Here is a 144179-nt window from a genome sequence, read left to right on the forward strand (position 1 = left end):
AAAGAAAGAAAAAAAGAGGCTTCTCCCATCCCTATCTCCAACCCCCCCCTCCCCCCGGCAGCCGCTCTCCCCTCAGCAGGGCTGTCCCAGTCTGCACTGGAGCATCATATCGGGGGTCTGCGCAAGGTTATTGTCTGCAGCCGGAAGATAAGCTATCTGTGATGCGCAGGGAGAGGTGGGGGGACGTGGGGGGGAGGCGAATCTCCTCAGCTGGCGCCCTGTCTGGTCTGGTCTGTTTCATTTACATACAGAAAGGGTGCGGCTTCAAGGATCATTCTGGAATGTGTGTCTGTGTTCCGCGCACGCGTGTGTGTGTGTGTGTGTGTGTGTGCTTTTTAAAAAAAATTTCGGTCGATGCGGCAAAATTAGTAGCCCTTCTGTTGAGCGGGGCTTTGCCATTACGGCTGTGCTGGAACTCCGTATGGCGTCCCGGCTCAGCATAATGCGCGTGTCAGCGCAAATTAAATAAATGATTTTTACTCGAACGGACCCAGAATTGTTTGCATGTGCATTTCAGTGTGTGAATACTGAATGCCCAATACAGGTGCTTTTTTTTTCTTCCTTGGCAAGGTCACACTCAGAGAACCTTTGTAGAAGTTTTGCAAGGCACACCCCCACTCCAAATCACGTGCAGGAAGAGGGGAAGTACAAGGTGACTTCAGTCGTGTTTAGGATTTGCATGCATTATGTAATACATGTTTTATTAAGAGGAGTTATTCTCAGTGCGTTCCACACATCTGCTTGTTTTCCATCCCGCAGCTAGTCTGCACAGCTATGAAAATCTCAGCAGCAAGAATGAGAATACATTTATTTGTTTATTTGGAATGTGGCACATTCAGCAGCTACTCTTGCTTGTGCCCAAAACATAAAAACATTACATAGTACAGAAAAATAATAGACTGGGATCAGCAGAACAGACAAATCTACATTGAATTAAAATGTACTGACAAGAGTACACGTGCTACATCTACTGTATAGCCAATCAATATCAATACATATCAGTACAATCCTTATGCATGCAAAACAGTCAAATAATTCTGTTTTTGGATTTTTGGACACAGATCTTGAGTGCCAAAGACCGAATCATGCCACGTGTGTTTTCAAGAGTATTTATTTGTCCAATGTGATGTTCACTGGCATCAAACAGAACATCAAACATAAAATCCAACAGTGGGAGAATGCACTACAGACATTCTTTGTTAACCTCTCCTCAGTGAAGTGAGTGTTAGAGTAATGAACTGTATTATAGAAATACCACAACAGCCTCGCACATAATTAAGGGCAAGACATGGCACCTGGGAGTATAAAAATGTGAAGTTCGTTATGAGCTTCGTACTAATTAAACGGAACAGAGCGCTCCTTTCCCCATGAATAAAGTCAGGGCAGTCCCTCTGAGTTTAGAAAAAAAATCCCTTCATTCCTGTTAATTAGACGAGAAATTCACACACTGCACAATAGAAATGGTCTGCAGATTTACCACGCCATTATACTTGCTGATGTGATTTACCATATTGTGTACACATTGACAGTGGAATATTGGACTGTGAAATTACTCCTGCAGTGAGCTACCATTGGTGTCAATTCAAGAGCTCTGGGTTTGTGGAATTTTGTTTATTTGGAAGAGAAGAAAGTTACACAGTTTCAAAATGAACTCAAAAATGATGGATGATTTCCAAAATAAAATAGCTGAAGTGTAGCTGGCATGTCACACCAGAGAGGATATTGCCAAGATGCACATTTCATAGGCTGTCCAAAATCCCCAGTAAATGTGGTTGGCTACACATACGAGGCACCCTGCAACTGGATCTCTTGCTTGCTTTTGGGTTTGGTGATTCAAAATCTCTGTGAGTATAAACACAATTGCCTGTATTGCTGTTACATATCCAGATCATATCCACACATCCATTACGCTGGACAATGGTGAACCTATGATGATGTATAATTAGGGTATTTTCCCAAGGACAGCGGTCTCGAACTCCAGTGCTGGAGGTCTGCAGTCTCTGCTGGTGTTTGTAGCTGCCCTCCAATCAGCAGCCAATGTAAGCCTTGGAAACAAGGTGTGCAAACTCTTTAGCCAATCAGTGACTTGCTTACGTACAGGAACACAACAAAAAACAGCAGACACAGCAGCCCTCCAGGATTTTGAGTGAGCCCGGGAGTATACCCAGCTAACACAAAATGTTCTCCCAATGTTACTGGAGTGTTTTGTCAGCGTTATAACATTGCCACTACAAGGCAGAAACACAGTGAGAACGTTTTTTTTGTTAACCAGGTATGTTGCAGCGCACTGTGTTTCCTCACACCGAATCTATGAATGAATTCCAGGTCGAGGCGAAATGACTGGTTAAAAAAACTGGCTAAATAAAACACATCGGCGATGCCTCATATGACTGCGCTCTATTAGTTAGCTGGAAAACAGCAATTATCCTCTATTATGTAACCGCTAGCAGCTGTTCTTGGACCCGAGAATGTTTGCCGAGAGCCCAGCATCTCCACAAGATGAGCGCCGTTTTAATCACGAGCAGAGAGGAGCTTGGCAGTCTGAAAGCCAGGCCTGTCAGTTACGCAACCTAATTCCAAGCGGAGCTGGCATGTTTCATTCACTTACAGGTTACATAACTCTCTGGGCCGAACTGGACTGCCTTGGACCAGAATGTGCGTATATTTTAATTTTTTAAAAATGACATGAGCTAGTCATAAACAAGAGCATGTATGTTGTGTGTGTTTAAATTTGAAAAAAATGACATGAAGTAGTCATAAACCGGAGCATGTATGTTTCATGGTTTTTGCTGGTTTACAGTAACATGGTTGGCACCTTGCTGTATTTTTAATTACAGCATGGGTAAGGCCCACGTGCAGAGCCTCATAAGAGTACTCGGAAGGAGATCTTTCTTACCGCAAAAAAAATGTTCCGTCTTTGATTTTCCATTCTTAAAATACCTGTGGAGCCCCGTGAAGCAGGTGTAGCTGTGGGTGGTTTGGCTGACTCCCTTACCCAGCAGCCCCTTTTGCAATAAACATACAGTATATTTTTACCGCTGTTAACTGCCCGTCTTTGTCACTGCGAAAGAACATGATATAACATACCAAACACAGTTGACAGTGAGTCATCCATCCATCTATATGGACTTTTTACTGGGGGGGGGGGGGGTGCTATAACATCAAAGTTTGTGCCTATTAAATATTTCACCTGGACATGGAGTTCCATTTAGGCTTCATTTATCTCTGTTTCGATTTACCTTTCAATTCTTATTTTTCTTTTTGCCTTAGGGGGCTAATGTATCTTTATTACCGATCTCTTTTGTTCGTACGTTCTGTCTCTGATTGATGTCTGCCCCCTTCCTCTCTGACTCCTTACACTGCAGTATTTTGTTCTTCTTTTCTAAATTTCCTTTTTTTCTTTCCATTTTTGCTCTTTCACGGTCCATTGCCTGCACACTGACAGTCAACTCCCTGCAGCAACTTGTATTTTTTTTTTATTCGATTTTTCTACCCCCCAAAAACTTCTAAGAAGGAAAGCGCAAGTAAAATAAATTGCTTCTGATGAAAGAGAATAACTGCCTTTCATTCCTTCCGAAAGCAAAAGAGTGCTGTCTCTCCCTTCAGTTATACTCTTGCCCCGAATCACACTAGTCCAACCCAATTATGCACTGAAAAAAAAATGAAACCACGTTCTCTACGATGTTATTGTGAAATCTTTCGAAGGTTTTACAGTAACAGATTTAATTTTTTAAAACCCACAGTACCAATTAATTTGTGGAGATGACCCCCAAAGGACTCCCCCGGGCCATCCCTACACAGAGGTCAGGGGCCCAGAGAAACGTGCTCGGATTTATCAAGAGAACATTAGTGTAGTTTCCTGGGTCAGTCAAAGGGTCGGTTTTTGTCACAGCTCCCAGTGGCTTCCTGTTCGCTCCGGCTGATCCCAGGTCAGCAGGCCTGCTGTACTGCAGGGCCGTATGTCTCTCAGTGGAACCGCGGCTCTCTATGCAGCGCTGCCCTTGGCAAAGAAAAAAACGCTTTGCACTTTTCTGTAGCTGCTGCTGCTTTCGGTTAAAGGTTCTCCCGTCCATGGGAAATATTAGCAATACCCCTTCAAAACAGAGAGGTGTGTACAAGGTGGGGGGGGTGGCTAAATGGAGAAGGTTCGACTCCTGACGCCTGAAACTTCTCTTTTATTGTTCACTCACTCATTTGCGCGCCGTTTGTTGACGCTACGCGCTGCCTCCTGCTCGAGCTCTGGTGTGGGCCTGGTCATCGCCTCTTTATCAGCGACCGCGTTGCCAAAAGCCCGCCGCTCGAAGCAGGACAAATCGCAGGGGGGGGGTCACCGCATTGTGGCAATGCGCCGGGGCGGCGTCGCCGCGGGAACCAGGCCTCGGTGCCAGGGTTTTGTACCGGCGCTGCGCAAAATCGGGAAGCCCCCTCCCCCAGAGTATGTCCCTGGCACTCGCCACCCCCCTCCAGCCCCCCCCCCACCCCCCCAGGCCCAAACGACGGTCCTGCCTGCGTCAGAAGACCATGTCGGTATCAGCGCGCAACTCGTGAGCACCGGCGCTGCTAGCAAAACAAACGCGACCCTGACACTCCCGGCCTCCGACTGCATCATCCCTCGCTATCGCGCTATCGCGCTAACCTCTTCACCACCGCCACCCTCCGCAGCCTTTACCGACTCCCAGAACTCTCTGCTGCTTGCTTTAATCTTTTACGCTTTCATCGTGCGTCACCGTTCCTGTTTTTGGATAAGCCGTCACTGCCCAGTAACGGACGGTGTCGGAAAGGAGCTTCGACTGTAAACACGTTTACAACACACCGGGTACTGCTTCTGCACTAATTATGCTTAACTTGTAATTAGCTTTTAAATAAATTAAATTATCTGTAGTTGTAAACCTGCAGCAACATTGTTCATGACTTAGAGATTGTAATTCAGCTGGTGTTTCTTTTTATGGTGGTCATCTTTTTATGTTGATAGACCAGCAGGACTGTTGGTTGGTTGTTTGACATTTGACACATCTCACATGAACAATTCATCTTAAATTTTTTGAAAAACATGTAAGTGCATTCAAACTTTTTGTCTGGAATTGTGTTATATGAAGGGATAGTTCACTTAGTGGACTTTAAAAAATATATAGTTTAATTTCAGAGTATGTTTTCAACTGGACAGTTCTTGTATGCAACAAAGGATCATTTTGCATACTAACAAAAGCTTCTCATGAACTGTTGCCTTCAAAATGGCCGCTACAGGAGCATCAGTGTATTTGTGGTTACAAGCTAGAAAATACACTTCAAGTGACTCCAGTGCAGCTTGTACAATGACGTTATGCCGTCCAGAGCTTATATTGTCTAAATATTAAAAAATAATAATTTTTTTAAAAGGGACATTTAATCTCATCTTCTGTTGCCACTAATTCCTATGACGCACGCAGTCTGAGACCACTGTCTCCAGAGAAGAAGTGGCACAGCTGTATTAACAGCACGACATGTAAGGAAAAGGCCTCAAAGCAACAACAACAAAGCAACATGACTCAAAATGGTTCCTGCTTTCGCAATTCAACCTTGTCACTTTCACCAACTACCCTATGGACAGCCCAGATCAGGAGTGTCCAGTCTGATCTGAAGAAGGGTCAGTGATCTGAAGAATTCAACTGATTAACTAATCGTGGTCTTCAATCGAGACATCGGTAAGTAGAATCGGGTGTCTTAGTGCTGGGCTAAAACAAAAACCTGCACCCACACCGTCCCTTTTCGGATAAGATTGGACACACCCCTGGCCCAGATCTGTTGAAAATGTGGATAGTTGTCCTTGAACATCACGTCAAGATGCCAGTTGACCTTCCCTCTTTGATCTCTCAGCCTATATCTGTTTCAAGTCCTCATCCATAAATTCATGCTTGCACAAAGTTGGACATAATCGTATGTTCAATTTCAATTTGTAAGTAGCGTGGCTATTTTTATCCAGTGTGGTAGCTACCCTTGGCGATGCCAGCAGCATTTAAACCGTACCTCTCCGGGACATAACCTTGGGAGTGAAGAGTGTGCTGCATATGAACTGAGAAGGAAAGTACTAGAATTACATTAAATTGATTTGTATTTATACGTACATAACAATAAGTATGTACTCGACATACCTAAATTTCATTGAAATGATTCTATCATTCATAATACATTCCACTTGATTGATTATGCAGGCTCGTTGGAGACACAGTTCTCATTGTCCTGTAGATTTTGTTCTTGAAAGCCCACATCTGCACAACTGCATGCTCTTTAAAGGAGCCATTTTTAATGTATACAGTTTGGTCCCAAGGCTTGTGCTGTTGTCATCTGTCAAAATGCGCTGCCTGTAATTCCACAGTGTGCTGCCGATCGATCGGTGCGCGCAGCAAGATTATGTTGCTATCAATATCCCCAGAATCCTCTTCAGCCCAAAGCCATTTGTGTGTATATATAATTTATTTCTTTTATCTTTCTCCCAGTGCGCGTTCATTTCTTTCCCTTTGTGAATCGTATTTCTTGCCTGTGGCGGGAAAGGGGCATATGAGGGAAAAGTTGCGATTGGCCTGTCGGGGAGTGCCGCAGTCGCCCTCACGTGCTGTGCAGGAATCTGCAGTGGCGCTGTAGGGACCGTGACAAAACTAATTATTATCAAATACGCATAAGGCGCTCGCGAGAGTTTTTGTCTACACTGCTGGCAGATATATTTTTAAAAAACTGACTGTCGGCTGTCTACTGAAGGCAGGGCTTTTGGGAAACTTCAGCTTTTAGAGGCCAAAACCAATCCGTTTAACGATGGTACAGTTTTCACATAGGCGGCTAACCACCCTGAGCAAAATTTGATGCCGAATAGGCTAAGGCTGTAGAGTTTTTCGTTTGAATTTTTCGTGTTATTTTTTTTATTTTTTTTTTATCTACTATTTATTTATAACAGAAGCTATGATATGGCGGAAATTGTAAATCCAGTTTATATCCGGGTTTGCTGGGCTTGCTTATCCATTTTTTTGTTTTTACGGATCCGGTCAGGTGAATTTCCGCCACGACCTACGCTCTGCACATTCGCCTCTGAGACGTTTGAGGTCCAATGGGGATACTTTCGGTTAGCCTGTTCCATTTTTCGGTCATTTCTCAAGGTGCCCTGAGATCAAGGCTGTTTGGTGAGAATTGTTTTGTGAGCTGTGTCCGCCTGTCCTCTGAATGGAGCAGGGGTCTGGTCCTCCGACTGTGCGCACAGCATTCCCTATCAATCACCGATTACTGATTTCCTATCTGTCGATTAAGTGTAAATCTGCATTTCCACATGGCCACCCTCAGCCATTAATTATGGTACACCTCAATATCAACAACGGGAGAAAATCCGATGGGGGTTTCGAAATGTCAGGGAATTGGTGCCTGATGGGGGGTGGGGGTGCTTTTGACCACTAATTCACCTCTATTAAAGTACTAAAATTGAGTATGGGATGTGTAATCTTCGTCATTAGGGATAAATGCTTATGTTTTACTTTGTTGATGATAGTCATAGTACATTTCCTGCAATCACAGGGGAAAGATTAAGGGGACTGCATATGAAAATATGAATCATAGCTAACTATGATGCAAACTGGGAAATATAGGCCTAGCCTATATGTACCCTAGGCTACACTTCAAAATAGATTAACACACAAAAACGTCATTTTTCCATTTTTTTCTTTCAAGCAGAAAATTTACATTTACTAGTAATTGTTAGCTTTTGCACATCTCTCTCTCTCTCTCTCTCTCTCTCTCTCTCTCTTTCTCTCTCTCTCTCATTTGTTCTGCGCTCATTCATAACATGACACCATCCATCTTGGTTACCTTGAACTACTGTACTGTAATGGTTGCCATGGAAACTAATAAGATACAGCGTTCTTATTCGGCTGGGAAGGCAGACGAGGCAGCAAAGAGATACAACAGCGGCGTTTCGGATTTTTTTTAAAAAACGCGCTTCGTCTGTCTGTTCAGATTACCTGGTTACTTTCTTTTTCCCCGAATCGGAGACGTGGTAGTCTATTGGTCAATCGTTTTGTTTTGGCTGGAAGTCCAGGAACTCACCAGAATGACTGGCCTGTAGCCCTTCACGGGCAGAAACATAGCCGCATGCTGCTGTACCAAACTGCAAGAGTTTATTTACTAGATGCACAAAATAGGCTACTCTTGCAGTTTGCCGGTCCCAAATTACAGATTTAAGAAAATGCTTATCCGGGCAAAGACCTGAAGCCCACCGGAATCTAGTTTTCATTCTGCAAACGAGCATCTTTAATAATACAGGCCTATATTTACCCAATGAGTACATCACAGTGCACACTGTTCATTTCATTACCTTTGAGTGCTTACTGTTCAAAGCGAAATAAATTAAATAAAATACCCTGCCTGGAGCATTTTACAGTAGGCTAAAATCAAGACCCAATTCTCTCTTTGGTCATTTGTCTTTATTGTGAATAAATTGTTGTCTATGATGATCTATGTAGTGGTTTTATCCAAAGTCCACCCTGAATATTGACTGGAATCCCCCAAGGTCTCTGTTTAGATAGTAAACACCAGATAACACACTCCTCTCGGCTCAAGCACGTGAGCTTTCTCGGTTCTTGCATTACCTCGGGACATGTTTTTAAACATTAACCGTTTAAATCCCGCGGTAAGGATGGAACTCACTTTGTGTGTACTGTAATTGCAAGACCCCTCTAACATTTTGAAGTGTGGCTGCCCTCTGCTGGACATCGTGAAAAAAGCAGTCACGAGTGTTTAATTTGTTCAAGTGAAAATGACGAACGCGGTCTAGTTCTGGTATTTTAAAATTGCATCGATGTGGTTGATAAACACAGTATGAGTTTTTTTTCAGCGAATGCACTACCTCCTCTTGGGGAAATTAGCTCTTAGATGCAATCATTTTAGTCACATTCTTTGATTTTATATTTCCTTGTCCTAATTTGCTTTTCTGCGTTTTCCTTCGGGACTCCTGTAAACTGTTGTTGTTGAATCAACACTGAGAGAGCTTCTGTGTGGGGCTGGCTGTGCGTGCGCATTAGGCCGACTCCTTTAACCTTCCGTCGTGCTGTCCTTCCTGTGAGGTCTTATACACCCACCTTCTGTACAGCGCATTGCCTTGCCACGAGGCTTAAAACGTGTAACCAGAGCTGAGCTAAACACACGGCAGGGACATCTGCGTCGCCCACGGGGCTCTTCCTGCAGGATCGGTAGATTGTCAAAAGACGGAAGGTCGTTACCCAGCGACTGCTCCGGAATGCAGTCCCGCGCCAGCCTCACGCAAAGCGAACGCATCTTGGCTGCGCCTATAGAGCGGGCCGCGTGGCCCTTTCCCGTAACTGTGGCGTGTTCTGAGCACGGAACGCCACGGGATGTAGCAGTTACAGCGATTTGTGTAACAGACGGCAGTGGACCGAGACTTTAGCCTGAAGCTAATGACATCTGAAGCAAGGACCACTTCGTCCTGTGGTGGTCAGCTGCTGCTGCAGTAGGCAGGGGTCTCTCTGGATTAATATCGCCCTCCATCACAGCTGTGTCTAGAAAGATGTGGCCCTCCCGTGCGGCTCAGACTAGTCGTGGTAGACATGATTTCAGGCTGGAACCTGTGGTCCTATTCGAGATTGCAGAATGTCGCTGGCTGCTTGCCTATCACTGGCCTTGTACTAGCAGGGTTTCCGTGAGGAAAAAGTCTTAATTGTGTATCTTAATTTCTTTAAGTGAACAGCGCTATACTGTTATTGCCCAATAAAATAGATTTAAGTAGTTTTTAGAATAAAACCTTCATTACCTTAATCTACCACAAGGTGGTACTGTTGCGAGTCGATAATTGTGGATGTGCACTCGGTATTTATGTGTAAATGACTGCAGTATATTTTTCACTTGTCTCCTCATATGCTTCACGCTATGAGACTTTCTTCATTGGGATTTATAGCTGCACTTAATTCAGAGGTTAAGCAGATAAGTGTTGGGGGGGGGCTTTTGCATGTGCATTTCTGTGTGGAATCTGTTTTGCTATTGTTCTGTATTAATTAAATTGTTTACCTGGATAATTCAAAGAAAATGTAATACTTGTACCTGAAGGTTATTCAGGGAACTGAAGTTTCTTCTGTCCTGCACCACTATGTGTGTGTGTGTGCTAATGTGTTAGGGCGGAGTGTTCAAGGGCTATATGTAATGGAATTTGTAACTACGATTCATATTTTTGTATCTTTATGAGTTCGCTTGTTGTTGACATTGTATATATTTTTATTTAATTGTGGATATCAGTGTAGCTTTGACTCCATTCAGTGCTTGTGTTGCTATGCTCAAGCACACATGAACCAGCGTGTCTTTGCAAAATTGGTTTGCAAATAGGCAAAGTACAAATTTACCTTAACAGAGGAGTCACACCTGCCCTGAATACACTACACATTATATCAGAGGCAGGCAGTCAGTGAAGCGGAGCGGGGAAAGGTTCTGGTCTGGTGACACCTGCCAGTCAGCAGCCGGTGGGGGCGGAGTCACGCCACACTGCCCCCGCTCTGGGGTCCGGAGGAGTTTCCTCCCTCGCTGCTGGGAGATGTCCGCTCCTCCGGCGTGGCGGCAGCGCTTCTGGATTTGCGATTTGCAGTCCTGCAGAGCGTGCCCCTCAAGCGCTTGTTCCTTACACCGTACAGCCGGCTCCCCCCCCCCCCACCCCCGAGATGACAGCTCAACATGGCCGCCTTTCCCTGCCCGAGCAAGGCAGCCCTCTGCAATGTTACACAGTACTCACAGTGAAATATCCAGTGTTAATTCAACTCCTGACAGAGCACATTGTATTCATTCTCTGATGTTCATTCATATCATCTGGACAAGTTTTCCCGAAGTTTTTTATCTGCTCCCCGGTTAAATGCTAGATACCGATTGGTCAAAAGGATGTCGATAATGTTCTGACAACCTGAATGTAGAAAGTGGGTATTACTCAGAAGTTAAGTAATTCCAACAAAGGGTGCCTTATCACAATTACGAATCAATACACATGCCTGTTCGGCTTTCAGTTTCACTTGACTTTTCCGTTTAGAACTGGAAATAACCAGAAAAAGAAAAAAAAACGAACAACTGTTGAAGTATATCAGTTGCAAGTAGCATGGCTACTGCTCTTGGCTATGCATTCGTATGAAAATGAATCACTTAAGGCTGACTAATCGCATCACGCCATCCTGTTGTGGTTTATTTTCATGCAGCAGTACAGCTCCTTGTGGTGTACTTCTCACATACTGTATTTTTCACATGTTCAGCCTCTGGGTCTCCAGCGCTTCGTAAAATGGCCGACTCTTGCTGTATGGCTGACGTTCCTCCTGTAGTCCTGCAACGATCATTCTCAAGGGCAATGGTTCTACTCAAGGCATTCCACAGCATACCCTGAGCATCTGAACATTTCTCATAGTGTTGTACAGTACCAGCAATATTTGCTCTATAAAAATGTGACTCTGTAACTCTTGCTGTTGTATGTTTTATGTTACTCTGCATTCCTTGTGGCACAGGCTTCATTTATGACCAAGGATAACTTATCGGAGTTACCAGGAACATTCTCAAGGCTGTGCTGCTTTATTGAGAGTGTGGTTGATAACCATTAAGCGAGCTCGAAATCCATGTAGGGCACTAGGAATAGTGAGCAGTGATGCCACTCCATCCCTCTTCATTAGTCAGGCATTCTCTGGTTGTTTCATTCAGAGTGGGGTTGCCAGATGTCCAGCTTTCGACTGGAATATCTGGTTTTGAATTTGTACAGGTTTAGTTTTGTGGTCCTGACCGGACAATGTAACCCCCCCCCCCCCCACCCTCCTGGGCCCGACAGCTGCCCACTATGCTTCCAGCTGGGCATGTTGTCCGGTTTTGACGAATTCTAAATCTGGCAACCCTAGTTTAGAGTCTTGCTACTTGCCAACCATGGGGTTGTGAGATACATGCCTTTCATGTGGCCTGGCTTCAGAGACAGCCTAAAGATGCTCACGGCTGGATACTATGCTATACTGTATAAACTTACAATTACAATGTCATATCAAACTGGCATAGCATAGGTTTCCTGATTTAAAAAAAAAAAACAGGATACTATTTATGGTTCTGTATATAGTCCCATTTAGTTATAATTATAAGTGTTCACATTTCAAATGCTTTTGTCTTTGGAAAAGAAAAACTATTACAGTTTTTTTCTGTCTCTCTCTCATTCTCTCTCTCTCTCTCTCTCTCTCTCTCTCTCTCTCTTTCTTGCACCTGATTGGACAGGACAGTATGCTGACCGCCTTCGGTCGGTCCACACTACATCAGTGCTTGCTGTGATTGGCTCAGCTGTCTGCGCTGGTGTTTTTGCACTGCGGTTTGAGTTGGTCTTTTTCAAATACAATCATGCTCCAGGGCTTTAAAACTTAAGGACTGACATTTTGTACAATTATTTATTTATTTATATTTATTTAGTTACTTTTTTTTGCAATGACAAAATGTGGCTGGAAGTTTGAATTTTGGAACCAGATCATGTGACTAATGGGAACTCATCAGACGCGAGCCATCGCCCTGCTGTCACGGTTTCATGTGTTCATAATAAAATGTCGGAATTTAAAAGGATAGTTGAATTTCTGGAGTTATTAAAATATTTTTTTTTGTGTGTGATGGAGGAGACTTTCCTTCATCAGGATATACTTTCCTTCAACTGGTCAGCACATTCAGGGGTTCTTCAAGAAGAGGAAAAAATGTACTTCAAGTAATTCCAAAACAGTGTGCAGTAGTTGGCCATCAGAGACTTAGGTTCGTAGTGTCATAATAAACTGTCCTTGAAAAACAAACTTTAAAACTGAAATAATATCAAAAAACTGGAGCAATTTCCTCTGCTCCTTCCATCCAGCTGTGAGAATGTGTCCCCTGGTGGAAATTCTAACTACCAGCTTAAGAGAGAATCTAGCTGGAGTCAGCTTCTGCTCCAGCTGGGTACCATCTGGAATTTGGTGATGGTCTGTTGGCTGTATGACCCACTACCTGGCCCGGGTCTTGCAGGCATGGTTGCTATCTCAACCGTCTTGCTGCCAGCTCGACCACCTCCAAACCTGCTGGACCAGCTTAAAACCAGGCTGGAACCAAGCTGACTGGACTTTCCACCAGGGTCTGTATGCAAACATACCGGTGATTGTGTTGTTTGTTTCATATACTTTAAGTTATGTTTACCGACAGCACCGATTCAAACGTGGTTGTTCCAAAACATTTTTTTAAGTTTAATAAAAAAGATGCTCTCACCATGTTTTGTGAAAATTAATATTTAGCGCTTTCTGACAATAAAATCTAAAGAGGGATAATGGCTGGCTGCTGTATACTCTAGTTTCGATGGCAACCATACCAATCCCCAGTTCTTAAACAGCTCTTTGCAAAGCCCTCTTTAAAGAAATTGTTAGTCTTGACAACGACATAATTTACAACGGTAGGAAAAACCTTGTGCGCACACCCAATAACTACGCACACATTTACTATTGGCCAGAAGAGACATTTGTTTCCCAGTATGATTGGTTCAAACGGAGTGATTGCTGCCCGTGTAAACCAATGATCTGGGCTTTTAGGCGGGGTCCAGAATCAGATTTTAGACTTTCTGTAGCGTGTGAAAGGGAGGGGTGCGGTGAAAGGATCTTGTGGTCGTACCGTTAAACTGGAGAAAGTGTGTAGCTAGCTTGCTAGCTACCCGTGAGATCTTTTCGACTACTTTGGGGAGTTGCTTCCAAAACATTTGCTGTAGCTTGAACCATCGAAGATATATTGGTAAGTTTATGTTCAGAGGTTGATTGGTTGCCATGATTGGTTAGGTAATGGTATATTGATAAGTTTGCTACCTCACATAAACAACAGTGCGTGTAAATTCGTGTGTGGTGGCGGTAGCTACAGTGTCAAGCGAGTTCACATAGAACCTGCAGGAAATGAGACTGCTATCTGGCTAGCCACTCTCATAAGTCAAAATAATAGTGAAATAATCACCTTTCTTTGACTGTCTCGAATTTGTTTCCTGGTCTTAAAATGTCGAATAAAAGTGTTTTTCACTATCTAAACTCTGCTAGCTAGCTAACTAAACTAAAGAAGATGGTTAGAGATTTCTTGAAAACTGGCGGTTTGCTTGCCACGGATTGACAGTGCTAACCAACGTTAGCTGAGCAAACCTTTGCTTGCCTCAAGCAGTGCATCCAAATTGTGTTTGTCTATACCCAATACTGAGTTCAAGCTTGTTGATACAGAAGGAAAGAAGATTCTGTTGGTTTGTTAGCTCACTTCCTAAACATCAAGATAACGGTAGCACACGAGACAACTTTGCAAGCTACATAATTAGACCGCTAGATAGCTGGCTTGCTAATATTGTATATTTCTTTATTAGATTGTTCGAGCTAGCTAACGATAGCTATTTTGAATTTTCATAACTCGTCTATTAGCTTGCCAATATTTAGAGATAACACAGGGAATGCGTAGCTAGCAATCTGTCCTGCGAACTGTCACAATATACAGTAACCATTGTTGGTATTCGTGACGACATTTCTAACCAACTGCCTCACTAAAAAAAAGTTGCTTCAGCATTTCAGCTAGCTTTAATAAAGCTAGTTTACATCGTTAGTTGCAACAAGCAGCTACTGTAGGTCGCTATCGTTATTTGTAACTAGTCCCATTACATAGTCCTAGCAAGACGCACAACTAACTACCTATAATAAAACAAGGATTTCTCTAATGTATGCCAATCAAGTTAGCAAGCGTTAGGTTGTTGGGGAATTAATCACTATTTATTATTCATAAGGTTGTTATTAGTGTTATCTTACTGCATTGCCTGAGGGTCTTGGCTACAAACCGTGCAGTGTATACATATGGTATATGTTTAAATAGCTGAAAATTAATGACACGTTCAAGAGTTCAACAGGAGCTGTCCACTTGGGATTCAGATTTTCCAACCTTCTGGTTACAATGCCAGTTTTTTCAACCAATAACATTATGCTTCTCTGAACTGTATTTCCATTCACATTTCTTCTGTTTGCTGTCTACATGCGTTTTTATCGTGTGGGGGTCAGTGTATTGATCACATTCCCTTGGGCAGTCCGTAAACTGGGCTTGCACCTGCGCAGTCAGCAGGTGGAGAATGTAAAAATGTCTTCATTTTTATTTTGCTCACGGTTTTGGTTTCCTCCAGCCAGTCCAGTGAGGAGATCTTTTCAGTGTTCTGTGGGGGCCCGCGTTGCCAGGAGTAGACCGGAGCAGCTGTTGAAACTTGCTGGCAGGCAAAGGCTCGCGCTGCTGCTGGGAAGTTGACGGGAACGTTTCCCGTGGGGGGCTGATTTTATTTTCTTTACTCTGATCGCATGCGGAGACCGCCGAAGGCGCGAGCCGTCACCTCTGGGCGAGAAAGCGACGTTTTCCGCCAGGGAATGGTGTCTGTCTTGAGCTTTCAGCGCTCACTGGCAGGTCACGCATGCTCCCCGTCTCCCCAGGGGCCCGATTTATTATTGTTATTCTTCATCCGTTCTGAAATACCTTCTTTCGCCAGATATGCGGCAACAGCTGCGCGGCTAGGCTCAGCGTTGTTAAGCTTGTGCCTTTTTTTTTATCTTCTTAGAAAACGAAGTGATCCCAGCGCGTTTCCCATCCAATTAAGCAGCAGTGTGTGGCATTTTTTGCAGGCAAAAAATTATTTTATTTAAAATTACAAGTTTGTTTGACTTAAGTACAGCATGGTCCCTTTGATGTTTCCTTTGGTTAATTTCTGTTGTAGATTAACAGGGAAATACTGGGCAGCGGGGATCTCCTGTCATCACAAAAGAGAGAAACAAGGCCGCTAAGCCGCCTGAATGACACTCTATGGGTGTGTAACCTGAATGCAGTTAGACCTTACCTACATAAATCCTCGTTGTTTGTGTAAACGGATTAAATGAGATACCTGCATATCGCACTGGTAAGGCCCCGTTATGAGTGTTAAGCTGATCAAATCAAACTCGGTCATGTCCAGATTTGGGGCAGAGATAAGTGAGATTTAGGTGCTTTGCTGTGGAGTGCGGGAGAGCCTGTTAGATATGCTCTCCTTTAGCTATGGGTTAGCCTGTGGGCTGTATCTGATTTCACAAACAATAATCCCCTAATCTTTTTTGCCCCCCCTCTCCTCTGTGATTTCACCTCTTGCTTTTGTCATCAGGCAAAAAGAATATCCCAGAGACGTTACTATTTTTTGCAAATAATGTGGTCCGTGGAACACGATTGATTACATCTTGTGCTGCATAGCCCATGTAATGCCATTGATTTAAGGAGTAACATCAGATGCATTTAAGGAGTAAGGAAGCTCCCACCTAAAATACTGAGACTTGTTGACTTGTTGTTTGCACAGCAAAGGATGGGGGGGGGGCAGAGATAAGGGGGCTGAGATTCGTGACTTTGACGAGACGCTCGTCCCACTCCCGCTTATTCCACCAGGTCAGAAACGCCAAGCCGCCGCTAATCTGTTATGTTAGCAATTTGCTGCTTTTGTCAGGCATTTTCCCCCCATTGGATATCATGCTGAGCGTCATGGCGATGCCGCGTGATGGGAGACAAAGTGCACAAAACGAGCGGTATTGAGCGTGTGGCCGTTGGCAGGCGGTAAATGCATCGTGTTTGGTCCAAGAGGCCGGAGCTCGGACGTCTGGCTGGCGTGGGGGGGAAAGGGGTCCGAGGTCCTTTTTGTTAATCCTCCGAGGTGCGTGGTTGACTCGCGTACGCGTTTCGTAGAGAAAACAGGAAGTAGGCTGCCCGCGCACTGATGGAGCTGTGATTGAGTGATGTGCGGTCAGGAACCGAAAATGGAAGCCTGATTCAAGACGTTTGTTCCGTTTTTTTACGCGCCGGCTCGCGCGTCCAAGAAAATTCTTCGTTTGTTGTCTTTCCTTGAGTTTGTCAGATTTCCTTTTAATTTATTTCATTTTTTTATTACTGTTTTGTTTTAAGAGAGTGGGCAGGTCTGTCCTCCTTTTGTTTTTTTGCTTTATTCAGATAGGGGGAGAGAGGGTACTAGACAGAGAAGGGGTGGTAGCTCAGAGGGTGCCAGAGTGGGTATGGAACCCCCACGTGTGTGTGTGTGTGGGTGGGGGGGGAGTTTTGCATATGGCTCACGATTTGCTGCCCTGTGACCTGCATCTCACGTCTCGCCTCAGAATCTCTTTTAACGGCTTCATCTTCATGAAAAACGAATCCGTAAAGTAGCTGTCGAACGACAACTTGTGCTGCAGGCCCGACGCTTTTTAAAATAGGCCTAACACTTTGCGTTGGCACTTATCTCTGAGACTTTAACCCTTTCTGCACAGAAAAGGTTGAACACAGAGGGTGGATCAGTGTGCATTAAAGAAGAGACAACGAACGCTGGTGCATTAACAGTACTCCTGAAAGCAGGTGTTCCTGCAGGGGAACAGCGAGACATGCTTTGTGCTTGCTCCTGTCGTTCCCTGCAAATGAAAGCTTTCAGGTTTTTCTGCATTTGAAACATGTTCTTCAGGATCTGGAAACCAATACGACCCCTTTTCTGTGTGGTGTAAATTTTCCTCTGGCAGTAAGTGTAGGTCTGTTAGCATAGTCCTCCCTGCTATCGGTGACATTGTACCTGTGCTGTTATACAGCAGAGCAAGTCCTGGAAGTGCAAAGATTGATAAAGAAATAGTGAGGAGTTTACAGTGACTCTGTCTGTAAAAGAGCTTACCTCAAAGTGCAGGCGGGACCCCGAGGTTGCAGGTTCAAGCCCTGGCTGTGTGATGGGAGCTGTGGGAGTTTGCTTTGTCCTGCCAGGCGTAGCCTGGGTTTAAGTCGGCTAGGGTTCCTATGGTTACCACTGCATTAGTTCATCCTGACCACACGACGGGCTCCAGCAGACTACCAGCTGACGTCTGTCAACCAAGGCTGCCCAACCCTGTTCCTGGAGATCCAGGCTCCTTGTTGGTTTTCACTCTCGCCCAAAACAAAGCACATCTCATTTAATGGCTGAAGATCTCATTGAGCTGCTAATCGGTAGGGTCAGGTGTGCCTAACCAGGGTTTGAGTGAAAACCTACAGGACAGTAGATCTGCAGGAACAGGGTTGGGCAGCCCTGCTGTAAACGGCCTGTATCTAATCTGGTTATCGCTGGCTGGCTGGCTCTGTTGTAGCTCCTACGTCCTATAGGGTGTAAAGTGGCCACTTAAGGCTGGTGAGTGTTTTTGTGGAGGGGGTGGGGTGTCGGGGGGGGTTAATATGAAGTCGCACGCTCGCGGTGTTAGATTGACACATTCACAGCTCAGATGGTCAGTGTTTGCCGGTTTCCATGGTGCCCGCGGGAGCGGCCAGAGCTGGCCATCTGGACCGCGCAACACTCCGGCGCGGGGCCGTTAGCTGAGGGGGGTCCAGTCATGTCCGAAAAAGGGCCGGTGTGGGTGCAGGTGTTGGTTTTAGCCCAGCACTGAGACACCTGACTCTACTTAAAGGTCCTGATGGATGACCACGATTAGTTAATTCGCTGAATCAGGTGTCTTGGTGTTGGGCGAAAACAAAAACACGCACCCGCACCGACCCTTTTTCGGATAAGATGAGGGACCCCTCCGGTAACTCAGTCTGCCCCCTCAGCTCTCAGGACAGGAGTGTGGGACCTCCAACCCTTTGTTCGTCACTGAACCTGTTGTTATTTTTTAAAAAATGTCTTTGAAGAAGTAACCAGCTGACCCTGCTTAATCACACACACACACACACAAATCACGCGTCCCCGCTTATCATCAGAGTCTGTGATTATTGGCTGTTGCTCCTGCGTAGGCAGTCCCGCCATCAAAATGTGTGTCGCTCGGACTGCGGATGCAAATTCCGCGCTGACATTAGGAAGTATTCTTTCCACACAGAGAGCGGTCGCTGTGTGGAGTAGCTAGCCATGTCATGTAGTAGGAGCAGAAACTCTGGAGGGTTTTCAAGACCAGGCTTGATACGGTGCTTGATATAATCTAGTTTATAGGTAAACGATATACGCTAGGTACCCTTTAGTGGTAGGATAATGGTGGGCATTGTTGGGCTGAATGATATGGTATGATATGGACGGTTCACGTGATTGGCCGATGACTTTGCAGCAGCATGCAGAGTGCAATTTGTGTTTCATGTGAACACGGCGTGCCCATTTCTGTGTTTTTTTTCTGGCTGTTGCCTAGTTACGAAAAGCAGAGTTTTTAAATGTTTATTTTTCTCAAGCGTTGGGCCACAATATTGAGAAACTGCCTGGCTAGAGTCTGCACATTACCAGCCGTACTCAGCAGATTTCACCTGTCTGCAGAAACGGTTTCTCAAGTGCAAGTTATTTTTCTGCAATTGTTTCAACTGGTTTCCTGTTAGTGTTTCACTTTTCTGATTCACATCCTGTCAATCTGAAGGCTTATCATGCTGAAAATCGTTCAGGGGTTTGGAGAGGGAACTAGTTTACCTGAAATGTGTGGGTCAAGTCTTACCGGGCCTCACTTAACTGGTGATTTTGTGTGTGTGTGTGTTTGTGTGTGAATGCGTGAATGCAGTGATTTTAAAATCCATTGTTGGATGGGATCACCAGCAGCAGTAGTGTTTGTAACTCATTGTTTTGGAAGGTTTGTATGTGAACGTGATGAGCCGACTTACTCTCTCTCACACACACGCACATGCACACAAAAGCACACACACTTTCAAACTGCGGTCGTCTAAAATTGAACAAGATGAAACCGCCGACATAAAGAGATGGAAGAAGCTGATTTATGATTAACGCTGTTGTTCATGTTTCATCATATAATCTGACATTTTGAGGGTCCCTTTGCCTGCCGGGGCCACAAGGTTCAAAGGCGCAAGCAGATGGGGCCACAAGTTCAAAGACACGAGCAGATGTTTTAAGCTTATTGGCCTGCAGCCAAAACACATCTGAAGGGCCTGTTTGTGTCATTGACGCTTTAGCCAGAGGGCTTTTCATTGTAGAAATTTAATGCTTAGTATGTGTAGATGGGTCAGTGTTGCGCCTCCTGCGTAGATGTTGGAGAACGGAGACGCAGCGTCTAATGCGATTTCTCTGGGCCCCAATCTGCACGGCTGCTCTCGAGCATGCGGTTGTTGCTGCTGCTGCTGCGGCCGCAGAAAAGCAGGCTTTTTAAAAAAATCTGCAGTAACGGCACGTTACAGGCTCTGAAGGCTGATAATCACCGCAACCAAAGACCGCGAGCTCAGACACGGTCGGGCTGAGGGACCGGACGGGGCGGTTCTGAAACCGGTGTCTCCCGTAGAAAGCCCCGGACTTCCTCTTTCCTTTCAAAGGGGCCGTTTATTTGACGCGCACCCCTCACTTCCCCATCGGTTGTGCGAGCGCGTGCGGACGCGCACACGCAGGGAATGCACACGCGCAGGGGGAAAACCCGCAGGAGATTCCTGCTTCCCGCTGCCCTCCGCACGGGCCCCCGGCCCGCCGGACCTAAGGCACCGTGGGGATTTTATCGGACGCGAGCGGGGAGGAAAAATAAACTGGAGTTGGAACGTGTGGTTTATGAGACGGGATTTCTGTGAAGGGGAGGCTGGGTGGGGTGGGGGGTGTGGGGGGGGGAGGAGTGAGTAAGCAAGCAGCCCTGCCCATCCCCCCCCGTTTGAGAGGGAGAAGGGGTTCTTTGCGAAACGCAGAAGCTCCAGGGGCGAGGGGTTATAGAACAGAAGTGCCATTCACACCGCCCTGGTATGTGGGAGGAATTCTCTGCCCCACATTGGGCATTAAGCGTAGAGTGTAACCCTACTGCATGCCAGCTCTGTGTGTGTGTGTGTGTGTGTCTGTGTGCATGTTTGTGTGTATCCGTGTATGTGCACGTGTGCGTGTGTGTATGTGTGTGTGTATCTGTGTGTTGGGTTCTGTGTGTGTCTTGTGGTGTATCCTATGCATGGTCTGTGTGTGGTGTCGTGTGCGTGTGTGTATGTGTGTGTGTATCCGTGTGTGTGTTTGTGTCTGTGTGTGTCTTTGTGTGTATTTGTGTGTGTGTGTGTCCGTGTGTGTATGCATGTGTGCGTGTGCGTGTGTGTGTGTGTGTGTGTGTGTGTGTGTGTATATCCGCATGTGTGTGTGTGTAATTGCTGTGTTCCCCAGAGCGTATTACTGGGTCTGCTTGGCCATGGGGATAAACACAAGCCCTGCAGAGAGCTGGGCTCTGGAAACAATGAGGCTGCCCCACCCCGTGCCACCCAGCCCCGCCCTGCCCTGAGTCGGTCTGGGTGGCACCTCTGCATTTTTGGGTCAGACGGAGGGCATCCTGCGGCACGTGTCAGGATGTCTTAGGCACTCAGACGTGCTGGGGGGGTCGAGTAAGGGGGGTGGGGGGTGGGGGGTGGGGGCAGCCGCTAATGCGCCGAGCTGGCGAATGCCCACTGAAGTGTGCGATAAGACAGAGGCAGCCAGGCAACCGTTGTCGTGGTGCGGAGAACCCCCTCCACCCCCCACCGCCGCCCATATAAGGGCAAAACTCGTCCAGCCTCCCCTCCCGGCGGAGATCCTCTCCCGAGTCGCCTCTGGGAGAGCCGGCGCTCTCCTAACCCAATTTTAGCCCCCCCCCCCACCGCCTGTAATAACAGCTCCTGGAGGCAGTGAGGTCTGCAGCGTTTTGGGCTTTTTGTGATTCTAACCTGCGACGGGCGACGGCTTGTCTCTCCCAGCTGTGTGTGGTAGCCCACCTGACCTTCCGTCACCTGTAGTTATGCGGGTGTGTGTGCGTTGAGGTGTGTGTGTGTGTGTGTGTGTGTGTGTGTGTGTGTGTGTGTGTGCGCGTGTTGGAAGTTTATCTGCCCCAGAGGCTATCACGCCAGAACTGCGTGAATAACTGGTTCGGTGCGCCGCAGACAAAATAATTGTTTATTTTTGCATCATTGATGCAGCCTTTCAATATGAAGTGAAATTTGTTTTGTTTGTTTTCGGTGTTAGCTTTATTCCATTGTTGGCAACCTGTCAGTTTGGCCTGAAGGGCCGTAAACACACTGTTCATTCCCTTCACGTCGGACACGGTTTGGGTTCCCGCCTGCGTTTGAACCCAAACGCAGGCCGATGCCACAGCTGTTCTGCTCCTGGCTGAAGTTGCCTTTAAAACGTAGTCTGGCCCGTTCCTTGCCCGTTTTATTCAGGAGGGCAACGTGCAGTCGCGGTGATCTGTTGTAACGATGCCGTCGATGGCACTCAGGGGAATACGTGGGAAGTGTTTAGCTCAGTCACTGGTGATTATCCAGCCCGGCTCGGCTCTGCCGCGTGAGACGCTTTCCTTCAGCTGCGATGACTCAGCGGCTTCGCTGCAGGCGACCGCTTGACCCGGGACGTCCGTCCGAGCGGTCCGTCGCTCCACTCCTCCGCAGGCGTCCCCAGCTCCTTTCGTTCGCCTGCCGGTTTGCGGTACAGTCGGAACACTTCCCCCACGGTAGGACGTGTTTTTCGTCTTTGCGGTAATCGCCGCGTCGGAGCGGCCCCGGATTTTTCTCGGACCGAAAAAAAAAAAAAAAAAAGAAGCCGTTGGATCGAAAGAGCCGCCTCTCGGAATCCTCCGGAAACGCGGTCATTCACGGGGAGCGGTTCTCCTCGCGGTCGAGCGGAGGCCGCGCAGAAGTCTTAATTAGCGGCCTGATTGGCGGGTCCGGCGCGGTGGCCTTCTGTGATTGGATGCTGCGGACCGGCGAAAGGAGGGCAGTTTGACTCGACGTGGAGATAACGCACACACCTGAGAGAGTCCCCCGTTAAAGGAGAAGCGCGTGGTTTTGAGTCCTCTGGCCCCCCCAGCGTGTCGGCCTGCGGTCAGACCCAGTTCCCTGACCGCTGCTTTACGCTCGCGCCCTGAGTTCCTGTGTTCAGTCACTGTATCAGGTGTGGGTTAGCGCAACGCGATGTATCAAATATAAACTATCTTTCATCTTTAAAAAAAAAAAATCATACCTCTTCTGTGCGATCACGTGATTCGTTTTTTGAGTCACATCGAAGGTGCGAGGTCTTGTTGCTGATTGGCTGTCTTCTCAGCTCCCAGTAGATATCAGCGATTATGTTTTTTCCTGGAAACTTTTCACTTGGCCTCTGACGCTTGATTGTTTGCTAACGCATCAGGTATAATTACAGAAAAAAAGGACGAAAGATCGCCTCTATGACCCGTGGCTGTGGCTATTCTTATTACGCTTTTTAAAAAACCTCGATTCAATGCATCGTGTAGGCCTAGTATGGCTGACTGCATGTGTCTGTACATGGCTACTGTGACATACGTGCCTTTGACCTTGCTGTCTTATGGCAGTTAATTATACAGTTGCCCTGAATACCATAACCAGCATAACCAACACAAGCGCTGTGCTCATTTGTGCATAAAAATCAATTAAGTGCAAAATGCTGAGGTCCTACATGTGAACATCATACATTAGTGAGTTATTAACACCCCTGGGTAGCTTTAAGTGTCTATGCAATAAGGGATGGATGCATACAGAGAGTAGATGGCTGTATTATCTCGAGCAGGGGTATTTGTGTGGCAGGATATAAAAAATAAATGGAAAAAAAAACCCTTAAGATTTGTTGGGTTTGACACAGTCTAGAGCAGAGGTGGGCCAAATGTGTTTCTGGTTTTCATGCAACTTCTGGCCTTAATACTGAGTACTTAATTAGCCCTAAAATTTGCACCATCTGACATTTTAGCTGTATTTTGTTGACAAACACATGAATGGCAGCCGAAGACTGTTCTTGTGTCCCTACATGAAACGTTTTACCACGAGGTAATGAACCAGTGTCTTGGTGTTCACAGCCAGTGAGCTCATTTAGCCAGGGTAATTTGTGGAAACAAAAACCCGGACACACACACCGGCCCTCCAGGACCGGATTCACCCACCCCTGCTGTAGAGCAGGTGATGGTGACTGAAACCACAGCTGGCTCACCTGGTTGCCCTTCTATTGTGTTACCGACTAGCCCGGGGCTGCCCAAGCGTGTTCCTGTAGGTCAGCCGTAACAAAGCACACCTGATTCTGCTGTTTATTAGCCCAGAGATCCCCACCCAGCTAATGTTCTCGCAATGTTAACTGGAACGTTTCTGTCACAGCATTTCAACCCCTAATTTGGCACACCTGATTCTACTGATTAGCAGCTCAATGCAGATCTCTAGCTGTTGATTGAGGTGTGGCTTTGTTAGGGTTGCAGTGAAAGCCTGCAGGACGGTAGACCTCCAGGAACAGGGTTGGGCAGCCCTGTGTTAACCTGAGCAGGAGCTCATGACCCTCGTGCTGAGCACTAGAGGACTGACTGCCAGCCCAAGTCAGAGGTTTTGTTTAAAAAAAAATGTAATTAAATAAAAAGGAACCGCCATAGACGCCGTAACGGTACTGGTCGAGGTGTCGGTGACCGCGTTTCCTCACCACGGTTACGCTCCTTCATTCTGAAGGAAAGCGGTGACCGTCACGCTGCCCGGTGGCCCCGCCCGAAAGCTCACGCGCAGCCCCGGGGCCGGCCGCGGCGGTGGCGGTAAGGCTAACACGCGCGAAAGGCCCGCGGGGCTCGCGTGACCAAACCGGCGCGCGGAATCCACCGGGAGGCGGAACCCGAGCCGGTCCACCCGCCCCCCCCGCCCGCCCGCTGCTCTCCACCGCGATAAAGCGCCGCGAGAGACTCCTCTTCTCGTAAACGCGTTCGATTCGCCGCGGGGAGAAGCGTTCGCCCTGCACACGGCATCTCGACAGGCTTTCTGTCACGACGGACCGGGTTTTATCTTTATCGGTAATCTCAGAACCTCCTGTAATAATTATCCCACCTGCCAGACTCTGCAATCCGAGCCGCTTGTGACATGCGTGCTGCGGCCCAAATCTGGGAACACATCGCCCATCATGTGTGCGGTATCGATCTCTGACTCACTGTGCTGAGTCACTGCTTATTTTTAGCACTGTATCTCTTTACAAGGTTATTTGAATGTTGATCGCGTTTGCATAACTCACAGTAATGGGTAATCATGTTTCTGTCTGTACCATGTATGTGTATTCTATTCTATTCTATTCTGTTCTGTGTGCACTGTGGGCTGCACCACTGCCTGGAAGGTGTTGCATAAATGTAGTTTATCTGCATCCATCATCATCCTCATCCTCGGGGGGATGAAGTGCACGGCAGCTCCCTGGCTGGTTTCTTTCTGACTGCAGTCGCGGCCCTTTGGTGCTGGAGCACTTTGCCGTTAGGATGGCCCAACAGTTTACAGGAATCATTTCAAACTGCGCGGTGTCTCAACACTGTGGGACGGAGGGAGCGGGCGCATTGAAAGAGGAAGTGTTCTGACAAGAGCTTTGTTGTGAATTGAGGGTTTTATGTGTGTGTCTGTGTACGTGTGTGTACGTGTGTGTGTGCGTCTGTGTACGTGTGTGTGTGTACGTATGGCAGAACTCACAAACTCCAGGTTTGCTTTCTTGTCCACTAAGCATTTCAGTGCTGTATCGGTTCATACAGGGTTTGAATGTGAATGTAGCATCTTTTGTTACGAGGGGGAAAAGTTCCATTCCAGGGGGAATAAGAGAGAGCACCCGGTTTAAGCATGGCTACATCTCCGTGTTTCTAAACGCTGCTGGGGAGATGGAGGGGATATTAGCCTGTTAGCCTGTTAGCCTGTTGAAGCTGTGCTGAGTTATTGTATTAATGCGGATGAGGGGGTTTTAGCTTGTTAGCCTGTTAGCCTGTTGAAGCTGTGCTGAGTTATTGTATTAATGCGGATGAGGGGGTTTTAGCTTGTTAGCTTGTTAGCACGTGCTTGAGCCTGTACCCTTTTGAATTGTGAGTTATTGTGTGAATGCAGATTTTGGGACTCCGGTTGCGGTGCATCTAAACGGTTTCAGAGCTCCGGATGTGTTCCATTTCATGGAGGATACCTTCCCCCCTGCCCCTCGCTGCTCGCTCCTCAGTGCCTGATATTCTCGGGGGGTCATCTGCGTTTTCCGGTCGACTGCACCCCCCGTTTCGCCTCGCCTCACCTCGGGGTGAACCCTGCGGAGCGCCGTCGCTTTAAGAGCTCCGGAATTTAAAATGAAGCGCAGGCAGGCTTTGTTTAACGCCAGGGTGCTCCCGCGAAGCCCCGCCCCCCAGCGATCCCTGCGGCTTTTATATGGGTTACATACCGCATTAGGGTCTTCCACAGCATCCGTTTATTCTATATATCTAATAAAATGTGACTAATAAGCATTTAACTTAGATCAGAGGTTTCAGACTCAGTCCTGGGGACTCACTGTACTTTTCCCATTCTGGTCTCTGCTCCTACCGTAACGGAAACCTCTGAATAGGAACAAGCTCTTAATTGTTCTCAATTAGACCCTTAATGTTTACCGAAGGGTGATTTACTCTCTTTAAGTTTACATCGTGGCATACATGACTGTTTCTGCCATAAAGAGTGAACACGTTTTCAGCACTCACACCGTAGGACTTTTAATCAGTCAGGTCAGCTTATGCTTTTATGTGCCGTGTAATACATAGGCATACTCCATAAGAAAAAGCTTTTTTTACATTTTTGAATTGATTCAATTGTCAACTGACAGGTGAAATCAGTTAGGCCCTAATTACTGAAAGTGTGGCCATCTGTTCACTGAAACTCTCCTGATTGTGAAAAATGAGGAGTTCAGTGACAGAGCCAATGGCGTTGAGCCACACCTGCATTTTATTGGAGTAAGCGAAAGCACAAATGTAGGCCCGTCATTGATCAAGATATTGTGTGTGACAAAAAGGCAGCGTACACGCTCGCGGATCTCCAGGATTTAGGCGGTATGAAACGTGCCGTTTGTGTTCGAGAAATGAAAGAAATGCGAGTGGAATTTGGACAAACCACAGCCCGAGTGAGGGCTTTGATGTCACACACTGGTCAGGGCCACGCCCCTGGGTCTGGTACCACCTACTACATCACAATGGCCCCAGTCACTGCAGCCGGCCGTTCTGATGAATATTGCGGTCAGAAGGACGGAAGCCTGCCAACCGATGGCCAGCCAGTGCAACTGCACCCCAGGCCTGTACTGAAAGTCAATGCACACATTTTGAAGGAAACCATTTTATGCTGCACCAGTTTGAAAATGAAAATATGGGTGTGTGGATCATTTTTACACATACAATGAAATATTCAGTGTATTATGTGCCCTTTTTTGTACAATAGGCAACTAAGCAAAGGAGTCAAAATGGTTATTTTCCCTGTTTAAATTGTCACAGGCAGATTTTTAGAGTACTACACATGAAGTTGTTGAAGGTGAGATTAGCCTTGTCCAACACAGGGAAGGTTATCTTCCATCAACATTTATAATAGTGTTCAGCCAGTCGGGCAGAATTCCAATATAAACATTGACTCATGATAACCCCCGACTAGTCATTACCAAAGGTAAAAACGGGTGAATTATTCTGGCTGAGTGGAGCTCGTTAGCTGTGAATAAAGATGGTGTTTCAGCAAGATTCTGAAATTATAGCCTTTTGCAATTATCAGCGAAGGGCACTTGGAAGTCGGTCTGAAATCCAGCTTTAAAAAGCAGCTTCAAGATGAAGCCATGCCACCGTGCCTCGTCAAAACCGATCGGCCATCGCGCTCCCTCTGGCCGTGAAGGATATTACCGCTAACTTTTTTGGTCCTGGTCCTGGTCCTGGTTCGCTACGCTAAGTGACCGGAGTAACCCGCGGTCTCTTGCAGCGGGAGCCTCACCCCCCCCCCCCCCCACCCCCCACCCCAGCGCAGAGCTGAACAATAACGGCACGGTCGAATGTAAATTCGGCCGCCGCGATAAATGGCGGTATTTAAAGGTTATGAAAGAGAAGTTAATGAGGCGGCCGCTCGCACGGGCTGAATGGGGGCCATTGTGAGCGCTGAAAGCACAGGTTTGTTATGCCCTCTGTGTGGCTGCGTGTTACTGTGGGGGGGGTGCGTGGGTTCCTCCGGTCTTACTTCTGCTTGGACAGATTTTTAAAAGGTTCCCCTTTTCAGAAGTGGTCTGGTGTGTTTTTTCGTTTGGTTCCCACTGCACTGTTGAGTAGCGAGAGACCACAGCCAGGTGCATTGGGTCATGACCCGGGCTGGCTCCGCCTCAGTCTCAGTCACATGTAACCCTTTATGGTGTGACATCACACATGCGATCAGAATGTTCTTAACTGAACATTCTAAAGCTGGTGCGGCAGTCACTGACTGGTAACTGAAAGTTCTAGAATGCCGAATAGAACTTTGAAAAGACATTCCAAAAAACCTACTCCTCAAAGGGTTAACAGCAGATTCATCTCTTTCTTCTCCCCCCAAACCACAATACACATATTTAAATTGGAAACTAAATGAATTGTAATACAATGTCAGGTGAATTTTTAAAAATACGTTTTACATTTTGACAGTTTTTCAAATTAGTTTTTATTACTCATTTGGATAGTGATTGTTGTTCTACTCATTTGTTTCCATTTTGCTTGTGTGTTTGTCTGATCTGAAAGCACATTGGCGTCGTTTTCTCATCACCTGTCGGAAGTGTCCCTGATGGGTTTGACATCATACTGCAGTGTCACGTCTGCCAGGTTATCAGACCCTGAACGCTTTCCCCTGTGCCAAGTCGGCAGCGTGCCGCGGTATTCCATTCATGATAATCACTCGGGTTATATGGGTGTTGGGCTGAAACGCTGTCTCGGGTTCCAACCGACGCGTTCGTTTTATGCGGTTGCCGTGGCGCTGTGTGTCTTCCGTGAGCTTCTCTGACAGCTCCGGGAACCTGCGCCGACTCCCAGCCCTTCCATCCCATAATTCTGCCAAGAGGAGTTTTTAAGGAGAGACTAAAATGAACGCTAGTAGTCTTTTTTTGTAGTGAACTGAAGTGAAGCTGGCGATTTGTTGTTCGTTGGTGGGGAGGGAGAGTTTTTTTTTCGGGAGTCGGCTGCCGCTGGCGGCGCTTTCGGTGGCTCCCCCGCGGCAGCGCCCCCTTGTGCGTGTCACTAACGGCGACATGGAGCGCTCGTCCTTTCGGCTCTCCCCTCTCCTCGTCTCCGCGCGCGCCCTCGGGACCCCGCCCCTCTTGTGGCTCCTCCTGACAGGGCGCCGGCTGATCGTGTCTCCCCTCGGGCGCCCTCCGGTTACCTGGTTACTTGGCAGCCGGCTGCGGGCGTGGCGGCGTGCCCTCCTGCAGGGGCACGCGTACGCCGTGTGGGCGCTGTCAGGTGCTGCTAGCGTAGCGCTCGACACGAGCGTACAGGTAGAGGACTCGCAGAATTCTGCAGAGAGTACAGGTGAAGTAGAAGGAGCTTCGCGGCACTGAGCAGAGCAGAATACAGCTGCTCATAAGGACAGGGGAACACTGGTTTTTTGGCAGATTTTTACGGCTCGTTGCGTGCTCCTGTTCCCGGGTCTTGGACTTGATCCTGAGTTTGGTTACACTGTTGTAAGTCGCTCTGGATAAGAGCGTCAGCTAAATGCCTATAATGTAAATGTAATGTAAAGGGCCGGTTTGATGCGATGTCAGATCCTGGCGGATCAGGTTCTGTGGAGCGCTGTCCTCCCAGGAGTCCTGTGTTTAAACGCAACAGAGCAGCCTCAGTTTGAAGGCCCCGTCAGACGCTCAGAGCAGACTCTCAGGCTCACCTTTTCAACTGGAGAATGAACACAGCCGCAGACCGCAGTGCTTCTGAATGCCACGGTCAACGTGACCGCGTTTAGACCGCCAGGCACAGTTTGTTCAGGGCCCCCCTGAAAGTTTTCATATGGCATCCTGAAAAAGGTGTTTGCTTTCTGCAAGGTGTTTTCCGGGAGTTCTCCGTGGCAGTGCAAGCTCAGGTTATCTGTGAGTTGTGTAGCTCGTTTGCACAGATGGTGCGGAGGTCTCTGAACAAGACCAGGTTAAAACCTACTATATGGCTGGACCTAACACGTGATCCGGCCGACCAATGATGTCGATCACTCACTCACTCACTCAGTCGCAGACATTCGGGTTTGTAGGGCTGGCCCCGCTGTTGCGGTCCGGCGGGAAACCGTGTCGTCGTGGCGACGGCGTGCGTGTCACACGGCAGCGTGCGGCGGTAGAGTCTGCGGGACCGGTAGAGCCGGGGGAAGACCGCGGCGATGTCCCGAGCGAGGCGTGCTGAAGGCTAGCTGTGCCCTTTCATCAGCAGTGACTCGGTGGCCTTTAGCCGCATTAGTCTGCCCCGCGCTGCCGCTAGCATGTAATGGCGGGACGGTGACTCGGCTTCTGAGAAACGCCACGGGAACGCCGGGCAGGCCAAACGGCCACGGTCGGGGGGGGGGGGGGGGTTTGATCCGTAGAGACGGTGGGGGGAGGGGGGTGGCGGGATCTCTGATGTGTGTGAGGCGAAGGGCCCATGCCCGTATAAGGGCAGAGGCTGTGTATGCTGGGGGGGTCCCTGGGGACCCCTGTCTCCAGACCGTTCCTCCTGCATTCGCCGCAGGTGGGGTGGGATGGGGTGGGATGGGGTGGGGTCGGGGGGGTTTGGGGCCAGGCTCTGCTGAGGTAGTGCAGTTCTGCTATGTTCACTGTGGGATGAAGTTGTTCAATTGCTCGTGGAAACAGTTTTTGTTTGGCTAATATATTTCTCATATATATTTTCAATTCCTGTATGTCCCTTATGCATAATATGATGGAAAATTGAACGGACTTGAGACATTTATTTTGAATGGGAATATTTTGTTCACCGTATGTGATCTGTACTGCAATTTATTGTGACCATAAATCATATGAATTTACCTTGAGTCTAATTGAACATTTGATACCGCAGCTGGCGTGAATCGGCTAAAAGATGCATTTGAATCATTTTTGTTAGTCTTTCCAATGAGCCCTATCGGTTACACGGCACTGAATAATTTATCCATACGTTTGATCCGTAGGGGGCAAGGAGCCGATTAGAAAATGAACACTACACGCCTGGTATTCTTGCACAATCTTTCGCAAGACGTTACCGGCGGAAAATTGCGAGCTTGGCGCGCGGATGTCGTCTCGTTCCGAACTCTCTGAATGAAACCTCTCTCTTTGTTCTCCTTTTTGTTTTTCACAGAAAGGAAGAAGAAGAAGCGAATGATCTAAACCGGAAGTGAGTTTCTTCTCCTGATAAGGTACGGCGAGCCGTCTTCACGTGCGCGTGTGCGGGGCCGCGGTTCCGCTCGCGGCGCTGGGTGGGGTGCGCGTTACTGGTTTCGCACCGCCGCCGCCCGTGGGAAGATAATGTCGAAATTTTTAAAAGGCGGGGCTATTCAAAACGAATTAAAAGCGCGATTAACTAAGGCGCCGCTCTGGATAAGAGCCGCTACGCTAACGTGCGATGTAGGCTAATGCGAGCTGCAGCGAGCAATCGCGAGAGTGAAACGAGAGTAAAATGACTTGGTTAAAATTTACAGAATGCAAACCGGGACATTTGTTTTTATCTTGACATTGAGTCTCTCCCCAGCAGAGGTTGTTTCAGTCCAGAGCGACGCGTCGCAGTGCAACGCGCGCTTGTTTTACGCAGAGCACGTGGTCTGAATGCAAAGCGCTTTCCAGTTCACTTCACTTGGCTTTCTCCAGAAATAGAGAGTAAACCAGCAGTGGCTTCGGGTCCCTGCTGTGAAGTCGTGCTTGTGGAAATCAGGGCAGCTGTACAGAGGCCAGTCTGCAGATTAGGCCTACTGGGGGAAAAAAAACACAAAAACAAAATTGAAACAATGACATTGTTAATATTAAGCTCATAAGCAGTGGTAAACGTGTGACTGGGAAATATTTTGCCTGTCTCTCTTTAGGCCCAGTTTTACTGTAGACACAAGCGCTCAACGCTTCTGTTTATGCTCCGAAATGAAGTGAGAAATATGAAACAGTACCACATGCCTCCGAGAAATATTCTGCTCGATTTCTGTAGCCTAATTTGCTTGTGGCTTGCTCTAAAAGTGGCCTTTGACGAAGAAAACGTCTGCGGCAGCTAACGGCTACGTCAGAATTGACTTGACGCAAAGCAGCAGAACAGGGCGGCCTTAACTAAACATCACCCCCTCTGCCGTTAGCCTGGCGCTGGGTGAGAAACCGAGAGCGCAGGCCTGCCGGTCGTTCGGCGGTGAGCTGTCTGGGTCTCGCACCACAGCACGCACGAGCACCTCTGAAAGACGGCCTGCGCGAATTCTCCACGCGGCGTTCGCGCTTCTCAGTAGCGAGGGCGAGAGCGGTACGCTGTGAAGTTCTTATCCCTCGCAGGGTAATCTGGTGAAGGTGTTGTTACCCACCACAAATAAAATGTCAAGGCCTTTTCTGTTTCTCGCGGGTCGGGGGGGAGGGGGGGGGGCGTTGTTGTGGGGGGGCCGCTCAGACCACTTCCTGTGCTTTCTGACGCGATAGCACATCAGGCGATCAGGCGAGGGGGGTGTAATCGCAATTCATTTCTGAAGTTTTCGTACTGCTCTCACTGCCAACCCAGCCAAACGTCTAGAGTGCCGTCCCGTACCGTTGAGACGGGACAAAGGTCTCATGCTGTGGTGTACTTTCGGTCACACAAATAAAAAGCCCCCCCCTGGGCTCTGGTACTTTTTAGGACTGGAGGTAGGCCCAGAGTTATCTAATCGGCTCACACCAAAAAAAAAAAAAACAGGAAGCGATTGTGAATGAGTGTCATCCTTCTAACCGCGGAAGAAACGCCGGTGTCTTCACATCCTCCTCCTCCTCCTCCTCCTCCTCTGCACGAGACTGCGAGCCGCAGCTCTGTCAGCAGCCGCGGCGTCCCTAACGCGCGCTGAAGATTGCGACAGCAGGGCTGCCTGTGTGTGACGCAGTCCCTCCTACCCCCACACCCCCCCGGGCTGCCTGTGTGTGATGCAGTCCCTCCTACCCCCCCCTCCCACCCCCCCCGGGTGCCTGTGTGTGATGCTGTCCTCACCCCCCCCCCCAGCTGCTTGTGCATGCTCCCCTACCCCCCTCCCACCCCCCCACCCCCGGGCTGCCCGTGTGTGATGCAGCCCTCCTACCCCCCTACCCCCCACCCCCCCGGGCTCCTGTGTGATGCACCATCGACCCATCATACAGGACCCACCGCACGCGACCTGCTTCCAGCATATGGGACGGAGTGCGCGTTGGAGGGGGGGGGGGGGGGGATGCTTTGTACCCGCACGCAGCTTGTGCGTGTGGTGTTACGCTGTGTGGCTGCTTGTCATTCTGCACAGCAGCCACGCCCACATTTGTAGAAGAGATTAAAAGGGCGTGGCCTGGGGACGTGGAGGAGCTCCTCCCTTTCTGGGCGTCGCCGTGACGCTGTCCAATCGTGACGCCCTCCAGGCTGCGCTTGCTCAAAGCACGAGGAGCTGGAGAGCACGTCTGCACCACCTGTCTGTCTACGTCAGGGGCTTTCAAACTTTTCTCCTGGGCTGTAGATATCCGGGAATAGGGCTGGGCAGCCCTGCTCTGTGGAGTCCCTGTAGAAGCACCTGTATGGAGTCTCTCCGCTCTTGTGGGTGGGTGCTGGGTGGTGTCTGTAACCCACCATGACGTGGTGCTGTGCATTGTGACGTTCGGGAGTGTCACAGGAATTCTCCTGAAAAAGTGATTTGGGGTGCAGAATCACTGCTGAATGTGCTACAGCCCAGCTGTGCTTCAGTGGGGCTGTAGCACAGACCCGTGGCAGTGAATTAGCATGCTGTAGCAGAGCGGGTGGTGTGCCTAACCAGTAACCGCTGTGTTTTCATATCTCGCTTTTAGGTTTGCGTATGGTAGTGATGCAATTCGGGGGTGGTGACCCTGGTGATAACCATAATGCTAAACCACCCCGGTGACTGATGTTCACAACTGGACAAAGTTTGGCCCCCCGTCGCCGTGGAAACATAGATGTGACTTGCGTGATGGTCCAGGAAGCTGTGGTGTGGAGGTTTTTCCGCTGATGACATAACCGGTAGAGGCCGGAGCCGGGAAGGGCACCGTGAGCCCCAGGCCGTTAGCGTGCTAGCGTGCTAGCGTGCTAGCTCTGACTTATGGATCTGACCTCCCGTCGAAGGGTCGCTCGCCCGCTCCATCGGACCAGCGCCGCTCGTCCCAGAAACGCACTTCCTGCCGCGCGCATTGCTGTTGTTGTTTTTACCAGGAACGCGGGTGACGTTTACCGTGGACCGCAGCAGTACCACTGAGCTGGTTAGCTGTGTGTGTTTTGGCGGGGGTTTGCCAGAAATGGAACCGATATGATACATACGTGAAAATATAATGGCACATATCATTTAAATCTTGTAATAAGTCCACATATTTCCAGTTTACTGCAAGGACTGCAGCTTTGGAGCAGGTTTTCCGAGCAGCTTTTCTTTGGGAGTTGGGGACTCTTATCTGAGGTGAGCTGAGGGAATTAAATGGGCTTGGGTTTCTGCCTCACAGGCCTGATCCGGCCTTTGAGCACTGCCACTAATCTAGTCCTTGGCCGACTTGCAACTTCTGTGTTACAGTACCGCCACCTGGTGGTAAGGCTTAGTAGTGCAATCTCAACATTTCAGTCATGCCGGGAATGTAGAATGCTAGTAAAACCAGCCAATTTTCCACATATAGCCTGCAGGGAATCGTTTTAAAGTATTTACTTTGATGGACTACTCTATATTGTTTTTTACCCCTTTAAACACAATTTAAAAAGCTACAAGAAAAATAACTACATTTCAGTATGCTAATTCCTAAAGCTTGGGTTAAAACCTATTTTTCCGTAGATTAACTGGGAATTGTCAATAAATAACCATAATTTTCCTTTTATAAAGTCAAACCACATGACACACACATCAGTATAGCCTTTCATTAATTCATTACAACTGGTTATCAGCATCTACTCATTTTTCTGTGGCTGGTGTGAGCCCTGTAATTTTGACAGGGTGTGTGTTGGTGGCTTGGACAGAAGGATGTGTATATGAGGTTTAGGCTGACTTTCCTGTTTTCCTCAATACTTTCAATCGTCTTGTACTCTAGGCCTACCCTGTTACCGCAGTCTGAACTCGGGGGCGTCCATTACCGAGGGTCCTGCACCTACATACTTCCTGAGACTCAAACCCACAGCTGTTCAGCCCACTTGCTCCAGACGGCTGTTCTGTGCTGTCCTGCCCTTATCCTGCAGCATAGCACTTGTGTATCTTTGTCTGATGTTCACACTTTTAGATCTTTGTCTCGTGTTTGCACTTTTGGATCTTTGTCTCATGTTTATACTTTTGGATCTTTGTCTCATACTTGCACTCTTGGATCTTTGTCTGGTGTTTGCACTTTTGGATCTTTGTCTGGTGCTCGCACTCTTGGATCTTTGTCTCATGTTTACACTTTTGGATCTTTGTCTCATACTTGCACTCTTGGATCTTTGTCTGGTGCTCGCACTCTTGGATCTTTGTCTCATGTTTACACTTTTGGATCTTTGTCTCATACTTGCACTCTTGGATCTTTGTCTGGTGCTCGCACTCTTGGATCTTTGTCTCATGTTTACACTTTTGGATCTTTGTCTCATACTTGCACTCTTGGATCTTTGTCTGGTGCTCGCACTCTTGGATCTTTGTCTTTGTGGAGGGCTTCAGGTTCAGCCAGGCTCTGTGTGTTTGCAGCACGCAGTGGAAATTCACACTGTTTCCGTGTGCTTCGGGTTGCCGGGCAGAAGGTATTTTGGGTCAGCCTCTTTAAGGTGTAATGGCTTTTCTGAGCAGTGGTCCTGGAGGAAGGCGGTGTCGGCAGGTTTTTACGGCTGCCCCACATATCATCTGTGTCCTGAAAAAGCTCATGCACTCATTTTTTACCTTTTCTTTTTTTCCCTCTCGCCGCGCTCTGTGTGCTGCAAATGTCCCATAACTCAGCGGCTAATGCGGCTGTTTTGAAACCCCACATGACTGAACCATAATGTTAATAAAGGAAAGAAAGACCTTTTGTGGGACGCCCTACAGATATTCCTGTGTAATGGGAACAACCTTGATGATGATGATTTAAAAAAACAATTATTCACACCCCCCCAGCTGCACGGGTTCCAGTTTCCAGGAAAACGAATCGCTGAACTTTCTCCTTTACCCCTGGCCCGTAAAGGCGGGCGTATTTAAAGCGCTGGCCCGTTAAAGCCCCTGTGTGTTTGAGTCGGGGTGGCCCTCGCAGGGCCTGGCTGTGCTCGCGAGCGGTCATTACGCTCGGGTTCGATCGCGGGCGTCCCCCAACCCGCCAGTTACGCAGCTCAGACGAGCCTTTGAAGCACTCTTCACGTGTAATTACGAGTCACGGTAACCCTGGCGACGTGGAAGCCGTCCCGTCCCGTGGGTATTCCTCAGGAAAGTGCAGCCACTCGCCTGTCTGAGGCTGGAGAGAGGGGCATGGCGGGCGTATTTGGGGGGGGGGGGGATCCGGTCTTGTGCAGTTTTTTTGCTCTTTGGGTGTCCGGGACGTGCTTGGAGCGGACGAGGCGAGCGCCGTCGGACGTCCTCATTTGCATGGGCGTTAAATTCGCCGTGGCGAATTTCGGCACAGACAGGAAGCGGGGCCAAAGCGCGCCCCCCCCCCCCAGGCACCGGGATAAGACGGGCGCACCCCGGGGGCGCGGCGCGGTGGCACAGACTCGCCGGCCGCCCGGTCTCCAGCCGAACAGGCCCCCGTACCGCGCGGCCTTCCCGCGCTAACGTCGCCTTTCATTAAAAACCCGCCAAAAACGCCGCCGCCGCCCGACGGCACAAAAGAAGCCCCGAACAGACGCCACGCTCCCCGCCAATTATTCTTAACGCCCAGCGTGAGTCTGTGTGTGTCCACAATCCCCCCCCCTAACCTCCCCCGTCCCCCCTCTGGAAACGGGCCGGACGCCCGTCCAGCTCAGTGCCAGCTCTGCCCGGGCGCTGGCGGGCAGGGAGCAGTGCCAGGCCCCAGCCCCGCGCCGCCAGCAGACTGGCGGAGGGACCCCCCCCCCCCCCGGGCACCGCCACCGCCGCGGCCAGCTTCCCGCCAGAGCCGCGAAAGGGGTCTTTTTGACGGCAGCTCCTTGAGTGACACGGCCCTCCCGCCAAAAACCCTCCCCTCCTTCAAAAACCCGCCGGATGTCTCCGGCTCTATCGGCGCTCTCCTTCAGCGCCGACCGGCGGCTCACATTCGGAGTGTGAGTTTTGGGTGGGCTCAGAGAAGCGTGACCCTCTCTTAACACGCTCCAGTTACTCTGCGTGACTTTATCACCGGCTGAAATGAGACAGCTACTTAAAAAAAGCACAAAAAAAGAGAGAGAGAGAAATGTGCTGGGTGATTGAAGATTGAAATTCAGTGCAGATCCGCTGTGGATGACCTAACTGGTGCGTGCCAGTCTTTTTGTAGTCGCGGAGTTGATGCACTTCATCTTGGCGAGTAATTGGCCTAAATGCTTGAGCGGTACTGTCAGAAAAAGAAAAAAAAAGTCTGGATTTTTCCCCTTTCCCCTAAAATGTGTGCTTATGGCCTCACAGTGGGGGACGGAAACGTGAGAAATGTGTGTGAGAGCGTCCGCGCTTCCTTTTGTGTGGAGTGTGTGATTTACGTCGGCCCGCGGAAGAAAGCGTCCGTTATTCCGCGCGTTCGTAAAATTCGGGGCGCGCGGTAATGGGCGAGCCGTCGCGCGGGAGGGAGGCGCGTGAAAGGGGGCGCCTGTGCGGGGCGCACACAGGAAGCATTGTGTGTCCCGCCGCGTTATCGCCCCCGTGAGCACAGCTGATTGAGCCGCGCAGTAAACGGCTGCGCCGCCGCCGAGTCTTAGAAGCCGCCGCCGCCGCCGCCGCTGCTCAGCCGCCGCCGCCGCCGCCGCCGCCGCTCAGGGGCCTTAGCCGTGGCCGCCGCTCTGGGTCTTAACTGCCGCTGCTTGGGGCCCTTTATAACCGCCACTACCGCTCGGGGCCTCCTGCGGTTAAGACTTCACACAAACAGCCTCCCATCTGCCTTTGCGAGGAATGCTCAGTGTGTTATGTGTTACTGTTCAGGAACACTGCTGCTGATCCAAAAAAAGAAGATTGTATGCGTCACTACAGATCCACGCAGACAACGTCTGGTTGCAGTGTAGGCTTGGTTATAACCAGTGTGTGTGTTTTTCCAGCACTGTACACAATGCCAAGTTTGGCCGACAGTGAGAACCTGATTTTTTGGTGAGCTGTCAGAATATCATTGTTGAGTGAACAGATTTCGCTCAGCCGTGCTAAACTTTGCTGACATTTTCGTTTGAAACAGTGTTGACATTTAGATTCCTCCACGCGATTCGTCCCGGCTGCAGCGCGCGCTTCAGCCAGCAGAGGGCAGCCTTACTCTTTCCACAGAGCCACACAAGCGCACCGCATCGTTCCAGCCTGTCTCCGCATGCCGCAGCAGTCCCGCAGCAGTAAAGCGCAAGACGTCTGCAGCGCAGGAAATGCGCCGCGCAGCGCCGCAGAGGCTGTCAACGCAGCGGCGCGATGGTCACTGTCTCGTGTGCGATAACCTGCGCCCACCCCCCACCCCCCAAACTGCAATGTGTCTGCTGTGGCCCGAGCTCTGCGCCAGCCTGATGAAAACGATCCTGAGCGATTAACCGCTGTTTAAACGCAACGTACGCGGTAAGAGCCGGGGCGTCTCGAATTGGGCACCCCCCCGCAGGGTCCGGTGTCTCCCCGCTGTCAACGGGCATCCCGCTATGACACCGAAGCAAGGAGCCGCCGCCCGTCCCAAATTAGGCTGCCGGACAGGACGGCTTTGGCCTGCCTGGTTCTGCCCGTCAGGCCTGTAGGTAAATGTTCACAGGACGGCTTTGTATTGGCTCTGATTTTTTTAACGCGCAAACGTCGGTTTCGCTAATTGCACTCCATTATCTGCTCAGCTGAAGGTTCGAGCAACGAGTTTGTCCAACTCCAACGTTTATCTTTTGATCGTGTTTCCTCTTAGAGACGTTTAATGGAAATTTGAGGACAGGTTTTCCAGGAGAGCACCTTAGATAAGCTGTATCTGATCAGGAATGAAAGGTGATTGAGATCCTCGCGTGGGAGATACTCAACTGCACGGGTGTCAAGCGTGTCGGGTTCGATCCATTCATCAGCCTCAGGCCTTTGTGATGTCATTTTTTCTAGCTTTTCATTCTCTCAATTGACTAAGTGACACACTGGGTCAATTAGGCAGGCTCGTTAGTCAGAGCGACATTCTTATGGAAATTAGGCTAGTTCGTTTAATGCGAGGGCCTTTATGTGTGGAAATGAGTTTTTTCTGTTTTTTTTTTTTTAATTCAGCAGTAATTACACAAAATATTCTTTTGCCGAAAGACTTTCGCAGAGGCCGTGCGTGTGACTGCGGGAGGCTTGTTCTGGGGAGTCCGGACGGCGCGTTACGCTTGGATTCTGCCGTTTGATGTTCCTGGCTGCGTATTTACTGCCGTGTGTCAGAGATAGGCAGCCGCGCTGTTTACGGGCGGGGCAGCCGAGGCCCTCCCGTGTGATTTAAACACCCTCCGGCAGGACTGTCTGCGCGCGTCCTCTCTGCAGGCGCTGTATTTCAGTCTTTGAGACGGTCCCTTTGGGGCGGGGCTGCGTTCCCCTTCACGAGGAAGAGCTCCGCCTTTTTCGCAGAATCGCCTGAACGTTCCGGAAGCCTCCGTTAGAGCAGTGACCTTTTTGGGCCAGGTAAACCTCTTTTTTGATATATTTTAACACCGCTTGGAAAATGAAAGGGTTGATGAAATCGGTCTGGATGCTCTATAAATGTGTCTCGTGTCATAAATATGAGAGATAAATCGCAGCGGGTGAACTTAACTCAAAAGGTAAGGACCAGAGAACAGATTGAATCATTCACTGGTGTCCCCAAAAGTAAACTTTTTTTTTTTTTTTGTTTGTTTTACACTGCCTCTGATTTCAAATAAGAAAACTTTATTTGAAATGCAAATGTGATGAAACAACCTCTGTTGGTTTTTGCCACTTTCTGGTCTGTTGCGCGGCTCGTGTTAAAACCCTGACTGGTTTTTCCTTCTCGTTGAGCCGCTGCTAAAAGATTAAAGATGCCTCGTTTAAAAAATTTGAAGTGCGAGTCATTCGAAGTATTTACAGAAGTAACAGCGACGCCCCTCGAGTTTCTCCTGAACGCTCGAGGCGCAAAGTCGGTCGGCAGCTGCCGTCACGCGAAGGAAGCGAAGGCGGCGATGTGACCGCACAATTACCGTTGCCGCTTCGCGTTCGTCTGAATGAGTAAAAGACGTTTTTGGGAATTTTGCTCGCTTTGAACGCTGTAAAAGTGCTAGTCGGTTGGGTGGGGTGGGTTTGAAATGGGAGTCCACATTTGCCATGTCAGGTGTCACAGGCTTTACCCCCCCCCAGGTAAGTTTGTGTTGGTACCTGTTGTAAAAAAAAATAAATAAATAAAATAAAATAAAAAATGGCTTTAGTGACGAGAACTGACTGTGCGCATTTTTAAAATGAATGAGCTAGCGATGCTACAGTGAAATACTGCCAACTGTCAAATGGACACTGCAGTGTCAGAGTAAATCTGTCAGTGTAATTATACTTTTGAAAACGGATGACAGTTTTAAGTACAGTGATGTTGTGCCCTTTCAGCTCTGCGGCTGTCTGACGTTGAATGTTTGTTTTTGTGTTGTTCATTTTATCGTTGTATCTTCGATCAGGTTTGCTGGGATGGGTAATCTTCTTAAAGTCCTTACAAGGGAAATTGAAAACTATCCGCATTTTTTCCTGGACTTCGAAAGTAAGTTTGCCGACGGAACGGGGAAGTGTGTTCAAATAACCTCTGTGATTTCCCCCCCCCCCCCACCAGCAGGGCGCTCGTATCCATGGCGTCGGCCCTCGAACGGCGCTCAGAACGCGGGGGGGCGTGGCTTCCCGCCGCCGTACGGAAGGGGGGCCGTCCCCCCCCACTCCCACGCTCGATCTGTGATTTACCGCTCACAACACCAGACACCTCTCTCTCTCTCTCTCTCCCCCCTTCTCTCTTTCAGAAACCAAATGGGGAATCTGTTAAAGGTTCTCACCTGCACAGAGCTAGAGCAGGGGCCAAACTTTTTCCTTGACTTTGAAAGTGAGCACAGCTTTTTGCCTGGCCTGAGTTTCCTCCTGTCTCCCTCGCTCTCTTCCTCTCTCGCTTTCTGTCTCTTTCTCTCTCTTGCATTCTCTCTCTCTCTCTATCTCTCTCTCTTTCTCGCTTTCTGTCTCTCTCTGTCACTCTCTGTCTATTGCTTTCTCTCTCTGTATGTCACTGTCTCAATCTCTTTATCTCTATCTGTATCTCTCTTCTTTCTCTCTCTCTCTCTCTCTCTCTCTCTGCTACTAACAGCTGGCATGTGTCTTTATGGGAATGCAGGAGCCGTTGAAGGTTTTTTTTGGGAAATGCACCCCAGCAAAGCAACAGCAGGTGGACGCCTCCTGATTACAGAAGATGGCCGTTATGGCCGTCTGCACCGTTGTGCAGTAGCGTACCGGACGCTTCCTAATTAGCCTGCCTGGCTTAGGTACGCAGTAAACAGCTTTCTCTAAACCCACGGAGTAATGCTTACTGGAATCGGTTCCTCATTCGGCTTAATGTGCCAGTGGGAGCCGCCCATCTGCTTCGAGTAAAACTGTGCTGTGTGACCACTCTTCAGAACACAAATAGTATTTGGAACCTTATTAAAAAACATTTACTTCTGTGGTTCCCCCTCAGATAAAAATCGGTTCCGTTGTGATGGTTCTCTCATCCTAGCCTGGTTTTGTAACTGCACTTGATTGGCTCTTCACTGAAGACGAACCGCTGATAGGATACTGAGGCTGTTGTTTTGCTGTGCGGTGCATTGACCCATAAATACGCATGACTCAGACGCAGTTTACTGCCCATCGTAACATCATTTTCATCAATGAAAACCGCCACCGTGCTGATGCCCAGCAGTAACTGCCATTGCCGTGCTAACATGTCTTATTCGACACGTTTCATTGTGTGGTGTTCATGACTAACGCACGACTAATACGTCCACAGCGAATAATTCACTCTGCCTCTTAAAAAAGCAAACATGTTCTCAGCAGTTCTTGGGAATTTGTTTTAGAAATCTATTCCTTAAATTCAGAGAGAAATTATGGAATCGAGCACCCCTGATTTTGTGATAGAACGGATGCCATTTCTTTTTTTGTATTCTGATTCCATTGGCTCTTTGAAATTAGAAATTTATTTATTAGCCCCTTGAAATGTCACGTCTTGTTTTCTAGAAGGGTTTTAAAATGTATTGTTATTTTTTAAAGGACTCTTGTGTGAAATTCTATGTTTTGGTGTCCTCAACCTCTTCACTGTTAAACCTTTCTAGTGTTAAAGGGAACATTAGGGAACTTCACACGTTTTCCATAAACACAATTTAATTTAATTGATGGTAAACTCATAAAATGTATGATTGCTCACATAGGGAACTACTTAAGCTGTGTGATTTGTTATAATGCCTTCATAGTCTTTTGAGCAGGAGCAGGAGTATCTGATGGAGTGAAGGTTCTGTGGTTGCATGTTTGTCTGCGTGCTCATCTGTATTGGCTGTGTAGCTTTGCCCTGTCTCTCCACATAACCATTTCACACCTGAATACCAGTACTGTCTAACACACTAAAAAAACAAGCCAAAACCGTGTGACCCTTTGAGTCTCCAGAAGAACAGATTTGCAGAGAAAAGGCTTACCGAAGCTTGACTTACAAAGCTAATGTTGTACAGACCTTTCTAAATGTTCTGTATCTACAGTGTGTTTATATTCATCTTCATTTTAGCTGTTTGGCTTTGTGTAATCTGCCTAGTGACAATGTATCTGTTAGTGTCTGTTACTCATGTGATAGGATTTTATCATGCTTTTTAGTTTTCCAGTTGCTCTCATAATAGAAGTGTTGCAGGTTATTATTGACGTTATGAAAACATTAAATCAGTGTTTTTGAATAACGGTTGGTACTTGGAAATGCAAAACTGGGTTTTAATGATTTTTATTATTAGTAGTAGTCGCATTCATTTGCATAGTATTAGATTAAAATTCCGAATTGACTATGTAAAAAAATGAGGAGAGCTATTGATGTCAACTTTAAAGCTTGATAAAATTCTGTTGCCCATCTATGAAGTAGAAAGCCTGTGTTCTCCAATGCAAGTTTACCCTGTACATTCCGTTATTGATACATGACAAGTAAGACTACATTTTGTGTTGATGCAGTTTATGTGAATATACCTCCTGTCAGAGGATATTGAGTCAGCGCAAGGTTTCTGAATGTAAAATTCAAAAACTTAAATTCTTATTAATAAAACATTTAATAAATGTTGTGTATGAAGCAGCATGGCATGGTTTTATATGTATTCTCACCTGGGCTATGAATTGGGATGCACATACATACGGCTAAACTGCACCCGGACCTAACGTGTGCTACAGCACCCTGCACCAGCAGTGGTTTAAATCTCTGAAAAAAACGTCCACCACCGACCAGGACACCGCCATGCTGCTGTTACTCAGTGTGCTTCACTGTACAGTTTCCACCAGTGAATTCCTGTGGGCGTTCCATTTTTACAATCGGTAGCTATGGGAATAAAGACAGCGTTCCAGAACACGCTGATGTCACAGTGTGGTGTGCGGGGTTGCATGCGCTTGACTCTTGTCTCTGCTCCCCCTCCCCCCCCAGACGCACAGCCGACGGACTGTGAGAAGGAGGTGTGGAACCAGGTCAATGCGGTCCTGCAGGACTCTGAGAGCATCCTCTGCGGGCTGCAGGCCTACAAGGGAGCCGGGCAGGAGATAAGAGAGGCATGTCAGAGCAGAGCGGTCTGCTGCTACTGTACCACACACGCACAACCCCCCCCACAATCCCCCACCACCCCTCCCCCCCCTCCAACTCCCCAGCCCCCCGACCCCACGACCTCGGCTGGGCTCCATTACACAAGAAAGGGAGGCCTGCTTTGGGGCCTGCCAGGGAGTGATGTCATCGTAATGCTGTGTGGGAGGGGGAGGGCGGCTGGGGGTGGGGGGGGGATCTGTATCGAATGGACTTGGAAGAGGAAGCATGCGGGGAGATGAAATGTAGCTGAGTTCTTCATGCTGAACGAAGGCGGGAAAGTGTCCTTAATAACTTCCCGTATTCAGACGATTTAAAAACAACTTTTTACCCCCTGTGTTTTTCTATGTATGTAAATGTGTGTGCATGTGTGCACGCGTTGTGACACACGTACACGAATATGTGTATGTATGTTTGTTAATGTGTATGCTATGCATGTGTGCGTATGTGTATGCGTGTGTATGTATTCGTGTGCGTTCGTGCATCTTGTCCCCATCTGCTATGCTTATCTTGCAGTCGGTGCTTATGATTTCCTCATTACCCTCCTCTGGTTTCCTGGCTCATGCAAGAGCTCAGCTAGAGTGCCCAAACCCCTCCCACCCCCCACCCCAGAAAAAAGGACCGTCTCCATTCAGAAATAGCCCCGGTCCGGCTTGGCGTCTGACCCATTTTTCGGGAGTGCTTTGACACCCCTGTTCCATTATCGCGGTATGGAGAGGTCACGCTATCGGGCTCAGATACGGCACCAGAGCCCGGGTGCGGTATTTAACGGGTTCTTTTTATAGTTTACCGCGGCAGAACCCTCTGTGCCACATTCGGAGTGTCCGTGAAGACCCGCCAACCCCGCCAACCCCGCTGCCGACCGCCACCGCCGCCGGTCTGCAGCTTCCCAGCAGGAGCCGGCCAGCTATCGACCGGCTTGTAATGGATTCCCGAATCTCTTGACCCCTGGACCTCCCGCCCATTTGGCGGGGCAGATGGCCGAAGCTGGCGAGCCGAACCTTTGATCCGCACCTCGGGGAAGGGGGCGGGTGGGGGGTGGGGGGGGTGGTTGGCGGGGGCCGGCGCGTCGTAACGGTCGGGGAGAAAAATATCCACACACACCGTCTCAGCCACCTGGCAAGAAGGCGCAATTAGGGACCCAAACAGCTTGCATGAATTTACCTGTCAATCTGTCACCAGCTCACGAGCGCTGCTGGGGTGAAAAGCGCTTTAAACTCCGCCGTTGGAAAGATGGCCTTCTAGAGAGCCGTCGGCAGCGGTCACGCCTCATGAATTGCCCGCGCCGAGAGGTGGGCGGGGTTTATTTCGTCGGTGTCGGCGTCCGTCAGAAGGCGAAACGTGCTCGGCGTACAAATGCCAGCTGTGACTTTACGCGAACAAACTGTTCAGTGGGTGGTGTGCAAATGAGTTGGGCGAAATAGATGAGGCTGTTATCGTGGTGCAGTACAACGCCTTTGCAACAACGTGTTATTTCCAAATTATTTATTTCCAGTAGCTGTGCTATTTTGTTACATACTTCTTAAAGGTGCAGTATGTATGTATGTTCATATTAGGTTAAATTTCCTTCACATCCCGACAGATACCAATAATTATAAGCTTTAAGAAAAAAAATGTGGTCTCTCTGACTGCCCCAGGCTCTGAAATAGGCCACTATAAAATTCACCACACCTGAATATTAACGACCACTTAGGACAGCTTTCTGCCTGTCAATCAAGTTGCGCGTGCACAGCTGTCAAGAGTAGAGATACCACAGAGGTGGTGCTATAGCTAGCTATTTGCCCAGAAAACAAAACCAGAATGGCAGAGTAAAATCTGCCCAAATTACCAGCAGGACAGCGCTTTGGAGGGAGAGCTAAGGGGAGGGAGTGGAACGTTTCTTTCCCAAATCTAGCTCTCTGTGGCTCGTTTCTCCGAACTTACATACTGCACCTTTTAAATCTTTTTTTTTTTTTTGCCGTCTCTACGCCTGAAGGAGCCCCTAAAAGGAGCCCGTGTGAGTTCTGAACGCGAGCCCAGGCGCTAACGCCGCCGTGCGCTAAACTAACAGAGTCGGGCCGGCGGGATCAGAGTCGGCCCGGGTCACTTTGTTTTGAATTCGGTGCCTGAAGGTGGTGCCCCAGTGAGATGACACGCCGCGCCCCCCCCACCCTCCCGTCCCACCAGGAGCCCCCCCCTGAACCGTAACGCGGTAAAGACCGCCAAGCAGAACCCGAAGCTGAGCGTTTTACTGTAGCCGGCCCCCTGGGGGACCCGACCCAGACTGGCAGCGGTGTTATGCGAGTTCAGCCGTACGGAGAGAGGGGGGGTGGGGCGAGGGGGGGGGGGGGGAACGGTCCGAATGAGGCCCTTTGTGTGAGCCCGTGTGTTTCCTGGAGCACTGTAAGGACAGGCAGAACTTTCGGGAAGCCTGTTTTTCACACTGGCATTCAGTGTCGCACCAAATGACAGCAAGTTGCACAAACTGGCCTCTACCTGCAGTAGTTTATTCACGACCACATCTCAATCGGTGTGAACTTCTCAGTATCTGTAATGATGAAAAAAGTTTGATTTTATTATTTTAAGTGTTTACTGGTGTGATGACTGCGTCTGTGTGGTGTGTGTGTGTGTGTGTGTGTTCAAAGCTTGGTCTCATCGGGGTAAGTGTGTCACTGGTGTGTGTGTTTGTGCTTTCAGGCCATACAGAACCCCAATGACATGCTGATGCAGGAGAGGGCCTGGAACTCAGTCTGCCCTCTGGTCATTCGCCTCAAGAAGTTCTATGGCTTCTCTCTCCGGCTAGGTCAGTACCTGGGGGGCGTCTGGTGCACGCTCTGTCTCCCTCTTGGTTTGCCCGCCCCCCCCCCCCTTGCTTTGTGATGCCCCGGAAAGGTGCTAAATTTCTAATTGGGTCCCGATACTAAAAAGCATTTCTAATTTGGGTCTGATATGAAAACATTTTAGATCCAGTGGCTTGTATTAATCGGGGTAAGTGTGGTTGAGACTCTGCTGAATGACTGTGATGTCGTGTGAAGTAACATGTGCTTTTTCCGTCTGGTTCGTGACACAGAGAAAGCGCTGAAGAGCCTGCTGGAGGCGCTCACCTGTCCGACCCTCAGCCCCACCCAGCACCTGGAGAAGGAGCAGGCCCTGGCCAAGCAGTTCGCCGAGATCCTCCACTTCACCCTGCGCTTCGACGAGCTCAAGGTCCGCCTTCCCGCGCTCAAACGGCCGCGAAACCCGCGTTTTAACCCGCGCGTCGCGTCGCCGTGTTCCGAACACGCACAGCCCGCTCGTTTTACCCCCACTTTAAATGCGTCACGACGCCAGACAGGAAACGGGCTTACACCAGGGCTGTCAAACAGGAAGGGCCTCGGAGGGCCGCAGTGTCTGCTGATTATTTGTGTTTTCTTTTCGGTCAGCAGCCAATTAAGGCCTTGAGAGCAAGGAGTGTGTGGACTCTCTAGCCAATCAGTGACTTGCATTAATGACTCGCCCTGAAACATGCTGAAAACCAGCAGACACTGTACCCCTCCAGGACTGGAGTTTGACACCGCTGGTTTAGACAAAATTATGTGCGTTCCCCACTTACCCCACCAACCTCACCAACCCCACCAATGGTTTCTGCCCTGCGGTTGGCCTGCATTAAAACCTCTGTATTCATTTGACTGTAATGTTTTCCCTTTTTTTTCCTCCATCCCGCCCGCCCCCCCCCCCCTTCAGATGAGGATCCCAGCCATCCAGAACGACTTCAGCTACTACCGGCGGACCATTAGCCGGAACAAGATAAACAACATGAACGTGAGTCTGCCGGTCTCACTTCCTGGTAGGCGGGTGGCGAGCCCTGATTGGCTCGGCGGTCTGACCTCATCAATCAATAAGCGCGCATTCTTACTCTCTTGTTTTTAAGTTGGGAAACGCAGGCCATCCCCCTGGGACACGTGGGAACACATGTTGTGGAGGCAGTGTGTTTGTGTGATGTCTAGTTAGGGGTCTCATTACCATGGGGAATTCATCCTTCTGGGTAATTAATAATGTGGCCCTTAATTAATTGCCTTACTAACTCTTAAAATGATTCTGCCGTCTGCTATGAAAGAAGGCCTTTAGTAGATCACATACTTCTCTCGTCCTTTTCAGGTGTCTTGTAACAGTAAAATATCAGGTTCTTGCTGTTGTCAGCCAATCGTTTTCCCCTGTTTCATTCAAAGTTCTTACGTTGCCCTGGTAACAGACTGATTGACAGATGCAGATAGACAAACGCACGGGGTCCAACAAACCAACCAAAGTAATGAGAATAAATAAACTTGAGTATGTAAATATCATTGCTCTAAAATTATTGTGAGCGTGTAAAATATTTGTATGTGATAATGTGCATTAATTATACCACCTAAATGAAAAGTGCTTTATAAACATATTTTCTTATTATATAACTGTAGGTTCAAATTAACTGTTTTGAGTTCCTCCAAAGCTCTTGGGGGGGTCTCTCCAGAATTCCCAGAAATGGTTGGCCATGAATAAAATCGGAAGTCTTATTACATGATTACTACATGTTTATTATATGTTTATTAACAGTTTTAAGAAAAGCCCAGTTATGTTAATGGTTTAGAACAGCATGGTTGCGGTTGTACAGTAATGAGTCTGACAGAATAGGCGCGTTGCTGTATTTTAAACTCCGTTGTTCTCCTGTGTTCGGCAGCTGGACATCGAGAACGAGGTGAACAACGAGATGGCCAACCGGATGTCCCTGTTCTACGCCGAGGCCACGCCCATGCTCAAGACCCTGAGCACGGCCACCACGCAGTTCGTGTCCGAGGTAGCTGCTCATTAACACGTGACATTAACATATTTAAAAACGATATTGTTATGAATCGTATGTCATCGTGGCAGTTTCAGTGAGGGACGTGCCAGTGTTTGCGCTGACGCCTGACTCCTGACTCATTTTCGTGTTGTGTGTGTGTTTTCTGATTGGTCCTGCAGAATAAAACTCTGCCCCTGGAGAACACCACAGACTGCCTGAGCACCATGGCCTCGGTCTGCAAGGTGATGCTGGAGACGCCGTAAGTCCCGCCCACTCCCCCGTGAAACGTGGGCAAGGCCCCGCCCATTTCTACTGAATTGGGAGGTTTAGTGTATCAATCCCATAGAGAGCGGAGAGAGATGCAAAGCAGGGGGTGAGTGCCTGTGGGTGTATGCTGGGAGGTGGAAGATGGGAGTGTGTGTGTGTGTGTGTGCACGTCTGTGTATATGTGTATGTTTGTCTGTGTGCTTCTGTGTGTGAATAGGGGTGATAAGTGATGTCATTAAAACACAGATCATTTCTGTGTAGGCAGTATGTGTGTATTTTATGTGTATGTGTGTATTTTATTCCTTGGCCTTTACCGTGCTTTCTGCAGGGAGTACACCAGCCGGTTCAACAGTGAGGACACCCTGCTGTTCTGCATGCGGGTAATGGTGGGGGTCATAATCCTGTACGACCACGTCCACCCCGCCGGCGCCTTCACAAAGTCCTCCAAAATCGATGTGAGAACCCGCCAGTGTGCCCCCCCCCCCGCCTCTGACCCCACCTCTGCACCCTGCCCCGCCCTGTCTAAAGCCCGCCCCCAAACCGCTGCTACAGAGAGCTCATACCTCACCTGGGCCCTTTGGGAAAGCCCCACCTCTTAGGCCTCGTACGCACTGACGTTACAACCCGGTCTGTACTGTGCCTTCGGGTTTGTGAAAGCACTTTATCAACAGAATCTATTATTATATTACTGTTTCCATTACAGTAATAATACTCATTTTGGCTTGCGTTGAAATGACAATAATTACTTGTGTTATTAGTAGGCTATTATTTTAGTCATTGCTGATGTTGTTAATATTGCTATTGGTGTTCGTGTGGATGTTAATAGATTGTGTTATAATGTTTTATTAAGGTACTGATTTATGCTTTTCCCAGGCTTAAGCTGTGTTTATTCATTTTTACTCTTCAGATGAAGGGATGCATTAAAGTCCTGAAGGATCAGCCAGCAGAAACCGTTGAAGGCCTTATCAATGCCCTGAAGTAAGTCAATTAATTTGCTTTCATTTGCTGAAAGTGATGTTTGCTTTCTTAAATACTTCCAGCTATTAATAATATTAACATGTGCAACTTTCAGGTTCACCACGAAACACCTGAACGACGAGACGACCCCCAAAGCCGTCAGAGCGATGCTTCAGTAACGTTTTTTTTTTTATATGAAGAGGATCGGTTTCTGACCTCAAGAGATGTACATGTTTACATAATTTAAGGACTCGGTGTTAATACTTGTGTGCATTTACATAGTCATTCCCTCCAGGTTACTGAAACTTATAGAAAATGTACCTTTATTCTGAAATTAATTGCCTATACTCTTTGTTTGTCGAAGCACAAATTAATGACCTTTCAGCCTTACAAACTGAAACATGCAAAATTGCTTGGCGCTTGCAACTTTTGAAATCGTTACTCCGGTTACCGCAAGTGAAAGACTGCAAGAGGCGAAATCACTGGTTGTTCAGTGTCATCTGAGAAGCCTAGTAGGGTAGCTGTGACCACTTGCATACTGAGGTGTTGTTGGTGAGTTTTGGTGTTTAAATGGTTGTTTTCTGTGAGCAGTAACTGACAAGAAAGGTGGTGTGTGCGCCACAAGAAATAAGTGTACCAAATGTGTGTATGTTTTTTTTGTTGTTTTGTTTTGTTTTTTACATTTTAAACCATGTGGCAGCAGAAGTGGATTTTTTGTGTGTGTATGTGTGAGTGTGTGTTGTGCTTTGTTTTGGTTTTTTTTGTGATATTTCAGCGTCTAACATAAATGCATTGCTTGAAAATACAGCTTTAAATTCAAATAAAAAAATGTGACAGTAAGTATTTTTAACGTGATATGAAGTGGATCAAGGTAATATTTCCCTCGAGGTATCCTGTCTGCGTGTAGCATCCTGTCTCTGTTGAAAGAATGAGCGGCGTTTCGTGGCCTACTTTTTGGGTTTTTCAGTTTTTTTTTATCTCCGTTCTCACACTGACAGAGTTTGAATCTCACGCGTCGTGTTGAGACTCCTGACAATGCCAAAGCAAGGCCCCTGCTCGAGGCAGCCAACAGGTCTGCCCGACCATAAGAACTTTCACACGAGTGCGAGAAGTAAGACATTTTAAGCGTTCGATCGTCAGTTAAAAGATACAGCGGATCAACGTTTAAAAGCAGTTGCTAGGATATGCTTTTGAAATTTTTTATATCTAGTTTCGTGGTTAAAGTTAAAACAAAAGTTAAACAAATTTTGCCAGGTTTTGTAACAGCATCACAGTTTTAAACTGCCTCATCTCTCAATGTTAGGGAGTAGCCTATTCTTGAGTTCCATCATGCCAATACATACTCTATATTTTTTTTTTCTCAAAGTTGTACTGACTGACATTTTGCAGCCTTGAACAGTACCCTTGATGGCAGTTGCGAATTTGCGTAGCTGCAGTTAGGATGTCTTGGTTTCTCAGATCTGGGTTGAAGCATGCCGTTAATAATTAAACATCCCGTTCAGTCATTGAAAGTTAGCGACAGGTTTCATTAGTCTTGTTTACCGGTTCGTAAATAGCAGTTTTCTGAGTAAATGTACTGGCTAAGCCTGGCACGGCTCTATAATCATCTGGACGAGTTATTCGCGTATTAAATGTATTTGGGGATAAGTAAACGTAATGAGGTTGGGGCTTAGTGGATAAATGGCTTTGAGTGTCTGTGGCGATAATAACAGGATGATGATGTCGCAGTAAGTGTGGACCTATCGCGTTTATGCAGGTTTATTTTTACTGCGTGGCTGCACATCAAAGCTACTGAAGCACGGCCGTTTGCGTGCAGTAAGTCTTCTAACCAGCCAGGCTCTTGCGCGTGTAATTACCCTGGTGATTTAGCCAACGTAACTTTACATTTATATCGACCGGGACGTCCTGCTGGATTGAGGCTCCGCAGCAGTGGTGTGGAAGCTCTGTGATATCCAGAACCGTTCGCTAAATCGCCAGGTTTTACTCGCGTAACGAGATCGGCCACCGCTGTTCGCTTGCATCGAGTTCCTTGCTTTGTCTTGGCAGAAGTGATCTCATAGGTCATTAAAAAAACTATTTTCGATGATGTGCTCACATACAAACAAAAAAGGATAATTAAAAATGTAAGAGAATGTAAAAGGAAATTAAATCTGTTTTATGCACAGCCTGTAAGAGTTAAATATGTTTAAAGTTTAAAGGTAAAAGCCGTTTTTTTTTTTTTTTGGTCCCTGCCAGTGGCTGACATGCATCTCCACTGCGTGCTCTGGACAAGGTTTACAAAAAATATCTAAGAATTGACCTGCCATTTTTGCAGCCTGAAAAGGTGTCGTTCCTTCCAAAGCAAGCCTGAATGCCGTAGATATTATTTTTCTTTTGATGATCTGAGTTGTACGTGTGAAGACTTGTCAGTATGAGAGTGTTTTTTTCACAGGACTGAAGTGCTAGCTCACACAGATGGGGGAAACTACATTAGGTTGATGGAGGCTAAATGCTAGGATACCTGCCTTGAGCTAAACCTGTGTACTTTTATTTATGTGTTCTTTTTTCTTCTCATACCATTATCTCCTGTTGATAATTGTTGACCAAAGGGGCATTATATATAGGTGGATACCCAAGATCTTTGTGCTTTTGTATGCAGGAATATATATCTTGAAATGGAATAGTAGGGATTACAGTATTAACCACAAGAAAATGGAAAAACACAAAGGAGAACAGAAAATTGTGTAAATGAAGTTGTTCTGAATTTGAAATGCCTAAATTATTCAAAATAACTAATAAATAGAAGTGACAATGCTGGGCTGGATATCATTTGTAGTGGGAAGGGTCTTTCAGTCAAGTCGATATTGCTGTTGAAAATTGTGTGTCCTTCAACTAAATGATGCATTAAGTGATGGAAAGGTTCATGAACTGTACATTTTTTACAGTCATATTTCAAAAACCACTTGTGTCTCCTGAAGTCGGCATTGGGGCTTCACACATCGTCCATGTACCACTTCATACATTCCAGCATTTACACACGTGTATAGACTGAAACTAAAAATCTACAATTACTATACGTTTGCTTCATAAATAAACATTAGCCGTAACTAACAAAATGTAGACATACGCACCGTATATACAATGCCCATGATATTTAATAAGACAATTTTAGTTGTGTGTGTGTGTGTGTTTGTGCGCCCACACTATCCTATGTTGTGTAATCAATGCATTTTTTCCATGATATTAATTTAGTAAGTTGAAAACTTGGATCAGTGCATATGGTTGAACCAAATGAAGTAATCCCATCAAAAATGTTTTGTAAAATCCCCTCCAGTGTAGCTAAGAGACGCCGCCTTTAAAATGTGTTCAAAATAAGCTAATTGCAGGTTACATTAAATATTAAAAATGTTTGTTTTTAACTGATGCTGTTCTTTAAGTAATTTTGGAAGAAAAAAAGATTAAATGTTTATCCTTGTTTTTGCTTTATATTGCATATTGAATGGATGTGTGAACTGAAAATAAAAATTGGTACATTTCTCCTGCTCGTGTTGCGTGCTTTCTGTATTTCATTTGATACTGATTTCAGTTGTCTCGGTCAGCTATTGGCCAAGTGTTAAAATGTTGGGCCAACAGTATACATAAGGAATGTGGTCAGGTGGGATGGTGTGAAAAGTTTTGTTTGCATGTATTATAATTTTATAGTTTAAGACCTTACTATAGTTTCAGTATATTGCAATATATTAATTTCTATAGGAATAACATACCGGTCAATGTGTAGGTGCACACTGGCAGATGCTATAAACGGTAAATATTCATGTTTGATTAAATGGAATAAACATGTTAATAACTGAACGTCACATTGTGTCATTGAAATTTGGCGACAGTTTCGTTAGTTTTGTCGTTTATCGTTATTAAAGAGTTAAGTGTGCTGGCTAAGACTGGCACAGCCCCATAATCATTCAGACAAGTTATTCACTTAACGTATTTGGAATAAGTAAAGTAATGAGGTTGGGGGGGCACAGTAGATAAATGACCGTATTAACTGTAATATTCGTAATTGTGTTTGAATAAATGGACCCATCGCTATATGAGATTAGAGGGCTTGGGGGTGGGGGTGGGGGGGTGGGGGGGATTGTGCATCCTTTGAATAATTTCCTGTCCGAGTCCGTTGTCTAATCTGCGATGACGAAAGTTTGGGAGGAACAGAGGGCTCTGTGAGGACTTGGCACAATCTCAAAACAGGAAGCTGCTGCAGAACTTCCTGCAGAATGCCTACCGCGCAAATCCATTTTCCTAATAAGAAAAGCATGCAAAGAAAATGCATGGGGTTTTTTTTCAGATAAACTGAAATCAGGGTCTTGCACTGTTGACCGCCACTCTTCAGAAACAAAGATGGGCTCTACTGCATTACCTCCAAAAGACACAATTCCAGAGCATTATGCCAGTTATACTCACTAACCCAGGACCTAACCCAGCTTCATGGTATACATTTTTTTTGTGTGTGAGTCTGCCTCGATTTTATTTGTCGTTTCAGAAATGTGTGTGGGTAAAAAAATCTATGTTTGGCAATTTGCCATTTAAATGTAGGGCGATTAGCAGTTTGTCTTGTTCTAAAAGCACTGATTTTTCACATTCCAGTGGGGAAGTTAATGTGTCATCACTTTTTTCTTCAGTTCCCCAACAGAGGCGGTAAAATATTTCCAGGATCCAGGAACAAATCCAGCCTTTTTTGCCTGAATTAAAATGCCTGTGAAGCCGAACTGAATAAAATCGGTACGCGGTGCGGTTGGGTGAGCTAAGCCCATGTAATAATCACATTACCCGTGTGATTCACGAGGGTGGAAATGGGATAAATAAGAAATTTGGCGATGGAGGAGCAATAGCTGTGACTCCTGCAGTACCCAACTGCACATGCAGTGGTTTGTGGCTGCACACTCTATTCACGGTTAGGCTCTGGAAAACGGCCCTGCTGCACAGCCTCTTGGCTCCAGATATCCATGACCTGTTCTGCGAATGAGCACTTAGTAGAGGGCGTTCGCAGGGGCAAAACGAGCAGGTGGAAGGACTACACCTGCACGACGGTAAGCGACTGGGCCGGGGCGAAGCTCGGAAATGCTTTGCCGGAAACGGCGAAGAGGTCTTCACAAAGGACCGTATATGAAGGATTTTGTCCATCTGTTGACGCGTCCCTTTTCCATGAGCCGATTCGCCCTGCATTCCCGAGGCTCGTGGGCAGGGACTTCCGCTGTGAAGAGAGAGAGGGAGAGAGAGGGAGAGAGAGAGAGAGAGAGGGAGAGAGAGGGAGAGAGAGAGAGAGAGAGAGAGAGAGAGAGGTCTACTGTCTGGGAGGCCTGTCGGATCTGACCTCTCCAGGACCTGCTCTGGGGCCTGAGTGCCCACATGCACAAAGCACTCCATTGGCAGTGGCTGTTGTGCTCTCACTCTATTGCAGTCCATTTAATCAGGGGGGTCAGGAGAAACAAGCCAGCCTCTCCAACCACCAGGCTTCCAGGTCAGAGGTTATTTAGATGCCACATGGCCACATTCAGCTGCCATCTGTGGGAACAAACGCGCCCGCCATCTTTAAAAAAAAAAAAAAAAAATTTAATCTCTGGTGACTATTACTCTTTCGCTTTTAACCGCTGCCATCTGTCGCTCCTTCTTAAACGCGTTGGGTTAACCGAAAGTTGTGACGAGCCTTTGATGTTTTTCAAATGAGGACAAATATGAATTTTAAAAGAAAGCGCAAATTTTTTTTTTGTTGCGCAAACATCGCGGAGGGTCAGTCACTGCGTTCCTGCTCGTTCTATTTGAAGTTGGAGAAAGGGAGGAAAGCCTTGCGTGCCTAATATTCAGTTTGCCAGAGGGGGGAAAAAAAACTGAACTGGTAAGGAAAACTTAACTGCCAAATTAAAAATAGAGCTTGCCTTCACAGACAGCGAGAGCTCCGGTCTCGTCTCATCTCATCGAGCGACTGCGTGACGTTCTGGAGGAAGGTTCCAGCACACAGCGCTGTAGGTCACTCTCATGCGCACAGGGGGTCTAGACGTACCGCCCGTCTTCTGCGAGCGCTGAGCAGAAGAAACGCGACCCGGCTCGTTTTTTGGATCGATGGCGCTGCCGCCACGACTCGCTCGGGCGTCTCCGGTTACGGACTCGCGCCCAGGATCCCGAATCGATCCGGGCAGGAAGTGGCGGCGGCGGCGGTGGCGGCGTCTGCTTCCCTGACACCGGTGACAAACCGAAAGTGTCTGGAGCGTCATGCTAATGCGACGTTTTCAAAGAATGGATCGCCCCCCCTGCACGTAAATATCAAATCAGGATGAGCTGGTGTCCTGTAACTGCCTGGTGCCCTTTTCCTGGGGATCCCCAACACAGAGAAATACTATGACCTTGAATCAAGAGGGAAAAACCTGGTGATGTCTGAAACCACTGCTTTTGCATTGACTGCATTCAGTGTGTGTGTGTGCATGCATGCATTCTGTGTGTGTGAATGAATTCTGTGTGTGTGTGTGTGTGTGTGTGTGTGTGCATGCATTCTGTGTGTGTGAATGCATTCGGTGTGTGTGTGTGTGTGTGTGCATGCATGCATGCATTCTGTGTGTGTATGAGTGTGCATGCATGCATGCATTCTGTGTGTGTGTATGAGTATGCATGCATGCATTCTGTGTGTGTGTGTGTGTGTGCGTGTGTGTATATGCATGCATGTGTGCATACATGTGTGTGTGTGCACAGTCTTCCTCATTGAACAGCAAAGGACCACCTCAGCTTCTACTGGCTCAGCTTAAGGATGAGGGGAGGAAAGGCCAGGATGTTTTTGCTGTAAACATTCTTCTGTAGTGACTATCATTCATCAGGCCCCAGCACGGTTCCATCTGGAAGCATGGATCACGTAAAGTCAAAATACGCCCGTGTTTGGTTTCCATTGCCGGGCACGCTTGGATACCCATGGCAACACTTGTCTTTATGTTGGTCACACAGGCCTCTTACAGCTCCAACTTCCTGTAAAAAAAACAGTCTTCTGGAAGTTTCCAAAAGAAGAGAAGACTTGAGTCAAGTCAAATCTTTTCTCGAAATGACTTGACTTGTGCAGGCTTACCGTTCGCCACTGAATGCATCAAGGGAAGATTACGAAAAAATGTGTCACATACACACACGCAAGCATGCACGCATGCACACACACACACACACACACACACACACACACACAGTAAGGACATAGGCTTATGACTTGGTGATGTGTCAGTTTTGTCTGGTAGAATTAAGACTTTTTTTGTGAAATTCAATGTCTCTGTACATCATGTCTACTTATGCAGTACCTTGGATTAAAGTATTTGTGCAGGTAAATATTATTTTTTCAAACTTGAATGAAACAGAGCAAGAAAGCAAACCCTTCTTCTCAACATGTGTTCCTAGCATTTCTTCTCAGCACTGTAATTACTTTTTCAAGTTGGTAGAATACAAACCATTAATCATCAGGTTTGATCCGACGAGCTTTCCTTTTCATATGTTAAACAGCAAGACAGGAGTAAGTACGGCCACGCAGTACATCAAAAACGTAATTGGACGTGAGATGTAACGGCCCGGCATGCGGAGGGGGCTCCGATGCAGCCCTAACTGTTTCTCGATGTGAAACCCTGGAGCCCTTCCAAGTATAATGGATATTTTTAATTCGGGATCCTTTACATCAGGTCGTAAGAATTCCCTCCCGCAGTTTTCTCTGTTTTCCATTATTTTTATTTGAAATTCAGATCTATATTTACTCATCGAAAACACATGTTCACATCAAAAAGGCAACAGTGGTCTCACTGTAAATTCAATTGAAGGTGCATTATTCAGGCGCGGAGGTAAGCAGTTGTTCAAAAAAAAAAAAAAAAAAACTAAATATCCAGGATGTGCGTTTTTCTTTTCACCGCCCCTCCGCCCCTCTTGAAGGTCACGGAAGTTCACCATACGTCCCGGTCCGCGCTGTAATTGATTTGGATCACGATGAAAGGTTTGTTTGGGCATTTGGTAGCACAGAATCAGAAGCAGGTCGGGCTAATTTACCTTTTTTGTTTTTCCTCGGCGTTAATGAAGTCCAGATCTCGCGCACATTACTCTTGCCGCCGTTTGTTCAGCGCAATTAATTGGACATTTTATAAATCCGTGGCTTAGCCGAGGCAACTCCGTGGACAAACGCAAGAGGTGGGGCCCGACGCGTGGAGAGTGACTGCTTTTGATCTTGTCGAAGGTCTTGGCGGACACACACACCTGGTGCGAATCCAAATGCAAACTTAGATCGGCTCCATTAATGACGCTGCATTCAACCTACGGAACGTTAGCTGTGCCTGGACACGCACTGCAGCAAGCCTCGCATTGATAAATGTGTCATTTATATACATGCTTAAGGACATGCAGGATATGCAATCTCCTCAACTTTAATGAAAAGGAAAACGTTTTTTTTTTTTAAAACTAAATAAAAACAAAAACCTGATATGCTCCGGCAAAGGAAGGGCTCCGCAAATGCATTTCTGGAATATTTGGAAGATCAAAGGGCACCAAACAGGGGCGCGCGAGCTCCAGGCAGTGCATTTTCTGAGAACCATTCCCAGGGTTACCGAGAGGACACAGGAGGGGGGAATGAAGAGAAGCACCACCAGTCCGCCGCCGCGCTCAGACGGACGTTTCCTGGCCGGTAGCGCATAAGGGTCCCCTTTTAACGAGTCCAGTCCACCCGAGGAGTCTCGGCTCTGATGTCATGGTAAATTCCTGCTGAGTGCCGACAGTTTCATAAGACCCGTATGCTAGGAGGTGGTCGCGCTGTGAGGCCCTGTCTGTGTCTTATGGGCAGGCAGGCAGGCGTGGCCGGTAAAATAAAAACAGCAGCTTTTAATGCTTCTTTGTCACGTAACATAACCTTCACATTTCAAACAGGGTTTTATATATATATATATATATATGTGTGTGTGTGTGTGTGTGACGGTTTATCTGGCTTAAATAGCTATCGTTTCATTTTGTTGCAGCATTGCCGTTTGATTGTGTTGCCTGTGTCATAAGATGGTCTTGCTTTATCATTGAGACCCTGGATGTTTTGATGTAATACAAGACATCCTGGGATGTCAAAAACATATTGCAGTGAAAACATTTTCAAAGATTTTTTTTTGTTATTTTATTTTATTTTTATTGAATGTCCCTAACAGTATTGGTTTTAGTACAGTAGTTCTTGAGATTAAGACCAGAGACGTCCCCCTGCAGGGGACAAATATGAATTGCTGGGTCTTAGGAGGTTATTATGGGAACTCACAGCAGAAGCAACGAGAAGTCTGAATTCTACAGGACGACCTACCTACTGCGTGCCAGATGGACCACTAACAGTCGACTCAAGACATGTTTTTGGTTGTTCATGGTGAAGGAAGTGGTACGAGAAGATGTGTACCGTGTTTAAAAGCTTGAAATCACAATCATTTTTTAAAAAATCCGTGGAGAGCTTCATCAGATGAACGTTCTAGATTTAAAGGCCAATGAGAAAGCGAGAGAGAAACCGATTTAGCTCGTTCAATTACTTTGGTGCGGTAGATATGATGGGCGTAGGCCTATTGGTGAACTTTAATGCTGGTGCTTACCCGTATTAGGCAGATTTGTGTCTTAATTTGGGGGGAGGGGGATCTGTTTCATGGCGCAGTGAGCAGGGGATGTAAGGGGGGGGAGTTTATGTCCAATTAATGTCCTGTTCCCTTCCCTTGTAAAGAGCGGTTACTTATTCAGCCTAATAGGGTTTCTCTCCGGCGCTGTCCCGCAGTCGTTCGCTCACCGCCCGTCCCGCTCCGTACGGGGCTGTAAGAGTCTGTTCGGCGACGAGCACAAAGAGGATTAGGTCGCCACTGGTGCGCGACACGTAGCTTTCCAGGCACCTCTGGCTCAGCCTTCGTCAGGAAAAAGGAGTTTTTCTACACTTTCCAATCTTCCAGGGTAACCAGCGGCAACCACGTGTTCACTTAGCAGGATCGGCCCTTTTTGGGCGGTTCATTTCAAACCCTCAATGTTGAGCACACCTAACCCCTACTGCTCTGGCGAATGAGAGGCATCAATTGTAAAGCGCTTTGGATAAAAGCGCTATATAAATGCAGTCCATTTACCATTTACCATTCCTGGAGATCGGCCCTCCTGTGGGTGTTCATTTCAACCCTAATTTGGCACACCTGCCTCTACTGATTAGCAGCTCAACGATCTCTAGCTGTTGAATGGGGTGTGGCTTTGTTAGGGTTTGAGTAAAAAACCTACAGGACTACAAGGGTAGATCTCCAGGAACAGAGTCGGTTACCACTGTTACAGGGCCTAGTAAACACTGTGGAAAAGCTCAGCTATGTTAGGGTTGATATTTCAACCCCGGTTTTGCTGACGTCTCATTTATGGCTTGTCAAGGGTTTGAGGTGGGGGTGCATTCTGCTCATTGATTTGGTGTCTGGTTGCCATTCTCAACTGGGCCCTCTTGCTTGTGCTTCGCCACAAGTGGTGATAAATCTGTTGACCAGGCGCAGGCTGATTTTCAGATTTTTCAGCTAAAATTAATGCCTTTTAATCTGAAAGGCTGAGGGACGTGGAAGCTTAAGATGGATGTTCGCAGAGATAGAAAACAGTTCTGAAATGATGTGCTCTAACCTGACATTTCAAAGCATTTTATTTAAGCCTCCTGTCCTGGTTAGCTTGGGGAGTTGTGCCAATAGGCTGTATACTTCAGTCTGTAAACATGCAGCACTGGCCAATCGTAACGGTAACTGTAGCAGTGAGCCACCACAGTAAAATGCTCATTGTAAAATCCGATCTGACAGAGACCATTTAACTCTAATAAAGCGCATTTAGTCACATCTAGATTTATATACACTTGGTCAAGAGTTAATTTTCTGAGAGAATTTTTTTTTGCTGTGTTGGAGATTTCAGCACATGCTGTGCGTGACAATGGCGTGGTGGTATTAATATTAGGGGAACAGAAATAACAATGCGTTGTGGTGTTGTTTCCGCCTGCGCTACTTTACATTTACAGGAAGTGCACTTCGCTTAGGAACAGGGAGGTGCTGTATGGAGGACTGCAGAGGAACAAACTGTGCCGTTCTGTAGATCGAGCGAGGCTGAGAAACGAGGACATGTCACATCGGAGCTGGGGGGTGATTGGGGGAGGGGGAGGGGAGGGGGGGGGGAGGAATCGGGAACAGGTTGTAGGCGCTGTCAGATTTAATCTGCTTCCTCCCCAGAGTGTAAACTGCGCCGCAGAAACCGGCGGCTAATTCGCCCCTCCGCAGGCATCCCGGGTCGCCCGCGCTCTCGTCGGGACGGATGATGTCATCCTCCGGAAGGTTCTAGAAGCTCGCCGAAGTCATTAGGTGCAGGCTTTGGATTTTTTATTTATTTTTTGGTTATTGTTATGTACCGGTGTGTTGCACGAGCGCTGAGTCATAATTCTCCACGCCGGCGACAGCTCGCGCCATACAGTCTCGCGAACGCGGCGCACGGACCGACGCGCGAAAGCAAGCGCTATTAAAGGAACGTGACTTCATACCGCCAGGTTTATTTTTTTTTGGATTGGAGGTGTTTTAAAAAAAGATAACAGGGGAAGAGTGTGGGGGGACTGGGAGTGGTGAAATTGCACTAAGCGAGGAGAGGAGAGGTGACGTTGTTTTTGGAATAATTTTGTGCTTCTGGTTTCGTGAAATGTACGGGAGAGAACGTGAGGTGAACGAAACTGGAGGCCAACACAAGTATATCTCTCGGGCATCTTTTCTGCACTCTTCTCTGTCACCATTAGGAGCAGAATACCATTGGGCATAATACATTACAGGCTTTTAGCAGGCGCTCTTATCCAGAGCGACTTACACAACTTTTAACAGCCGTTTATACAGCTGGATATATACTGAAGCGATGCAGGTCAAGTACCGTGCTCAAGGGTATGATGGAAGTGTCCTACGTGGGAATCGAACCTGTGACCCTTTCGGTTACAAGACAAGCCACCTTACCTGTTATACTACACTGCCGCCCACATCTTATATGCTGAATATAAAAACTGAAGGGAAAGAAGAATATTCAGGGAAAAGCCTGTCTGAAAAAAGTAAGTAGGATTTTTTTAACAGGTTGGAGTCAGGGTCCAAGCACCAGTGCTGCGAACTTCCGTACAGCCTCAGTTCTGATTCTTAGTCTGCACTGAGAACTGCCCAAAGGCGGTGGATAGCATCTTCCAGCCGCAAACACAGCAACTCCTACATATCGCAAGATCTTTCAAAAACAATGAAAAACAACAAGCTCCCCAAAATGGACGAGGTTTGAACTCTGTCACTCTCGAATTGTATTTATTTATTTATTTATTTTCAAAAATGGCTTTCTGGGATGCAGCAGGGAAAGGAGCAAAATTAGGCCGATAAAGGAAAGGCATCTGAGGACAAACGTCCTCTCTGCTCTGCCCGGGCGTCACGTTCACAGCGGCGCGTACTGCGGACTGCAAATCAGAGAAGAAGAAGAAGAAGAAAGAAAGAAAGAAACAGGTCATTAGGGCCACCGCAGAGCTTCACATGAAAAGGCCGGGCTGGTGCTCTGACACACGCGCCAGCGCTCGCAGACAGCTTCTGTTTCGCCGAGCCGCCCCGCCCGCCGCATCCTCCCCGAGGGCAGCGACGAGAGAGAGAGAGAGAGAGAGAGAGAGAGAGAGAGAGAGAGAGAGGAGATGAGAGAGAGAAGAGGAGGAAAAAGAAAGAGAGAAGAGAGACAAAGAAGACAGATCAGAGCCAGTTTCCCCTCAAGACTTGACAGGGACTTCATACCCGCCCAGACCGAGCTCTTGACCACACGACTGGTGCTGATAGGTTGTGACAATGCCTCCACCACCCCCCCCCCCCTCTTTCCACAGCTGCCGGTACCAGAGAACACACAGAACCGTTTAGCCTCTGGATTACCGCTCTGGGCTCCGCAGGCTGCCGCGGGACCCCCCGCCGAACCCAGATACGGAGTTTATAAATTTCCAAAACAGCGAGCTGTCATCGGCCGTCCGCCTCGCCAGCGCCGACAGCTGCGCACCTAACGAGGAGCCGAAATAATAATATTTTAAGCCGTCTGAAGGGCCGCGAAGAGCCGGGCGGGGAGGGGGGGGGGGGGAGGGGGGGAGGCGTGAACGGTGGGGAAGCTTCGATAACTACGGCGATCGCGGCGCTGCGGAAACCCGCCGGACGCAGAGGGAGGAACGATGGAGAACAGCGGGCAGCGTGGGGGGGGGGCGCGAGCGTGGGGGGGGCGGAGGGGGCGAGAGAGGGGGAGGGGGGAACGTCGCGTCTCTCCAGCGCTCGTAACTGTGTTCTCAGCCGTAGCGTGCGCGGGAGAACACGGCCCTCGTTCCCGCTGTCAGCGCCGAGGCAGCTGGGAAACGTTAGATGAGCCGAGCTACTGTGTTTCGCTTTCTGTCAGAACCCCGGCCCCCATGCCCCCCCCCCCCCCCCAACAACGCGCTTGCTGCTAAATTTGCAGCTTTTCTTGGCTTTTATAGAGGAACTGCCTTTTTTTCTATTTAAAAAAAAAAAAACGACATTTCGACATTTCAATCAGCAGAAAAAGTGATGATGAAAGAAAGAAAAGGGGAAGCCGTGTTATTTTTTTTCCCCTCAAAGGAACATTTACTGGAAAATGTACTGGAGCCAAAAACAACGGCCAAGGATGGAGGGACTCAAAATGAGGCTGGGCGTGTCATTCATATTCATGTGACGATGAGCAGTTTCACCTAGACGCCTATAGCCTTGACCTGACGCATCTCCAGCAGAAGTGCATTATCCAGATAATATATTGAAGTAAAATATATATTCAAGATAGCATATCGCAGTTCATGGGATAGGCTATATACAATATTGCCACAGTGAAATAGTTATCAGTTTTTTTTTCCCCACAATAACTTTTGCAGTATATTCTATTTCCAAGGGTTAGGGCCTCCTACTGTATTCAGTGACTGGGCCCAGCAGAAATGCTGTTCACTATACGCATGGAACCTGTCAATTATTAAACAACAGTCATAAAAGTTATGATCAATTATTAAGACAAAAAGATGCACGTTGGCAGTCATGTTACTGTCCACAAACCGTTATCCGAGCACAGAACCAAAGGACGTCTGATCAATAGGCGCATTACTCATGCTCAGATACCTTTCTGATTGGTATTATAAAGCAGATGACTGGTGAAGATGTGCAGCTGTGGCGGTGCACAGTAACGATATCGGGAGACAATGCCGTTGTTCTAATCCTGCACCCCGAAGTAAAATGGAAGCCTCACTTGGGGGTCAGACCTTGTCACTCTCGATACTCGTAAGACTCTGTGCGGTAACAATGTTTCACAGTGAAGATGACTGTCGAAGAAAATAAACCACCAACTGTTTCCTTGTTCTTCTCTCTTTCCGAAGGACGTTAATTGGTCACCCTAGGTTATTCTTCCGACTCCGTAAGGACAGGAATGGTCGTTCTTTTGTCTGAATGAAACAAGCGAATTCTGCAGGCAGCAATTGCAGAAGTGGTGCACAAACTTAAGTAAAAAATATTTACTACATTAACCAAAAAAAATTGTAACCTACTGCCTGTCCCGAGTGAATTTCCGTTGGCTTGTTACATCACACCCTCAGCTTCGCATCAGAACCAAACGCCATTAATCCGTGTTCCAAATGACATCTGTGATCACTGTTAAACATATTCACGCACACCACATATAGAACATGCCCAGTCACAGCTGCATTATATAACCTAGTTACCTCAGGTGGTATCATCTACAAGAGTGCTGTTTCGTTGTTGTGTTTTTTTTCTTATGTGAAGAAGTCGACACACTGTAATTGTTCAGGTCAGGATACTTTCAGGGTGGGTTCTACTGAAGAAAATGCAACGGGTGTGGTTTAAATTCCACCGAAGTTAACTGCTTTGTGTGCATCAGGTACATTATGTTCATACCTCGGTGAAAAGCATGAGGTCACGACCGTCTTGTAGCTACTCATGCGGTTTTCATGTGACAGCACTCTTGGTATTTTGGTATTAATATGCAAATTCTTCATTTTTATTTTTTAAAAAGCTTTTTTCAAAGAATGTTCCTTGTGGGATGCAGTGTCGGGTTAGCATGCGGGACGTGTCCGATAACATTAAAAGGAGGGACTTTCGGTCTCGAGCGTGCGGGATTCAGCAAGGTGGATCACCGCTTTCTCTTCTCATTTCGGTTATTAAACGGGATCGGTCACGCTTAGGCGCCGAGCCCGTCAGAGGCGCGGCTGTCCCTTTCCGCGCGGATTCGTTTTTTGTTCAGGACGCGCATCGCACGATCGCGACGCGAAACGGCCGTCTGGCTCTGCCTGCCCGCTCACCTGCCGTCCCGCAGTCACGCAGATGGGGCTCACTGGGGAAGGCGCCGCTATCCCACAATCCACCGCAGCGGGTGTTTATCTAAGTGAGCCTTATGTAACACGATGGTTTCTGGACGCACTGGCCACAAAGGCTCCGTTTCTTCTGTAGGCTATGTCAGCGCTGGCTCACCTTAATTGGCTATTTATTACAAACGAATAAAAAACTGCTTCTGTGCTACCGCATACTGATGTGAATGAATATGAGTTAACTCGGGGAGGGAAAAAACAATGTCTAAATACAGTATTTTATGTCAAAAGATAATGTGCGTCTGCAGTAACTATCTTGTTCATTGAAATAACGATTCAGTTGAGTAGTTGTGATCATTATGTTCTCATCAGCGAGCTGCAGTAGGACATGCACACTGTATTAGGAGCACTTCAGCATTTTTCCAGTTTAAAAAAATCTGTTTAACCCTTATTTATCCAGATTAGTTTTTTGTGATTCAGGATCTCTTTTGCTAGAGAAACCTGGCCAACATGGTGACATGATCTTGGCATGTGCCAGTCCCGGGAGGAGTCCTTGTATGTTGATTGTGACTAAATATTCGAGAAATGCAGTATACATGGCTGTAATTGTAGTAGTTGTCTCTTCCTCATCAGTATTTTAAAAGCTATATGACATTTCTACAATTCTTACAAAAAATTTTTTGAAAAACAATTCAGTGACTCTAACTGCAAGCATGCACCTGCTAGCGAAGGATCTCCTGATTGCAAAATGACATCATCCTCCATTGCCACTATTTTTAGGTTTGAGAAAGAATATAAAATTGTATAGTGATTCCTAAATAATTTTTTTTTTTTCAAAATGCAAATGTAGACATTTGAATAAATCCATGCACAGACACTTGAATGCTTTTATTGACTCCAAGTGAACTAATCAATTGTCCGGCAGACTTCCCGAAGCATCCTTACAAAAGCACCGCCTCTTAAACCACGCCCCCTTCCCCCCCTCTTGCATAATGGCTCCTGTGGCTGTCCCTCAGACCGGCTGCCGTGGTGATCTCACTCGGTCTCCGGCTCAGGCCAGTTACTGAAATACAGCCAGGATTTCATCATCCCCCCAGGATAACCCACTTTGCAGGGGAGGGGGTGGGGTTTGAGGTGAGGGGAGTGAGACGGAGGCGCAGTGCCTCAACCGGGCCCCTAGGTGGCAGCGCAGGCCTTTCGCGCCGCCTGCTCCTCGGAAACTGGCTGGCACCAGCTGAAACCGTCGGGGCTGTTGCCGCCGCCGCCGCCGCCGCCGCCGCCGCTAACACAGACGCGGGGCGCAGACAAAAGAAACTGCAGAGAGTCAGCGGCGTATAGCGGCTAGCCGCCGCTCGCCGCCAGCATCAGCAGCTAATCGGCCCCGCTGATTCATCTGCAATGCAGATCCTATCAATTTTCCCGCTGTGACAGCAGCTGGCTACACGCTGATTAAGGCTATTCGAGGGGGCTTAGAAAGGGGTGGGATGAGGGGGGGGGAAGCATCAGTGGTGAGGGGTGGGTCAGGCAGGAGGGGTGGGGGGGGGGGGATTGAAGGGGGGGGGGCGGGATTAGGGGAAAGGCAGAAGTAAGGACCGAGGGCATAATGGCGGCAGTGTGTCGGAATAATAAGCCATAAGAAAAGTAGCCAAAGACAGGAGGAAGTGTGGAGGACCGCCCTCTAATTCGGCACCTGCCGCGAGGTGGCCTGCCGGGATCCCGAGGGGCGGGGCGCGCGGGGGGAGGTGTTGGGGGGCGGGATGGGAAGAACGATGCTTTGTTTCCACGTTAGGAGGCGTCCCGCGGAACGCTCGAAAAAATAAATCTGATTTGTGCACGTCCGCCCTGAATGACACAGTGCCCTCAGCTGGCACGAGCGTTGGGACACGTCCTCCTTTTCAGGGTCCCGGCAACCTATGGATCCGTTATATGGATTTATTTTAGTTATTTTTTTGAAAGTGGATTCAAATTTTGTTCCGGACGCTGGTTGTGATGAAATCCTGATCGCCCCCCACCCCAGTTACAAGTGTTAGACTGTTGCTTTTAACAGCCGCCATGACTGATAGCGCCATACGTCAAGACGTTTGGACATTGTGGCTTTAAACCCGTAACCCCCACCACCCCCCCCCCCACCTCCATCCCCCCCCCCACGCCGCTCCGTGTCTCTGGATGCGTTTCCATGGCGAGTGCCGTCCTGTTTGCTTGCGCGGTAAACCGCGTTTGGGAGCGGCAGTGTGTGCGGGTGCCTTGTCTCCTTATCGCACACTTTCTTGTTTTTTTTTCCTCTCTCTTCTTTTCTTTTCTTTTCCCCACACCTGAAATGCAGTGAATGGGTAAGGGTTCGTACACCTTGCCTGGTTTCCACGGAGAAAGCCCCTTTTTTTTGTGTGCGAGGGACACGTAAACCACAGTCTCGCCGATAACTGCGGCGAGGTGAGATCTGATGGCGCTGATCTGATTGCAGCGCGCAGCGGGTAGACACCCGGGGTACACCTCTGGCAGTTAGGCTTCCGCGGCTGCAGGAAATGAGGGCCGCACTTTGTTTACGACCAAACATTGGCCCTGGTCCAAAAAGAGATTTTTTTTTTTTTTTAAAGTCTTAACTGACTCTGCACCATGAGGGGCCAAGTGGCATGAAAATGGGGCCAAACGATTCTTTTTGAATGGCGGGACCGTGTTCGTTAAGAATTCATATGCTGTGTTATCTCTGAATAATTCACGATCGGGAAAGCGTGATTGCTTTGCATTTCCACACCACTCAGGTATGGATTAGAGGTAGAATCAATTTTTAATTAATTTAATTTTTTTTTTGCCCTGGCCCTGGCGTCTGGCCTTATTTCCTTTTCTGTTCCACGATGACATGACCTGCCCCCCTGACAACCTTAGAATGTTGAAGCGGCCAATCAGAACTCAGGGGCATGAGAGGGACATAATGAAGCTTTCCTCTTTTAAAAAAAAATACAGTTATTAAAAAGCACTCTCCGGAATTCAGATTACTTGAGTAGAGAGCTATGCTGATTGCATCTAAAGCACCTGTACTGGTCTCCGTATGCCTCCTGGTTCACTGCTTTGCCTGAAGAGGGATTCAGAATCCCTTAAATTATTACCAAATTTTTAAGAGAGGCCATTTTACGTCTCTGCTGTTTCCGTATCTTCATGCCAACGGCAAAGAGCGCAGCGATGGAGGGAAGCAGAATGGTGAAGAATATTTGATGCTGAACTTGTGATGGAATGAAGGACTTCAGTCTTAACAAACCGAATCCTTCTGTAATAAAGGTGATGTGGGAATATCTATCCGGCTAAATGTTATTAACGAACTGTTCCCGATGTCACTTAAACTGCATTTAGTGTTTGCAAGCTATTGTGAGTGCAAGTAATTCGATTCATTATGTCCGTGAAACTGTGAAATGACTATATCCACCGTTTTTTTTTTTTTTTTTGGGTTGAGAAAAGTAGTCAAATTGGAAACAGCAGGAATAACAAACAGCTGCTCTGATCAATGTTCTTAGGATTCATTTAGCGGGCCCTGGGAGGTCTGCTAACTCATTTACAATAATCAATTTTAGTGGATACAGACAGTTTAAATCAATGTTTCCCTGTCAAATTACCCCGAGCTGGGTGGTTGTCTGTCTCCCTATGCTTGTTTTCAGCTTAATTTCCATATCCAGGAATGGTGTAGGATGCTCCTATTTTTACACATTGTCCATCTTTAGAGAGTGATATTTACTATATACTATATTTAGTATTATACATTGTGTACAGTGTGCACACACAGTGTTAATATATCACACCATGGTTGCCGTTGAATCAGGTTTTCCATTAAACGTTTGGAATGTGTAAACCTATATGCTTGGCGCGAGGGATGGACTCTTTTTACCTTTGCCCCAATTCCCCCGAAAAGCTCGTATTTGGTTTCAGCGTTTCCCCGTTCCCCGCTCCATGCGAACGGCGGCAGCTGCTCCGTCGGGACGTCTCTCTCGGCGGTGACCCCCCCCCCCGTCTCGAGGTTTGGGGGGTGACCTTAAAGCATCCTCCGTACGGCCCTCCACTTGGCCTGAAGCGCTCCTCCTAACGACGCTGTCCTTAATCAGCCTCTTTGTTCTTCTTCTATTGTCTGGAGCGCTCTCTCTCTCTCTCCTTCGGAGGTCGTCTCCAGCGCGACCGCGCGTTCCGTCGTGATGTCACCCGGTCGGTTCGGAGAGGGGGGGGGGAGGGGGTGATGTCACTTTCTATCGCTTCCCGCCGCCTCGGACCCGGCGGAAGCCGGTCTCGCTTCGGCGTACCCCGAAGAAGCCGCCTGGTCGGGCCGGGCCGACCGACCAATCGCGTCGCCTCGTTTCCCCGTTCCTAATATCACACTTCTGTGTCTCGTGCACGGTGTCGGCGTTGCGTGATTTATCTTGGCTGACGTCCTCGTGATTACAATAAAGCCAAAGAGGGAGTTTGAGTGGGGGGCGGGGATGGGGATGGAGGGGGGGGTGCTGGTCTTTTTAACGCAATATGATAAATGATTGTTTATTTCTATTCAAATGAAAATATAACACGCAGATTAATTAATCAGATAGGAGGGAATGAATTAGCCGAGCCCTTCTCTTTGTGCGATCCTCACTCTGCGCACTCAATCTCGATGGCAAGGAGCTGCTCATTATGCCTAAGCAGCAGATGCTTGGGGCTACGGACCTGATTAGAGAGAAGGAGAGAGAGAGCAACAGAGGGAGAGATACAGAGGGAAAAAAATACCTCATCGGTTCATCTCCTCTTCTTGTCTTCAGGCATGTGTTTGTATATATATATGTGTGTGTACATATGGTAACTGGTGCGTGCGTGTGTGTGTGTGTGTATCTGTGTGTGGTGTTCATTTCTTTGGTACGATCCGAACCCTGCGTGGCATCAGATGTGGTGCCTGGATTGCCGGTGATTATGGGTGAGCGGTGAAACGCGTTTGTGGGTGAAACCGGTCGCCTTCGCTGACGGACTGAGACCCCGAGGCCTCCAGTGACCCCAACTTTGCGCTCTTTCAGTAACTTCTTGAGCGTCCGTTTTAAAATAGTTCCAGTGATACGTTTGTGTCTTCCGTTTCCTCCAAACTGAAATCTTTCATTTCGGCCATTTTCTGTCCCACGGTGGCATTTAGGCTTTGAACACACCGTATGTGCGGTCTACAAATGGACACTTGGGCAGACACTGAAAATTTAAGGACAAAGTGCCGTGTGGTTCAGCTGAATACAGGTCTAAACGTGAGCGTGAATGAGGCTGTTTCTGGTCTTTCAGCCAGACGCGCAGGCCTGTTTCCGCAGTTAGGGTCCTGGTCATGGGCATTATGAGATTAAGCGAAATTGCCTGGATTCAATCAACGTTTTGTCTTTAACTTCGAAATTCAAATCAAAGCAAGAGTCGCTCTTTTCTCATTCGCTAGCATAGCTCGTTTTTTTGCGATTGCCGAACCGCGTTCGTGAACCAAAGAGTTCCCTCGCATTTGGTTTGAAAGTCAAAGTTAAGGACAAATCTTGATTGAATCCAGGCTCATTGTGTTTATTCCCCTCAGCCCATTGCAGATACAGCATTAAACTTTTATGCGGCAATTTTGAGGCCCCGCGCTAAATGCAATTTAGCCGATTTTGCATTCGATTGATGGATGGATTCATTGATCTCCACGGTTCAGATGTGCTGTGAGGACATCACTCTGAGCCTGAAAGCAGCACTGATAAAATTCAAAGGACGAATATCCCTTTTGGATGTACCTACTTGAGAATACATAAAAGACCAGTTGAGGGAGAATTAGCCAATTAGGGATAAAGGTTAATGTATGCGAGGGTGGACCTCCTGCCCATATCCTCTCCTCCATAAACGGGGGGTATTTACATAATCTCCTTATTCATATTGGTGTCATAGCTTCATCGCCTTCAAATGACTCAGCCACATGGTGATGATAATCGCATTACCGTAATAATCAGGATACAGTAAGCTGATGGACTCGGTGCATTATGAAAGACATCTGCATTAGTTTCACAGATAGCCGTTTAACCATGTGTGAAATGCACGTATGACCGAGCGCAAACGTAATAAAAAAGGTACATGTGTACACACACACGCACAGACACACACCGCGTTCACACACACGCACAGACACACACCGCGTTCACACACACACACACACCATACGCGCGCGCGCGCACACCACGTTCACACACAGGCAGGCACGCACACACACCGCTCACACTCACCGCTCACACACACGCGCACACACACACACACACTGTTGCTGCATCACGGGAGGCAGCTGTTCTGCTGGGGGGTGTTGAGGTTCAAAAAGATTCTGCCTGAGCGTGTGGCAGGTGGCTGTTGTATTCTGTGAGGAGCTCGGACCTGACAAATCACCCAGCTGTATCCGTATTGTCTGCCGTCGAGGTTAAGCCAACTTTCACCTAGACCAGCACCATGGAAGGTAACAGCTGTACTGTTTCAATAGAGAGTGTCCAAATATAGCTAGACAGAATATTTTAAGGATGTTTTTTTTTTCCATTAAACCAGACACATTTGTATTTTACCTTTATATACTAACAAAGACATTTCTTTAATCTAAAGCATTCTAACAACTGATTGATTCTATTCACGAAAGCTTGTTAAGAACAAACGTTATTCATTGACAAAATATGCACAACCTTAGAAAATAAAGGTTATTGCTGTGTGTCGATGCACGCACCAGCAGCATCAAAAGATTAGCTTTAATCACAAGGCCATGGGACGTTTCAGAGTCTGAATGGTAAATACAGCTCAAGATCAACCTTGGCATAATTAAGCCTCGTATACCAACATTTCCCCTCCTAATTTAATGCAGTGGAGCAGAGGCCTACAGTTAAATCTGCGCAGATGTTTAAGTGTTTTCTAATGTGCGGCAAAGCTTCATCTGTTCTGTCCCACACAAAGCCATAATGACAACTTAAAAGGCATTTCAGTCAAGCCATTGCCTTTGATGGTGTAAAGATATGTCCTGTTTCTTTCGCGTTAGAGGGAGGGAGGGAGGGAGTGGGGAGACGGTATAAATCATAACAGATCTGAAAATGCTGCTGCGTTCTTTGTTCATTAAAAAAAGCACACATCTGCGCAAGCTGATTCAGAAACTACACCTCTGCTCTTTACTCGCAAATGAGCAATAGCCCTACCTGTCACTGTTTCCGTCCGCCAACAAAACATGTCATTTCACACACGGGTAATAAAGTATACGCTTCAGAGGAACATAAGAAACGTGACGGCGTTGTGTGGCTACAGTATGAATTTCAGCACGAGCGACGGCTTGAGTATTGTTCTTCGTATATATGACATTATGCAACGTTTTTTTTTTTTCAATCGCAAACATTTGTTTTCCTGCAGTGGGTGTATTCTTCCGTGGATCTCATTGTTCCAGTTGTGTATGTTCTCTGTTCCGTTCGGGTGAGGACAATGGAAAGCCGCAGTGGGTCTATCGTAAACTTGGACAGCGTTTCAAACAGACGCGGTTTACAGACACGGACCTCCGCACAGTTCCGGGCTTGCCCGCGCGCAGGATCAAATCGGGACTTGCACCGCCGGATCCGCTGCTTCTCCTTCCTTTTTTTTTTTTTTTTGAAGTGTTTGATGACGCTATGCTAAGTAAACCCCTGAAGAGAAGGGTACATTCCCGGCACATTACAGTAAGACTGCGCTGTCATGAAACCAGGATCAAAATGAATACTGTCATTAAAAAATAAAAAGGTCTATAATCATTTCGGTAAATCAAAAAGAGAAAAAGCTCAACAATTCAAATCACAACTAAAATAATAAAACTTAATCTCAAACCGGGTGGTTTTGAAACCACAATGCGTGACGTGATGAGCCTACGGATTAGGATCAGCACCTGAAACCTGCCGGGAATTCATGCCCCCTCTCTCTTGTTTTTAATGACAGCAAGCCTTTCCGCTTTGCGCTTATACTTTTATGTTAGCCTATTATGAATATATAAAAAGAACGGTTATACTTTAAAATAATTCTGAACAAATTCTGTGGTATGTACCCACAACCCCCACCTCTAAAATGATTGGAATTTTGTCCGTTTCATGCAAAGATGGAGGCAGGGGGTAATGTTAACGGACAAGATCAAACGTAATAATAAGTCAGCCCCCTAACCTATGAGAATCGATTCCCAGTATTTCACACTTAGCAGGCCCTGACACAACTCACTTTACACTCATAAAAACGCATGAAAAGTGCATACAATGGTAGGCTAGGCTACAAACGCTTGGGTGGTACCCTATACAGTATAGGTACATAAAATTGTACCCCAAGGCCTGCAATACATAATTCATTTGTACCTTTTCTTTGCTTGTAAAAGGTACTCATTAGTATGCAAATAGAATATTATGTAGGCTACTTTTAGGGTACACTTGGCAAATTTGTTCCCAAAGGAACTAAAATATACCCCCACTGTACCTTTACACAGTAAAATATTCAGTGTTGATTAATCTCTGACAGAGTACATATGAATCAAGTGGGGTGTTGATTTAACGCTTAACTTCTTACTGTGTGTTTTTTGAGAGTGTAGTTTGTTTCCCTCCTCACTGATCACGGACACTGTGTTCCTTGTGCCTCTCTCCAGCAGAGAAAAACATTGAAAAAGCTGCGAAACATTTGATTTCCCGTTCACGGGAAAGAGATGGAGGTGGAGGAAGAGGAGGAGGAGGTGGAAGGGAAGGGAAGGGAGATGTGGAGGAGGGGGGGGTCACAAAGCGGAAGAATGGCTGTTAAGTTCATTCACCGCCCTCCGCGTCTCCTTGTGGAAGAAACTCAATATAAATGTTGTGGTCTTGGGGGGGATACAGCGCGGTGCCTCTTTAAGAGCCCACATCGTTCTGCATCTCCCAGCTGTTCTGAATGCTGATGACGGAGCTGGCGTGGGGCCACGGCCAGAGCCTCAACTGTTCCGAGTCGCCATCCTCGGCCGGCGTCCAACCCTCCTCCCGCATGTGGTCCCGTCCAGCATTCCTGGAGGCTGAACGTTTAAATTTAATCCCGCAGTAAGGCACTCAGCTGTCCAGGAAAAGAGAGAGAACTTTTCCCTGCTGAATTACGTGTTCTTGTCCTTTTTTTTCCGTAACTGGAAGTGAGTTGACACTTTGGCCAGTTGCCTTTGTCATTTCTCAACTTGAATTCTTCTTTCTTACTCGCTTTCTAATTTCTATGCGGTATTCCCCCCGTTTTCACCTCAATTTTGACGAGGAATGTCATATATTTATATCAGTGCTCATTTGCGGCAACTTCCGCTATCGAGCACAGTAAAGCGCGTGAAACCGCTGTCGCTTCTTATCACGCGAGTTTGCAAGTGGGGCTCTCGCTGACGTGATTCAGAGAAAAAACTCTTCACGCGCAGCTCAACAGATGCACTTGCACGGTCCCTGGTGTGCGATAAGACGCTGTCATCCTAGACGACTTGAAACCAGTTTTTAATAACCAGAGTTTATTTGAGTTCAGTGGGGATCACAGTGTAGCCTACTTTCAGAGTCAAATGCCAGAGCCCTCTGTCAGAGTTGATTAAACACTGAACTTGTTACCGTGTTATACAACGAGAAACTTACGTTGGCCGAGACATCCAAAGCAGCACAACGTTATCGCAACACTAATGTAGGCTGAATCGGCATTCGAATGCAAATCTTGGTCGTAGGCTAATTGAACACTTCCGTTGTTGTTGTTTTTTTAAAATGCAAAATGTTTCCGTGATGTCCATGTGTATTCGATTGGCAGTTGCAGTGCAATTTGTTATTGTATTACTTTTCTTGTCCTCCTTTTTCTTGTTTTTGTTTTTTGTTATATGTTGATATGTTTTCCGATTTGTATTCGCGTTGTGGTAATGCTGCGTGGCTTTGGATGTCTCAGCCACCGTAGAAACCTCTCTGGCTTCCTCTCCTACGTTTAATTGAGCCGTATTGCACGCGTCGCGTATGCTTTTTGGAGGCGCAGCTTTAATACGCACAAACACCGATGCTGTTGTTTTAATCTGTCCGTTTTTCTAGATGCGGGAGACTCTTTAGCGGCTCTCGACAGCGAGAGGTGCGATGTGAAATGGCCGGCTGGGTTATCGGCTCCCGAAGCGGTGGGAGCATGAGAAACTGGGGCGCGGGGATGCGTGAGAGCTTCTGGGCCTCCGCCAGAGCGGCTCCGACAGCCGTCCGGCTCGACCTTCACGGGGCGGAAGCATGGCTGCCTTTTAACACACTCATCCTACTGTGCAACGAGGAGGAGGTAAGCGGGGACAGCTGAGGCCTCGCTTCCAGGAAAACGGGTATTGGGAACCACAGACTCCCTTTAGGAAAACTGCCGTTAAGAACCATAAACTCCCTTTAGGAAAACTGCTATTGGGAACCATTTAACTCCCTTTAGGAAAACTGCCGTTAAGAATCATAAACTCCCTTTAGGAAAACTGCTATTGGGAACCATTTAACTCCCTTTAGGAAAACTGTCATTAGAACCATAGAGTCCCATTAGGAAAACTACCACAGGGAACTACAGAGTCCCTTTAGAAAAATTCCTATGGGAACCATTGACTTCCTTACCACAGGTCAGAGAAAATTAAATGCTAAAAAATTTACCTGGATATTTTTTTCCCTTGTTGGAAAAAAAGGGGATGATTTATACTTTTTATAATTAAAGATATTTATTTAGCTTCAGCGTGTGTACGTACTGTATAGTAGAGGTGGCCCACAAAAAAAAAAAAAAAAAAAAAACCTTGTTATCCCTCTGACAAATTAATCAAGAGCAGTGTGATTATGTAGCATGTCATTAGCGTGTATGTGTATGATTGGGTGGCTGATAATACTGTGTGCGTTACGGACATGGCTGCAATTAACGGCATCGTTTGAACCAAGGGAAGGGAGAGCATTGTGATGTCATCCGAGCAATTACCACGCGCTTGAGAAATGAGTGACCCCGATCGCCCCGGAACCCAGTACAATTCACTCCTGAATTCACTTACCGCCTAATTATTTTAATCAGCCCAGCGGCACGTTATTCCACACCTCCAAACCCCCTTGCCCCCTGCCCCACCTACCACTACATGCTACACGCACACACACACAGCATACATGCACCCACACACATCACGCACATGCCCACACCTCACCACACATACGCACATCCACGCACACACCACACGCAACGCACCACACACAGAGGCATATGCAGGCACGCACATGCATGCACACACAGACGCGCATACACACACACACACACACACACATGCACAGAGGCATACGCACACATGGTGTGACACGAAACCGGTGGCAGCATATCTGATTAAATCTCTTCACTGGCTGTTCTATCTGCTCTCCTGAATACCAGTGGCTGTTTACCCAGCATGCCCTGGGGAGAACCCTGTACAGTTGGAGTGCCCTCTCTGGCCTTGCTGACTCAGGTGTCCTCACAGTGTTCGGGTTTATCAGCTGTCCTTAATGACAGCTGCTTATACATGTGAGTGTGTGTGCATGTAGTGACAACATACAAGTAACCCTATATATATCCTGACCTTTAATTATGTGCATGTTACACGTACAGTCTGTTCTGGGACCCCTGTTAGCTGGCACATGTTGTGCAGCAAAAAAAAAAATATTCAGTGTTAAATTAACTCTGATAAGAGTACTATGCGCTTTTCCCCCCCAGCCTTGTGAAGTCTATTAGAGCTTAATCAACAGGCAGAACGCGTGTTGTGCTTTTACCGTTCGAAGAGAGCAAGGACTACGAAACAATTGTGAAGTAAACGTAGTTAAAGACGATTTCTATTTTAAAATGTATTTCATGAGGAAGTTCCTGAGGAAGACGTGGCACCTCCTCTGCAGGGGGGATAATAAAATAGTGACTGTTGTAACCGTGCCGAATTTATAAGCTCTCTTCTTAGCTGAACCAGGGATTTTACCGGACTAGCGCACGCAACGCCGCCCGCGGTGTGATTGCAGTAAATGCGCCGTGACAGCCAGCGTGGAAAAATGCCGGTCGGGCGGGTCCGCGGGACGGGCCTGCTACCGCACCGAACGAGGCGCTGGTAAAGACCCGTTACCCGCTTATTCCCGCTTTGAAGTTTCACTGTAACCGATCAAAGGCGTTTTGGAAGGAATTCGGAATTTTCGGGGGTAACGAGCGTTTTCGGGTCGCGAAGGTGGTGAAGGAGGATCCGGTGCCGGTTCGCGGGAGTAGATCCCGGAGGCTTAATCGCGCCCTGTGATTCTGAACGTCTGCCGCGCGTCTCGAATCACCGCGCGTGCTCTCTGGGCGCGACCGTAATCCCACTCACAACCGCCATTTCCCTTAAGCTCCGCCTTTTATTTCCAGCGCCAACAAAGTAAATAACCCCACTTCTTTTTCTCTCTTTCACCTCACAGTCATGGCCTCCCCCCATCCCCCCCCCCAATAAAAGGTCATTTCCTCCTCAAAGGCCTGCTTATCTGCCCCAGTTTTACCCTTTTTTTATTTGTTTTTTTTTTTTGGGAGGGGGAGGGGAACGGGACAAAACAACAGATGGGACAGTCTGCAGCCTTTAACCTAGATTTTATAGGACTAATCCACCCACCGCCACCAGAGGAATTTCGGACCCTAAAAAGTCAAGCAGCAGTGGGGGTTGGGGGGATGTGGGGAGGGCTTTGGGGGGGGGGGGGGGTGACACCATCTTTAGCGTAATCTCAGGGGACTGCCCGGAATGGGACGATGAGGACGGGGGAAACGGTCAGGTCTTTCCGAGCAGATCCCCGCCCGGTTATTTGCGTTCCTCCTCTATTAATAGCGGCCATGACATTGATGCTGCTGACACACGGTATCCCCCCCTCCCCCAATCCCGCAGCAGGCATCATTAGCGGTAACCTCACAAAACCAGGTCATTGGCGGGATTACAGCCCTCCCGCCAGAGGACAGGTCTCTCGGTCGGGCAAGGCTTCGTCTGTCCCGCCAGAGAGAGAGAGAGAGAGAGAGAGAGAGAGAGAGAGAGAGAGAGAGAGAGGAGGGGGGGGGAGAGAGAGAGAGAGAGAGAGCTGACCTGAATGAGAGCAGCCTGGCCAGGCTTGAGAGGATTTCTTTGTAAATTGGTTAATTAGAAATCCCCTAATTACGAGCTGCTAATCTGTCTGCCAGGGTAGCCGCTTATCTTTGGCGCCAACTGCTTGATTGGGGTGAGATTTAGGGACGGCTGCGTCGCTGCTGGGGGGGGGGTGGCCGTGGCACGCGAGACGAGGAGGCGGGCACCTCTTTTCGTTTACGTGCCCCACAAATACGGCGCCAGCCCACTTTGGCGCGCGACCGCCATGAGCTGGGGGGGGGGGGGCGCAGGGGTGCGGGGGGGGGGGGGTAATCGACCACGGGAGAGAATCTGCGCGGCTTTCAGTGTGGCGGGAAATATCGCTTAGCCTTCTCAAGGGTGGTGCATGCACCTCCTTCGGATTTATCCGGAGAGTTCTTCTTTTCAGTCCAGCATGACGTCCATAAGGGCTGTGTGTGTGTGTGTGTGTGTGTGTGTGTGTGTGTGGGGGGGGGGGGGGGGGGTGGGGGGGTGTACAGTATATCAGACTGAGACAGTGCAACAACTTGATAATTATCACACCCACTCCAGGGTTTTTTTTACTGCCCATAATATAAAATCCAATTAATCCAAAGTTCAGACAGGGTGCACGCAATTATGGTGACTGATTAGTGTACGCAGGGTCTTTTTTGAGTGGTAAAAGTCTCTGAAGACCAGGCAAACAAGGTGATCTCACGGCGGATCTCTGAGATCTCGATGTGTGGCAGATAAATGTCTGAGAATGTTTCCTTGGCAAGGGAGAATTTGGAGATTACAGTGGTAGTGGTATAACGAAAGATTAATAAGGCATACTTGAAAGAGCTGTTTGGGTCGTTCTTCTCTTTTATTTGACCGGGATTTCTACAGATCTCAGAAATCAGCCCATATTAAGAAACCGGACCCCCCTGCCTCTTTGAAATACCGAGGGTAAAAAATATCAAACCTACACGGATATCAAATAAATCTTGTGTGATGAATAAGGAAGAAACGGGAAAAAGGAATTTTAAAAAGCCAGGGTGCGCATGTCCCGACATAATTCATTTGTTTCCGCTGGCGGGGAATTTAATTAATAAATTCAGTCTAGACCCGCTGAACTCACGGCTCCGTCTTGTGTCGGGAAGGAGCGCTGAATCGTAAAATCACTTGGAAACGCGGTTCAAACGCACATGTCCCCGCAAATCAATAAAGCGCACCCCAGCTGATCTTTCTGAGGGACGATGTCGATTCGGTCCGTGATTGGATAAACGATGATGTGTTAACCGCCCAAAGTCAAATCCTCGATTAAGTGTTGTACAGTACGGTAGTTTTCACTTGGAAGAACTAAATGTGTATCGTGGCTCTGGATTTGCTAATATCTATTTAATTTTATAAGAGATGAATTTGCCTGAGGCTCCTCTGGTATGATTTGCCCTTTGGTGTACAAATCGATGCCTCTGTGATCAGAGGATCTAGAGTGGGATGATGAAAGTGTTAGGAGAAGTATCCGTCTATCCGTGTGTGTCTGTCTGTCTGTCAGTCAGTATGTCTTCCTGTGTCTTTGTTCTTAAGAAAAGGCGCGATTTGGTGTTTTTTCCGTATGTGATGTGCTCCTTCTGAAGTCAATAGAATGGATGTTTTAGCTGCCATAAAATGTTCTGAATGTACACGACCACCACCACCAAGTTAATTAAACGAGCAGTTCAGTTAAGTAAGTTATAAGGATGTTCACACATTTTTTAAATGCCATTAAGTGCAAAATATTATTTAAAAAAAAAAAATCTGAATGAAGTACAGTTGCCTTCCATGTGTGTTAACAACTAGGTTTCAAGGCAGCAATGAAACCTGGAGCCAGGTTATGATTTTCTCCAGCTCATTTCCATTTGCATCCGTTCATGCTTCTTAAATTGTGACACCGAACGTGCGCTGTTGTCATGGACACGCTTTACCCCGTTTTCTTGCTCACACCTTTTCTCAGCCTGCTTTGGGGGGGGGGGGGGGGGGTGAAGAAGGGAAACGTACTCATTTCAAAATGTTATCACCTCAGACCAGATGACATTTCATCAGAGTAACACAACCAGAGGGGCTGGGCAGCTGTGTGTGTGTGTGTGTGTGTGTGCGCGCGTGTGTGCGTGTGTGTGTGTGTGTGCGTGCGGGTTTGTGTGTGGTGTGTGTGTGTGTTGGTGTGGTTGTGCATGTGTGTGTTTGTGTTTGTATGAGTGTGTGTGTGTACGTGTGCATGTGTGTGTGTGTGCGCGCGTATATGAGTGTGTGTGTGTACGTGTGCATGTGTGTGTGTGTGCGCGCGTGTATGAGTGTGTGTGTCTATGAGCGTGTGTGTGTGTGGTTCTACGTGTGTGTATGAGTGTGTGTGTGTGGTTGTAAAGGAAGCCTGCTCTCCAGGCTCTCCCTCACGCAGTCCCAACAGAAAGAAGCTCCGTTATTATGTTCATATTTTCAGCCAACTGCCAAGCCTCAGTCACATGTGTTCATCTCATGGTGAGAGAGAGAGAGAGAGAGGGAGGGAGAGCAAGAGAGAGAGAGAGCGAGAGAGGGAGGAGAGGGAGAGCAAGAGAGAGAAAGAAAGCGAGAGAGGGAGGGAGAGAGAGGGGGAAAGAGAGAGGGAGAGAGAGAGAGAGGGAGGGAGAGGGAGAGAGAGAGAGAGAGGGAGGGAGGGAGAGAGAGAGAGAGAGAGGGGGAGAGAGAGAGGAAATAAAACCATCAGAAAGATTTACGGTGAAGTGGCGCGCCAACCGACCGCTTCCCCTGCCACCCAGCTCTCCGCAGCCGCGCCCCGTACAGAGGTTCCCCAGCGCGGGCGTCAGCGCACAGTTGGGCGATCCAAGGGAGGGCGTTGGTGGCGAAAGGCCGGCTCGGGCCCTTTGAAAGGGAAATGCAGTCCGCTCCGGGATTGAGCCATAATGGCCGCCCGCCAGACAGCCCAGCTGCGTCTGTTACGACCCCCGACCCCCCCCCGCCCCCCCCAGGGTCAGGGGGTCAGGGCCTGTCCGAAAGCCTTCGCTCGCCAGACCCTGCCGACTCATTGGTTCATTAGGGGGTCACTGCTGCCCGTTAAAACGACGGGGGTGCCGCAGGGGTGGTGCACCCTGGTCTGTGGTCTCGTTACGCAATTAAATTTTGTGAGCCACCCCCCCACCCTCCACATTTTAAGCGCTCAATTTATTTTCATTGTCCCTGTAATCAACAATGCGCCAGTGTGGAGGCGTCTGCAGTAGAGGGCAGTGTCATGATATATGGAACACGTCACGATATGGGAGGGTTGATGCCCCTGCACAGTCTGTGGCTCAATGTGAGCTAACAATAAAATGAAAAAACTTTTTTTTCACAGTTTGGCAGGTTCAGCAGTTAAGTTTATTTGACACGGACATCACTATCACATTGGACAAACCAGATGCACTGCTTAAGTGTTCTAGCATACATGCTAATTCTCCACACTTGTCCACAGGGGGTTCACTAAAACGAACTCGCAAACTTTCGAAGAAAAGGTGCAACCCTTTCAATGGCAAACGTTGATCTACCGAATGCTCACGGTTGCAACTTCGCTTTCCACAAAGATGGCAGCTAACCAGTATTTAGAAAAACAGTCGCAAGTTTCCACAACGAGCAGATAACTGGTGCCGTCGGATTCTCTGGGGACAGCGCATCAAAAAGAAAAAAACAGAGAGCGAAAGGTAGGAGGCGTGTAATTTCACCAGACGAGGCTCCGGTGTCGCACGCTGGCCGATAGCTTGCTTTCCTAGCGATCGTCTGGGTGCGATACCGCCCGAAACGCCATGAGGAGCGGCGAGTTAGCGCAGCTGATCTGATAGCGGCGCCGCCACCGCGCGCTGGGTGAGCTGAGGTGAGAGGACGAGCGCTTTCAAAAACAAACACCCGCTCTTGTTTTTTTTCTTTTCATCATTAATCAAGCGGCGTTAAAACCTTCTGGCCCACGAACACGATCCCTTCTGAGTCCCGACTAATCAGACCTGGGGTAATTAATGGAGAGAGAAAAACACCCCCAGGCTGCATCATGCCTACGGTCATGTCCCAGAACAAAAGCCTCCCTTCAAGCTACCCACAATGCACTTTGTCCTCAACTTTTCAGAAAAACAAATGCAAATCAAAGGAAATGTTTTTTTTTTTTTCCAGTAATGTTTCCTTACCTAATGCTTTTTCTCTTTCATGTATTCGTCTTCTGATGAGCTCTTAATGTTGTTTAAGTACAAAAATACATTTAAAAAAAAAATAAAAGAAATGGTAATCCCAGGTTTATGCTTGCTACGCAGGACCGGATGAGTTTGAGGTTCGAGGTCCGAGACGTAAATCAGAGAGTGATTCTTTCGGCCCGCGGTGTTTACCGTGGTGCTCGGCTGTCGGACGGGCGCGTTTCGCCGCTCGTTGTGTTTTATTAATTCAGCGAGAGCGTCTCCCTGCCGGCCGGCGGGCCTGTGTGATGCGTGAGCTGCGTATCTGGGGAGGCTCGCCCCTCGGAGGGCCGTAATTCTTGCGGCGGTGGCGGCGTTATCAGGGTGGGCCACCTGACCCCCCCGGCTTCTCTCCGGCCGTAAATCGTCGGCATCGACGAGCGATTAATCACCCCCCCCCCCCCACCCCCACCCCCCATGCGGGTTACCTGACAAACCGTTTCTCGCCGCCCGAACAATGTTGCGACCGCGGGGCAGCGCCTCCACGCCGAGCGCGGGTGGCGTCGTGACTTCCGCCGGTCAGCGCGCGGGGGGGGGGGGGGGGGGGGGGAGGAAGCACTTCCTGGGGAATGCCTGACCGTGAGAGATCTGTGGCAATTTCTCACTCTTTATCTCACACGGACATACATAAACACACACGCGCACACACATACACACACACACACACACACACACACTCACACACACATACACACACACACACACGCTCACTCACATACAGGAACACACACATACAGATGCACACACATACACACAGAAAACACACACATACACGCCCCCACACATACACACACACACACACACACACACACACACACACACCTGCACACACATGCACAAAGACGCACAAGTCTCACACTGCTAAATAGCACATGGAAAAGTGCGTATCTGTGAATAGCACTTGATTTTGACAGTTTAATTGTAATTACCAGTGGTGGGTGAGGTGCAGGTTACGGTATGGGCCCACCCCTCATTCTCCAGGCTGTCTGTCTGCCTGCCTGTGGGTGATTCTGTCTTTCTTTGAATAGGATTCTCACGATCACGATCATTATCCTGATGATGATCCGCAAGCAGTTACGATTTGACAATACATGTTTCAATTAGCCTTTGGGAAAATGAAGAAATCATATTTTAGGGTGGCATGCATACTGTATGTGTGGTATTTTACAAGCAGGCACTCTCATTTGATACCTGAATGAGGGGTCCTTATATTTGAACTCTGTTGCCTGTTGAGGTGTGGTATTTGAGGGGAGAAGAACATTAGGTTGCGCATTACCTCAAAATCTGCTCTCTTCTCACTAGGCAGCCATTGTTGTAGTCCCAGAAATGAACATAGCCTGATCATCTGCTAGTAAAAACTCTCCTTAAATATCTGAGGAGATCAGTCAAGAAATACTTCTCCCCTGTGAATTCCAGTGAAGCAGTTATCTGGGGCTAAGCCTTTTATTAGAATGTTACGACGGCCATTGTTGTAGTCCCAGCAATTAACGTGGCTCGATCGTCAGGCTAGTAAAACTCCCCCTTAAACGTCTGAGGAAATCGGTTCGAGAAAATACGCCTCTCCCGTGAATTCCATTGAGTATCTGGTTATCTAGGGGCTAAGCCTTTTATTAGAATGACACGGCCATCTCTCCCTGTATCACGAGATGAGGAATCTGTAAAAAAAAAAAAAAAAAAAGGGACCTTTTCAGAAATTGCCACATTAAAAGCCCACTAGGGCCAAATGAAATGGGTTCAAAGACGTCGTTGTAAAGATAAAGGGGGGGGGGGGGCGGTGCTTGCATGTGTCTATTGAATGCGATTGGCCTTATTTCCATTGCTCTCGATGACCCCCGTAAGTGCTCCTTAAAAAGCAGCGAGGAGGAGCCGCTCTTGTTTGAACGAAGTTTCCGATAGTCGACGGCCTCTTGTTTACAAGGGGGCCGCCGCCGCCGCGACGCTGCTTATCGCAGCGCGGTTAGCCTACGCCGGGGGCTTTATCTCTCCTCTTCTTCTGTGGTGTTCCCAGCGATAAACCCTCAACCCCTCCGGGGGGGGGGGGCTTTTCGGTGTTTTCCTTCGTCTGGCTCGCCCAGGCGAGATGTTTCGGCTCCCAGAAACGATTAGATTACGGGATGACAAACGAGACAAACTCCGTCCCTCCTCTGCTAAATATCCCTCACTCGTTCACACCGGCGGTGGACGAGAGGCACACCCTCTCTTCCGTTACTCTTTGTTTTTAAAAACGGGAGTTGAAAATCAAGGTCACAGTTACAGGACGTTTATTGGCGGTGAATCGCGGCCCAGACTTTGACGCTGCCGCCGGTCACCACGGAGACGGTTCATGTCCTCCCGTGCGGCGGCGGCTACGGTTCCGTTCGGTTTTTCCCGCCCGCGAGACCCAGCGGGACGGACTCGCCGCCCCTGAGAGAACGGCACTCTGGGAGCAGAAGTTGATGTATGAGTTTACAGAAAAAGCCTAAATATAGATTAAACCCTTTATCTGGGGGCCCCTGGGGGCTTTATCTTCCCTGTGGCTGTTTATCACCTCCGTCTCCTCGCCCCCCCCCCCGACGCCCCTTTGTGCTTTAGGGTTTTACTGCCCCGCAGTTATGTGTTAATCATTAAGTGGACGACTTTTCGGTGTGGGAAATGGGCAGGGGTTGGAAGGGCTGGCTTGCTTCTTTAAATCTTTTTTTTTTTTTTTTAGTGGGTCACATGCCAAACAAAACATGGTCGTTTCGCTTGCGTATCCAGGCCCCTTCCCTTTGAGTTAAATACGGCGACCCGCTCGGAGGGGACCTCTCGGACCCGGGGGTGTGAGCGAGCGAGCGAGCGAGATCCAAACGCGTTATTAATTGCGCGGGGAACACATTACATTACATCACATTACATTACATTACAATACGTTACGTTACATTACATTACATTACATTACAAGCATTTAGCAGACGCTCTTATCCAGAGCGACGTACAACAAGTGCATTAGTGCAAAAGAAACACACTAGAGTGAAGTAAAGAACACGCACTCCCTGTCCGTTGGAGACCCCCCCCCCCCCGAGGCTTCCAGGAGAGGGGGGGGGTTTGTTTTTGATTTGAAACGTAACGCAGGAGTGGGAAAAGCGCTAATGAAATATAAATGCGCGAGCAGTGGCGGCGGCGACTACAGCTGTTCTCGCGCGGGAACAGCTGCGCCGCTGCTCGCTGCTCGTGGCCCTTCTGACCGCCACAGCGGCCCGTCCTGCTCCTCACGAGACTAATTGACACCTGTCGCCTTCGCCGGAGAGGCGGGATGAAGAGCGGAGGAGCTGCGCGGTGACGCACGCACCCGGGCGCGTTTTTGGGTGCTGCGCCGCTGCATGTATGCGCATCGAGCATGAGCAGCGCGTTCAGCCAGAATATGAGCGCCTGGGGAAAAAAAGCTCCACTTGTGTTTGAGGACTTTGAGTAAATTGTTTAAAAAAAGGAATGAGCAACTGAAAACTGCAATCTCTCTCTCTCTATTTTACTGTCTCTCAATTTCAATCTCAGGGTGCTTTCCTGGCATGGCTTGCACTGTGTTGCCAGAGCAAGAGTTACAAAGAATGACAGCAATAACAAAAAAATGAACTCTACAACCTGTAAACTAATATATACGTGTTATATATACATACAGCATAAACGACAACATACACATACTGCTATATTTCACTCTCTCTTTCTCTCTCCCTCTCTCCCTCTCTCTCCCTCTCACTCTCTCGCTCCCTGCCTGTGAGATACCTGTCACAACCGGGACCTCGAGGCCGTGGGGCTGTCAGTAAAATGGAGGGGGGGGAGAGCAAATGGACGAGCGGCGATCAACGGTATCAGATGTTACAAGTGTATCTAGTGCTGCCTCACAGGGCTCCCTCTGTTCCTCCCATTATGACATCACAATCGGGTTCCCTTCCCTGCTACGGGGGCTGTGTGCACGTGGGGGTTGGTGGGGGGGGGTGGTGTCTGTATTTCTCACGCACCGAGGAGACCTGCTCCAGCCAGCAGGACCTTGGCGGGAGGGGGTGGTGGGGGGAGGACACTGGGGGGACAGAGGTCAGCCTGCTCTCTATGCTCCTTTTCGATTAATGAAATATATTAGGCGGCAAAGTGTTTTCGACCGAGGGGACTCGGTGTGCCCGAATGGAATGGACCGGCTGTGGGGGTTTGGAGCATCGACAAGGGTCCTGGGTTCCGTTCACTCTGAACCATAACCGCATTATTGCATCGGTCGCCAGGATAATTAAATCAGATTGCCACGTCCTTAAGGTAGTCGCTAATTCACTGTTAATGGAACTGAGGGTCACTTCAAAAGCAGGACGAGGCCTTGGTAACTAGGTCACAGAGGGAGAGCGTGACAAATATATGCATTTATTCATTTAGTTCATTACTCTTTTTGCAAAGGCATTTATCTGGGGAAACTAACACAGCATTACATACCACAGCCTAAAAGGCAAAACACAGCTGTCTTGTTCAAATAGAATAAATGTGTGTCTTCTGAGGTCAAGCACTGTGGCTTTATTGTACTTACCCTTAAGAGGCCGAGTCAGAGTTAGGGACTCGGACTCCAGTGTGACTTGGATGCTGTGTTTACAGATTTGCCACCGTCTGAGCGTACACATAGGGCAGGACCGTCCTCTTATGGATCTGAATAATTTCATGTTGTCCAGTCTCTTTGTTGTAGTTTATCATTAGTGCCCATTAGAGGCAGTCAAGTGGAAAAGCCGCTGTCTATTCAAATAGACACCAGCTCAGGACAGTTAGCCGTTAAAACTTGGATTACCCCGTCCCAGGCTGAGGGTCCTTCACTGGGTGCTGCAGCTCACCAACCCGCATTATAAAATGCCAGGCAGGTACAGCACAGGAAGTGGGTCCCCTCGCTGACCCGAAGACAAACACAAAGTGAATGAATAACTTCCTGTTGGCTCCAGAGGGCAAATGTTTGCTCGCGCGCGTATGCGCCGCTTATCGGGATCAAACAGAGCGCGTGCATTAGCCGGGCAACTGATCCCGCTATCTGAGCGGAAACGATAAGGCCCCCCGAACTCGTCCAGCGGCCCCTCCTAACGTCGGACAGGAGTAAACATCTCCCGTGCGGTGCGCAGAGCGGGACTAGTCCGAGTCAGGCTCGCTCATCTTAAACAAGCTCGCGACGTTTTTTTTTTTTTACTTGCACCATCGTCGTTTTATTTTGGCTCAATTGTAGATTGCTCGAGAGAGGGGTTTTCCAATCCTTATGTATGTCCAGTTCTCACAGGACACTGCCAGTTTACCCTTTTAAAAGACTCTAAGCCCTTCCTGCACTCAAAGTAAAGACATAAACACTCGGGTCAGGGTCATGGAGGGACCCATGAAAGAAGAAAAAAAACCCTGAAAGTTTCGATGGGGTTGAGGGGGTAGGTTGGGCAGAGGCGAACGCCCGGCCTTCCGGGTGGTGACCGCGCGCGTCCCGGCAAAGAATCGGGGCTTTGAGTTTCCTCCCCGGCCTAATGCCCGTGTCCCAGAAGCCTCGTACCCCTGCCAGCGTTGAGCGCGCTAACTATGTGTGGAATGCCAGTTTACTTACGAGAGCGGCTTGGGTTTCGCGTTACCCCCCCCCCCCCCCCTCACCTTCTACGCTTTGGTCATGCTGACAGCAGTTGCCCGGCCCAGTTGTGGTGTGGAATGTTCCGGAGGGAGGAGGGGGGAGGGGGGCGGCGGGCTCCTCCTGAAAAGCCGCACTGTGTCGCTGCCCAGTTGGATCCCCCTCGTAGTGTACCCAGCACCTCCTGGGGCCTGCGTGTGTGAGTGAACTCTGTGCCCCCCACACCACACAAACACACACACGCGTGCGGAAAACGCACACACACACACACACACACACACTCACACTACACGCTACACACTCTCACACACGCACTACACATACACACACGCGCAAACGCACAAACAAACACTCACACACGCAAGCACACGCACACACACACGCGCGCACAAGCACGCGCACACATACACACGCACAGACACACACATGCAAACACACACACACACACGGGCAAGCACACACACATGCGTGCCGGCATACATACACACAGACATACGCATGCAAACACACACACTCAGACATGCACACACACGCACATGCAAGCACATACACTCACACACACACACATACACACATGGGCAAGCACGTGCCCACACTCACACACACTCTCACACACGCACACGCACACGCACACACGCACGCACCCCGAACGGCCCACGCTGTAAGACCGTAAGCTTCGCTGGACCGCAGTCTAATCACTTTCAAATGATCTCTTCACGGTGCCATGTGCTTCTGCCAGCTGCCGCGCTCCGTTTCAAAGGTTTTCACACCTGTCGCCATTCATAAAGCGGCCTCTTCCTGCGCGCGACGGCTTCGCTCCGTCACACATCCGCAGCAGTGCTCTGCTCATCTGACGCCCGTCCGTTTGGATTTGTGCAAAAATACCCGGTTAATGATGTCACGGCATGTCCGCCGTGCGCCATGCACGGTGTTGTCACTTTTGGGGGAAAAGTAAAATCGGTGTGACAATTTGTGGTTTGTTACGCTTTTGGAATACAAATATGCTGTTTTTTTCTTTTCTTTTTTTTAATGAAAAATATGATTGGTGGTTGGAAATAAGTATTCTCCGTTGCTCAAACAGTGTTTTATGATCAAACATTATTATTATTCCATGTGCCATTTCACATGTGGAAAAAAATGTATGCAGTCAAGCCATTTCTGTAATAAATGGAATAGAAATCTAAAAACATGGGGGCCTGACATCTGAAAAAATGGTTTCTTGTGTTTTTCAGAGTGTTTAATTTGAACATATTTCATCATATATTTACACAGTACCAGACTGCTGAGTATAAACCATGGCACAGATGGAAGAAACTGTCCTCTAATTTGTGTAACTGTTATATAATTTGTCATCATGGTTTGTAATTCAGCGGTATTGGAAAGAAAAAAGAAAAAAAATAGAAAATATGGGGCAAAATGACAGGAAATGTTGCATAAGACTAAGGGAAGCATTTAAAACGGGAAGAGAAGCACTTTCATCTCCCGTCTGTGTAACGCGACCTGGGGGGTTGTTTGTTGGTTCGTCGGAGAGCAGTAGCGTCCGTAGCCTCGCTGAACGGCGAGCGTCGAAACGCGGACGGCGTCCGAATCTGTCGACCCGCCACCGAGGGCGACTCCGTTTCTGTTGACGACGGCACGTCTGTAGTGTTCCGGAGGAAATTCCACGCGGGTGACATCGCTGCAAACGGAGGAGATGAGAAAACGTCTATACGTTGTTTTGGCGGAAAACGGACGCGCTGTGCATTTTCGCTCTTCGGTTCCTTTGGTGGCCAGATGCAGGAAGTGGAAGGGGGGGGCGCTGGGGGGGGGGAGCTGAGTGCACGTTCTCTTCCTCTTCCTTCCTGTTGCCTGTTGTCTCCTTGTTTGAAGAGGTCACGCGAGCCGACGTGTGGGCCTAGGTTCGATCATCTCAGTGAAGGAAATTAGCACTGCGGCCTCTGAACAGAGATAGAGAGAGTTTTTTCATATTACCCGTACATCAACGCAGGTATTTGTACAGGATCCAAACTTAACTGGACATATGTGCATCCCTCATAGTGAGCGGCTGACCAGAGAGAAGTGTGATATAAGAAAAGTTTAATGTTCCCAAAGCAAACTTTCTATTTTGAGGATGTGCATCGAAACATCCATCCATCCATTATCTAACCCGCTTATCCTGGTCAGGGTCGTGGGGGCGTGCTGGAGCCTATCCCAGTGTCGCGGGTGTAGCTCAGCTAGTAGCTCTGGCGACTCTACCCGCGTTTGGCTATGAAGTCTTTGAACGTGTGAGAGGCCCGGGTTCAAATCTCATCTCGGACTCTCTACCTTGTTTGTTACACCAGCATACTTTGGGCGAGTGGCAGGAATACACCTTGGACAGGTCACCAGTCCATTGCATCACCTATTTTTTTCACCATTCTAAGTCAGTATTCTAGAACTCCATTGCTTTCAATTACCAGAAGTGATTGTTACATCAGCATTAGAATGTTCAGCTTAGAACACATTGCTCACATATTTGTGATCTCATACCTTAAAGGATTAAGGTGCTCAAGTATGCCAGAAAAAAAAAAGTAATTAAATGGAATCTTTGACAATGTATGTTCAATGTCATTATACACATTTAAAAAAAAAAAAAAAAAGAAAGCTTTCAAAATCTGTGTTGAACTTTGACTCGCTGCATAGTGATTGGAGCGAGATTCTGACAGTGGCATAGCCTGTACTGTAGGTATATCACGTCAGCCCTGTGTCCTGGGACAGTGCGTATGGCGGGTAACGATAGCAGTCCTCCAAATAAAAGCAGTCTCTCTCTGACCCTCGGCAGAACGCAGTCGTAGCACTCCCGCTTCGAACGTCGTCCACGCTGCGGCCGGACCGTCGCGTTCAAAATGGCCACCGTAACGTGGTGTTACGCGCGTTAACGTACGAATCTCTCCTCAGCCGAACCGTGTAACGAGTCGTCAAACCTGTTTAATCCGCCCCAATTAATGTCGGCACACCTGGTCACCCTTGACTGAGCCAAGCCAGTTCCACAGGAGCGAGGGAGTAGCTCCATTTAACATTTTATCTCCGGAATGTTCCGGTCTCAAACTCCTTAACCTCCCTCTCCACGGCAGAATTCAGGAGACCTGCTTAAAGCTGCTCGTCTAAAACCAGCTCTCATGCCGTTAAATCCTTGAGATTTGTTAAGAGCATTTTTAATTTTTATCAGTTAATTGTGTTTAGACTCAACTGATCGGCCTGTGTTGTTGTTATCATTTTTATCTGTGGGGGAGTAGGAGGTGTCCGGTGTGGATGTGTTGTTTCAGCTTTGTACTTACTTTCCTCTTTTCTAATGATCACCCTTATCTTAACTTGCCAGTAGTATCTGCTCTGTGTCTGCTGAATTTAGATCCCATTTTCCAACTGCCATTATAGCTGAAAACAGAACTTGAATTGAATTGCTTACATGTCAAATTGCCAGATTATCTTCAATAAAATATTGTGTGACAGTTCTTCATAAAGTGGTGACGATACAGGACGCATCAAAATGATCAGTAACTAGTTATATGAGTCCAGAGAGGACTTAATACTCTTGTAGAGTTGATTTAACACTGACTATTATATTATTATTATATTAACACTTATTATATTATGTGAACTAATATATTATATTTTGTAAAAAGCCAATTGGAAAGGACCACAATGATATTGGCAGGCTCTGTGAAATATAATTAATTCATTATATATCAGTTGATTAATTATATATGTGTAGATTTGAATGCCCTTTAAGTTATTTCAGTTAAAATAAAGAAAGTAAATTCACTAGGAATGCATTACATTTTAAATTCTCTCGTAATGTATTATGTTTTCATTTCCCTAATGGTACCTTTGAACTGCCCCAGACTAAGCACTGATATCCAGGATTTATGGACTTTCCCCCCAGTTTCTCCGACACAAAAGGAGGGCGAGGGTGTCTTTTGATGATTTTATGACATTTAAGTGAAATATCATAGCAGCGAAACACACTGCCTTTGATGTATTATAAGCGCGCGTCTTTGTTTCCTCCCGGGAAATTTCGTAGACCCATTATGGGCTGCCGCGCTGATCCAGGTAAACACAGTTCAAGGTGTGTGTTAAACCTGGTAAGAGTCTCCTCTCCACCCCGCCTGGCTTCCCTGACAGGTCCTCCAGGGCAAACTAAGAACATAAGCCCCAACTACTTTGATCACCACGGGAGCCAATCAAGCCGAAATGAACCTTTGGAAAATGATTCGGGACCTCATGTTGCTTCATGTCCGCAATATCGCATACAAAAGAGAGGCAGACGAGACTGCGTAACCGGGGTTTAAGCGTAGCCGCGTTTTCCAGAGCCGGGTGCTATTTGCGCATTCTTGTTCCCGTTATTTATTTTAAAACAAAAATTTCGGGACGGAGGTGGGTGGGTGGGTGTGCATTTTGGTGTTTTGACTGCGGCATTTCGCTTGTGGTGACTCTCCCGAGGTTGCAGTCCAGCGTCTCCTGCTTCCACAATAGAATAAAGAAGATCGCGAAATCTGTCTCGCGCTGAGTGACAGGCCGGCTTTGGCGTACCCGCTGCCCTCGGGCGCTCCGCTCCAATCTTCTCACAACGGCGCGAAAATAAATTGTCTCTTGGGTTACGCGCGCTACTGTTCTGAATACAATTATGCCCCGGCATTGTTTCGCGCTTTTGTCTCACGGGCGATACAGCGCCTTGCCTAGGTGCTCTTGTTGCAGTGAGATAGACCGGTGATACAGGATGCAAGCTTTATTTTATTTTATTTTATCTTATTTTTTTTTAAAATGTAGCAGATCAGTCGGTGCATTCTTGGAAAGCATGAAGCATCAATAAATGAACTGAAATGAAACATTGCCCCCTCAACATTTTTTTCTCCTGAATATATCGGCAGAGTCATATTTTCATGTGATGTTTAATAATACCTTGTATCGAGGGCAGTTACTTAGTAATCAGGGTTAATGTGCTCCCGATGTCTACAAGTGATGTAATGACAATGACATACTCTATGCAAATGCACTTTCAGAAAGAACTGTTGAAAAGCTATTGAAATTAGTCACTTTACAGGATAGTGCACAGGTTTTCTCTAGAGTTTAATTAAAGCAGCCTAACCGCATGACGTAATTCACATATTTCATATTCTGCATGTTTATGCATGCAGAGTAGGGCTTTGTATATTTTTTATACTATGAACTCAAAAATGAGGACATTACATTTATCTTTTTTTAATTTAAAAATCATCATAATATATGCATGCCTAATTGCCATGACGATCAGCAGATCAATCTGTAAAACTCACTCAAATACAATGGGTTTCACCTGTCTTACCTGAATAATAGTGATAAAAACTAATCCTGTTCTCAAAGGGCATACCCATACCTGACCCAGAGGATAGATTCATGATAATCCATAATACAACCAATGCAGCGGAATATTTAAGTCTTGTAGACTCCCATGACCCAGATCACGACTACGCTACAACAGAAAAATTATTGGGAGACACTACCAGGCAAAAGGTAGAATTCCATCCTTGTAGTCAATTAACTGATGGTTGAACAGACCTCACAATGATTGGAATGGACACTACAGGACAAAATATTGAATCTCATCCATGCAGTCGATTAATAAATAGTTAAATGGAACGGACAATAATTGGAAGACGCTACAGGACAAAATTTAGAATTCCGTCCATGTCAAGGAATAAATGGTTGGCTTGGGCCTGTTTACTGGGAACGTTATGTAGATGCAAAATATCAGACTGAACACGTTTCTTCAGTTTATGAAGGATCACTGATCTGGACAGCTCCAGTGACCCTTCACATGGAACACAAGCAAAGCCCCGGTTGACTGATTTCACTATAGAGTCCGACTCTTCATTAAAACAATTAACTGCTACCAAAAAAAAAAACACTGCGTGTCATATATTAAGCGGATGGCTTGTTCGGAATGAACCGGACCCTCTGACTTAGTCCATCTGCTTAATGAGCAGCGCCTGTCTGGCACAGGACCAGACCACCAGAACTGCAGACAAAACAATAATATTGCTGACCTGGTAATCTCCTGCCATCGGCCAGCTAGGACAACCCATCACTCACTGTCTCTCTCTGTTCTTTGATGGATTGGCTGATTTGTTTTCTTGACCCACACCCCACCAACCCCCCTCTACACTCCTCACCCCCCCCCCCCCCCCCCCCTCACGGATATTTGTGTATCCCTGTTAAATCTAAAACATACTATCATATCTGTACACTGTTCACATAAATAACTGGAAGTGAAAAAGATTTAAATATCTGCTGAGAATCGGTTCAGTTTATCATTGCGATGTTTATTGTGGATATCAGCGAACGTTTATGTTCATATGTTATTTCAACAGAAATGTCCAAAAGATACTCAAATGCACCTAACTGGAACAATAGGACGTAAATTCTAACCAGCCCTATATTATGACATTTTCTTTATTATATTCTGTTTTTCATATTTTATGACAGTGCACATCTTTGCTCATCTTTCTTATCACAACCAGCTATTAATGTGTTATAACTGTAACACACTTAATGTCACCCGTGTCAACATTCTTGGATTTCTACAATAATAGTTTTAAAAATATTTTTAAAAATCTGTCCAAGGCTCTGATTGGCTGCTCTGATCTGTTTACGTAAACCTCAGCTGTCAGCCACCGTCTATAACCCTTCTGAACGTCCCAACAGAGAAAACACTCAGGCTTTTGTTGTTTTCAGTGAAATGCACACACACAAATACACACACACCCGCACACAAACACACGCACACACACACACCTGTATCGAGTTCCAGGAGAGTTAGAGGTGGCTGGAAAAAAGGTGTGTCCCCTGACCTTCTGTCGCTATCCTCTTTCTTTCTTTTTGAATTTCCTTTTCGTGGCAGTCGTGTCAGAGGTATAGCTGTGTAAAGATAGTTTTAGCTTTGTCGTGGTGTTTACCTTTGTTTACAATGCTAATTGTTGGTTTGTTCGGCTAACTTTTTACTTGTTGATCATAAAATGGCCTTTCTGTGCCTTTTCGGCAATGTTGCACCTTTGTGCAAACACTAATGTTCTCCACTCTTCTACGCGGGTCAGGATAAGAGCGCTTGCTAAGTGGATGTAGTGTTGTGTCTTTTCTTGCCCATATCAGATTATTGCCCGCAGGCACCCACTGCATTGTTAGAAGGAACTTTTGCACTTAAAGCCAACCTGCTGTATGTAAACTCAGACAAAGCCAGTTGCGCCCCACGACTATGGGCTCAGTCATCGTCAGCTAATAACACACAGTGTAGTCCATACACAAACTCAATGACTGTACTGCCTATGTGGCCTTTGCCGATTTTTTAAACGAAAGAACACCAGAGAGCTAGTGTACTAGAGAACAAATGTTACACACTCTCAGAAATAAAGGTACTTTTTTGTTCTTTGGGGAACAGATTTCCCAGAATGTACCCCGTAAGTACAATAATGTTCTATTTGAGTATTAATAAGTACCATTTATGAGCAAAAAAAAAAAAAAAGGTTCAAATTAATTATGTAGTGTGGGTAAGGGGTACAGTTTTATGTACCTATAGGGTACTACCGCAGTGACAATCTTTTTGTACCTTTTATAGGCACTTTTTCATACCTTTTTTTTTTGGCAGGCGCATGTACTGTTAGCATGCCAGCTAACGCGCTGGCGCTTCTGTTGAGAGCTGGCATGCGACCCAAGGGTACCCAGTCTGCGACAGTGAAGGCTACCAACAGCTGGCTAAATGTCAAGCAGATGTGACCAGTCTGCAGTGGCATCAACAGTGGCATCGTTCGTGATTCTTACCTCACGGTGCCATTATTATATGATTTCTCGCAGCAGTAAAAGAAGCAAAAGCAGCTATCGCAACAGCAATTCATGTTAATAATCAATGAGAGTAGTCAATGTGTGGGATAGCCTGCCAGGTCACGTAGCAGAGGCAGAAACTCTGGGGATTTTCAAGACTAGGTTTAATACAGTGTTAGATACTATCTAGTCTGTAGGTAATCAGAGCACTAACTTAGTCAGGAAAATGGCGAACATTGCTGGGCTGCATGGCCTGTTCCTCATTATGTTATGTTATGTTTATCTCAGTAATTCACACTGAGTCAATGTGAAGTGTTGCAAATATCATTTTGGTTGTTTTTTTTTTTGTTGATTCAGAGCATGCTACACTGGCTCAGACTCTATAATTATTGAAGCTTCGTGTGACAGATTCCATACCACAAGAAATATGATAAATTGCGTGCATCTCCTTTATCATCACAGCACTCTGTGTTTATTATGCCTCAGTACCTGTGTAATTACACTGTCGTTTAGAGAGCGAAAATTAATCATATTTCACAACCTTTTTCGTGACAACTTAAGGCGTTACTTGTTTATCATGTTACTTCAAAAGCAGATTCACTTTTGTATTCAGTATGTACTCACAACGGTAAAGAAAACAGGCTTTGCGTCATTAGCAACGATAATACATTCAGTAAATGTTTATTTATACTGTTATGAACAACCCTTGAGAACAAAGTGCAAATTAATGAAATAGACTGACCACCATGTGCACACAGTTGAGGAAATGTGTTCAAATTTGGAATTTAAATGTATTGCCTTTTTTGATTGGACAAACATGGCCAACCTAACGCACCATTTGATCACGTACGGCGTGTAAGTACATGTCAGGCCGTCTTTCACAACCCAGCCATCCCAGGCTTTTCCCACATTAACACGGGTCTGGATGTCTCGCGCGTTGCAACATCTGGACAGCAATCAAACTGTATATTCTTGCCCCCCCCCCCAACCCCCACCTCCACCCCCGCACCGGAGTTAGAATTTGATTTAAATTGTGCCACGGTTTTTATCGGCATCCTAACCGCAACCAGACCGCCATTTCGGTTGGGGGGGGCGGGCCCTCTGTGAGAACGCGCTCGGGACCCTTAGTGCTCGCCGTCCCGGGCTGGACGGCGGGGCAGGGTCGCGGGGGGTGGGGGGGGGTGGGGGGGGGCTAATGACCTGACAGGCTAGCACTTCGCTTCCTTCCAATTAGGAAGCCGGGGGCACATCAAACGGGCCGAGGGCCCGAGGGCCCAGCGTGAGGGCTCTGTGCGGAGCGAGCGGGGACCAGCAGAGCTTCCACACACGGAGGGGCCCCGTAAAGTTTTTTAATAAGTCCTCTAAGGTCAGCGTGCCCCCAACCCCCCCCCACCCCGGCCCCTGGCTTCGGTCCGTGTGGCATTTCGGGGCGGGGGCCCCCGAGAGTTGGCGCGGTTCACGGGGGCTGAGCCGGGGCGGGTGCTAATAGCCCCCCCAGCTCCGGCCCTCGCTCCCACGCTGCGCGCACCTGCGGGACATGAAGGCCTTCGCCGCCGCCGTACTGCGGACAGGAAACGTGTCAGCGGAATCCTTCCGCTTCCTGGCGTACGCCGACCCTGTTCTGTTCCCGCCGCGGAGAGGGAACGGGGTGTCCCCGACTTCAACTGCGCTCGCCTTTCCCCCAAAACAAACCCGTCTGACCCCACGGGGGGCGGGGGGGGTTTCTCTCCTCTCTGGGTGAATGTCTTAGCAGACGGTGCGTTTAATGCACACCTGAGTCGTTTAAATCATAACGCAGGCAGTCGGGTTGTTTGTAGACTTTTTTAATAAAAATCTGTCGGTAGGTGGAATTGTGCATTTAGGAAACATGGGGTCGTGGGGATTCATAATTTGTTTTTGAAAGTCCAGGAAAGAAAAAGGACCTGGCAGACCAAAAAAAATAAGAAAAACATGTTGATACAAAGAAACCACCGTTACCAAGGTAACACATGTGAGCATGAGATGCAGAATTATAATATTCTAAACACACGTAGGGGAAAAGGGCAGCACCGTATTTCATTGATGCTAGTAGCTCTGTAAGAAACTTATCCTGTATGCAACATTTAAAAAAAGTTTAAGAGTCAAATCTTAGAAGCTTATTATGTGTATGTCTGTCAGTTTAGTAGCGTTCGTATGCATAGGTTATGTAAAAGGACACAGGAATGCTAATACCACTGAATCACATTACATATAATGTTATAATACAGAATTATAGTGAATTGTATATGCTATATTAATAATATATTCATAATAAATATGCATGTGCTTTTGCTTTGCTTTCCCTGCGTAAAACCCATCATTGCAGCTGTCTGTTGCGTCGGCTTGTTGCGCTGATGAATTATGTGGGGCGTGGCTCATGCTGGCCAAAATCCTGTTGCCTTAATTTTGCCCCAAATGCTTTCATTCGTACTACAGAATCTTTTGTGGTGCAAGTGGGCACAATGTGTGCATTTTATCTTTTATGTTACATTACATTACAGGCATTTGGCAGACGCTCTTATCCAGAGCGACGTACGACAACATGTATAACCAATTGAATGGACGTGTGTTTTTTTTGTTTGGGATTTTTTTCTTTATGGGAAGGGGCAGCTGATCTGATGGTGCAGTCCCTGGTGCGGGTGGTAGGGGCGCAAAATTTTAAGAAGCGCAAGAGCCGGAACGTGGCCGTGGAATGAGGGCGGGGCGGGGCGGGTTCGGGGATGTCTCCAGCGGGCTCGTCAGCGCCCCGTTAGCATGCGCACGCCGGGTGGGGTGGGGAGTTTTGGGGGGGGCAGGGGGGGAGAGAGACAGGTGTGAATAACCTGCGGAATGCAGACGGGTTTTACACCGCATTATCACGGGGGCCCCCGCGGGTGGTGGGGGGGGGGGGGGGGGGGGTCGGGGGCGGGGCACTCGTTTCGGAGATGCAGAGCGGATAAAGAATGAGTCGCGGGGCTTACCGTGGGGGGGGCGGGGGGGGAGGCTGGGAAACGGCCGGACCGCGGCCGGGCCTTTGATAAGTCACGGTGATATGCGCTTCCTGTAATCTGGGCTAATGCTGTGTCATCTCCATCACTCACCTGGGCTTATCAGCAGGAAATCTCGGTGGAAGCATTTCCCTCCAGGGGCCCGACGCGGGGCTCCGTCGGACAAAGGGGCCACAGTCGGCCCGCCGCTGACAGCTTGCAGCAGTTCCCACTGTGTAATCACGCTGCACACTGGAGGCTTTTCTCTCTGTGTGCGTGCGTGTGTGTGCGTGCGTGTGCGTGTGTGTGCGTGCGTGTGTGTGTGTGCGTGTGTGTGGGTGTGTCTGGGGGTCTGTCTGTGTGTGTGTGCGTGTGTGTGGGTGTGTCTGAGGGTCTGTCTGTGTGTGCGTGCGTGTGTGTGGGTGTGTGTGGGGGTCTGTCTGTGTGTGCGTGCGTGCGTGTGTGTGGGTGTGTGTGGGGTGTCTGGGGTGTGCTGTTGTGTGTGTGCGTGTGTGTGGGTGTGTGTGGGGGTCTGTCGTGTGTGTGTGCGCGTGTGTGTGCGTGTGTGTGGGTGTGTCTGGGGATCTGTGTGTATGTGTGCTTGTGTGTGTGTGTGTGCATGTGTGTGGGGGTCTGTGTGTATGTGCGCTCGTGTGTGTGTGTGTGTGTGTGTGTGTGGGGTCTGTGTGTATGTGTCTGCTTGCATGTGTGTGTGTGTTGGTGTGTTGTTGCATTAACATGGTGGTTTATTGGATTCTGTGCATATGTGGGTTTATGGATTATTTGCAATGTGTTTTTTTTCTTAACCAGTGACAAAGCAACCCAGGAAACAGTCACATTAAATAATGCCCTCCACCACCAGAGTGAGTAGCTCCCCCAAAGCAATGAAATCTACTTCACCTCGCCACTAGGTGGCGAGCATGTGCTAATAAGGGGAACCACCAAAGTAGCTACAGCCCCCCTGAGTGGTGCCTGGAATTGCACCCCTGTTTCTGTTTAAAATTTTCCTCCAAGCCTGGTCATTCAGAGAGGCCATAAGCTACAAGGCTTTCTGCTCCATTGTTGGGGAGTCTCTTATGGTGAGGCACAAAGGTGAGGATTGCCCTCAGATTAGGGGGGGGGGGGGTGAGCCCCTCTGTCCAGAGCTGGGTGGGGTGGGGGGGGGGACAAACCCCCCCCCCCCCCAGCTCCCCATGAGGGGACAATTTGGCTCACAGTGTGAGGTAATGAGAAAGCCGCAGTGTCACCCCCCCCACCCCTTTTTTAAATCCCACTCACTGGGAGGGCTGTGGGGTTATGCTGACGCTCCCCCTGCTGACTCACGGTCACGCCGAACATCACGTCCAATCCCGGTGCCCGTCGCCATGGAGACCTAGGAAACGGCGATATGTGACGCGTAGCCAGACTACCTCTGGCCAAGCATTTGATTTTAATGGGACGGCGGAGAGGTAGAGGAGAAAGGAGCCACTGCAGTCAGGGGACTGCTTCAGCTTCCTTCTGTTTGTGCTCCTGTTCGCTTTCTGTTGTCGAATCTCACTCCGAGCGCCTCTCCTGAAGGCCTCTTATGGCCCCCGTCCCTCCTGAGCTGGGGGTCAGCGTCCCGGGCACGCGGGGGGTTAAATCTCCTTTTGGGAGCGCTCCTTTGCCCCCTGGTGTGAGAGGAAGAGCGAAGGTCTGACCCGGCGGTGCGGTTTGCCAGTCGCCGGGGTCCGCTGGTGACCCGCGAGCCACACCTCATCGCCCCCGGCCACGCCCCTGCGGGGAACGCTGAAACAGAATGGTGCCGTGGCAACCCCCCGCTCACCAGGGGTGACCCGAGGGGCATCAGCTATCTCAGCCAACCCCCCCGCCCCCCCACCCCCCCATACATACCCACCCCCACAACCCCAACCTGCTTGGTCCAACATGGGCATTGTTAGGTTTTTTTCCCTTTTGCCTAATTTTGTCCAAAATGTTTTAATTGCTTTAGTTAACGTTTGCCAACATAAATTGTCGCTGTATTTGCTTACTAAATGTCCTGAATCAAACGGTGCATTTCACTCAGCCCTCCTCCTCCTCCAACAACAACAACAACAAAAGCAGCTGGATTCCTGGTTGCATTTCTTGAAAACGCAAAAACAACAACTCTTTGTTTGATAAAACTCCTAACAACCTGAGAGGCTGACCGCCAGTCGTGCATGGCGGCTCCTGGAGAAAAGCTTCTCCTGCCTTTTACCGTTTGGTTTCCCTGAGCAGCTATCGTTAGTTCTCTCAACGGCTTCAGACAGCCGAGGGTCTGTTGTGGACCGTAAGGCCTCATTCTGCCCCGCGGACTTCCTGTCTGAGAGCTGTCAGTACCGCGCCGCAGTCGCTCCGGACAAGAGACCGTAAAACAAAATGGCGGCGCGCTAGGCTGCTCGACAAATGACACAAAAGGTAAAACACAAAAACTACAGAGAGAGAGAGAGAGGAAGCGGGCAGGCCGCGGCTAAACAAAGATGGCTGTGCGTTTATTGTTATATGGTGCCAGGAGCGACGCGGAATACAAAAGCAGCACTCCAGAGAGGATGGACAAGGAACAAACAAACTACGGCAAACTACGGGCAATAGTCTGGCTGTGCCGGAGGACCGTCTCAGTCCTCCCCACTCTGGGCTCAGGAATGCGCTTTGTGTGACTGGACAAGGACGTGGGATCGGGGACAACTATCAGAAGAAGAAGAACGTGTATTCTATATGTCTGCGATTGAAACAGACGTACAATATGTGTGCAGAAGTGGCGTGAAGTCGGTCTGGACATGAGTGTCTGCTGAATGCCTATAATGTAATGCCATGTGATGTAACGCAAACAAATATGTGCAACAGAACAAAATATGAATCGGTAAACATGTTACCTGTGGCAGCCATTACTTTTTTTTACAAGACGCGCAGCAGTGCCGGTAGGCTTCTAATACGCACAATACGACTGCCATCTTGTTTTCAGAAACCCCGCCAGAAGTCAGCGATAATGTTACTTCCGAAACAGTGCCAAGCGTTAAAAATACAATTCCTGGCTGATATTGGCGACCCCTCGGTCTTGTCTGATTATCCGTTCGTGCGGAGTTCCTTCCCCAGGACAACGCGGGTACAGAGATGGAATCGGATAAACGGCTATGTAAACTGTTAACACCCACAGCCAGCAGGGCCTGACTGTACCTGCATCGCGAGCCTGTTGGGTTATTCACAACACCACCCAACATTCCTTCACTCACTTGGACGTGCACGTTGAGAAGGCGGAGTCAAATCAAGTCGGACCTGTGAAAAATGGCTTTAAAAAAAAAAAAAAAGACTTTTGCCTTTGAACTCAATACACTTACAAATACAGTTTTTAGTGTTTACTGGAAAAGCTTTTCTACAGTGAGTGTGAGCAGTACACAACTTAAAATGTTGCTCTGCCTTGGCTGTATGTAGCTTTTAGGTCTGATAACGGTTGCTGAATGTAAACCATTCAAGAATTAATTTTTTTTTTTTGAAGGTTACATGAGAAACTAGCATTTTTCTTTTGTGGATATCAAGCCTCACAATCTCTGTGACAGCTTCATGTTGCATTGTGAAATCCAGGTAGCATGAAGGATTTATGAAGTCACTTATACCCCCAGTTTCCAGCCTTTCCAGAGTGTGCATAAAAACTTTGAGGTGATTTATTTATTTATCTTATTTAACCTTTATTTAACCAGGTAAAAGTGATCGAGAACAAATTCTCATTCTGCAGGCAAGCAAACACTATGAGTTTGGTATTTGATTAGAAACTGAACACAAAACAAAACGAGCAAAAATACAAAGCAAAAAAGAATTTAAAAAAAGTTATTCCGTATATTTAACAGCATTGTTGTTAGACTGAATAGGCTGTGCACTCTCGAGAATAGAAAATGGAATCAATATTGTAATCTTTTCTGGGAGAGATACCCCATAAACCCTTTCTTCTGCCGCACTTTGAGGTTTAGCCATGGGGGAACGTTAGGAACATAAGTAATCCGCTAGACATTTCTCCAGACTAGTAAATTAAATATCACCATGTTGCTACAGTGTCTTCAGCACAAGTCTGGGCCTCAGTTAATTAGGGAGGTGATGGTAAGTAAATGGTCCTGCCTTTTTTGATTTAGCCTAAAAGACCGGAGATCATGAATCATGGCTTGTCTACACCTCTGCTTCTCAAACTCCACCGGAAACTTCCATAAAGATTACTCTCGCGTGTCACAGTTTGAAGAAGCCCGCAATCACACCAATCAGTTAGTCTGATTGACGAGCGATTGTAAAAATGCAGCATTCTTCTGTCTGCATTTTTCCGATCTGTGACTGCCTGCCTGAGATGGAGAGAAGGGAGGAGGGGCGGTGGGGGCGGAGGGGGGGGGCAGGAGGTGGTGAATACCGTAAATCAGAATCAAAGTGGCGGGGGATACAAGGGTTGGATATTTTCACACAGGAGAACCGCAGCGCGTTTGACGCTTGCCCCTCTCCTGCCTTCCACGTCCGGGAGACGGTCGAATGTATCGGCGGCGCCGCGAAATTCGAATTGCGGCCGACTCCTCGCGTTATCGCGCGACACAGATGCGCGGCCGTTCGCGGCGCGGTGGCCGGGGCGCCCGATCAGCGACCAGCGGGCTGCGAGCGCCAAGCCCTGAAGTGGGACAAGTACGCTCAAGTCCACAAGTCCAGCACAGAACGCTGGCTTTCCTCTCTGCCTTAAACCCTTTGAAGAGTAGGTCTTTTTTAGAATGTTTAAAAAAAAAAAACATGTGTTCTAGAACCCAGTTACCTTCAGTTACCAGTAGTGATTGTTACATCAGCATTGCAATGTCCAGTGTATTTGTGATCTCACACCTTTAAAGGGTTAAACGAAGATTCACATTCCACTGAATCCACAGAAAGGTGAACCGTAGATCAAGACAGCTGTGGTGACCCACTTTCCAGAATAAACTTGAGCAGAGAGGGAGAGAAACATCGGGAGAGAACATGGGAATAAAATTGATCTGGAAAAGATCTGGTTTTTTATAGTGTAAAGGACAGGAGATGTGCTATGTCGACCTTAAAAAGATTCTAGGAGCTTATGATGTACAAATACCAAAATGTATTGCGGTGCCTTTGTGGTGTTTCCGATAAGCAAGTCACATTGCAGGAGGAGGTTGAAAACCCAAATACCAATGCGCGATTTTGAAAGAATGTTCTCACTCTCTTTTAGATTGTTTTGCTGTAAGTTGGCAGAACATTTGTGTTTGGCTGTGAAAGGTATTGTAAAAAGCCAGCAATTATTCTCTTTGCAGGGTGTGATGTGAGAATGCATCACGGAATGTTGTTCAGTCAAAGTGCTGGTAAACTGGAACTCAGGATGGGTTAACATTAAAGTGTTAGGCTGCGTAAAGCTAACACGAGTTAATATGAGACATGCCCTGAAGTGACTGATAGCTTGTCTTTCCACTGTGCATGCACGTGATACGCCGTTTTGACAAGTCTTTTGTGTTTATTACTTTTACTTATTTAAGTACTTTATTTATTTGATAGGGACAGTGGTCAGCCTTTTGGCTGTCCCAGAATGAGCTATCAAGCTAAATTTCATCAGTTGTCCCTGGGCAGGTAGCAGTCAAAGACAGTGTGCAAACATATGAACACATCACCATTATTAGTAAAAAAAATTTTTTTTAAAACAATAATTAAAAAAAGCAAAAGGAAGAAACGCAGTACTTACTCCACGACAGTTCCAGCTGATTAATGCTCAGAATATCTAAAAAGGAAGCACCTGTGCTGAGAGGCTTAAGGAGCCGGTGCTCCTGACAACTTAAAAGAAAACGTGGAGGCGATTTATGCCTCTGCGAGGCGTTTGACAAAACCCATTCTTCTTTAAAAAAAAAAAAACAAAACAAAAAAAAAAACGAAATAAACGGGGGGCGTCCTTATCGGCGCGGACTGAGGACTCGCAGTTTCATTTACGGCTTCATCAATCTGCCGAAAGAGCCCTGATCCCCCCCCCAGCTCGCCCCCCCCCGGGACGGACAGATGAACCCGATCGTGATGTAACGGCAGATGAGATTACGCACTAAAGGGACGTCGGGGGGGTTAAGTGGGAACGAACGCGGGCCCCCGATGCGGGCGAGCGGCGGCGGCGGCGGCGGTGGAGGAAATGCACGGACGCAGCGTTTTTTTTTTTTCTTTAACCGCCGCGAGTTGAGGCCGCCGGGGGTGAGGGTGGGGGGTGGGGGGGTGGGGAGAGCTGACTGTGGCAAATATACTCGCCGCGCCGCTCCGCGCTGAGAGAGAGAGAGAGGGAGAGAGAGAGAGAGAGAGGCTGCGGAATTCTGCTGACTGCGGCGATTCTAACGGCAGGCTCACACAGTCAAAGGCCCGTAAACCAAACTACCTTTTAATGCGTTTTTTTTTTTCCCCGTTTTTTTCTTCTACCTCCTCCTCGCCCCCCCCCCCACACCTTGCCCCCCCCCCCCATGTACCCGCCCCCCCTTCCCGTCCCCTTGATGCTGTGAAAGTACAAAGCAAGTAAGGTGAGTGCTGGAGGGGCGGGTGATGATGTGATGTGCCTCTTGTGAGGCACGGCGAGATCATTCTGAGGTAATTTCTGCTGAAAGGTTTTTGCCGCGTATCTCTCGCATAATTACTGGCTTCGCTTATTTCTGTACGTCAGCCGCGTTTTACGAGAACAGTGAAGTATCGTTAGGGGAAATATGTACCTTGTACCTGTTCTGGGGCACAAGCCACAACCGGATTCAACTCCATCACTTAAATCTCTCTTCTCTGTCTCTTAAGTTTAGATCATTCTGACATCTTCTTCTCCGTATGAACCCGGCAAAGCGCTCTGCTGTGTTTTTGCATGGTCTGATTTGACTGATGGACTGATCTTTGCGCTGATCTCCGAGCGACTCTCTGGAGATTGAAAGGGAGAGCCGGGGGTGTAAATGAGGAGGTTATTCCTTCATTACGTTTCTTTTGCGTGCTGATGTTTCATCATCTTAAACCATCTCCGCATTGACGCCAGAGGTCACTGTAGATATCGTAGTTTTTTTTATTATCTACGTCGCTCATCATCTTCGTGATAAACCACTGAATATACACCAACGACCCTGCCGGACCCGTGCTGTGTAATTAAAGCAGATTCTCTAGGGGGCTGCCGCCCTGAAGACTTTGTCTCCCAACAAGCGATGGACACAAAACTACACACACTACTGTCTTTTTTCCCTTCAGGCCTGTGACATTTATTTTTATTATCTAGATTTTAGTGTTTAGCTAGTGAGCAGAGCAACTCACATGGCTTGCAGGTGTTTTAAAATTAATTTTTATATATAATCTGCTGGATATTGAGAAAAACAATTAGAGTTAAATAACTTGCTCAAAATATGACGACGGTGTCTCCCACATTGGTATTGAACCTGCAACCTCTGAGTTACAGGTTACATTCCCAGACCATTGTATGGCCCAGCCCATTATATGAAAGGGGAAAGGACAGTTTCTTTGTCATAAGGACTTTGTAAGTCTTCATGGTTTTATTTTCCTAAGTGTCATTTGGCTGAAAATAGTGTATGTTGTATTACTCCCCCTAATGTTTTGATGTCTAATAAATACAGCTAAATGAGCTTTACAAGCTCTATTTTCTCAGCTCATAACAAATCAAAATTGTGTGGGTTTGGATTGACCTCTGCATGATCATGTGTGTTCACTATTCCCAAAGGTGGTATTCCCTCTGTGGGGGCGTATGGATTTAAATATAATCACAAACCACTTAGCAGGGCTTCACTGGTGGTCCTGACAACTGTTACAAAACTTAGTAACTAGATATTCAGTCAACACGTTACTGTCAGAATGTATATTCAACCCTTTAAAGTATAAGATTAGAAACACATGATTAGAATGGTTTTATCTGAACATTCTAATGCTGATGTAACAATCACTTCTGGTAATTATTTGAAAGTAATGGAGTTCTAGAACACTGACTTAGAACTTCCGAAAAACCTACTAAGAGATGACATAACAGATAAATGAATTCTTTTTTTTTTCTTGTACGTACTCCGAATTCTCAGATCAGTGTTGCCATGCAAACTTTCACCAGCCTTGTTTTATTCAGTTTTTTTTTTTTTTGGTCCATCTGGTGTATTATTATTATGATTATTTTTTTTACTTCAGGAGAAGTAGGTCAGTGTGCTGGCAGAGTGAGCTTCACTGGGCACTTGTCCTGAGCATTCTGTCTACCGTGCTCAGTGCGTGCGGCTGAACTACTGAACTCCCGCGATGTCGCGAAGCCCGTTCCCAGAGAGACCCGTCTGTCCTGCGTTCCGAGATGGGGGGGGGGTAGGGTAGTCTGAGCCTACACGACTTCTGGCTCTTGAGGACAAGGGTTTTATTCCTGGGTGTCTTGGCGTTCCTCCCTGAATTGTACGACCGTTTTTTTTATTTTTTTTTTAATGGTAATGGTGATCGTTTTGCTGTAATTACCGTACCTCGCCGATCTTGGATTACGGGTGCAATCTGCATGCTTGGATGCATCATGACAAATAAAAGGGGGGGGGGGGCATGCAAGGCTGGTAATGTGATGGAAAAAATAACGCAATGAGATGAGTTACTATGCTAAACACTGCAGCCTCCCCCCCTGCTGTGATAATGCTTCCTGATGTCTGTCTCAATCCTCCAGCGATCGCCAAAATCCCCCCCCAACCCCTGAGATGAATTTTTCCACCCCTCTGCAAATCCTCCATCCCCATCCCTCTCTCTGCATCCCTGGCCCTGCCAGCGGTTTTGTAGCTTCTCCTCCTCTCCCCCTGCTCGGGGAGGATCCGTTTCATCTGACGCGCTGGCTGACAAGGAGCGCAAACAGAACAGCGGGGTTGCACAAGCCCTGTCAAATTTGGAGGAGTGATGGCAGCAACTCTGACACGGGGCTTCTTCTGAGAGATGTGAAGCCAGGCAACAAGGTTACCGTGTAACAAATGGAGACCTCAGCCCTTCCTTTGAAGAGTTGGGGTTTTTTTTTTTTTTGGAATGCTTTTTTGTTTTTTTTTTTGTTTCTCAAAATTCCAAGTCAGTGTTCTAGAACTCTGTCACTTTCAACTGCCAGTAGCGATTGTTACATCAGCGTTAGAATGTTCGTGTTAAGAAAATTCCGATCACGCGTTTGTGACCTCACGCCGGGGACTTATCTCGCTGCCGGGTGAACTCCCACTCCCCGGCCTGAACCCGGGGCCTTTTAAGTCCCGAACTCGGCTGGCTGGGGGGTGGGGGGGGGGGTGAGGTTCATCGGCAGCTCTGCTTTTTACTGCTGTGTGTGTTCAGACATGGAGTGACCTGATTAGAACTCTCGTAACGTCCTTGACTGCGAGTTTGAAACAGTGTTTGTTTTCCTTTCTTTTCTTTTTTGTTTTACTGAATTCAAGAATGCGTCTGCATTTTTCAACGTCTCCATTATCTCGTTTATGTAGAAAGAGGCCTCATCTTTTCAGTTTGTTCCAGTGTTCTCCTCAGAATGTTCTCCACAGAGAGTAATATCAAAAGACTTTAATAACTAGACAACCATTTCAGGAAAACATGTTTATTGGCCAGTAGGTAAGCACCACTTGCTAGCAGCTTACAGTCTGGACCTTTTTCATTCATTCCTGTGCTTCAGGTTCAGCCTGTGGAGAAAGTGCAGTGCACACACACACACACACACACACACACACACACACGCACACACACACACACACAGGCGCGCTCGTGTACACACGGGCGGCACACTGACCGTACGGCTTTCCAAGTCTCCATCGACGCTCATGCAGCCACACGCTGGAGCAGCGGAACCCAGTGCCTTAGAGGGTGCACACTTACACCTCTGCAGGGTGTTCGGTTCTCAGACGGCCGTCGGGCCGGAGCGTTAGCATTGCGGCGAGCGCCGTTCCCGTGATGGGAGAGCGATGGGCGGGCTCGACTCGGCCCGTCCTGTAAAAGTTCACGGACCCTCATGCGTTGCAACATCTCTCGGCGTTCGCCCCTCCCCTGGCCTTACCCGGAACACTTTGTCATCGTCGTTTTGCCCAGTCCCATAAATCAGACCGGGCTGGAACCTCTGAACTCCGCGAATTCTGGAATTCTCGAGCACACGTGCGCGCACACGTACGTGCACGTGCACGTGCACGTGCATCGTTGGTCACGTACGCCGTGTTTGAAAGTAACGTCCATTTTTTGTTTTGAAAAGGCGTGCATTGTGAATGTGATGGGCAGTTTTTTTACTGTGACCATCAATACTCAAAAATTTCATTAAAATATAACATTAAAAAAAAAAACAGTTCACATTAAATCTCAAAAATGTATTTCAGTGCTAGAGGTCAATGGAAACTGGCAAAATATGAAGTGTATATATACACACATATAACACATTTTATAGATGTTCTTTACATCAGACTTATTTTGACCCTGAGGGGCTGCATCCAGTGTTTTATTCGTTCATTGCTGCCTTTTGCTTTTTCTCCAGACGCACAGCCCCATGTATCAACAGCACCCGAACATGGACAGGCATTAATCACACACATCAGTATAGGTAATTCCGAGACATATTAGAGGTCAGAGGTCATTTTCTCTGGTCTGCTGAGGTAGTGATAATTCTGATGCTTCTGACATCCAGGTGGTGAAAGATTAAAAACCTGGTCACAACAAGAACAAGGGCTCGTGTATTCTTTAAAATGACCCAAATGAAAGAGCTTTTGTACCACCAACCTGCACACACACACACACACACACACACACACACACACATATACACACACCCACACACACACACGCATACACACACACACACACACACACACACACAAGCACACGCTCTCGCACAGACACACACAAGTGCAGCATGCACACGCACGCACTCATACACGAACGCACATGCAAAACTCCCTTATGTTTGCCTGGGACTCCACAGTCAATATTTGCCATTTTTAAATGATCAGATGCTATGAAAACACCCTCCGTGTGGGGGGCTGACAGGTGCTATGCTCTGAAAGGATATCACCAGCAATTCAGCCGCTGTGACCTCGTCCTGCATCTGCGTGTGTGTCTGCGCATGCACGTACTGCAGTTCATGTTACAGAGTATTTAAACAAAGGGCAAGAGACACTGTCACAACATTTTGCAGCGGTTACATTCAGTGTATTTTTCCCGTCCCCTGTTCGGAGATGACCCCAGTTGTGAATCAATATTTGCAAGACAGCTTCTTGTGGCCAGGAATGGCAGGGCTGAGGGGGGAATGGTCAGGGGTAAATTTACCATTTGGCCTACCCCCTCAGCTCCCCTCACTCTTCGCCCCCCCACACCAACGCCTCACAGCCTGACAGGACACCGAGCCATCGCACTCCTTCGTTTGATGCCTTCGGGACGGTTTTCCAAACTTCTTTCGTGCCCCTTTTTCCCCCCATCTCCGTGTAACGGGAATTAAATGAGGCGGAAAAGCTTCCTGCTCCGCTCATATTCTTCTGCCTGTCAGTCAGCCGCTCTCCGGGACGCCCACGGCCCCTCCGCTTTCGGGACCGTCCCGTCCCGGGCAGGGGGGGCGGGGGGGGGGGAGCGTAAGAGGGGCCACCGGCAACAATACTGGGTGCATGTCTGGGCTCCAGATTTTGTCAGGGTGGACGGGGGGGTTCCTGGGAGCCCCACTGCCCGGATGAAAGGGGTCCTCAGAAGTCCGATCCGTCAGGCAGGAACGCCAGAGAGCCGCGGCGGCGTTCCCCTGCTGATTGAGACGTCTCCCCCCCCCCCAAAAAAAAAAAATTAAGTGAGGGAGGCTTTTCTGGAGGGGCACACAACTGTGGCGGTGGCAGCACACCACCCACACCCACCCCCTCCCCTCCCCCCCACACCCACACCCTCCCCCCCACACCTCCATTTGGAGAAACGCACCGGGCCGTGTCAAAGTCGTGCTGGGCGGGCAGTGTGCGCGGTTTGAACTTGACGTGTCGCTGGCCGTGGACGCGGGACTCTGGGAGAGGGGGAGAGACTGTCTCCTCCTGGGCCAGGGTTGCCCTGGCGACCGTATGAATGGGAGACATGTTGTGTTTTTAATTTCATATCTCCAAAAACAGAATTCAGAAATGTGGCTTCTCGTCCTGGCAGAAGGGACCGCTGCGGCGCCTATTGATGTTCTCCTTTGATCGCTGAGGCGTGAATGTAAGTACATTAAAAGTGCATTGCTGTGCTTTACGCATTGCCATCGCTGTGCTGTTAAATACAGCGATGTGTTGTACGCGCTTCCATCGCTGGGTTGTTAAATTCAACGATTTACTGTACACAGAGTGCTATCATCGTGCCGTTAAATACAGTGATATACTGTATTCAGAGTGCTATCACTGCATTGTTAAATACAGCGATGCGCTGTATTCAGAGTGCCATCGCTGGGTTGTTAAATACAGCGATGTGCTGTACGCAGAGTGCTACTTTTGTGCTGTTAAATGCAGCGATGCACTATAGGCTGAATGCCTCCCCTTTGGGTTCGTGCCAACCCTGTCATGTAGAAGTGGGACTGCTCTTCTGTGTGTAAGCCACATTAATCCGCTATAGGGTAATGACAAAAGGGAATCTGACCTAGCAGCCCCTCGACTTGGATACAGACTCGACGCATTGCATGCACGTGCGTGTCTGTTTTCATGGTTATAGCATGGTTGAAGGGTTTAACCTCTGTTACGTTGTACTCGGTCATATAAATGATACTTTTAAGATGACCTTTCCACTGTCCTTTGTTTAAATACAACAAGCTAGCAAGCCAAGCCTTAAAAAAGCAATGCTGTGTCTCCTGATGCAAAACAGTCAACAAGTAATGTTGTTTAAAATGTGCCGCGTATGATGTTATTGGACACGGCGACCTTTTGCATTCCGCGATGCTATGATGCCTGGTGAAACTGCACTTTTGCGACCTAATGAATTTGTAAATGTGTTTGTAAATGTATTCCTGGGGCATGTGCGCAAGGCCCTTCAAGGTGACTGGCGCGTCCCTGTAAACCGTGTGTGTGTGTGTGTGTGTGTGTGTGTGTGTGTGTGTGGTGGGTGTGTGTGTGTGTGTGTGTGTGTGGTGTGTGTGTGTGTGTGTGTGGTGTGTGGTGTGTGTGTGTGTGTGAGGGAGGACGACAGTGTAGTATTATGGCTAAGGAGTTGGTCTAGAAACCTAAAGGTTGCAGGTTCGATTCCCCGGTAGGACACTGCAGTTGTACCCTTGAACAAGGTACTTAACCTGCATTGCTGCAGTATATATCCAGCTGCATAATTGGATACAATCTAAGTCGCTCTGGATAAGAGCGTCTGCTAAATGCCTGTAATGTAATGTAACATGTAGCTGCTCTTTAGCTGTTCCGCTAGCACACGCAGCTCTCCGTGATGTCACCGTAGCGACCGACCTGTCTGCATGTTGAGCTTTTCAGACATTTGCCCCGCTAACACAAGCACGCGGCAGACAGGTGTTGAAGGAAAGCTCTCTGTCTTGAGGTCGCGGGCACAGTGTATTATTTCACCTGCCTGTGTCGGGGGCAAGGTTTCTCTCCCCCTTTGTGAGGCTGTGGGTATCTGAGTATCTCCAGACAGGTATCTGATCAGATGGCAGCTGTGGGGAGCTCAGATTTAAAGGAGTTGTGAGCCTAGGATGACTGACAGGCACACATGCCACTTTGCCAAATCCCACCACATACTGACTCAACACGGACGGAGTATGCCCCACTGGGGTTCACATACACTACACGGACTAATCCCCCGCTCAGAGAGTGGGGGGGGGGGGGTTAGCACAGTTTCTAGCTGCAAGCAACTGAGCATTGTTCAGTTTCTGCATCCAGGTCCTCCAGATAAATTCAGTATAAACTCACGCTGAGACTTATTTTATTATTGCTTAACTCAGTGCATTTCAGACGTTTGGAATCACATGTCAATCTTAGTCTTAGTCTAAAAATACCTCTATAATTTAATTGATGAAAAAAACATTTGGTGCACATATACTGTATATATATAGAAAAAATAAAAATATATTCTGGAACAGGATTGTAGATTTGGCCATTACCTAAAAGCAAGTATGGGTCTGGTGACAGCTGGGATGTTCAGTTATGTTTCAATTTTGATTGCATGCTTAACAGTGCATTTGCACTTACGTATGTATATACACACATATGTAAATATATATCCTCTCCATTCACCCTCTGTTTCTTCCAATCAGCCTTAGAATTCAGTATGTTTCCCACAATGCAAAGCTTTTTTAATCCATTGGTCTGTGTGATGGAGGTTTTAAAAAGAGCCAGTCCTGGCGAATTACCCCCTAATTCAGCCGAACAAAGACAAGGAAATGCTTGAGCATCGGGGTGATTGGAGCGAGCACTTTGAACATTTTAAGAGGCATCATTTCCTGGTTGAAACGCAATACCTAGAACGGGCTCCTGAGTGACACGCGAAAGATCAAAGGAGAAGGGAAAAACAATCGCTGCTCATGTTAAACAGATAATTGGCGAGTTTGGGTTTATGAGTTTGTCGTCGAATGTCTCAGTTTTCATTCCGCGCTCTGAGATTAAGCATAAAAATTAGCCTTTCGTTGCCCGTACTTGTCTTACGTTACTGACGCACGGCATCCACTTCCAGATAATATAGTAGTTTGTTTTAACGATGTAAAAAGATTCTGTTTGAATCATAATTGCTCTTTGAAGGAGACTTATTCACAATGACAAAATCATATGAATTTTTTTTTTAGCTTACCATGTCCTTCTTATAATAGAAAAATCTTGTATGTCATGATTATCAAATTTAGCCACTCAGGCTCCTTTAAGCCTGAAGAACAACAGACCGATTCAATATGAATCCTTCTCACAATTATGCTTATAAAGCAAACTATTTTATCTCCTTTTTTTTCTTTTAGGAGATTTTTATATATTTTTTTTAAACCGATACGCATCTCAGACTCGGGGGTCGGAATGTTCTGGGCTAAGTCAGCGTCGGTTAGCTGGTAACGAGCGCTCGGTGACGAGCTGAATGGCCTGTTTTCATCATGTTTCCCATTCTCATGCTAATGCCGTCCTGCGTCTCTGCGCATAATGATGCTGTATTGGGCTATTCCTCGCCTCCTCGGTGCCCCCTTTCATATCGGACCTTGTTCTGTGCTGGTGGCTTCACCCCCCCCCCCCCCTCATATGCCCCCTGCCCCCCCCTCGAACCCCCCCCCCCACCACATGTGCTTCACTGGCCATCCAGCAGCAGGTAATTGGCCTGATTATTCATATCCTCTAATTGTCCAGTTACGGGATGGGCATGGGGGTGGGGGGGACGGGGGGGGGGGTGGGGCTGTTTGGGGAGGGGGGGGGGGGAGGGACGGGGGGGGTGCTCTTTAGAAGTTTGGTAACTGCCGTGTCCATCCCAGGGTCGGTTCCTGGGCCTCATCAAACGATGGAAATTCATCCCGTGTCCTGTGTGCCTGCATGCATATTCATCAGGCTCTGCTCTGCCCGGCAGTATGAATCATACGCTAAATTATGAATCATACTCTGCACTATGAATCATACTCTAAATTATGAATCATACTCTGCACTATGAATCATACCCTACAGTATGAATCATGCCCAAATCTTCGTCTCGTTTCAGCAGAAAATGCTGCAAACCCCACTCTGTTTGAGTCTGAGCCAGGTGTGCAGTAGCAGACTGTTTGAACCCTTCAACTCATAATCAGTGCTGGCCTCTTGCTTTCCTGCACTACAGTTTGTTTCGAGCTTTCTCGATCACTGTCCTGTGCATATTGCCGTTTTGTACTGGATTAGGATATGGACAACACCTTCGGACATGCCTGATGTGGCCTGTATTACAGTGACTCCCAAGGGTAACCTGTGTTACAGTGACTCCTCATTACATTAATAAATTAGCCCGCTGATGTAGTGGTACTGCGCGTGCGTGAATGCAAGTGTGTGGCTGCATGTGGACATACGTGTGTGTGTCTAAGTGTGTGTGGCTGTGTGTTGACATGCGTGTGTGTGTGTATGTGCACGGTAGTGGTTGGCAGCTTGTGCACATGCGTGTAACACGTCACAGTGAAAGCTCTCACAGGCCTGACCTGACGCCCAGCGCTCCCCTGAGCCTGTCCCCGGCAGACCTCCGGCGGCTCTGCCCGCCAGAACCTGTGGGGCGGCGGCTCCCTGGCCCGGGCCAGCGCCGTGCCGCTGGAGATAACAGGCTTTGGGCGTGCGGGCCGGAGTTCTCCACGCGGAATCTAAGTTCTTAATCCTCTCTGGAGCGCTGGCACCGGCTCAGGAGGACAGAAAGCAAACTGCCCCGGCGCTGCGTTTTGGCAGATTTAGCCATTGTCAGCGGGCCATAAGTTAATTCCCCCCCGGCCCCCCGCCCCCCCCCCCCCACCCGCGGCACCTCGGTGCCCACCAGCCCCCCAAGCGGTGCTGTGCCCGTCCTGGTCGCCCCGCGTAAATCTGTCAGCTTCAGTGACGCGCAGCTTGAAGGGGGGGGGGGGGGCGGAGGGAGACGCGCGACGGGAGATCCGAGCGCCTCTGTCCAAGAGACGGAGAGAAAGAGCGCGTACGGGGGGGCCACTCGGGGGGGGGGGGGTCTGCCCGGGGGCCTGGCAGAGGCGCCACCTCTCCCCGCCCGCGAAGCGTGTGGCGTTATTGACACGTCAAATGAAAAGACTTAGCGATATTTAACCGGAGTTTGGGGCCGGCGGTTTGCCGTTTGTGCCAGGGAGTGTTTATTGGGCTCCGTGTGTGGGACAGGGGACAGGGGGCGGGGTTTTGGGGAGTGAGGGGTTTTGAGGGGGTGGGGGCGTCCCCTCCACAGGGCTCAGGCCAGCAGTTGGCTGGCTCTCTTTATGACAGTCTGCCCGCAGTCACAGCTCATTTCATTCAGGGATTAGCCAGCGTCCGCGGTTAGCTTCTCTCTCCCTCTCGTGTCACTCAGTTCCGTACGAAGCGCCCGGGCCCGGCCTGGGGGGGCCGGGGGTGGGGGGGTGCGGCGAGGGGGGGCTGGTGGCTCGACCGGAGTGCCGACAGAGCACGCCGTCTGTCAGCGCGGGGCATTAGATGGCCGTTTTACCGAAACGTGAGACTCTCCGAAAAGAGGCCCGCGCCGCTTCTCAGTCCATTGCTTTTCCGCGTCGAAGGTCCGTGTCGTCGACCGCGGGGAAGCGCGGTGCGGAGAGGTCGAGGTGTTCCTGCACGCTGTGGCGCATGGCTGCATGCTTCGGCGCATGGCTGCATGCTTCGCTTCGCGCAGCACGTTTCTTCTTCTGTGGTGTTCTGAGGTGACACCCTGACCTGTAAACAATAGTCAATATTTGGCCTTAACTTTTGGCTGACAAACAAACTCGTGTTGCACACTTTCTTCGCAAACCTTTTGTGAGTTAGTCGGTGGTTAGTGTTTGTGGAACTCACCTGACTGCACATTAAAATTTCCAGTGGTAACAGGGTACGTATGTACTCTGTAAGTGATGATTTAACACTTAACATTTTAGTGCGTCTGTTTGTCAAGAGAAAAAAAAAATCATGCTTTTAATTGCTCATTCCATCTAAGGACTTCTCTGTGCAGAAATCCAAACAGGCTTCTTGAGATGAGTGTTTGCACACATGTAAATGAGGAGCTTATTCTGCACTTCTCAGCTTGAATATAATGATGTGCCAAAAACCAGTACAACATCGTTTAAAAATGTGAAATATTATGGCTTGCATTAAAGGATATTTAAGATGTTGAATTAGTCAGACTAGAATGTTCTGTAGAATGTTTGCCTTTCACAGAACAAAAGCAACACATTGAGATCGGACTGACTTCAGTGAATTTAACATTTAACGCTAATAACAATTACTATCATTTGTGGTCTATTGTTGATAAGCTTAACTATTAAAATGACTGACAATGAACTCACTATTATGATGATATAATTAATATTAATTTTCTCTGAATGACTATATTTTCAATTATTGCTTTGTTGCTGTTTAAGTTTAGTATACATTGGTCTGGGTGAATGCTGGATTCTGATTGGCTGGAAGGTGTTCGTTAAAAACCGATGACCGCACTCCCATGGAAACGGTCTGATCAACATTCTAAATTCTCACGCTGGCTACAGCACAGTTATCTAGCATCCCCTGACATTGATACAAAGTGTACCGGATGACATCATGTGGAAGCTAGCTTTAAAAACAAAAATCCACATCAGCTTGTGATTCCAGAAGCTGAAACGTGTGATGTCACATCGAATGGCTTAGTTACATCAACACCCTCCAGTTCATGTTGAGTGGTTCTTTGCCTCCACGTCGTGCGTTAAAATCATACAAGTGTACACCTCCTTGTGGATTATCGCTTACTTAATCAATTATTGTTAGTCGACCTACTCGAGACTGATGCCTTTGGATTGGGAGCCCACTGCTGACACTCAATGCGATTGGTCAATCACTTTATTTAACAGTTAAATTTAAGCATTACTCTGACTGAGCATAAGAGCTTATCAGTCACTCCAAAAAAGAGAAAAATATAAAGGAGTGTGAAAGGACATATTTGCTTAAACGTGTAACCGACAAATACAAACAAAGCCACAGTTTGAATGAATAGATGCCTAAAACTAACGGTGTGAGTTTAAAAAAAAATTTTTTATTGTGCTTTGCAGTCAATTAACCAATTGCTCTTTTCATGAGCTATCGCTTCTATTTCCTCTCCTCCTTTCCTCCTCCTCCTCCTCCTCCTCCCCTCTTTTCACCCCCCGAAAGAATGCAGAAGTGCTTAAAGAGAGGACAGTGAAAATTCCAAAGCATTCGTGAATGCGAGCAATGCCATCAAAAGGGACTCTGAGCACCGTTCCCCCGGTCTCTCAGTCCCTCACAATGAGTCACAGACTTTCAGGCTTTCAGGGTGCGTTTGAGTATGACTCGAGCCGATTGAGTCAGCGATCCCACGTCATGTCGGAGGTGATTGTGTTAAGCAGTCCCTCGTTATGTCAACGGGAGCCTAATTTGCTTTTCTGTTTTTTTTTTTCTATTTTAACTTGGCTATTCCTCAACCTCGGTTTTTTTTGCATTGAAATCGCTCGTTTTTTTTTGCATCGAAGTAGCTTAATGTTTTGATTTCGTTGAATGCTTTCAAATCCACGACGAAAGAACTGGAGGCGCAATCGATAGGATGTCTGTGTTTAAACTGAATTTTTGATGCGTTGCTTTTATTGCACACTGTTGTTGATTGTTTTGTATTGTAGTGCTAATTGTTTGTTGCGCTGTTTTGTCTTATTTGCAACATTTTTGCGCTGCTGCCTGTCTTGACCAGGGCTCCCTTGAAAAAGATATTTTTTAATCTCAATGGGACCTTCCCTGGTTAAATAAAGGCTTAATAATAAAATAATAATAATAATAATCACGGTTATTGTACGCCTCCCATCCTCGGGACTTTTCGCTAAGCGAAGAGGAGAACTGTGACTTCGCCGCCGTCGTGGTAACCAACCGCTGAGCAAACTGACAGTGTGTTCAAAACACATTCTCACAGGCCACCTACCTGAAGGAAGCCGCTGTTGAGGTATGCGACTTGAGTATGTGACACTCGAACGTGTAAAGACTCCAGAAACTAATAAACCTGAGAACAGTGTTACGCAATCCACCTTATTTTTCTCAATTTTGTCCGGTCATATCGGTACCATAACACACTGCTAATGACATAATAAAATGTTAACTGTTAAGTCAGCTGTAATAGATAGCATTTTACACACTGATTTAAAAAAAAAGTATTTTTCATGCTTGCTGGGCCTACTGGACCCTGGTAGTGGTAAATTGACACTAGTCATTTTACTGTGTTTGAAAAGGACTATGGGCATTTGGGTAGCATGCTCTCCAAAAATGATTCAGGGGCACGTGGCAGTGTGGTCTGCACAAGCAGCCTCATCTCTCCAAATAACCTCTCGCCCACCCCCGCCCTTTCCAACCCCCCCCCCCCCCCCCAAATCCTGAGCGGGGCACATGGAATCTTGAGTCCCGGGCTTCTTCTTTTCATACGGGACGGGGGCGGTCCCCCCCCCCTTTCACCCCCGTCGGGTCAGTTGTAACCGTCGTCGGCTGATAAGATAACCTCCCTAGGTGTTCCCCCATGGGTGCACAAAGGGGGGGCCGTGCATATAATTAATCTCGGGGCCACATGCCTCCTAAAGGGAAAAAGCTCATTGACCCCAGCACAATGGATGAAAGTGGCCCCGGCCCTCCGAGCGGGGGCCCCCCGACCCCGGCCCACAGAGGGCCACAGCGGCCCTCCTTCGTTTGGGGGGACTCTGCGGGGCTTTCTTAAGACTAATGGGCACAGCCTTATGACCCCCCTACCCCACCCACCCCCGCCCCCCCAAACACACAAAAACCATCATTTCAGGCTCCGTAGGCATTTTGTATGGCTCCAGATTCAAAAAAGTGAATTGGAGCTTTACCCATTGACTTAAAGGAAGGGGAGAAAAGAAGAAAGTATATTTCGCTGAGGGGCAGTGGGTTTTTTTTTGTAAAAACCTGTGGAGAGGTTTCTCAAAGCAAATCTTTGCTTAAGGTGAAGTTTAGTGCTTTGGATACACGAGAGGTGAACTCCTTTGCATCGAACGCCTCGTGTATAAACCTGCAGTAAATTGATTGTCTTAAAACTTTTACAAGATTTGGCTATGCTAAGTGTGAAATATGAGGCTCCAACATAAACATTACTTATGTTTTATGAAAGAACCCTTTAAAAAACGGATTGTGTAGGTTTCATGGTGATGATGATGATGATCGTAAAACTGGATTTACTGCAGTGTACATTATTGGGCAGTTATTGATTATCTCTGTGCACTCTGACTCTGCTCATGTCTCCGTATGCTACTTCATTGGCAAAATATCAATGAGCAGTTAGTTCAGAGATCACTTCGCAGTGATGCACAAATCTGTCCACATCAGGAAGTGCTCACAGGAAGTGATGTAACGGCGCTCGCTGTCGCGTTTTAGCAGTCGCCCGCGTGTCGCCCGCCGCGAAGAATGCGTGAAATCGGCGGAATCTGGCCGCGCACACAGGCCCCTGTTCGGTCACCGGACAGACGGACCGACCCGTTTGACATCCTGACCCCTCTGGGGAGGTAGAGACCGCGGAGGGGGGGTGGGGGTGTCAGGTGACGGGGGAGAGAGCCACCCGGCTCGGGGGCGAAACTGTTCGGACTTGCAGGCGCTGCTCTCAAAGGGGCAGCCCGACTTTTAACGTGTCACGGGGGGGGGGGGATTGCGGGGGAACTTATCGATATGACGATTTGTCATTTTAAAAAGCAAAGATAATGGGTGTCCTGCAGCCCTGGGCTGGGCTGGGGGGGGGATAATCCACCCCTTTTATGCCGAATTAGCAGGGAAGGTTCTGCAGGATTCGGCCTGAAAGCTTTCTCCCGAACATCACAGACGCTCGTGCGCGAACGGCCTTTCAGAGTCCTCCCAGGAGCTGCCCGGATCATCATTAGAGTTTTAACTTAACTCCAAATTGGCCTGCCGAAATTCCTGGAATGTTCAGGGTGTGGTCGCGATAAAACAGGATGGCTACGCTGCGCAGGACATTAGCCTGAAGCATGTAGTATAACGGCTTATACCGTGTAATGCGTTGGTATTCCCAGATAGTTTTCCTGAATGAATGAGAGTATTAGTTGAAAGTCGGATTGAATCAGATGAATGTGTCCAGGAAATGATCTGTTAAATATGCAAAGCAATGAATAATCTGGAAAATAAAAGGTGGCCTCAGCATCGTAAAGAACAGAAAAAAGGAAACTATCGGTGTCACGTTGTGCTTCTATACCGCTTTCACAATTGTGTATGTAAGGAAAGGGATATTTCTTACACACAGCCAATTTATGGAGGGAAAGTAAATCAGTAAAAATCATTAATATTACTTCCACATAAGATCCAAATCATTAAACCTTTAGCAGAGTAGGTATTCTGGAATGTTTCTTCAAAATCCTAAGTCAGTGTTCTAGAACTCTGTTGCTTTCAATTACCAGTATTGATTGTTACATCAGCGTTAGAATGTTCAGTAAAGAACATTCTAATCACATATTTGTGACCTCACACCTTTAACCCTTTGAAGAGTAGGTTTTTTTTAATGTTTTTTTTTTTTTCAAAATTCTAATTCAGTGTTCTAGAACTCTATTGCTTTCAATTTCCAGTAGTGATTGTTAAGAACATTATATTCACATATTTGTGATCTCACGCCTTAAAGAGTTAATAATGAATATATTTTTCTTTCTGGAAGGTATCGAGAGTGAGTTGGGGTGTATGGAGGGGGGGGGGGGCTATAAAATGAATGGCATAAGAAAGGAGTAAGTGGGGTAAGGATCTGAAAAGAGGCAGACTGCGGTAGGAAAAGTGTCAGGGAACGTGGGAACTGGAGCCTCCCTGCATTCTTGTTTCGGGTCCGTTGATCAGAGGACTGAAAGGCTTGCTCTACCTACAGGGGTCCTCTGTTCATCGCCCTGCGCTCCGGCTATAATCCCGCCTCACCTCCCTCACTCTGACGGCTCTGGGACAAAGGCCCGCGGCTTTCACACAGCCCAGCGCGCTCCCCCGAAACAGGCCCTCGCCGCGCTCCTCGCGCGCACCCCGCCACATTCCGCCGCCGTTTTATCAGTCGTTGATGGCGGGAAAAAAAAATAAAACAATTCAACTTAACTCGTTGGTCAAAAAAAAAATGCTTTTGCGTTATTCGACAACTCAAAACTGGTTTTCGTCAACCGCTGTAGGAAGTGTCCAGTGGTGTACAGAGCGATGTTGTTTATTTTGGGCTGAAATCTGGATTTGGTGAAACCTGTCCATTGTAATTGTACCACAGACTTATTGTGTACATGTATGTATGTATACAGTATATGGACACACACGTGCACACACGTGCACACGCACACAGGACGAATACATAAGCACGTAAGCGTGAAAACAAGTGCCATTGTCGGCGTGCTTGTGAATCACAATGCCCACTACGCTCTGTCAATAATTGCTGAAAACCGCCGTGCTTTGACTGACAAACGCAATTATGAGCACAATGGCTGCGCTCACGGGAGCGTCTGCGCGGGCAGGAAGGATGAGGCCGTTAATGAGTGGTACCGGCCGGGCGGCCATTGTTTCCGGGGCGATTGTGTTCCTCCGGCACCTCTGCTTCACGTGCCCTCAGATTGATACTGCTCCTGACATCGCATACCCCCCCCCCCCCCTCGCCCCCCAGGTGCTCACGCGTGATGTAAGAGGCACGTTCCACAGGCTGCGTTTTGGGTGCAGGTTGGGCCGGGCACTTCTGTACACCGTGATCAAAGGGAGGGGTTCAGGGTGTTAAAGGTGATTGGATGACATCTCAGCCTATCAGATCCATGGCTCGTAGCACACAGAAAATATTCATTTGTTTATAATGAAAGGAAGTAATTCTTGTTTGTTTTTAAGATGAACTTAGCCATTTTTAGAAAATATTCTGAGACGGGTTCAAATTAACTGAAAAGTGTTTTGTTACAAACGCTGAGAAACAAATTGAAGTTTAAAAATGTTTTTATTTTTTAAAATTGTTTTCACAAAATGTCAGGGTTCGTTCATATGTGAAATGAAACAGCAACAGTATTTAATCATTTAAAAAAAGAATACAAATGACTCATTAATACCGAAGCATTAAATTGGGACCTCAAACAATTAATGACTTGATACAAATGGATGGCTTGTATCATGCAAATACAGCACAAAAAAACTAGCAGAATTCTCACATCACTTCAAAAGATGTATGGACTGGTTAACCTGGCGATTTGAAGAACCGCACACAATGCTTTTTATGTAATGCGTGTTCGGCATCGGTCAATTAATTGGTTTAATGCACATGAGAGTTTAACGAGCGAAACCAGCCAATAAATCTGCCCATTATCCTTTGTGTGGGAGTTTATCAGGGCGCACATAAAGGACGTGCCTCTGTTTGGGTAAAAAAAGACAATTTACATAATGCTTTTTCATTATCCGAACGCCATTGCTCAGCTAAAATGAGATAATGGCTCTGTTATTACAAGAGCAAAGAGCATTAACATAAAATAATTCCACGAATGCCCCAAACACTAATGCCAGCTCCATTAATTCGTCGGTTGAAATAATGCCACTTGTTTCCTATTTATTTATTTATTTATTTAGACTGAATATGTGCATATTTGTGTTTTCCTGGATGTGCATTATTGCTTTGAAATTCTTTATTTGATATATGTTTGGGATTATTTATCACAGTATAAATATATCTAAATATATGCATGGATTATATAATATATGTTTGGGATTATTTCTCATAATATGAATATATATATAAATATTTGTCTGGATTTGCACAAATAAATAAATAAACAAACAAATAAATAAATAAATAAAAATACATTTAACAAAAAGTTTTTAAAAATCAGATTGAGCCCCAGTTTTAAGAGATGTGCACATTGTCACTCATTTTAAAGTAGCACAAGGGTACAATCAGACTTAAATCAGTAGCAGCACTGCAAGTCTGCCTCGTTGACGTCTATCACAGACGTCTAGCACATAAATCTCAAAGAGTTGGACGCCCCCGCCAGATATCAAAACTGTTTCTCCGGGACGCTCAGCCCAAATACGCTCTGCTGCATCGGGCGCTTAGATCAACATGTGCCAGCGCCTGTCCCGACGAGCGGAAGGAACCCGTGCCCTTAATAGAGCTGCACCTCCAGGGCCTCCTCTCCCGACCTTTCAAAAACCAGGGGCTCGGATCGGATATATAAAAAAAAATTTAAAAAGTGCCCACAGTGGGTTTCTTATAAATGTTTAATAAGTTAAAATATGCTTTCCCCCCCCCCCCCGCCCCCCACCCCCAGCGACGAGGCTAAACATGGCCTGGAAGAGTGTTATGTCAAGTACCTCCCATAATGCATTGTTGCTGCTTAGTGAACTGAATGACCAGAGCAGTGATTCCTCATTTTCATCTCAACCGCGATTCCCCCCCCCCTTTTCTTTTCGCCACGAAGCTGCACTAATCCGCATTCACGCCGCCCTCCTCCCTTTGGTTTCTCCCTCCAGTCCTCCTTTTCTCCTCCCCATTGTCTGCTTTATCTGCTCCTTCTTCTCCCCAATGGTCCTCCTTGAATGCTCTTTCACGGACAAGAAAGGACCTGCTGCATAATGGCCGACCCTTTCCTTATTCTACCTCAGCTTCCGACCGAGCCCTGCTATTTAATCTTCTTGAGGCGTTCAAGATGTCACTCGCCTCTGATGACTGGAGACAAAGGGGGAAATCCGCCAGGCCTGAATGGCGCGCACTTTTTTTTTTCTTTTTTTTCTCCGAATGCATCGGAAGGCTTTGAAGGATGCTCCTTGAAGTCCACAGCGCTTTGCCGGCTGCCATGGTGGCCCTGTTGGTTTTTTTTTTGTTTTTTTTGTAGACTCATGCGTACCTCACGTAGATCTCTCACCCCCCCCCCCCCCCCCACCTCAACGAACCTGCAACAGAATGTTTTTTTAATCTTTTTTTTGGGAATGTGGTGGGTGGGGGGGTTTGGGGCTGGGTGTGTTGGTTGGAGAGTGGGGCAGGCGATTGGGGGTGGGGGGGGGCGATGTGGCGGGGGTTGGGGGGGGGTTATGTTTTGTTGTGTATATCAATGGTGCCACTTGATCACAATTCGGCTGAGGAAATTGCTGTTTTATGGAAATAAAAGTAACAGAATTAATTTATTGCTGCCCTCGGCGAAGGGCAGCTGAAAGGGATGCTTGGCCGACGCTGTCTCTTTTTGTTCCCGTGTCTATTTGGGAGTGTGGCGGTCTCTGGCTCCACAAATTAGCCCAACATTGTTTAGTTAGCCCAACTTTGTTCTCGCTTTCTTTGGTTACTTGCCCGTTATTTGCCACAGAATAAATCAGACTGGCATGATTGTCTCTCAGCGTGATGGATGCATTTTTTTTTTTTTACACACAGCTGAGACCTGGACCATTCTGCTTGTCGTCGAAATCAAAGACTCCCACGCGGCATTATGTGACAATGCAGCGCTTAACTCCAAGCTGTCAGTCAAGCCATTCGGTTTAAGCCCACTGCATTATAAGAGGGACGCAGCTAAATTTGGAAATTGAAAAAAAAAATATTCACGTCAAGTGCCCCATTTCTGTGGCTGATTCGCTCGCATGCTCACTGCTTGCCTCGTCCTTTGGAGCTGCAACGTTTTCGCTAACTTTCTGAAAAATTTTTTACTGCTATTTATTATTAAAAGTTTTATTTTTTGCTGTATGGTACTGCATCACTTTGAGCGTCTACTGCCTGCTTTAATCTCTCTGCATGCCGTAATCGTTGGTATCCTATGTGATGGTCCTTCCTATTGTCTATGATTGTTTTTCTTTAAAAAAAAAAAAAAAAGTTTTTATGCACTTTTCATTTCATTTATCATGCACTGAATAGGTCCTGGGCCAGTTACTGTTTTCCACACCGTTAGCCATACCACGCCACACACTGCAGCTCACATTGCAAACGGCAATATCAGAAGACGATGCAGCCATTACGCAACTAACCTCAGCTGACACAAACCCAGGGATATCCCTAATCCAGGGATTTCATTTTTTTTTTTTTAAAGTGGGATGGGATGCTGGAATCATCACCATAAAGTGCTCCATGGTTACCACTTTTCAAATAGAAACCGGAGGGCAGCTCCACCAATCACGAGTCCCGAAGGTGACAGCGAACAGGACGGCCCTGGCGGTGATTGGTGGACACTTCTAAGTGACATCACGTCGTGTCCCGGTCCCGCTTTATTGTCCCTGCCCTACTCCAGGCAGGATGAAGCCAATTGTTTCCCACCGCTGTGGAATCCTGGTCATTGACGGCTAATGACATTGCCCGGGCTCGAACCTGTGTTGCCTAGGCTATAGGGCCCAAGCACCACTTCTGGCAGTGCTCTTTTTTCTAAAAAAAAAAAAAAAGAAAAAGAAAAAAAAAACGAGGGAATTGAGAATCTTACATAATGGCCTGGATTGAATCAACATTTGTTCTTGACTTGACGTACAAATAAATTCTTGACTTACAAATGAATTCGAGTGTTACTTCTTTTTTTTTCCACAGACGGTTTGGCGAGTTCATTTTTGTGATGGCTGAGGAGACAAACCAGTTCTTGCGGAGGAGAACAAATTAACTTTTATTTAATTTCTGGTCAAAGTAAGAACTCCAGTGTTGACTGAGTGCAGGCCACTATTTGCGCGTCGATACCTATTTAAATAGTGAATTTCTTTGTCCTCTTGTTCACTTTTTTTGAAAGCGAAATTTCTTTGAACTCTCTTCTCATTCTGGGGACAGAGTAGTCAGTGAAACGGAGCGTTCTCAGAGAGAAAGCGCGTTATTTGTCAAAGTTAATGGTTCGAGTGGCAGGTAAGAGCAGACCGACGGAAAGTGAAGGATATTTCAACAAGTCATGCTCAGTCGGCACAGGTTGCCCACCAAGTGTTGATATTTGTAAGAACCTCCTTTTAAAGCACCAAGCCACAGGGCCTGAATGACATTCAGGGCTGCATTATAACTGCTTTGTCACGCAAGCCCTGCCAAAAACTCAAAGAATCAAAGATGAGGGTGCGATGAGGTTTTAGATTAGGTCAGCATCAGAGGACTATTGATATTCCATACAGCAGTATGGGGGGAAAAAACTTATTTGGTACATAAAGGCTATATTCAATAAATGTGTACAATTCTTACTCCTTCTTCTTATCAACTAAATCAACTTAACAGGTGAAAGAACTGTTAAAGTTGAGAAGTAAGGCTTTGCGTATCTTATCTATGCTGGCAAGGCCCTGCTGGTAACAGGTTACGTTCAGTGTTCCAGAACTCCATTTCCTTCCATTTCCAGTACTGATTATTGCATCGGCATTAGAATGTTCAGTTAGGAACATTCTAATCACATATTTGTGAACGCTCGGCTTAAAGGGTTAATAAAGGGGATTTTAATCTTTGCTAGTGGATACTTTGTTTACACGGCAACCGTTGCTAACTACTGCTTGACTGATTGAAGCTTCCGCTTGAAACGTGGACAGTGTTAACTTAGCATGTGTAAAGTACATGAAAATTTGTATACTTAACAAAGTTGAAACGGAACAAGGGTAGACGTGTGGATGAAACAGAGACTGAGAATGAAAGCGTTATCAGGTAGATAGGCCTACTGTGGCTTAAGAATTTCTTAAGCCAGATATGCATTAAGCTAGTGTGCTTTTTACCCTTTCTTTGTAGTACAAAATGTTTACATGGAAACTTCTGAAGGCTCACCTTTCTAAATCTGTTTGGCATGTTCCCACTTCCCTCTGCGTCCTTTGAGCATTATGGCCTGGATTAAATAAACATTTTTCCTCTCTGTTTTATCCACGTGAGGGTAACTGATCACTGGGAACTGACCAAACTGGGGCTGGGAACAATAACACTGAGCTTGCATTTATCTGCGAGTCAACGTCTGTAAGGACAAATGCTGACTGAACTGAATTGGGGTTGCCTGCAGGGCAACTGGCTTGCTTTGCTTGAAGTTATGTCAATTGATTTTGCTTCTCTATCACATAAAGACCTGCAAAACATTGGCACCACCGGGCCCAAACACCAGATATTAGCATATCTAACTTGCAGTGTGCGATATTCTCCGCTGGGCTCCTAAGAATAACCGTTTGTGTTGGCAAAGCACACCTTGTCGTGTTCAGTCTCACTGTGCAGTCTGGGCGAAAAGCGGGGTGGGGGGGGGGGGGACACGTCCTGCGGTTGTAAACCGATGCGTTCAGCGGCGTTTGCCTGGATCGTGTGTCCGGGGGGGGGGGCGCAAGAAGATCTCACTTCAAACGACCCGTGAATCGCGGTTGGTATCGAATCTCACAAATATGTCGCTAAACAAAAGCGATAAATAAGGGAAGGTTCGTGGCTGCAGCGGCCCATGGGAGCAATGCCCACTTCTTCTAAATGAAAGGGCATTAGTAAGATTTTTTTTTTTTTTTTTTTTTTTTCTTCAATGGAACTCAAATTGATGGTGCACCAAAGGGATTAGGATCGCGGCAGTACAAGCGGCCTCCGCGTCTTTATTTGGGCCAGGAGCGCGTGCAGATCTGTGTGCTCAAGGAGGGCTGGCCATTGTAACGGACATAAAGGGCGGAATATAGGGTCGCCCGATTAGAACAGTGAAGTCAGGGAGAGCGTCATCGGACCATATTTTCGCAATTACACCAAAAAAAAAATGCCGTCTGACGGAGGGTCGCGGAAAAACTTTACGCTAAGCGCCGCCGGCTAGCCGAAAAGCCGCATCAAACGCGAGCGCGTGACGTCGAGCCGGTCCCCCCGTCGACCGGCCTGTGCCTCAGGCTCGCTCGTAAAAACTTTTTACGTGAGATTAATCGCTCCGCTATCACACTGAGGATGGCGGGAAGGAGAGTGTTTCAGGATTCTAGGTCTAAAAACGGATCGTGCGAGTTTCTTCATCTTTCGGAAGTACGTCAGTTTCAGCCACACCAAATGCTGCACCCCTCTGCCACCAACTGGAGCGAATTATCTGGAAGTTGCGAGAGTCCTTGTGATTACATTTGAACAAGAAGCTTTTAAACTTTTTTTTTTTGGTAAATCAAACAGAAAACAGGCCGATAGATCTTGTTTATTTTCCATGTTGTAACTCCCAGCATGCAGTTTTCCTGCCATCCAAACTTTCTCATGTTGTGAAACGTGTTACGCTGACCTCTTACACTCCCCATACTTCCTTTTTTTCATTCACTTTGGCTAATTTGCAATATTTTGTACACACCCAAGACGTTCATTCATTCCCAGATACTCTACTTTTTCTTTGCGGCTGAGAATAAACCTGTTACGCACATAAAAACGGCATTAAATTGCCCAGATCCTGTCTTAAATATTTGCATCGAGGGGAATAATCGTGGCCTTGGCGGCAACAAAGAAAAATGTTTTTTTTTTTTCCCCTTTGCCATAAGAAAGCATGTAGCATGTATTTTTCCCATATCAATCACCGGAGGAAGGCGAAGTCCAGATAATGGCTAGTTAGTATATTCTAATTGTTTGCGGGTCCGACCGGGCCTTTGCAGTGCCCAGCGGGGGTCTGTGGCCCGTTCGGGCCGACAACAAGCCCATGTTCATGCGTCAATTCATATCCATCACCCTGAGCTAAACTGTGAATATTGGCCTTTGTCCCCGGCCGCATTCTTCCCCGCATTGTGCCTATTTAGGGATTTAAAGGCTCGTTTGCACAATCCCTTTGTCAGCCGGCCCGGCGCTGGATCGGGGGAGAGGGGGTCCCGGTCCCGCGGAATGGCCCTTGGGGCCGCCGCAGCCAACTGCCGGGGAGCAAATCGGGAGGTTAAAAAAAGGTTGCTCTTTTTAAAAAAAATTAAAAAAATTTTTTTTTACAAACTACTAAGTTGCTCTCCTTTTTCTTTGATTCAAACTAACGTGCGATTCTCGACGCCCTTGCGCAAGGGTCTGCATTGTATTTCGTAAACCTGCAACCACCCCATAACCCCCCCCCCCCCCCCCGTCTCCATCAAAATAAGTGTGAGGATAACCAAGATGGAGGCTGAAAAAGGATAGACGTTCAGCAGGGAGAAGGAAACGCAACTGAAAGCTCTCCAGATTTTATAAGTTTGTAAAGTACAGTCATGGGTGATAAGTTGAACGGAAACATTTGCACACATTTGTCATTTTTGGTATACAGGCACTTTAATGCCAACAGGATGGACAATAATGTACGATAATTGCCGGAGTAATTAATTAGCTACTTTTAATGAGCTCTAATTTATAATCGTTATTTTTTATTACAAGTTTTAATAGCTGAGCTATGGTAGGGTGTAAATTGTAAACCTCTCTGTCCATCTTGTAAAAACACAGATTGAAATGTGCGGAATGTCATTTAGGCTGTCATGTTTCCTTTCGAAAACTCGACGCATTCAGATCCATTACATGTTAGTGACTTGGAACACGTGGTCGTACATAGCAGACCTCACGTTCCCAGGGTGTGTAGCTGAATCTCGCAAACGAGTTGTGCTCAGTCCTGGGTCCACTTTGAGCTGATGAAGACCAGGCCTAACCCACCAGGTCTTCTCACACCAAACCGAACCAGAAGCCTCCAGTGTATCACAGCAGTATCACCATCTGACAGTGACAGATTTGTATGTGTAATCTCCACAGAAAAAAAACAACAAGAAAACCCCCAAAACTAACCAGTGTAAGCCCCCCCCCCCCGCACACACTTGCAGTTTTGTGTGTGACGTAAGGTTAAAAGTGAAACAGTAGAGCTGAAGCCACAGCAGCAGGCTGATAAGTTTTGCTTGACCCAGTGAGGTCACTCATCAATATTGAAATGCAACAGAGAGCTAGGACATGGCCAACAATCACACACACAGTGTGATAGTTAATCTGACTGTGATGGCTTATGTAAATAAGGGAGCAGAATGGCTTTTTGTCAAAACATTTTGAGTAAGTGATTGCCTCAGTGTGTATCGCTGGGCTGGTCAAGGAAGGCAAAAGATCCCCAAAGCTCCCTTTTATTGCATTTCCGTCCTCGTTCCCTTCTCATTGCATAGGAATGGCTTCGTGGGGGAAAGATGCTAACTAACTAATCCACTGAGCTTGAGGGACGAGTAGACTGGAAGGCTCTCCTATAAGACTGCGTCATTGTCCTTGCTTCCTTTAAAAAATAAGTGGGTGTTGTCTGTATGCAAACTGTGCTCGATTGTATAATTACAGGCATTTAGAAGACGCTCTTATCCACAGCGACTTACACAACTTCTACATTACGTACATTCATACAGCTGGACATATACTGAAGCAACACGCAGGTTAAGTACCTCGCTCAAGGGTACAACGACAGTGTCCTAACCCAGGAATCAAACCTGTGACCTTTTGGTTACAAGCTCAGTTCCTTACCCACAATGCTACACCTCCTCACATTTTAGAGGGCGATGGATGACTTTTCCAATGCGCGACGCGTGACTTTTATTGGTTGTACGGTGCCCTTGGCGATCGGCCCCGTAATGATTAAACAATGCCAGCCCCCTCCTTTGAAAGCCTGACCCATGAAACAGGACCCCCCCCGACAGAACGCTCTCTCCTACTCCGCTGACAATGGAGGCTTCTGACTTTTGCCTCCGGGGTCAAAGTTCAAATGACATGCATGGTAACAAATCGCATGGAAAACAAGAATGCCATGACAAACTGCCATAAGTAAAAGGAAGAGCGTAACTGCATAGTATTATGCGGAACATCCAGATATATTTATGTTGACTTACATTTATATGTTTCTGGCTGATTAAATACAAACAAAAGCTAAATAGAAAATGAACAAAATGATTGTGACACGAATAAGTTTAGTTTCTGCTTCAGTTCGAAAAATGGAAAAGACATACATTATGCCTGTACGTCCTGTACATCATACACTATAAAGTGAGCATAAAAACTATTTTTAATTGATACATTCACAAAATATTATAACAATGTGAGTCCACAAAAATTAGTTGCAGTCCAGTTTCAACAAACAAAAATGTGTGGGGCCCACCTACATTGTTTAGTATACATAAACTGTGTAAGCTATGTATGGTAGGTTGCTCTGGATTTTACTGTGTCTTTGAAGCACATATTTGACATAACGTAGTGCAATATTATTTCAGTCAGACAGACTTCCCAAAACACTTCAGCCAGACATCGTATTCCTCCTTTACTGGCCCTCCCAAATTACCAGTATCTTTCAAGGCCCAATTAACATGTCAATGAAATAAAAACACTTTGCCGTTTAAGACAATGACACGCAGACCCTGGCTGTGTCGGGCTTCTGTGGGCCCCTCCCACATTTCCCCAGTCTGTGGCATTCACTTCCTAATTATCTCTACATCAAACGAGGCCAGGGAACACAGCTGACAAATATAGTTCCCCCTCCATTATGATGTCACAGTAACAGCTGCCTTTAATGGAGGGAAAACTGCTAACATATGACTGGCAATATGGCTGGTGTCGTACAGTCGACTCCATTAAAAAAAGCTCAGCACCTTTCAGGAAAAAGCACCGTAGAAAGAGCATAATGCAGTCCTGCAGATGCTGTGCATGTGTGGCCCGCAGTGGCATTATGAGGCTTTGTGTGATAATTACATATGATTATTATTTCTTTGTTGTAGATAACTAGCAGTTATTTCCTATGCCTGCAGACAAATGAAAACATTTGTACAATGTAACTATGTGCCTCTGTGACAGGTTTGTTTCAGTCCCATTAATATCCGTCTCTTTACCTAAGTGTGTTTCAAATATGCATGAAAATGTTTATAAAATGAGGCAACGACAATGCATTGCATTAAATAAAATGTCACTGTCATCATTTTTCATGTTTTAGCTCTTCATCTTAAAATTTTTCCTTTTAACCTTCAAAATACTGATTCACAGAAAAAAACGTGAAATATTTAGATCCTGACAACCTAAAACAATGTCCAGTGTGTCTGCAAATCTGAATAAAACGACCATTTAAAAAAAACAACAGCAAAAAAAAGTGTGACCGCATAACATGAGTGTAATTCAATCTCTCCAAAAAAATCATTTTCAATCAGGTGACAAATTATGCGAATCTGGGAAACATTCCGGAGTATTTAAGCGTTTTACGAGCAGCTCTCCTTCTGCAGGACGCGGGGACATTTCGCTAAGTGGCAGAGAGAGAAATGCTCGCCGAAAATTCAAATGCCTTTGTCTGAAATTTACGTCGCCCCCCTACCCCCCCACCCCCCCCCACCACCACAGCCATGCAAATCAGGGCCCTTCAAATGTGTCAGGCACTCCATCGCGGGCAACGGGCTCTTGTTGCAACCGAGGGGGCTACCACCAGCCACGACATTCATTGTAATCAGCTTGAAATGCAATTAGCGCGGCCAGAGGGAGGAAAAGAGAGGGAGTTTTTTTTTTTGTTTTTTTTTTTTGCGTAGAACAACGGCGGCACTGTGACTCCACACTTCCGAGGAGGCTAACCTATAGGTTTATTTGACGGCCGTGTCAATCTCGCTGTTGCCGCTCAGGATACAGTCGATTCAGGATCGGTGACTCGTGGGGACAAAGATACCCTTAAATGTGTTTCGGTGTGGGGGACCAATCAAACGCGTAGCTGCGCACGTTCTACTCTGTGTCGCGCTCGCTCGCTTTCACTTTCCGACTGCCCGCCGCCCCCTCGCCACGGCGATGGCGGTCACGCGTAGCGGCGGCGACGTGCTTGTTTCTAGAATTCTAAGCGCACGTTTAGCAACTGTTGCACTCATTTTTTGGGAGTTTTAACAGGTGACGTGCGCGGAGGGCGCATTCACGTCCTCTGGGTGGGTGGGGGGGGGGTGAGGGCGCCGTGTTTTGGAAGTCACTGAATCGGGAAATTCCTAAAGCACTCGGCGCTAAGCCGGTATCCCCCCCCCCCCCCACCCCTTCCCCCCGAGGCTAGGCTCAAACGGCGCTCATTCCGTTGACCTTACTCAGCACATCCTGGGGCCGTCCACAATGGCACCCATTCTCCGAACAATGGGCGGTGCTGAGACCCGTCATCGGGCCCGAGCGAGGGCTATTTCGGGCGTGAATGGGGAGCGCTGTTAAAATCGTGCGCGCGCGCGCGGCTAGGAGGGGTCGGTTCAAAGGGAGAGTCGCGGGGCGTCCGGACGGCACGCCGTACCGCCTGCCTCGAAACGCAGACGTGTGAATCTGCTCTGTATTCCCCAAAACCGGAAGCTCCCCACGTCACGCGCTAACCCCATCAAATTGATATGTGGAGCTCTCGGACGGTACGAACAGCTGGAGCTCTTGTTCCTCGAGCTCGGATCGAACCCCACCCCTGCCCCCCCACCCACCCCGACTGCGCCAGTGTATGGTGGTATGTCTGGACAGTGGTCCCAAGCATACCTCGGAATCAACCATGGAGTGGTTAAGCGGTCTCAAAATTATTGCTCTGCACTGGGGTTCAATCGCATTCCCGACTTGAACTCGACCGGAAATTCGTGGTCTGAGTTGAAGAGGGCAGTTCACAAGCACAGAGTGAAGTATCTGAACAATTTTGTGAAAGACTCTGAATGGAGAATTCCATGCATATATGGAGCAGTGACGCAATTTTTGTTCTTTTGGCTCTCTACTTCAGCGCGTTGGATTTGAAGTAAAACAACGAATATGAGGCTGCAGCCATTTTATTTGTGGAATTGTGGAAGACAACTCAGCAGTGTTCCCACAGTACTGAAAACAGGGAGGATAGTCATTTTTGGAAATAAAATCATCACTTTTTTTCATTCATTTTCACCACAGCCTTTAATACTAATCTTTAACTAGGGTGGCAATAACTTTGGAGGGCATTGTAATTGGCGATTACTGACATTTTTGGTGAGTAGGGTAGGGTACTTACCACATCATAAATGTTTTTTTTTTTAAATGATAGAGGCTAAAGGCTAGTTACATACATTTTGGGGGAAGCACTAGTGTACAACCTCCCAAACTGAAGGAGAAGCACAAGTCTTTAGATGCAGTGAGACTTCAATCTAAGCGAAAAAGAGAGTCAAAATGTAATACACACAAGGTTGCTGGACTCCAGAACAGTCGATATTAGTCTTGTTCTCTTCAAAGACATTTAAACAAAAAGAGGGGTCTTTTTTGCTTGTATAGCCTTAAGCATTGTCAAGTGTTTAAAAAAATGAAGCTATCAGATTTCAGAATTTTCACATGCAGTGGAGCATTTTGTAGGCAGGCACTGCGGCAGTGTAGAAGATTGACTGGGTCTAACAAACTAAACCTGTAGGCTCATTTAGGAATTTTCAAGATATACACATGAACCTTAGTTAAAAAAAAACAGAAAATGATCATCATAGTCACATTATAACTCAAATAACTAAATGTACAACCTGCACGTACAGTAACTGGCTAACACTTCACTAATTCCCCTTTTGATTAAAAAAAGACATTGCGTCTGCCAATATGGTGTCGCTGTTTGATTTTGTTTAGCTTTTGGTCATATATGAGTTAGTACAGCAATATATATTTTAATGGATATCTGACAAGTGATTTGACAGATTTTTGAAGGAAATAAAGTTCATTGTGTCTCTTAAAAAGGGGTTATATATATATATATATATATATATATATACACATACATACCTGCACCTGCACCTGCACCATTGAGCATCAAGAGCTGCTCACAAACACCTACCTGCCATAAAACAAACCGGCTATTATACGGCTGCATCATCAAACACACCGAATGCCTCTTCTCACCTTACCTGGAAGCTAATTAAGAGCAGGTGAACAATCACCTGCCTCGGCACACCTGTGCCACGTAGCCACCCCCCGCTATCAGAGTTACCGTATCGGCAAGGCCCCAACGGAGAGCCTCTTCTCCTGTGTCAATAGCATCTGAGAACGCTGTTCCCCCAAAATACAGATACTCACTCCATGCTTGATGACTGATACTAATCTGAAACCCTTTGCCTTACAATTATGAAGATAATTGTAGGGGGGTCGACTGGGTTCTGAATGAGATGATCTCAGGTTTATGGAAACCAAAACCTGGCTCGGATACGAACCCACAAGAAAATCCAGTCCTGACAATATGCGAGGGAATCTTTAAGTTATTGGATTACAGAGGGGGCCAGGTGAAGCAGGGCCGGTGGTTCTGGTCTCTTTTTAAAAAGATTTCTGATCTGTAATGATCTTATAATGCCATTGTTTGAAGCTTTGCTGTTCTTTTGAAGGCAGGCGGGCCTTTTTTTTTTTAATGGCCTGCGATGTGGCCGCTTTTAAAAAAAATAATTCCATTGAAGTCTCCGGGCTCTGTGTCTGTCCCGCGCGAAGCGGCGCAGGATCCGAGCGTGAACTTAAGCGGTAATTTCGGCCGCCGCGGCGATAATGTTTCACTCTACCCCTCGCAAGTCGGCGGCAGTGTAGTGTAATGGGGTAGGGAGCTGGTCTTGTAACCTGAAGGTCACAGGTTTGATTCCCCGGTAGGACACTGCCGTTGTACCCTTGAGCGAGGTACTTAACCTGCATTGCTTCAGTATGTATCCAGCTGTATAAATGGATGCTGTGTAAAATGTTGCGTAAGTCGCTCTGGATAAGAGCGTCTGCTAAATGCCTGTAATGTAATGTAACAAGCCGGTGGTTCTCTGCGCTGAAATGAAGGTGCGAGTGCCGACACACACAGGGGTGGCGTTTACGGAAATCACCTGCCGTAGAATCAGGTGTCTCAGCGCTGGGCTAAAACAAAAACCTGCACCCTCACCGGCCCTTTTCGGATAAGATTGGACACCCCCGGTATAGGGGGGATACAGAGAGGAAAGCAATGGCATGGAGCAATGCCAGTTGTAATAATTAAGGTCCAGTACAAAATTAGACCGTGAGATTGCACAGCGACGATGACAGGATTTATTTACTTAAATGGTTCAACTTTCACATTGCTTATTTTAGACAGACGGGGCAACCACCTTGATTCCCGCCTGAAATCTAATCAGCTTTTATACTATTGGATGTTTGCAGGAGTAACCAGTGTGCCATGGGTGCAATAATGGTGTCCTACCGGAGAATCTAATCAGCAGGCACAAGGCCGGTTCCCCAAGTACTACACACCGCTCTTCTGTGTGCCTCTCCTGTTTTCAAAAAACGGGTCACCAAAGAGCTCCTAACAGGGGGGTCCAAGACGGTGCCTCCATCTCCCTCGTATCGCTACAGAACCCTGCTGCTGTTTTTGGGGGCGCTATCCCAGTTGGGAACGCTGGGCTCGGGTTCGAATTCGCATCTACCGGCATCCCCTGGCTCCAATCGGACGGGGCAGCCCGAAGCCGCCCTCGTCCCTCCGGGTGAAGGGCAAATTGCTCGAAAGGCGAACGCGCGGCTGTTCGGTCGTTTATCAAGCTTAGCGGTTGGAAGGCAGCTGTCCCGGTTTTAATGGAACCCGTTCCAGAAGACAGTACAGCAGTCTTCCGGGGAAGGGGGGGGGGGGTTGGGGGGCACGTTAAATTGGCAGTCTTTCCTCCGCGTATGCCTTTTGTTCCCGGGTTTCTAAACCATTCATTGACTCGCCAAAGCTATTCATTAAGCCGTTAAACACTCTCTCCCTTCAACGAGCAAGGCCAGTCTTTTTAAACAAGCTAATTACAGACAGCAAACACGCGCATTTTAGCTTAGCCTGAAATACTCTAGTTCTGCACCGGAGAGGAAAACGCCATTGATTTGGGAATAGCGCTGCATTTTATTTTCATGGTTGTTCATGGTGTTTATAGGCCAAAGGGGCAAAAACTGACATCAGTGCAGTTCCATATGTGTGGTCTTGAGGATGTTGACAAAGATGAGAGATTCTCCTAGAAATGCTAAATTCTGATTTTAATCTGTTGCAGTCCACCCACTGTGGTATTTGCTTTGCAGTTATTTCTGGCATATGTTTTTTCAGTGTGGCAAAATGGTGGCAGTCTACACTGTAAAATATCCACTGTGAATTCAGCTGTGACGGAGTACATGTGGTTGTTGGACTCATATGTATACGCTAAGAGTCATCTGAACATTGAACATTTTACCGTGTGCTGCCTCAGAGTCATGATGGGGCGTTGAGATTCTTGTTTGAACCAATAAAAAGATTTTGCATTCTCGACACAACGCAATGATCGGTCCGAATTGTTGAGTCACTGACAGCATACGGTAGCTCTGCCCACTCTTGTTGTCATGACGCCTTATCCTCCAATTGCTAAAATCTCTGGGGTCATGAGTGGGTCTGAGTGACAGTTTCTAAGGTGCTGAAAGCCAGCCAGCTGTATATGAACGTATTAACTTCATATAAGTTAGCATAATTTTAATATTGTGCAGAAAATAAAGAATAAGGATGGTATGTGAGATGAGAGAGATTGCAAAGGGTGACTGTTTAAACAAGAAAAAAACAGGCATTAAGGGCCTGATTTACTAAGACCTTCAGCACCTGCAAAACCGTTTTGTGAATTCAAAAACCAGTAACATTGTCAATGATTGGTCATGGGCATTTGTTTTGCACCAATCGTTGATTGTGTTATTAGTTTTGCATGTGATAAAGGTCTTAAATCAGGCCCTATTTACTTTAGATTTAATTGACCTTTGACATATATATGAAGAGCAAATCAATCAAGAAAAATAAACGGCAGACAAGGGGCTAGCAACTATGTATTGTTGACAGAAGAGAGTCTGATACGCATGTGATACGCATCTGCGCTCTGATTGGACAATGCATGCAACACATTGTACAGTACTAGAGCCATGTCTTGGTGGTAAGCTGCAACATTCGCAAGAAGGACAGATTGCTTTTAGTGTTACGTGGTGTAATCTAAGGGGGATTTGATTGCAGATTATGCAAGGGATGTACTGTAACATAATCCTCTTGACATAACAGGATTTATAAAAGGCACTGGCCATTAGATGCAATTATTTACACTGTCCAAGCATAAACACCAGTTCCCACCAGTATACCACAGTAGTGGGATAAAAACTCACATTAAAAACTCAAATTTCACACGTGCTAGCATCTCAGTTTGATCAGAATCAGTGTGTGAGGGAACAGTTTGTCAGAGATTTTAAAGCTGCCATTTAATGCCCTGCTCCTTCTCTCAATAGATGAAAGTATTCACTCGCCAACTTCAGTTTCATTTGTTTTGTGTTTCTGCAGCTACAACACGTGTGAAGTCACGGAGACCTGACTTGGGAGAGTCTTCAACGGACGCGTCGTGGGGGCGGACATGTTGGCTCTGCAAGGTTGGTGGTACACAATGTATTTCAGTGAGCTAAACTATGCAGTTCATCGCAGTACACAGGACATTGTTAGCGTACGCTTTATACTGGGTGGCACGTTTCTCTTGTGTAGGCTGACATGACTTTATAGGAGACCGTGGAGTTCTTTTCAAGAGTTTCACTCGCCTGTGCATACAGAACTTGCAGTGCCTGTTTCTCAGCTGCTTTTCCCAGCTGCCCCCCCCCCCCCCCCCCAAGTCGATCCCAGCATGCACACCCCATTTTAGGCAACATCAACCAACTACAGAGTAACAACATTCAACGAAGATTCACAATGAACATATTCTCTAGATCTCTTACATTAGTTTCGCTCTCTTGCTCTCTCAATTGTGATGTCATCAGTGTTCCGGATTTGACAGTGCAAATAACTGCATTCCAATGTTCATTGCCTGCCACTAACGAAGCTTTCCCCATGCTGAAAGTGACCTGATACTCGAAAGGAACACTGCTCTAAAACTGCGTTTGATATGGTAATGATGGTAGCTACGACAAGCCCACTTATTTATGTATAATTCTGTATGGCAGGATTGAACGTCCAATTAAACCTTACGTATCTTAACCTAACTAATATAACATTTTGCAGACTAATTGCTCAGATCATCTTGGGGTTGCTAAGGAAACTGAATGTAGTAGAGCAGGAATACAGATGTCGAAATGCAACCAATGGCCCACAACCAGGGCTTACATAATAGGGGTAAAATGGCTATGATGTCATAGAAGACAGAGATGACCCAATCAACTACTTTGGTAACAACTGAGAACAAAGCCGAAGATGATTGGTGGATACTTTCTGGCTATCTTTCGGGTTCGAATGGACCCCTGTAGGAACTACCTGAGAGTAAAATGTAGGCCAATCAAGACTGACATTGTTGTTTTGGTTCTGATTTTATTCTGTTGTGCTGTTACAAACGTAATCCATGTTTGGTGGAGCTCCTCTCTGTTTGCTACGAGCGAGGTGACGACGCAGCCGTCTTCCTGCCTGCTGCATTCGCCCTGCCAATGAGCAGGAGCCTGGCATAGACCGCGCCCGCGGCTCAGCAGAAAGCAGGTCAAATGTGAGCTCTTCATTAGGCCCAGACTAAACAGCCAGGCTCCCCGTCCTCCGCCACACCGCTAATTCTCATTACGCCATTGTTGCTCAGCCCACCCCCCCCCCCTTACCCCCCCTCATTGATTCCGCCATCTGCCCCTGCACGGGGGAGGGGGGGGGGGGGGGGGGTGGTTAAACAGCGAAGGAAGTGGTGCGGGGATGATTAGCGATAGCGAAAATCTCAGTGCAAACACAGGCCCCGTCACCGAGCATCCCTGGAATGAGGAAGAGAGGGGGCGCTGAACACACAGCTGTCCGGCGACATTATCAGTGATGGATGAACGCAGCCAATGACAACGTTGCCCCGGTTTCCATTGGTTACTCATTACGTTTCTGAGGAATGCCAGTGGGAAAGGGGTACAGGGCGTGGTCTCTGAGACATTTTCTGCATTTTGTTCTCTTGTAACAGGGCATATTAAGATATAAGTTATGAAGTTTTCGGAGAAATGACACCCAGGCTTGCTGACTTTGGGGTCAGTTAAGTGCAGAGGATGAAATCACAGGAGAGCAGTTGAAGCTACTTTGGTCCTGTCAGTATGACAAAGAAGTTCATAGTTTTCTCACAGGGAAAATGTGCTGTATTGGATTTGACATCACACCAATGAGTAAGTCCAGTAGTTTGCATTTTACATGTAGATAGAATCGACACCTATATTGTGACTAAATGTCTTATATAATGTGATGTAATACAATCAAACCGTCCTCATTTGCTGATTAGTTGTCTTTTTGGAAGAAAAAAGTTGTGTGAGTCGCTCTGGATAAGAGCGTCTGCGAAATGCCTGTAACTTTTTAAATACATAGATCTCTGATTCCCCAAATGCCTCTGGATTTAGGTGCCAGCCCATATCAGGACCCCTGGACAGACCTACCACCTCCCCTCCCCTAAACCCCCCCCGCCCCCCCATCCACGGCCCCATGTTGCTGAAAGTAAGCCCCCCATTCAGGCATTACTGCAATCAGCTGGGCATTGATCACCCCCCTGTGCCCCCCCCCCTCCGTGCCCCCCTCCTCCTACCTCTCTGGCTTACAGGCAGGGGTCCTGCCAGGGATTTTTGGGCCCAATTTAAAGACCTCACATTCGTCCCCAGGGCCACCCCGGCCCTGCACAATTGCAGGACAGTCTTTTGAGGGCTCTTGTCAGTCATGGCTCTCAGAATCTTCCTGCTCCTCCCAGGGTTCCACTGATTCACAGCCACACTTTTCATCCAATGGCTAGACCAGACACTATTCAAAGAGGCACAATAAACCAACAGCAATAACCGCGGCAATAAAATAAAAAATAAAAATAAAAAATCTGTGTGTATTCCTGTCCAGAAGCCAAAACTGAGCACTGCAAGAACATTTTTCATAATGGCTTTTATCTTTTTGCAGGAAACTTAAGAGTTATTTTGAGAAAAAAATAACTGATTATTATTTATTTAATGGAATACGGCACTTCTTGTCCCAGCTGTAAATACCTCCATGCTTGCATACCCCGATATAAAACCAAAGCAGGTCTGTATTAAGTGCATAATAAAACAAAATCAATTAAAAATATTGATTTGACATTTGATTTATTTTAACCCATGTGCCACTTGCCACTAGTTTGCGGGAACACACAGGAGCACTGAGGCCTACTGCACTGTGACCAGAATCTTGATCTTACAGACGCGACGTGCAAAAAAGTGTGAATTGAGTTTAAATTCAAACATTCATCTGGTCTGTCTTTGGAGACAGTGGGTTAACTCAAAGAAGCATCACAGATGGGGCATTTACTGGTGTATACCCTCACAATGACCAATTCACTGGCCAACCGCATTTGCATGGCAAAGGTCAGATCCAATCCGATTTGTTACGCATGCAGAAACTACCAACCGATAAAAAGTGAGCCAGGTTTGTTATTTGCTAGCGCCTGGGGCCCAATTCATTACAATTATGCGTTGAGCTGCTGGCATTTGATGGTTCTTTGGAAAGCAATGTAATTGCATAAATTTAATTCAACCAAAAGCAACCTTGCGTGTAATCCAAGGATTTGCACACTGCGTTTTGCTACAAATGTAGTACGGATAACAAAGGTCACTTAAAATAGATTAATTGTCAACGGACTTTTTTTAAAAAACACTAGTGTCTGTCACAACAGCCATTAGAGAATACGTGTTTGCAGATTTCCTAATCAGATAGGATAATAAATTCAGTTAGGCTACGTTCTGTTTGTTTAGTATTGAACGAGAATGACCGGATCGAACAAGTCTATTTTGCTCAACTTACATGTTTAATTGTTTTCTTCTTCCTGCCATAGCAGTTCTTGCATTCTCATGATCTTAATGGCGCTCATTAGCTCTAAAGTGCTCTCCGCAACAAAAGGCGCAAAGAGCTTGGTCATTAGAGAACACAAACAACGTAGCCTATCCGGGGAAATGCCTTCATTTGCATGTATGTGGCGGAGTCAAGAATCAAGCAGGGCGATTAAACTCCGTGCCAGGGATTCGCTCCGAACCGCTGATCCCTCACCGTGAGCCGACAGGAGGGCGGGGGAGCCTTTATTGGCTCGGTCTCAGGTGAGCGGCCATGGGAAAGACTTCGCAATAATGAGCCGGCAGGAGATCGCGACCGAACGGTTTGACGCGGAAGTCGAACAGGTCTGCGGCGATTCGATCCGTAGCATCGTAGGTGCACCTAGTTAACCGAAGTACAAATTAAGCACTGTTTGCAAAGCTTGTTTGTAAAACACAGTAATTAAAGTCAGTACACAGACGCGAAGGTCAAGCGCTGCGATGTATTTATCATCGCTTAGTGTTATTGTTAATGCTGCTTCAGTATTAAATCCGATGTTACATTTTAATGGAAAAGAAGAACATATGCAGATGGTATTAAGAATGTGACTTGTCAAATTATACCATTTCATTATATACTGCTTTGAAAGCCCAGATGTTAGACAACTGATGAACAAGCCCATAATCTTCCACAATCTTAACAATAACAGTATGGAACAAAATCCCATCTGTAAAACCACAGAAAACGCTTAAATTCCAAGAAGCAAGGAATCATAAAAACCTTTTGGCATCAATGACTTTACTGTGTATGGTCAGTGTCACAGGAACAGGATTTTTACAGATCATCAATTTGTCAAATGATCAGAAAGCAGGGTTCATGACTCCTAGAAGGGGATTGGGGAAGATTCTTTGACCACAATGTTGTGTTTGTGGATATTTAGAGAAACCAAGGTCATTTCATTGAATGCTATTTTTTCCCCCTTAATTTAAAAGAACCCGGAATGATCCTGCAAGGAAAGGTCTCTGCAAAAGTGTGTCCATGTCCTGGGGTCATCATAAACTCATCCCTTGTGTGTGTTGCCATTACACATGATATAGTAGAAGACAGATCATTGCTTTGATAAGTTAATTTTTATTTCTACTGGGCTGAACATTTTCCTTATTACATTAAACATACAATGCGGTGTCAGAGCCTTGGTTGGAAAATCTTTGCCGGTAGGTTGGACTTGGTCGTAGACTGAAGGCATGAAAGGTCGGGGCAGCCTTGAAACAGGCGTATGGCACATTTTATTAAAGCTTTTCTCTATCGCGGTGATAATAAAAAATTAAACAGCGGCGAGACGAGCAAAAAAACTATTGTTTGTCAGAAGGAGTGAGAACGTAAATGCTTTTCTCGCCAATGAGTTGCATCTCGCTTAATAGCAAATGTGCAGTATCACCAGGCTATAAACAAGGCACAGCGAGTACGACACTAGCCTGCTTCCTTCTAATGTCTCATTAATGAGTGGAACAGAACAGACACTGAGACGCAGATTCATTTTAAAATGCATGATCACCCCCACTTGTTTAATTAGCCTTTTCCATTACAAAGAGATGATGTAAACACAATGTGTCTGTTGTAGCCTACTACTACTCTGATTGGGTCATTGCCCTGCGTGCAGAACCGGATAAAGTTTGTTTCTGATGCACTGTTTTTTCTGTTCAAAAACAAAGGGTCTCACTTCCTCCTTCCCTTGGTAAATATGCTATCTGTTTATGATCTGAATAAAAAATTAGACCATTTTTAATAAATGTGGAAAGTGTACAAGGTGCAAAGGCAGAAGCCCTGGTTTAGGTTCGAGCCTTGGTTATGTCTGTAGGCAGCTACCTATGAGTTTGCAGTAGCGGAGCATGATTGGCTTTGTGCCGTCATGGAATATAATGGGTTAAAGTCAGTCTTCAGGTCTTCAGGGCTCCTCCAGGTTCCTCAGGTTGCCATGGCGTTTGTAACTCCCAACAATGGACCCCAGTGCCCACAGGCTACTAGTTGTCATCAGTGAGAGATGCACCTCTCCTCTGATCATCCCCTGCTACCTGCAGTAGTGTGTGGCCTGCAGGGTGGATCATACGTGTAGGTTTGGGGGGGGGGGGGGGGGGGGGGACGACGCAGGGAGACATGCCCCCCCCTCCCCCACCTTCAGTATTTTCATATGAATCAATTGCTTAGACTAGCTTGCATGTTTGTGAGACTTGACGTCTGGCGAGAATAGGTGGTCTAGCAGTGTGTCTCCCGCAAAAGTTTAACCATTTTGAAGAGTAGGGTTTTAAAAAAAATGTTTTTTCTTTTTTCAGTATTTTGCGTCAGTGTTCTAGAACTCCATGGCTTTCAGCCGCCAGTAGCGATCGTTACATCAGCATTGGAATGTTCAGTCAAGAACGTTCCAATCACACGTTTGTCACCTCACACCAAAAAAAAAAAAAGAGTAAAAATGAAACCTGTGTATATGAGGTGGATTATACTGTAGTCTTTCACTCATAGGAGGAGAGAGCACACCTCAGCTGTATTGGGCCTCACAGTGCGCTGGAGATGTGGTGGTGACTGACAGGCATGGTTTTTTTCT

General features: G+C 47.2%; 1 protein-coding gene and 2 long non-coding RNA genes across 5 annotated transcripts; 2 read left to right on the top strand and 1 right to left on the bottom strand.

Annotated features, from left to right (window-relative positions):
• The first annotated feature begins 13577 nt into the window (after positions 1 to 13577).
• Positions 13578 to 53130, top strand: LOC135257562 (CYFIP-related Rac1 interactor A). Of its 3 annotated transcripts, none has more exons than XM_064340406.1 (12): positions 13578 to 13752; positions 30954 to 31011; positions 40800 to 40879; positions 43463 to 43584; positions 46289 to 46394; positions 46662 to 46798; positions 47315 to 47392; positions 48288 to 48404; positions 48569 to 48648; positions 48985 to 49111; positions 49564 to 49634; positions 49729 to 53130. In XM_064340406.1, exons 3-12 carry the CDS (start codon positions 40807 to 40809, stop codon positions 49790 to 49792), a joined length of 975 nt encoding a protein of 324 aa, XP_064196476.1. In that variant the 5' UTR covers positions 13578 to 13752; positions 30954 to 31011; positions 40800 to 40806; the 3' UTR covers positions 49793 to 53130. The 3 variants fall into 3 exon arrangements, with proteins under 3 accessions (XP_064196476.1, XP_064196479.1, XP_064196478.1); XM_064340408.1 differs by lacking the exon at positions 40800 to 40879 and adding an exon at positions 40470 to 40549 and having other exon boundaries at positions 13580 to 13752; XM_064340409.1 differs by lacking the exons at positions 30954 to 31011; positions 40800 to 40879 and adding an exon at positions 40470 to 40549 and having other exon boundaries at positions 13579 to 13752.
• Positions 53131 to 57491: 4361 nt separating this feature from the next.
• LOC135257563 (uncharacterized) lies at positions 57492 to 58389 on the bottom strand. The gene is made up of 2 exons (XR_010330671.1): positions 57642 to 58389; positions 57492 to 57560 (listed from the first exon to the last, which is right to left on the bottom strand). It is a non-coding gene; the product is annotated as an uncharacterized LOC135257563 (long non-coding RNA).
• LOC135257564 (uncharacterized) lies at positions 58195 to 75614 on the top strand. Its single transcript, XR_010330672.1, has 2 exons — positions 58195 to 58335; positions 74961 to 75614. It is a non-coding gene; the product is annotated as an uncharacterized LOC135257564 (long non-coding RNA).
• Positions 75615 to 144179: the final 68565 nt, after the last annotated feature.

The sequence above is a fragment of the Anguilla rostrata genome, chromosome 6 (genome assembly GCF_018555375.3).
Source record: "Anguilla rostrata isolate EN2019 chromosome 6, ASM1855537v3, whole genome shotgun sequence".
NCBI lineage: Eukaryota > Metazoa > Chordata > Actinopteri > Anguilliformes > Anguillidae > Anguilla > Anguilla rostrata.

Coding starts and splice junctions, on each gene's coding strand:
- LOC135257562 (XM_064340406.1), top strand. CDS start 40,807: ATGGGGAATCTGTTAAAGGTTCTCACCTGCACAGAGCTAGAGCAGGGG. Junction 49,112..49,563: donor CAAAGTCCTCCAAAATCGAT/GTGAGAACCCGC, acceptor TTTACTCTTCAG/ATGAAGGGATGCATTAAAGT. Junction 49,635..49,728: donor GGCCTTATCAATGCCCTGAA/GTAAGTCAATTA, acceptor TGCAACTTTCAG/GTTCACCACGAAACACCTGA.